Genomic DNA, 123,747 nt, shown 5'->3' with positions numbered 1-123,747 from the left:
GAAAAAAACCATGTTCTTTGGAAGATCTATCTCGTGTCTGGTACTGCATGGTTCCACCCTGCAAGAACTCTGAATCATTCTCTTGAAGCTCATCCTCTTCATCATAAATGATCAATTAATTTATATATATATATATATATATATATATATATATATATATATATATATATAAAAGATATAGATATAAAGTGTTATAGTTTCAAAATACAAGATGACCTTACATTAATGTTAATTTAATTAAATAGATGAAATTGACTTTATTTAATAAATATTAAAATTTAATTAATTTAAAATAAAATATAAATGACAAATTGAGTCATAAATTTAAATATAAAATTTAAATTATTAATTAAATCTTTTAGAAAATTATGATTTATTTATTTTATTGAACAATTTTTTTATGAATTAGATTATGTAGTTAGTTTGTAAATACAAAGAAAAAGTAAAGTATTTTGATTTTATTCACTTCTTATCAATTTATTGTTTAACTCAATTTATTTTTTCAACTCGAATCAAAATTAAACCAACTTAATCTTTTACTTGTATTCCAAACACATATTTTAAATTTGTTTCAAAAAATTGTAAAAATAAATTGATTTTTTTTTCTTTTAAGATTCCTGAGCTTATCTATTTTATTTTGACGACAAACCTTTTCCTTCATTGTTTTCATACAGAGTGTTACTAATAATAGAAATAATAAATAGAACTTCAAACTGTTTCAAGATTAAGCTAATTTTTTAATAAAAAAAAGTATATTTAAAGGTCAACTTAAAAAATTCATCCTATATATTTCAGAGAATAAAAATATACTTAAACTAAAACTCAAAATCTAAAATTAATCTCTTAAGCAAGGTACAATGGGTACCATGTCTTGTCTCTTTCTCTGATAGCAAAAGTCTTTAAGTTGAGTTTGAAGGCTCCGTCCAAGATTTTCGTTTCACAGGGTTCCAATTAACATCTCTCGCTTCAGGTACTGCTATCACCCCTTTTTATGGCAATTCGGTTCCTCTCTCAATTGTTATGTTGCTTCATTCCTCAGCATTCGTTTGCTTACGCTTTTATTTCGAAATATCATCTAATCATGTACTGAGTTGACTTCTTGTTATACTAAATTTATATCTTTCTTTCTGGGTATGATTAGATTGCAATAAATGTTGTTCTTTGTTGAAAATTTCCCAGACTTAAAATTAGGACAGAATTATGAAGGTAGCATCTAGGATGAATTTGGTAGCATTTTGTACAATGTGTGTGTGACTGGGCAAAGTTTAACTTGCCACAAACTTCTGAGATTTTGTATTGTACTCTTCTTGCTCGGGTCTTACTTTTTGCTTTTTGCTTTCTGGGTATAGCAAATTATTTTGTATTGGTCACCAACGAAGATCTACTCGCTTCAACTAAAACACAAAAAATGGGTAATTTAAATGTCCAATCAGAATAAAAAAGAAATTGGGGGAAATTTAAATAAAAATAAAATTTGGACAATTACCCGGGAGTGAAGATTGGATCCGTAAATCAGCTTGAGTAAATTTGTTAGTAGGTAGGTGCGATGATAATACTTGGTGTGGTTTTGAAATTGACCCTATTTCAGGATCTCTCTCACTGGTCGTTCTTCGTTCTTGCCCTCCTTTCCTTCTTTAAGGTAGCGCTTAAAGCTTATAATCATGAACACGATTGGAGAAAGAATGACAAAGAGAGAGAGCTTTGATGATGACCAGGAAAGTTTATTGAAGAGCGATAATAGTGGAACAGATGATAACCCTAAAATTAACTACAGAGGGTGGAAGGTCATGCCCTTTATTATAGGTGAGGAGGGTTTTGTGATTTTATCGCATTGCTTTTTCTTGTTGGATTTTCTCCTTACACCTCGACTGATTCTTTTGTGTAATTGGCAGGAAATGAGATTTTTGAGAAGCTAGGAGCCATTGGCACTTTATCCAATCTCTTGGTGTATCTTACTACAGTGTTCAACTTGGAAAACATCACGGCTACAAATATTATCAACATCTTCAATGGCAGCACCAACTTTGCTACATTAATAGGAGCTTTTCTGTCTGATGCCTTTTTTGGTCGCTACAAGATATTGGCATTCTGCACAATGGCTTCCTTTGTGGTAAATTGCTACTGCCTGGTGCCTTTTGTTTAGGGATAAACGCAACACTGTTAGGGATATCTGAATTTGTAAAAGCCAACGACAATGAGAAGTAGAAAATGTGATTTAAGATCATCCCAAATAGAAGTAATTCCATTTTAAAATGCATATAGAAAGAAAGATGCTTGGTTTATCTGATTGGCTTGTTTAATTTTTGTCTCGGATATCTTGGTTTCCCTGCTTCATACAGGGTTTGTTTGCAATCCAACTGACAGCGGCGGTAGAGAAGCTGCATCCACCTCACTGTGAAGACTCCCCCACATGCCAAGGGCCAACAGAGGGGCAAATGACATTTCTAAAGACTGGTTTAGGTTTATTGATGATAGGAGCTGCAGGCATTCGACCATGTAACTTAGCATTTGGTGCTGATCAGTTCAATCCTAACACGGATTCTGGGAAAAAGGGGATCACTAGCTTCTTCAATTGGTACTTTTTCACTTTTACTGTTGCTCAGATGATATCCTTAACAATTATTGTCTATATACAGTCCAATGTAAGTTGGGCAGTGGGTCTTGGAATTCCTGCTGCTTTGATGTTTGTATCTTCTATAATCTTCTTCATGGGATCCAAAATGTATGTGAAAGTTAAACCAAGTGGTAGCCCTATAACTAGTATAGTGCAAGTTATAGTGGTTGCAACAAAGAAAAGGAGGCTGAAGCTGCCGGAATATCTATATCCTTCCCTCTTCAATTATGTGGCTCCCAAATCAGTGAATTCTAAACTTCCCTATACATATCAATTCAGGTAAACAACATCAAGCAGTTAGCATTTGCTGTTAGTTATGATAGATTATTGAGAAGTGTTTACCAGATGGCTTATGTTAACAGGTTCCTTGACAAAGCGGCAATCGTGACTCCCCAAGATCAAATAAACCCGAATGGATCTGCTACTGATCCCTGGAATCTTTGCAGTATGCAGCAAGTGGAAGAGGTTAAATGCTTGTTGAGAGTGTTACCCATATGGGTTTCAGGCATTGTGTACTTTGTTGTAATTGTCCAACAGCACACCATTTTAGTGTTCCAAGCCCTTCTATCTGACAGGCGTATTGGGCAAAGCGAGTTCTTGATCCCAGGAGCATCCTACTACGTCTTTTTGATGATTACTGTGGCAATTTGGTTACCCATCTATGACCGAAAAGTTGTGCCCTTACTCCAAAGGCTTACTGGAAAAGAGGGCGGCATCACACTCCTTCAGAGAATGGGTATTGGAATGTTTTTCGCTATACTCAGCATGTTAGTATCTGCTAGGGTTGAGCAGCACCGTAGAACCCTGGCTTTGATTAATCCTCTGGGAGTAACAATAAGAAAAGGTGCAATCTCATCAATGTCAGGTCTGTGCCTGATTCCTCAGCTGATATTAGCTGGATTGGCTGAATCATTCATGACTGTTGCGCAAGTTGAGTTTTACTACAAACAATTTCCTGAGAACATGAGAAGTATTGCAGGTTCTCTTTACTACTGTGGACATGCAGGGTCAAGTTATTTGAGTAGTCTGCTTATTTCAATTATCCATCAAGTCACTGCCAAATCTGAAACTGGGAATTGGTTACCGGAGGATCTTAACAAGGGTAGATTGGATAAGTTCTATTTCCTCATTGCTGCTCTAGAAATTATTAATTTAGGTTACTTTGTGTTATGTGCAAGGTGGTTTAGGTACAAAGGCACGAGCAGCAGTTCTGTCGAACTCGAAAAAGTGACAAGACAATCGGAAAAAAGTGCTAATGGTCTTAATGATTCGAGTCTATAGCTACTGTGTAGAAATAGGCTACAACAACTTTTCATCGAGTGGAACCACAACTAGCAAAGGTTAAAATCAAGATTGAGTATAGTAACAAATATGCAGTCTGTGCTTTTCCCATTAGATAGATACTTTATGTGTAGATGCAATTGACAGATGAGGTGCATTCTTCTTAGAATAGGTGCCTACATCCGAAACTTTTGCCTTGACGCACCTAATGACAGTAAAAGAAAGTATACACTGACATAAACCATTATATTCCTCAATTTGATTCCTACAGATGAAGATAATGATTGTAACCACCTGAAGTTGGTCAGAGTTGGTGGTCTTTCAGCTCATTTTACAGGAAAAGAAAGAAAAATAAGAACAATATTATAGGAAATGTCATTGTTTTTGTAAAATTTTAATTGTACTTTGATTTCTGTAATTGTCACACTATTGTTAAGTGTTAAACCTAGGACGGTTTAGAAGAACATTACAACCCATCTGAAATTTTGAATTACCTGCTCTTGAACTGCTTGTGCATTTAGATAGATTGATACAAATGATGAAACTCTATGATTTGTTTTAAAGTTTTTCGTCACTTTTTTGGTGTAGATTATTCAACGACTCTTACCTGATGGCTAACAATTGTGAACATACTGCGGTTTGTGATGCTCAATGAGGCATTTTCTTTTTAGTTTTAGCAATGTGTTTTTCCGGAAAAAGAACACGAAGCTGGACTTCCAGTCCAATAGCGAAGGACGCTGATCCAGAACAAAAGTATCCACTTCCTTATTCAGCAAAATCCCAACAAATTATATTTACTCATTAAGGTAAATATAGCAAAGGAAGAGCTTCTTTGATCATGTTTCTCAAAACCATTTTTAGACAAGGCCAAAATGGGTGACGATGATAATATTATACTTGATTTTTTCCTCCTTTGAGACAAAAGGTTGAATCTACATTAGACACGGCACCTTGTGATATTTTTGGTATATCAGCTGACACTAATATTCCAATGATTGTTGCTTACTTGTAAAATATACGACTCAGAGCAATAACGTCAACAAAAGCTGAACAAGTTTGAAGTTGTAATGGGAGAAGAAATAAAAGCTAGATTTGTAATACAAAGTTGTTATACACGGTGCACATTGAAAGTTACAATGCAAGCTTACTTGTGAGACAAGAATTAACTTCCTCGAATTTATGGCCTATGATTAGCACTTAGATTAATACAGCTAACCAATTGGGTTCAAAGAAGAGAGACAATTAGAATCTCTAGTACAGAATCGATTGCGCAAAGTAATAGATAAAGAAATCAAATTACAGAATTTTTATAAAAAAAAAAAGAAAAAAAAATAATTACCATTGCAGTACTATAAATACAAAATTCACTTTCTATTGATTTTTGAAGTTATTACGTACATTTAATAGGACTCCTCAACGCAATCTCTTATTCATTTTATGATCATTAACTATTATAATAATTTCCTTGTGGATCAAAGTTTTACCTTGTGCAGTTTTGATCCTTTAATGTATCACCAACTTGTGAGAAAGCTTTTGTCCGTACTTGACTTTTTGTGCATTTGAAACTGTGTATTAAACCCGTAAGAGTACCCTCTCAACACTGCTGCCACATGGTTGGTGGCTATATTTAATTTATATGATAAGCTTTTCCTTAGAAACAATTCACGCTAGAGTTGAAAATATTTAAGCAACAGGTGAAGAGTGAAGACACTGAGAAAGTGAAGTTTGTGGTGTGGTGATTTCATGCAGTGCAGTGAAGACAGAGATATAAGAAGCTACAACCCCCATGTTAGCCTTAATGAGTGGATCTAATAATTGAATGTGTGCTGTAAACGACAGTTAAGTATAACAATCAAAGAAAGAAAGTGGACATGCCTTGTAAAGTCTAACTAAATGCATTTATGTAGGGTAACGTGTCCTAAGTGTGCAAATAAGAGTTTTTTTTATGTCTGTGTCAATTATTTAACCAATTCAAACCCAGCAATATTTAGATCTTGAGAGTGAAACAGACCCAAAACAAAACGACAAAATTGATTTAGATATTCTTCTGGATTTCGAATCAAACCTGTGAGTGGTAATCTGAAAAAACCAGAAAAAGTGCGCGTCATCGAATCATAACTTACCATATGAAGAACACCCGCGCTTTTTTAAGCTAAGGCAATCATGCTCGGAATCTAAGGGTAAGCTCTTATATATATAAAAATACTTTATAAATATAATATATTGCTAGCACATTATACTCACACTTCAGCAATTCAAAATATCTATCTCAAGAGTTATATAAGACTTATTCACCTTTCAATATAATCACCGATATAAATCAATTTAAATATAACATTTCAAAACCAATTTTCTTATCAAACTCAAAGAATTAAGTATGCTCTTTTGTAATTTCGTAAGTATCTAACTTCAACAAATTTTAGTCAACTCATTAATAATTTATGAAAATTACTTAACTTCTTTTATCTTTTAATACTTGGTTCTTCAAAGTACCCACCCTACCTTAACACACACAAAAATATTCAAAAATTCATGATTTATCTATAAAGAATTTGATTCAAACAAATATATAATTTAAAACATTCATCAACCCCAATTTATTTTTCACAATCATATTTCACATGCATATACAAGTCCAACTTTGACCATGCCAATAACTCAAAATCTTCGTAGAAAATTAAATGTTTATCAATTGAAAAATTAATTAGTTGGTAACCAACTCTTTATAGTCTACAGTAGAGTCAAATTAAAAAATATTATTTAACTCAAAATCTTAAAAAAATTAAAGAGATAATTTTTTTACATAAATAAATACATAATTTAATATATATATATATATATATATATATATATATATATATATATATATATTGAACAATAAAATCTTTATTTTTCATCTATTTTAAACTCTTTAATTAACAGTTATATTAAAAAAAAATTGTTCCTGGAAGGTTATATTTATTATAGAATTTGTTCAGAGAGCTTTACCTTAAATGACTTTAGAAAAATAATGATAATATGAATTTTTTTATAAATTAAATTATTTTATATGTATGTTAATATATAGAAACTCTTTATGCGTATTTTTTATAAGTTTTTTTAACCTGTTCGTAAGCTATTTTAATTTATAAAAAATATGTTTCATTTTTTAAATTTCTCTTTCTTGGAAATATTTTACAGACAAACTTTTCTTAAGAAACTTATATGCTTATTCTTCATGTGAAAATGAGCTTAAATAAAATAAATTACTCAAAATAATTAAGACTTCTTACTTACAATTGACTAATTAAAAAATATGAACTAGTATTGTTTAATTTAATTTATTTTATTTATATCACGGTTATTTTTATTTATGAAATATAATTTTAAGATCATTTTTATTTATTATTAGATTTAAATATGACAAATAATATAAAAGTACATTATTATAAAACTATATAAATTTAATATGTTTTCAGTTTCTTTAAGATGAGTGGTTTTCTACTTTAATCCCATTTCCTTTGCTTTGTTATTTTTTTAAAATTAAAAATTACCACCTTTTCGTGTTGTATTAAATGATATTAATTAACTATATATGACAACTCCAAATAATCCAAACTATGTCATCCATAAAAATTGTAAGAATTCTTAAAATAAATATTACCTTCTATAATACTACCACAACTTAAAAACTGCAATTTAAAATTTTGGAGATATATATATAAACTAAAACCAAAATTTACACACTTTATATAAAAAAAATTATTTCAAATTTTATAAAGACTACACACCCTAAACCGTGACACAAAACATGTATAAAAAAAGTCCTCTATGTATGATGGTACAATAATATAGTACATTGATGATAAACATATTCAAGCAAATTATATATTATTAGAAAATTTTTATGCTTAACCAAGATTCAGGTTTCTATTATATTATTGGTTTTCAGAATAGCTTATTAATAGTTCTTTTTCTCGATAACTAATAAATTAAACATTTATTATTAAAATAGGTATCATTATTATTTAAAAATTGAAATTTAAAGTGATTTAAATATTTTTTTTCTCTAATTTTTAAAATGTTTTTTAAAAATAAAATTATGATGGATCACGCACTTCAAAGGAGATAATAATTTTATAATTGAATTTGATATCAAAATACTATAATTGAAGTGTGAGTACCTTAAAAGAGAAAACTTTGACTTAAATTGAAATACGCATCTAACACTTTGAACAAAGAATGATTAGGTAAGAAAATATGATAGAAGTGGTTGTTGTACGTGTTCTTATGACCCTTCTTACAATTTAAAATTTTGTGTCATATTTATTTTACACTTGCATGAATATTTGATAGAGACAGACTTTATGAAAAAATTTTAAATCAACAAATATTTGTGGATATGTATGGATGTTTTAGGAAAAAAATTATTACAAAATGCAGTTAATTTATACCTTTTTTCTATGTATTCTAAGTTTTCAACTTAAGAAAATAATTTAAAAACTTACCCCAAAATAAAATATTCTATTGTAAAATTTATTTTTTGCAAGCTTTTTTATTTCTAATTAAATGTTTAAATCTTTTCGTGGATGAAAAGAAGTTCTAACTATTTATAGGATTGGATTGAATTCGAATTCAATCCAAAATAATTTAATTTATTAGATTTGTCATATATTATCATGTATTTTTTTAATTTTATTTATCACTATTATCTTTTTAAATTCAATCGTACGTCTAAATTTAGTTCCGATTTATTAAAATACGTTCGATTCTATATGTTGATACCTGGTCATATGATAGCTGTCCCTACTCTATTAACAAACTCAGTTTAAATACCCAAAACATCCCTCATCCATTAAAAATTTATCTAAAATTAATTTCTGAATATCCTTAAATACATGCTTCTTTTCATCATTCTGATATCTATTGAATTATGAGAGAAATTCAAAAATATTTCGACCGAAAGTTAACACATATCATGAGATTGGAACAAAATATAAATATTTTTTTCTCAACAATTTATTTAAAATTTTATAATTTATAAGTTAATCAAAACAAAAAAGTGAATAATATATTAATGCTCTGAAATTTGTATTGGGTAATTTTATTATTTTATCACTAACATTTATTGTCATGACATATATATTCGAATAAGCTATTATCAGTCTTTAAAAAAGAAATTCATCAAGTATGAATTTGACTCATTTATATAATTAAATATAACATCAAATTTAACTCTTTTATTTATTACAAAAAAAGTTACTTCATTAGACTTCTACCAAGAAAGAATAACATTTCAAAACTATCCTAATCTTCAAGTTTTTTCTTAGGTTATTAAATTATTAGATGTGACCCACTAATTCAGATTATATTAACATTAATTTTAAAGCGAAATCACACATTTATTTCAGCATCAACCACACAAAAAAAAAGTAAGGTCTTAGCATTGATATTTATATAAGAACTTCACTACTTTCCTTCTCATGTCGTGTTCAACTTTCAATACCCAACACCAAAATCACATTTTCTTTTCCCTACTGTGAAGGAACAACAGAGTTCATACACAGAATTCTGAACAAATGGGAGCTGAAGAGGCAGAGAGAACAAGTACGGAGACAATGGAGAAAGAAAGTACAGAGAACAGTGAGAAACATGTGACAGACAGTGATCCTAAGATTAACTACAGAGGATGGAAGGCTATGCCCTTTATCATAGGTAAGGAATGAGAATCTTGTACATTTTGTGTGTTTGTGTGTCGTGTTTTTACGTTTTGAATGATTTGTGTGTGTAATTTGCAGGAAATGAAACTTTTGAGAAATTGGGAGCCATTGGAACCTTAGCCAACCTCTTGGTCTATCTCACCACTGTGTTCAACCTGAAGAACATCACAGCCACAAATATAATCAACATCTTCAGTGGCAGCACCAACTTTGCTACCATGATAGGTGCCTTCATATCAGACACATACTTAGGTCGCTACAAGACAATAGGATTCTGCACTTTCACTTCATTTTTGGTACAACTTCAACCCTCATGCTCTGCCATCACCAAGTATCTGATATTATGTCCCAAAAAGCCACAGTTTACAGAAAAACTTACACATCTACATCAATTACTTGTATAGTATAGCAGTAATACATATGGTTGAGCCTTTGTAATTGTTTCACCTGCATCTGAACAGGGATTGCTTGTGATACAACTTACAGCAGTGTTTAAGAATCTGCATCCACCTCACTGTGGAAAGGAGAGTAAAACATGCAGAGGACCAACTTCAGGGCAAATGGCTTTTCTATTGGCTGGATTTGGTTTGCTGTTGGTGGGTGCTGCTGGAGTGAGACCATGTAACTTAGCATTTGGAGCTGATCAGTTCAATCCCAAAACAGATTCAGGGAAGAAAGGGATCAACAGCTTCTTCAATTGGTACTTTTTTACCTTCACTTTTGCCCAGATGGTGTCTTTAACACTAATTGTGTATGTACAGTCAAATGTGAGCTGGGCAATAGGGTTGGGAATTCCTGCAGCTTTGATGTTCATATCTTGTATAGTCTACTTCATGGGGGCCAAAATTTATGTCAAGGTTAGACCAAGTGGTAGCCCCATCACTAGTATTCTGCAAGTTTTGGTTGTTGCAATCAAGAAAAGGAGTTTACAACTACCTGCACAACATCAAACCATTTCCCTTTTCAACTATGTGCCTCCAAAAAGCATTAACTCTAAGCTCCCTTACACCTTTCAGTTCAGGTAACTACATCAAGCTTAACTTTTTACTTCACCAATTTCTGGGTCGATAATTGGATTAGTTATTTGTTTTGGGAACAATGGAGAAGCATTGCAATTATTTGTGAAAATGATATGTATATTAACCAAGTCCTAAGTTTCTAACTGAAGTGAGTATTACATGAATAGGTTATTGGATAAAGCAGCCATTGTGACCCCACAGGATAAAATAAACCCAGATGGATCTGCAGGAAATCCATGGAACCTTTGCAGCATACAGCAAGTGGAGGAGGCAAAATGTGTGGTGAGGGTATTACCCATATGGTTATCAGCCATTTTGTACCACATAGTTATTGTCCAAAATCACACCCTTCTTGTGTTTCAAGCCCTTCAATCCGACAGGCGTGTCGGACACAGTAACTTCAAAATCCCCGGTGCATCCTACATTGTGTTCTTGATGTTGAGCATGACCTTATGGCTACCAATCTATGATAGAATATTGGTCCCTTTCCTCCGTAGATTCACCGGAAAAGAGGGTGGCATCACACTCCTCCAGAGAATGGGAATTGGCATTTTTTTCTCTGCACTGTGCATGCTAGTGGCAGCATTTGTTGAAAAGCATAGAAGAAACTTGGCTCTGACCCACCCCATAGGAATGCAACCCAGAAAAGGTGCTATTTCATCTATGTCAGGTCTATTGTTAATTCCTCAGTTAGCACTTGCTGGTTTATCTGAGTCATTTACTGCGGTTGGACAAGTTGAATTATACTATAAACAATTCCCTGAGAACATGAGAAGCATTGCAGGGTCACTTTTCTACTGTGGCCTGGCAGGGTCCAGTTATTTGAGCACTCTTCTCATCACAATTGTTCACAATAGCAGCGCCAAATCTTCCTCGGGGAATTGGTTACCAGAAGATCTTAACAAGGGGAGATTGGATTTGTTTTATTACATGCTTGCTGCTCTAGAAATCATGAATTTGGGTTACTTTATATTGTGTTCAAAATGGTTCAGGTATAAGGAAAACGATAGCAGTAGCCTTGAACTCAAACAAGTACCCAAACAATCTGAAATTGGTGTTTAACCACTAAGTTAATTCAGGTCTAATTATAATGATATTAATATTAAGTGATTGGTAGTTCTTTTTAGACAAAAACCGAGCAGCGATTCTATACATGCTTCTTTTACAACTACTCATATTTTTTTGGTTTGCATGAGTATTTCTTTTCGAAAATAATTCTGACTAGGATACTGTGGAACTTTGTATGGATAAATTTTTCAACAAGAAGTTCAATTTATCACTGAAGATTAGAAGATCAATTCTCCTCTTTCTTATATTGAAAGAAACTTTCTTTTATTCTCAAGTTACAACTTCACACATTATTATTTTATTATATTATTTTTTATATATATTGTTTTTACTTTAATATAATATTATATTTTGAAAACCATAATTAAATGAATGTAGAGAGAAAAAGTTGTAACTTTTTGTAAAATAATAATAATTTAATTTGATAAGAATATTTATATGATGCTTTACAAAAATAAATCATCTTATTTAATCATCAGGACTTTAATATGTTTAAATAAGACATTTTTTATATGCAATACTTTATTTTATATTTATTGCAATTATATCAAAGACTTGTTTAATGGTGAATATCAAATAAGACACAATAACTACTTCTAATTTGTTCTTTGATAAAATATAATTAATTTATCTTATTATCCATAATTATTAGTTTAGTGTAAATTCTTTAGTGCGAAGAGATTTAAGTCAAACAAATAATTAATATATATATATATATATATATATATATATATATATATATATATATATATAATGGTTAAATATGTTTTTATTTTTTAAACTTATATGTCAATTTCCAAACATTAAAAATGAATAGCTTTTCTAACAATTTGCATGAAATTCTTTTAACATGATAAATGACTTTTCATGATAGTATTTAAGTTGTTTACATTATTTGACATGTTTTAACTTCAAATATCAGTCTAGGACACTGTTTAACACATAAAAAAAGTAAAAAAAAAAAAATGTTATCATTGTATTTGGTTAAAGAGATTATATCTATTCATTTTTAAAGTTTAGACCATAACATAAATATATCAAAGTTTGAAAAAGGACAAATTTTAATTTCACATTCAAGTTTAAAAAAAAAAACATATTTAACTCTATATTCAAACTATGTTTCATACTGTTTTTAAATATGAATTTACTTCAAGATTAACATATATGGAATTTATTCTCAAAACACATTCGTAGATTTATTTTAAAGAATTATGTAATCAAGATCATAATTTAACCATGTTACCTTGAAAATTATCATTATTTGTTTTCAACATTATCTGAGTTGAACTATGTTGAGATCATCTTATTTCATAAATATTTTTTAATTGATTCATATTAATATTGATTAGGATTGACAAGAGAACGCATTTTTTTATAGGGTTTTTTGGAAACCTAGATCTTGTGTTATATTATATATTTTCTTGTTTTCTTAAGAGATTCTTGTAAAATTTGATAGATTCTTGTAAAGTTTGATAATTAATGAATTTGTTTGATCAAATTGATTAAGCAATTAGTTCATACAATTGTTTATCTGAATTGAACTTATATTGTATTTGAAAACTTAAAGAACAGTATCATTGAAAATAACATTACTTAAATTTGAAACCAGTTTTCTTTGAAGAGTTAATTAATTCAAAGTTTGTTTTTCATTTATCTGTAAATAGTTTATAAATTTTCTCAGAGGTTCAATTCACCCCTCTTGAACTTAGTTCACAATTCTAACTTTTTTTTTTGGAACACTCGATGGTTTAGCGTTTGAGAGTTACGTCCATTGCTCAATTTTGTTTTTCCATCATTTTTATCGAGTTAAATATATTTTTTATCCTTTAATATTCAAAAAAAATTTGAAAGAGTTTTTCTTTAAAATTTTGAATCAATTTAGTCTCATATTTTTATATATGTGTAAATTTAGTTTTTTTAACCGAATTTTGTTAAGGTTATTTAAGATTTGAAATGCATTTCTCAGTTGAAGTAAAAATATGTCAAACTGTGTAAACAACTCAAAAGTTATCATATATGTCAAATTCAACAACTCAAAAATTATTATGAAACGTATTTGAAACATCAAATAAAATTAATAAAATTTGGTTAAAAAGACTAAATTCATACATTTTTAAAGTTAAATAACTAAATTGAGTCAAAATTTTAAAGAGAAACTAATTTTTATTTTTACTAAAAATTAAGTAACACATAGATATTTAATCCATTTATATTTGGTTGAAACTTGAGAATTTTCTATCAAAACATGAATTATGTAATAGACAATGCGTGTCTGTTGAAATTGCAATTAAAAGACACACCAATCATTCACTAAAGACAATAGTTTTAGATATTTTCTTGATGATCTTCACTCCAATCAATATAATAAGTAGACTTTTTATGTTAATGGTTCACTTTACGTAAGAAGTACAACTTTTCATATTGCTTTAACTGAAGTTAATTTTTTTGATTGACATAAAAGTAAAATAATTATCATAGAAAATATTATCTAATTGTGAATTACATAAATAGGTATCTCATAACTGGAAGAACAACTCTTTTAAAGAATAAGTGATTTTAAATATATAGTTTTTTTTTATTTCACTTCTTTTAAAATTATATTAAAGTAATTTTATAAATACATAATAATGAGATTATTCTTTTATTTATGATGAAGTTATGTTTATCACATCACTTTTGTGCTTTTTAATTTACACCAACATGGTACTTACGGATATAATTTTAAATTTTCTTTTAGTTACATTTAAAATTACTTTATATTAAATTTTTTTGTGTAATTGAATTATGTAATAGATAATGCGTATTTGTTGAAATTGCAATTAAAAGACACACCAATCATTCATTAAACACAATAGTTCTAGATATTTTCGCGATGATCTTCACTCCAATCAATATAATAAGTAGATTTTTTACGTTAATGGTGTAAGAAGTACAAACTTTTCTGTTGCTTGAACTTATATGTCAATTATGAGACTATTCTTTTATTTAGGATGAAGTTATGTTGATCACTTTTGTGCTTTTTAATTTACACTAAAACGATACTTAATGGATATAATTTTAATACTTTTAGTTAAATTTAAAATTATTTTTGATTAATTTATTTAATTATAATTGAAGTTATATATATATATATATATAATTAATATATAATTAATATATTAACTAATTTATATATATATTAATTTATTTGATTCAAATTGGTGTCACTTTCAAGTTTATATATATATATATATATATATATATATATATATATATATATATATATATATATATATATATATATATATATATATATATATATATATAGGGATGGCAACAGGACGGGGCGAGGATGGGTTTTACTATCTCATACCCATCCCCATAAAAAAAATTCATTGTTAAAAAGGATCTGTCTAATTATCTTAACCACAAAGGGATCCGAATTGATTAATGAGTTTTTCACTTACTTAATGTGAATCTCGAAGGAGTCTTTAAGGTTTAAAACTCAATTAATCAATTTCGCAGTTCTGGGTTAATGGACTGTTTAAATCAATCAAGAAAGATTAAGAGAGAGAAGAAAGAATCAAGACACACAATTTATACTGGTTCGATTCAATGCGAATCTACATCCAGTCTTCTCCTAAGTAACACACTTAGGAGGATTCCACTAAACAGAAAGGTTCCAAGAATTACAAGCACACCTATGTAATTCTAACCCCCAAAACCCAAGAACTTGATTCAACAATCAAGAACTCCCCCTAAGAGCAATGCATCCACACAATTGCACCTAGGTCCACACTTCAAACACTGAAGCAACTGTAATCAGAAAATACAGAAAACAAAACAAGAAAGAATACACCTAAGCTGTGCATATTTGACTTGATGCTCCTTGAATCAAGCAAGATCCATCATGGTAGAATCAACCATCAATTCTTCTTGGATCTGTACTTGAGTTATCTTGCAGAATCTTCTGAAACTTTGTGTCTCTCAGATGGCTCTATCTCAGATGAAGACTGCGTGATCTTTCTAATTTTTTTAGACCCAAAACAGATTCCAAAACAGCTTTTATACAAAGGTTTTTGCTGTCACTAATTCGATTAGCAATTTACCTAATCGATTATCGTGAGTATACTTTCACTTACTTTGTACCATACTCACAGCTAATCCATTAGTTAAAAAACTAATCATATGCAGAATTACACAGCAGGCCTGAAATACATTTGATAAAGAGAAGCTAATTGCCTAATGCATATCCTAACTTAACCAAGCTATGTTTTATCCTAGATCAGTAGACATCATCAAAACTGTTCTTCATTTATGGATGAAAGGCTCCCCCTTCCAACAATCTCCCCCTTTTTGATGAAGTCCAAAACATGGACTGTGATAAGCCTACCTGCAGCACATTAAGCAAACAACAACAGCAGTACAGGCACACAAAGCAAACAACAGCATAGGCATATAACAGATATCATTTTCATTACATACTCCCCCTACCAATAAACCATCAATATATCAAATTCTCCCCCTTTTTGGACATTAGCAAAAAAATCAGACAGATTTAGGATGCAATACAGGACAGTAGGAAAATTGTATCTAAACAGCGCAACAATGTAAGAGATGCAGCAGGAGATAATGCATAACAACCAGAATAACAACCAGAATGCATAACAATTTCGCATAATGGATTAGCGGGTTCCTTTTGAGAAATTAAGTAGCAACTATGTGATGCAGAACTTAACACAGACTAAGCTTCAGACAGAACACGATAATGGATTAAGGCCAAGGTTAGGCAAGCAGCTACACAGTTTGAACACAGTAGGCATACAAAGTATGACAATACCAACAACGCAACATGTGAAATCAGTAGCGCAGGTTAACATCAGAGTGCAGACAGCCATAAATCAAATCAACAATTAAGTATTGCAATATCAGTTTAAATCAGTTGCAATATCACAATAGAAGAGGAACTTTTCACCTTGGCAATGCCTAAAATTTGACCTTTGTTATTAACACCTCTTGTAACATGACCAATAATTGGCTTTGTAAGATATCCTACAGAAGTTCTTCACATCTCCTTTCATGTGTCTTGAGCATCCATTATATAAAAGCTACATTGTTTTCCTTGCATCAAGACACACCTGAAACAAAGATTAAAGAGAAGATGCAGGTACCCAATTGAACTTGGGTCCTTTCATGTTAGTGGTTTGAGGTGTTCCTTTAGGTACCCATTTGTACTCTCCTTTAGGGACCTCACAATTTTTAAAGTAGCAGGAATTAGAAAAATGGCCAGGTTCAGAACAATAAGTGCAGATAATAGAGGATGGTTTACTAATGTTGAGGAAATTTCTACACGATAATCGATTAGAGTTGCCACTGTAACCAATTCCCTCTTTATTCAGCACACTCCTTTGAGATCCTAGTACAGCATCTAGGTTGGATCTTCCTAGGGTAAATTTTGAGAGAGTTTTCATCAAATACTCTATCTTTTCTAGCTGTCCTGGGCAGTGCTCACATCTGGACCTAGGATGCTTTTCAGATTTTTCTAATTTCTCCAAGCAAGTTATTAGATTCTCATTTTCCTCTTCTAACTGTTTTATCCTACCCTCAAGCCATTTAATCTTTCCTTTACGCTTGTTATTTGACTTTTGCAGTTTTGTAGCTTCCTTATGCAGTTCATTAAATGCATCAAGCAGTTCATAGTAATTATTTTCCTCATGTTCAGATGTGAAACTACTCACACTGCTTTTGGATGATTCTGCTTTAGCCATCAGACACAGATTATTTTCCTCTTCAGTGTTGTCATCAGATTCACTGGATGTGCTGGAATCATTTTCTTCCCAGGCAATGTAGGCTTTCTTTTTCTTCAGGTGCTTCTCTGCCTCATTTTTCTCTTCCAGTTTCTGCTTCATCTTCAGCACAGGGCAATCTGCCTTGATGTGTCCTGTCTTGCCACACTCATAGCAGGTTTGAGTTCCAGATCTGGACTGCTTCTTGTTTCCTGCATGACTGTTATTAGTTTTATTCTTATACTTCAGAAATTTTGAGAAATTTTTCACCATTAGTCTCAAGGCTTCACTGCCAGAGTTGTAATCATCATTAGAGTCATCTACAGTTTCTGCTTTCTTCAGTTTTGCTGCAGATTTTACAGCACTCTTCAAGGCTATTGTGTGCCTCTTTTCTCCATCCTCTTCTTCCTTGAGTCTTTCAAGCTCTAATTCATGTTCCCTCAATTTTCCAAAGAGAGTGGCTATGCTCATGCTAGTGAGATCTCTAGATTCAGAAATTGCTGTCACTTTGGGCTGCCATGTCCTATTTAAGCTCTTCAAAATTTTGATATTGAGTTCCTCTTTATCAAAGGTCTTGCCAAGAGCTAGGAGGTGATTTACTATATGTGTAAATCTTTTCTGCACATCACAAATGTTTTCTCCAGCCTTCATTCTGAACATCTCATACTCTTGAATGAGAGTATTCTTCCTTACCCTTTTGACTTTATTCGTGCCCTCATGGGTTACTTCCAAGACATCCCACATTTCTTTGGCTGATTCACACACAGATACCCTGTAAAATTCATCCAAAGTTAGTGCAGAAGATATAATATTTTTGGCTCTAACATCATAGTGTGCCATCTTATTCTCATCAGGGGTCCATTGTGAGAATTCTTTAGGAAAAGTCTTTCCATCCACTATTTTAATTGGTTTAAAAGGTCCATTTACCACTGCATCCCATACCCCTTTGTCTACTGATTCAAGAAAGATTTTCATTCAAATTTTCCAGAAGGGATAGTTTTCCCCTGCAAACAGAGGGGGCCTGTTAATGGATGCCCCTTCAACAAAGGTTTGAGATGTATTAGACATAACAGGATCTTTCTAATCGATTAGCGTGCGATTAACCAGCTCTGATACCAATTGTTAAAAAGGATCTGTCTAATTATCTTAACCACAAAGGGATCCGAATTGATTAATGAGTTTTTCACTTACTTAATGTGAATCTTGAAGGAGTCTTTAAGGTTTAAAACTCAATTAATCAATTTCGCAGTTCTGGGTTAATGGACTGTTTAAATCAATCAAGAAAGATTAAGAGAGAGAAGAAAGAATCAAGACACACAATTTATACTGGTTCGATTCAATGCGAATCTACATCCAGTCTTCTCCTAAGTAACACACTTAGGAGGATTCCACTAAACAGAAAGGTTCCAAGAATTACAAGCACACCTATGTAATTCTAACCCCCAAAACCCAAGAACTTGATTCAACAATCAAGAACTCCCCCTAGGAACAATGCATCCACACAATTGCACTTAGGTCCACACTTCAAACACTGAAGCAACTGTAATCAGAAAATACAGAAAACAAAACAAGAAACGAATACACTTAAGCTGTGCAGATTTGACTTGATGCTCCTTGAATCAAGCAAGATCCATCATGGTAGAATCAACCATCAATTCTTCTTGGATCTGTACTTGAGTTATCTTGCAGAATCTTCTGAAACTTTGTGTCTCTCAGATGGCTCTATCTCAGATGAAGACTGCGTGATCTTTCTAATTTTTTTAGACCCAAAACAGCTTTTATACAAAGGTTTTGTTGTCACTAATTCGATTAGCAATTTACCTAATCGATTATCGTGAGTATACTTTCACTTACTTTGTACCATACTCACAGCTAATCCATTAGTTAAAAAACTAATCATATGCAGAATTACACAGCAGGCCTGAAATACATTTGATAAAGAGAAGCTAATTGCCTAATGCATATCCTAACTTAACCAAGCTATGTTTTATCCTAGATCAGTAGACATCATCAAAATTGTTCTTCATTTATGGATGAAAGGCTCCCCCTTCCAACATTCATCCCCATCCCCATACCCAAACCCAACGAGTATCAACATTTTGTCTCATCTCATCCCCACCGGGTAATGGGTATAATCTCGTATCCATACCCATACCCATTTTCTTACTACTTTATATTTATTTTAATTATTTTTTTCAAAATAATAAAAAATTACAGTAAAGGAAACACAAAATTATCTAATATTCAATATTATGATGATGGATGTTTCTTCGATATCAAATACTTTGAAATAAATTATAATTGTTTACATTTTAAATTAGAATACCAAATAAAATTTCATGAGAACCGAAACATTTATTAAATTTGCAAATATTAGTGAAACCTAGTTGATAAAATTGAAAAATATTTTTTAAAAAATATAAAAGAAAAAAAAATATTCAAATTAAAATATATTTTAAATGTTTGTTTACTTCAATTTTTTAAATTATAATGAATCTCTTTTTTGTACACTAATAAAAGTTATAATGCATCACTTGATCAAAATGACGCAAAGAATAAATATTAAATATAATAATAAAATTTTAACATAGATCTTGTATCTTTTGAACTCCGATATATGTTGAATGGTGATAAAAAAATTCATGACAATTACATTAAATTTTTATATTGTAGTAAATAAAAATTATTTATACAATTATAGTTAAAAAATTAAAGTGTGATTGTAATGAGTTAGAAAATAAAAAATAATTAGATAAAATTTATTGAAGTAGTATTCTACATGATGAAAATAAACAAAAAATAAAAATATTACAAAATTAATAAATGTGTGTCTTATAAACAATTTGGAGACTATTGAAAGAATCGCACAAAGGAAAACAAATATATAATTAAGGGTATAATAAGATGAAAAATATCTTAGAGATCTTAGATTTATGTTATTAAACACTTAAATTGAGAGTATTAAACATTCTCGTGTGCAAGGAAAATATATAATAAATAAAAATATTAAAAAATAATAGAAATATTCAAATGTTGTAATTTTTGTTAATTGACATACATCATTCTAACATAATTACATAATTACTCAATTGAAAGAATCGAGAATTCCCTATACCCATACCTATACCGAGTCAATACAAGAATTTCCCGTCAAAACGGGACAGATTCGGGCAATACCCATGGAGGCAGGTTTATTTGCCATCTCTATATATATAGCATACCCAATCGTCTCAAATTCATTCTAAAATAGAAAATATCTCAATAATGGTAGAAGATATAAGGGGAAAGGGGGTCATGATCACTCCAAACTTTTTAACTATTTGTTTTAATTATGCGTGTTTTAATTTTTTTAAAATTATATGTATTTTTTAAATTTTTTAAATTATAAATATCTTTTTAAATTAGGTAGTAGTATATTCAAAATTAATGGAAATTAAATTAGGTATATTTTTATTTTTTTATTAAGTACAATTTTTAATGTTAATAAATAATAAAACATAAAATCAAATATAATAAAAAAATTATTAAGATATTTTTTATTTTCTCTCGAATCGTATTTTGAGTGTTTCACGTGTTATAAACTTCTCTCACGGTTATCTGTTTTGTTTTTTTGTTATTGAAGAAAAAAAAAGTTAGACACACTCATCATTTATGCCCTCATCTTTCATATATTTCTTTCATTCTTAAAGAAAAAAAAAGGTAACTCTCTCTTGCTTGTCCCACTTGATATGAAATATTTGTTTAATATTTAATACTATTTTTTATCTAATGACTCCTTTGTATATTTTTTTTATAAATATAGAAAAAAAAGTAACGTATTACGGAGTTTATCATAAACAATTTTTAATTGTGACTTGATTATCATAAGTTTATTTTAGTAATTATCTCCCTGGATTTTTAATTAGATTATGATAAATATTTTTTTAGTCTTAACCTTCTTTTTTTAAATAGGTATATTGATGAAAAACAAAAGGAATAAATGCATAATAATGAACAAATGCTTTTGAAGACTTCTGAATCAATCTACATTAATAAAATGAAAGATGAATATTGTTGGGTTATATATATTTTATGTCATATGGGTTATGGTTATAGATATTGTTATTGAGAGATTGTGGTTATATATATATATATATATATATATATATATATATATATATATATATATATGGCATAAATCTTTACACATATAAGGCATTTGACACCAGTTTTACACTAAAACCTTAAGGCAATGATGTTATGGGTCTTTATTCTTATATAGTGTTTAACTTTATCTATTCTATCCAATGACTAACACTTGGACTATTCCCAACAAATATTTTGCAAATAATATGATTATTTACATTGAAAATAACAAATAGTTAAAAATTTTAGTTATGATTCAATTATTGATGAACTCAAGAATATTAAAAAATGATGAGCAATCCTTTATATATGTGTAATTTCTTTTATAGTTATAGTTATAGTTATATTAAATTATATATTTGTTTTTATTGAAGTAGTGTTAGTAATTAAATATATAAATTTTGAGTATATTATTTTGGCTCTCCCAAAAATTTTGGTCAAGATCCACCACTTACCTTGGATGCATGCCCTAGTCGAGGTATAAGGGGAATGATGAATCATCCCCAATGGAGAGTCGATGGTTCGTCTTAGAATCTCGTTGTTCGCTTTGGTCCGCACGATTTTGTCTTGAAAAGGTGCCTCAGAGGATGGAAGGAGAAATGAGTATTTAAATCGCCGAGTCCTAAGCGGTGTCGAACTATTGAACGTAGTAAGAACAGTATAAATTAAATTAAGGTGTAGGTGTAAAAAAAGTAATTATCGATAAAAACGAAATGAAATATCATCAATCTTGACAAAACTTCTTTTTAACACGTTTTCCTTATTTTTCAACTAATTTATTCATTTTATTATTGTTCTTACAAGGTCAAAGTATACCCTGTAAAGTCTCTTAAACAGCTCCAAGGGTTTGTGGATTTGGCTTCAAAGGGAACTTATATTTTGGTCACGAACAAAAGAGGGGGAGGTGCCAGCAAAAGACACTGTGATGTCAAGTCGGTTTGAGGTGTCAAGAAATCAATGCCAGATAAAACGTAATCATGTACTTCGTAAAATATGTCTTTTATACTAGAGTCGTTGACCTTACTTATTTGGGTTTTGGTTCAATTGACCTAATTACCTGTTAATCATAATGAGTTAATTAACCTCATATTTATCTATCTACATTGGGTAGTGATTATGTTGACTTGGTGTATAGTCAAGGTTTGAGCACATGTCGTCCTATAGGGTCAACATGCGTTCGGTTGGGTCGCGTAGTCTCATCAATTCCCTAGGTTGTATACTCTAAAGGATATCTTGCTTATTTACAATATAATAGTCTACCAGTCTTAACATGTTTATATGTTAAAGACTGTGAGGTAGTGATCATGTGCATATAGATACTGATTTCTCCATTTTGTGGTACCTCGACTTATGGTGCTTCAATGGTGCTTTCTACAAAGGAAATTTGTTTTTTTTTTTTGCCCCTATGGGTATAATTATAATAGTTGAAGTTTTACTTTTAAGCATAACTAGTTTAAAGCACTAAAGTACTCATAAAAAAATAGCTTTGCCCTATCTTTTAAGAAAAGAAAACGAAAATATTGTTTCTAGTCATAACTTCTAAATAAAATTTAAAAAATAAATTAACTCATATTATAAAGACGATTTCAACATAAAATTTAAAAAAAGAAACTTAAAAGAGAGTGCTTTTTTTATGAACTTGTTTTGAAATACAACTTACTGACTTTGAACATAGATGAAGAACGCAAGTCTCGTAGTTGATAGCTTTAAAGAGTAAAGTAGGAATGCTTCAATCTCATAATAATTCACATAAAGTAGAGCCTTCATGGTAGCTTCAAAAAGGAGAAAAGTAGGTATGGCTCTTTACCAACCGTTGAATTATTTTTCTACCCCACAATACAGTTGTACAATTTTTTTTTTTTAAATATGAAATATAATGGATATGAGATGGAAATAATATGACAAAATTTATTATAGAAATATCCTTAAATGTGTTTTGTAATTTCTTAAATTTTAGATAAATTAATATTTTATCATAAATTTAAAATATTTTTTATAATTTAAAAACATGTCTCAGTTTATATTCTAAATATGTTTTTGAAGGCTTTACTTTAGTAATTGACTATAACACATATTTTAATTTGTGTTACGTATCCGTATCAGACACGTATTTGTATTTGATACCTTAAGATACTTTACCGATACTTATCAATGAAGTATCTAATATACAAATCAATAATGTTTTTATGATGACAATAATCTATAAATTTTTATGTTGAAAATATTTAACATATTTGATTTTAATTTGGATTCACACAAGAATAATCACATATTTTTCATGTTTTTTAAAAAATTATATATTTTTTAATATACATATATCATTTATCGTATGTCCTATTATTTTCAAAATTAACGTATTAACATATCAGATAGGTGTCGTATCCAATACATATATCATATATGTGTATTATAGGTAATTGATGAATTACTATTTCTTTTAAATTATTTTATAAATTGAGAAGAATTTAATATACCCCTAAAATCTTTTTTTTTCTTTTTCATGTATGTGAGTTAAAAATATCTATGTAAGTTTTTTTCATTATCTATTTCTTTAAGATTTTAAGTTTACTTTTATAACTAGTAAAATAAGGATATTTTTTAGTAAATAAAATTCAAATCATATGTCTTTATTTTGAAAATTCTTTCCTTTATTTTGAAAAATCTTTTATTATTCTTTCTATTTAGTTTTGGAATCAATTTTTGTTTTGAATAGTCAGGGAAAGTCATTCTCAACTAGTTTGATCATTGATTGAAGTTTTGATGCTTTTGGTTGGATCTTTTTAGGTCTTTAGAATACTGATGGTTCTCCTCTTCTTCTAGGTGATTCTTGAACTCAAGTATTTTGAAGGTAAGACAAACTATCTTTGATAAAGTAATAATAGTTTAGTTAACGTTTAGAATTAGAGAACCCACAAATGAGAGTTTTAGCCTAAAGGGGAGCAATTTGTTGTTTGAACAAGAGTTTAACCAATCGAGCTATAGTACATTTTACTCAATTTGAGTTATAAACTTAAGCAAAAGAAACACAATGATTATTCTCTCCTCTCTAGAAACTCCTTGCTAAGAGATTTATTATAGGAAAAAAAATTCAAAAGCAATAAATATCTTAATTGAATTATCACTAAAATGTCAATAAGATATTCAAATTGATATGATATATTGCTTGTTAATTGAAGAGACTCCACTAATAATGAAGATATATTACTCATATAACACTATTAATTTATAGTTTATACTTTTATTTACAATATAAAAAAATTAAAATTATAATTACATACGGATTATAATCCATATATATATATATATATATATATATATATATATATATATATATATATATATAAAATATGAACTTGAAGTTGAAATAATATACGACCATTGTTTTAATATAAGTGTGTAGAACTTATGAATATACGAACATTAAATATTGTTTTTTAAAATTTAAATTAAACTAATAAATAATTACACTTTCAAAAACTTTTATTTTAATTTTGAATAATAATATCTTAACTAATTTTTTTTATCTATTTTTAATCGACCACTTCGATTATTTTTACATTATCACATTATATTATTAAAAAATTAAAATAAATAATTTAAAAATGATAAAAATATGAGTTAAAAATAGATAAAAAAAAAGAATAAAATATCATTATCCGTTTAATTTTGTCTTTCTCCCTTCCATATGTACAGCTGTGTTACATGAACTCCACACACTCGGTCTGCTTGCATGAAAAGTCTTCTGTGAGTGGAAATAAAAAACCTTTCTTATCAATTATATTTTAATAATATATCAAAAATATTTAAAATTATTTGCTTAGAAATTAAGAACATATTTAAACATAAAAGGTCCTCTACCATTAATTATAAATATTGTTTATAATAAAGTCAATAATAAATAAAATTGTTAATGACAGTTAATATCTTTTTATTTTTTCTAATCAAATAATATTATCTTTTTACCTCTACTTTTATTATTTTCCTGTTTCTATCTCTCTACCATGTGGGACCCTAAGCTTTTGGTTGTACCCACTACCAGAAAAATTGAATAAACAAAGGATGCACTAAATTTATTCCGCTTACATTTGAAAAAGGGAAATCCAATTTCTCAATGTCTTCAATGATGAAAGATGAATCAGTCAAAAAATTTCTAGAAGAAAGAGAAACATAAATTCACTCGTTGACTTGTCTCAATCATATCCAACCATATTTCCATAACATAATTATAATAAAATGCATATATGTTTATGATAATTTACAAAAGTTATCAAAGAAAGAAGTTTTAGATTTTTACATTTTAAAAAAAAAATAGTTATATAATATTAAGACGATTAATATAAAGCAACATAACTTTAACTCATATAGTACATATGTAAATTGAGTTTAATGATTCTATTAAGACAAAAACATATGTGATTGTGTTCAGACTCATTTATTGCTCACTGAGTGCCCTCCTCTTACAAACACTATCTTCTCTTCTCATAATGCAAGGATGCTGACACGACACCCCATTCACACTTTCATTTTGTGACAAAAATGGTGCTAACAAAGTCAACTGTTAGGTCTTATCATACACTGTCATATCTCATAAATATACTAAAATCTATTCTCACTATTCATTTGTGTTCTTACCCTTCATGTTTTTGTAACATGGGTGAACATATTTCTCCACTAAACCCTTCAAAACATAAATAAAAGGGAAAACTAACTAGGTGGTACAACTAGAGCCGTAAAAGTGGGTGAAAATCTGTTGATCAACTCGGCCCATGTGTTAGGTTGAGTGTAAATTTTTTTTTAAAATGTTAGTGCAGATCAATTTTTTGACTTGGTCCATCAAGAACTTGGATCATTCAGATTGAATATGTGGTAAGTTAGGTTGGTCCACCAATCCGGATAGTCACACACATTATGTTGGACTATATTTTTAACCAAACACATTAGTGAATTGACAAATGGAGACTTAATTTCAACTCCAAATAGATGAGGATAAAAAAGATGCTTCAAGAGATGAAAATATTACGAATTTATCCATTCAAGACTATAATATTATAGTTGAATAAGTGATAAAAATGTTTTGATCTTAGACAGTAATTTGTTTTTTTTTTTTGTATTGGAGTTTAACATCATTTTGGATTGTACTTAGATTGTATTGAAGTTTATTTAAATTTTAATCCAAATTATAATTTATGACTTAAGAAAAAAATTATATTTTATTTTAATTAAGTGGGCTAGTGAGCCAACCCGTTTAACCTACCAACCTGTGGTGGGCCGAGTCGGGTTCGAAGTTTTTAATTCGCTTATAAGTGAGTTAGGTTGGATTGATCCAATGACCAACCCGTGATGAATCGGGTCGAGCTGGACCGGACGGCCATTTTGACAGCTCTAGATATACTTATACACATTACAAATCAAAATGGTAATATTTTAGTTTTTTTAATCTAAAATGTTAATCACATTATTAATTATATTATTTGAAGAAGTATCGCTGTATCTTTTCAAGTGGGTGTCAAAATATTATTTTTCAAACTAAATATTGCTTGTAGAATATTCCTGCGTTTGAAGGAAGGTTTTTGATCCGCATGAATTGGATCCAAATGAAAATTTATATGCATAATATACGAAGGAGATGTACCTGATGTATCAAGAAATGCCAACACACACTATTCATACAATTCTTTTCAATGAAAATTGTATCATCACTTGAGACCCATTAGATATTCTCAATCTTAATATATCATTTGACATAAACTTTGACTATTAATAGAAAATATATACTACTTAAAAAGCAGATTCCTAATATTTCACTGTTGTTAAGTATCTTATTATATTAATAAGAGGATGTAATTTATGTCCTAAATTTTTTTAAACATGTTGGTATCGGCCTCCTTATATTTTAAATTACTTGAAAATGAAAAGCTTAGAATAATCTTATTATAGTCTTTATTATCCATATATCTTATGCAAATCACAAACAAAAACAAAAAAAACCACAAATCAACATGATAGTTTTCTTCATTAGAAATAATTAACTTTCTAATTCTTACATAGAATCATTTATAATCCATATAACCTATAAATAAACTTAGAAATAATTTATTTTTGTAGAATTAAATTTTTGTACGCTTAAATTTCGCAATTTACTCAATTGGCCCCTTGTGGTATCTGTCACTTAATTCTAAATTATTAATTGACATAAAAATATATTTAAACTGTACCAAAGGGACTAATTGCTCTTCAATCTCTTCAAACAATTTCTCGTCAAATTAACTTAATTCAACAAATCAAACAATCACAAACCAAAAATCCTCACTTCATAAAGAACAATATCTAACAAAAAATATTTGCTTAAATAACTATAAAATGTCAAATCAAATTAACTTTTCTTATTTTTATTTCAACTCTTAACGAAACTTCGACCCTTACTTCCTATGTTCCTTCAACACTCAAACAATTCTAAAGACACAAATAATTTTTTTTATTTAATGATCTGAATACACATTTGCATTTATAGATAATCACAAGTGTTAAAAGAGTTTTGTTTTAGACACATGCAACATCTGATATTGTACATGACTGCCAACACATATTATCTAAAGAAATAAAGTAAACTTAGAACTTACTCTATAACTGAAATTGATAGGTAGTAATGATGGTCTTTGCTGCTAAGATTACATAGACGTATTCACTTTTATTTTATTTTTAATAAAGTTAATTCTTACTTCTCTAATTTATTTTTAAAATATCATAATGATTAAAACAATAATAAAAATATATTAAGGATTAAAGTTTATATATATATATATATATATATATATATATATATATATATGAATGAATGAAGGAAGATGAATGTCGCTATGTTAAAATTACAAGAAATGTGAGTAACTTTATTAAAAATATGAGGGAAGTGAGCGTGTATTTAAAAACTATAGGAAATGTGAACCTTATTGTATTAATAAGGACCGTCTATTTTAAAACTAGGAGATGTGATGTCATTTGGTATAATATTAAAGCAAGTAAGGGAAATTTATTGTTGTTAAGTTTAGGCTAATTATAATTTTATCCTATATTAATTTATTTGATTCAAATTGGTGTCACTTTCAAGTTAATATATATATATATATATATATATATATATATATATATATATATATATATACTAAAAAAATTCATATTTTCTGTCAATTTTTGTTTTGAACATTTTTTTGCTAAAAAAATTCATATTTTCTGTCAATTTTTGTTTTGAACATTTTTTTGTAGGAAATACCTACAAATTTTGTTGTGAAAAAAAAAATTGTAAGAAATTGCTACCATTTTTCTTGCAAAATATTTTATATAAAACACTTTTTGTAACAAATTTTGTAGAAAATACTTACAAATTTTATAATTTTGTAAGAAATGATTACCCACGAAGGAATTATCCGCCAATTAAAATTTTTAGAGAAAATGACAGAAAAAAATCTTTTCTTGCAAATTATTCTAACAAATTTACAAGAAAAATTTCATGTAATATAAAAATTTCTAGCAATATATATATATATATATATATATATATATATATATATATATATATATATATATATATATATATAATATTTAATATTTTCATCCATTTAAAAATAATAGATAGTAACAAGTTATAAAACTAAAAGTATGCCTGAAGAGTCACATTGTTAAAGCATTTAATTGAACATTAAAATAGTTGCATTGTTGATTTTTGAATATTAAAATACTTTATGAGATATTTTATTGAGAAGGAATCAAATTGAATAAAAAAAGTTTAATAAGACAAAATCGTAATAAATAATAATAATAATTATTATTATTATTATTATTATTATTATTATTGATTTGCGAAAAATGTGACATAGTATAGTTACTAAAAAGTTTTGTTTGTTCTATGATCAATATGAAATAGTATTAATACAATAAAACTCACTTGTTATTTACATTCATTGTAATATGATTTTATTAATTACATCACCTCGCATTCTATAAATAAAGGAAGATAACGAAATAAGATAATTTTCACATAATCTAATTAAAAAAAATTAAACGACATGAACTTAATTAAAAATGTAAAAGAAAAATGAAAAACACTAATAAATAAAAATTTAATTAAAAATATCCTAATTTATAAGGCACGTAAACTTAATCTAATGTTGTGTGACATGGTGGTCAAGTTGATTAATGAGAGTGACTTCACTGAAGTTGAAGACTTTCTGTTAACTTTGTAACAATTACAGAAACGAACTAAAATTACAGAAGAAAAGGCTGAAAAAGAACAACCTCATAGCTGTGTCCATGTGCAGTTTATCATCTCCAAAGTTCTGGCTTCTGAGTTTGAGGTTGATGACCTTAGAAATTTAAGTGTGAGTCTAAGTCTCACATTAGTTAGAAATGAAAAAGTAGAACATTATATAAGAATAAAGATCCATAAACTCATTGTCTTAAGATTTTGAGTTGAGAGTGATGTCAATACTTTATATGGTTGAACTCAGATCTCATTAGTGTTTGTTCTCCTTAGTAAAACCCTCTCTATAAACGTAAGAGATGATTGCTATGAATTGGGAAAAAAAATTGACACTTGCTCCATGACAAAGAGTGACAATAACCTCCCACATAGTGAAGAATCTCAGAATAGGTTGAAAGGACAAATGCATACTTTTGATATACTATACCATCATTGCACTCCAATGTTTTCTGCCATATTCTTTTTGGCTTCTAGGATATGGATACTCATTCATCCAATCCACCTTTTTTTTTCTTCTGAATTAGGGGCTTCATAAATTATGATAGCTATTAGTATATGAACCACACATAGGTTATCTCTTATCCTAGTCTTCTGCTTCTGATTGTAGAAACAGTGACAGAGGGAAGCCAACTTTTAGCTTTTTCTGCAAATTCGAGTCCAAATTTACCCTTTCATCAAAAAGGTTTCAAAGGAGCTTAACTCGTTTAAGTTAAACCTCTAGAGTCAAACAAGTAGTGAAGATCAAAATAGACGTATGGAAACTTAGATTATCATCTATAAATATATTCAGAAAAAACTTAACTAGGTTTTAAAACTAGTTGACAAGAAAAGCACATCAATCTGTTTTAAACTATAATTCAACTAAAAAATTGATTTTAATTAAGAGAATTAAAAACAAGAAGACAAGGAATTAGGTGAACAAACTCGGCCCATAGTCACTTTGACCCAAAGTTAAGTAAACCAAACACAGAAAAAGGTGAACCTTTTTTTACCAACCCAAGAAATTAGTGACCAAATTAACTCAACTCATATGACATGACACCTCTATCTTCACAGAAAATTACAATAATGAACTTTATTGTTAAAATACTCTCCTCACCTCAAAATATCCGCATTCACTGCTTTGTGAACAAGGTGTTTATCTCCTTCACATTTATGCTTATAAATAAACCAAACTATGCATAGTTCTTCATTTCCAACTTGTATTTAATTTCCAAAAATGACCGAAACTGAGGAAGTATATTGATAGAAAATGAGTTCAGAAGCATAGAATACAAGGGTGAATTTCTCACCGTTCCTGCCATCATGAGATTGTGGAGAAAACCTGACAGATGGAGTGATAACTAACAAGAAACAAGATCACATAAATTGACCTCAAAAAGCACTCATTTAAGAGCTCAGAACAAACTGCAGAGTAAAAAGGACTTTAAAGTTGAACATGTGTAATCATTACATTATATTCTTCTCAGCAACATTAGAATGTAAATCTTTACAGTATAACTATGCAAATATATAATAAGCATATTCAAACTGTGTATGCTTGCTGAATTGTGTCTATGTCAAGTCCCTTCAATCTCACAACTGATTCTACATGACCTTTTAGTGTATGGAGTTCTCTCAACCTGCATACAATTATTGGAAATAAATAACTAATACTGAATCTTAATAAAGTTTTTTCTTTTTTCAGCAGTATACAAGAAACAAATTTATCCAAACAAGACTTTAACTTGAGTATTTCCCTCATAAAACATATGAAATTCTTATATCATCTCTTAAAAGAATTAGTAGTGGGGGTAGTTCTTCTTGTCTTAGTTACTGTTGTTTCACACTTCTTCAAAACATTTTTTTGCAGCTTATATTGCAATATTTTGATATTTATCCCCACCTTAATTCCTTACCAAATAAAAACAATTACCTTGCAATTTCAGCTCTCCTTTTAGCTTCTTCGGCCATTTGATTGAGTTCATTGACATGTGTACGCTCAGTGAACTTGCTGTCAGGTGGTTGTAATCCATGCAATGTTCTTTGAGCATGTGCCCATTGAAGTTCACGCTGTTCCTTCCCAAAGTCCTTTTGCCTTGTGAATGCAATCTACAAGACAATGAAATCCATAAGCTTAGAACAAGAACTAAAACCAGCCTTGGATTATTCAACACAAGAAAGCAAACTCTGCTCACCCTTTGCTCAATGACAAGATCCCATGCCCTACCGCTGAGAGCATAGCGAATTAAAAATTTAATGATATCAAGTGGGATGTAGAATATTATGTTATACAACCATATAACACCAGCCCAACCCCAACCTATTCCTTCAATTGCAGCAAAGCTCCACTTGGCATATACTGCAATCAAAGTGGCAATCTGCACAACACAGCAAATCCATCACCAAACTTGTTGCAGTAAAAAAAAAGTACAGCAGAATAAAATGGTTTTGTGGCTTACCAGTTGAGCAATTATAAAAGCAACCACCAGCAGTATACCAGGACGCTCAACATATGACCAACCTCGTGATCGAGTTACAAATATAAGGGCCTGACTAATAGTGCTCACTTGAAGATAGATTGCAGATGCAAGTTTCCGAAAATCATCATGAGCAGTTTTTTCAAGAGTTGAGACTCCAAAAACTCGCTGAAAATATACCAGACAAGATAAATAAATCAACGAGGCATCCAAAACAGCCAAAAGAAGAATCTATGTAGGTAATGAGTGAACATTGATTCAAATAAATAGGAAACATTGGACCATATTCATAGCAGTAATGAGTCCTAGCATTGTTGCCATAAAGGGTGGAGCAACGTGAACAGATGTCACGATAAATTCAGATACGAAACTAAAATCATAAAACTCATACTGGGAAAAAATTTGTTTTGTATGCTGCCCAAAAGAATATGACTGTCATCATCGCCAAGTAACTTCCAAGCACAACACCAGTAGTAAATATCTCAGCTAGCTTCCAGCTATCTGGCAGAGGAGATGGTTTTACACGATCTTTTGAAATTGTCATAATAGTTCCTGCAATGTTAAATAAATATTAGCCACCAATACATACATAGAAGCATGCTGCACGAGACATGCAACAGGAAACAATGACAAAGAAAAGAAACAACGAACCATCATTTAGGATGGCAATAATAAGCACCATAAAGGGTGGAAAGTCAAACTTCCATATAAGAGCCAGCAACATGAAACCAAGCTGTAAGCATGTCAAACATGTGGAACATAGCAAAAATATTAGACCCGTCTAATCGTTACTTCATCCAACATGCCAGGTAGAAAATAAACCCTGGAGTTGCAAAATCACTCACCACAATACGGATTGTAATTGAGACTGCATAAATCTGCATGATAGAAGTAAAATATTGTTCAAATGTAAGTAAAGTAAACAGGGGGAGTTGTTGAGAAGATATTAACAGTAATTAAATAGCTCACTGTATAATTTTTCATTCTCTGAAAGATAGCTCGGCTGGTCAAAACAGCACTAATAATAACACTAAGGCCAGGTTCTGTTAGAACAATATCAGATGCACTACGAGCTGCATCAGTAGCATCAGCAACAGCTATACCAATGTCTGCCTTCTTGAGAGCAGGTGCATCATTCACTCCATCACCAGTCATTCCACAAATATGTTTCCTAGCTTGCAAGCGTTTCACAATCTCATACTTGTGCTCTGACCAAATATACAAACCAACTAATATGAGTAAAGAATTACATAATAATAAACTACTACTACTGCTACCAATTAACCTTCCATCCACCACATGTCAACAATAAACAAACCAAGATATTGCTATGACAACACAAAAGCCTACCAGGAAAGACACCAGCAAACCCATCAGCCTTTTCTATTAGCTCATCAATTGGTAAGGCAGCAATGGATTCATCCTTGTCCTGCCCAAGCAAAGCTGATGAAGGATACATATTGGTACCCATTCCCAAGCGACGACCTGTTTCCTTTCCAATAGCTAGCTGATCCCCTAATAGAAAAAGGAAGATACATAATTGAATATTGGGAGGAAAAAATAAAGGGTTCATAATTTCATACGAGCATTATGTTGTTGGCCATTTTCAAAAACAAAAACTTTATTTTAAATGTACAAGTTAATTTCCAAAGATACCATAGCATGGATCACAAATTCTTTCGGTTCATAAAAAATGATAATCAGATTGTGGATTTTTCAACCCATCTAAAGCAAAATCCTTCGTCCAGTGGTACGAATATGTAAATTTAAGTCCCATAATAACTCAGACCAATAACATCCACACAAAAAAAAATGGTTCTGATCAATAAGTAACAAGTTTGGCGAAGAACATGCAAGATAAATCAGATGTCATAGGACTAAGAACACATCAGTTGCTTATATAATACAACACTTATTTCCAATCCTTATTAACCTCATTAAGCTATAAAGACTTATGATTTCATTATCATAACACAAGCAAAGCAAAGGTGTGCACTATCTTATGTTACAGACCTGTAATCATCTTGACATTTACTCCAAGGTTTAGTGCCCTCCGTATTGTTTCCGCACTATCATGCCTTGGTGGGTCAAAGAGAGACAAAAGGCCAACAAATTGCCATGGACCTCCAGCACTCTCTTTCCTTCCATCTGGAACTTCCTGTATAAAATGAAGAAGACTAAATCAACGTTTCCAACTTAAAACATAAGTATGAAGAGGCACCGATTGATTAAGCAATAAATTAATTACTTGGTATGCTACAGCAAGAGATCGTAAACCACGCTCTGCAAACTTGTCTATCACTGAATGAACTCTTCGTTCAATCTCTGCCTTATTGTGTGCAAGATTCAGGATCTAAATATCATGTACAGATCACATCAAAACGAGAATACACAACACCAACTGTTAATATAAAACTACGCAAGCAATGTTGCCAAATTACCTGTTCCGGTGCACCTTTGCTTACTCTATGCATTTTACCATCTTGATCAAGATAAGTCAATGCCGTCCGCTTGTCAGTAGGATTGAAAGGAAGAAAATGTACTTCTTGTATACCAGCGCGTGCCTTCAGTGGCCATAAGTTAAAAAAGAAAAAGTTAGATCAACTTGAATTTAGAAAGATGTGTGTGAATGTGCAAGTTATAGTTGCAGGCTTGAAGCTAAAAAGTGCCTCTAGAAGAATGCAAGGGAATAATAAATGTATGAATATGACTAACCTCCTTTGGATCAGCTAACATCCCAACTATGGCAGTATCAATTGCATCTTGATTCTCAAGCCTTGAAGCTCGGGCAGCCATCAAAATAACAGTATCTGGATCCACTCCTTTTGCAAAAACCTTGATTAAAATTAAAAATTATTAGAACAAGAGGATATCAAACACAAAAATAACCAGAAAATAACACCATTCAGCCATTAATTATCCAACCTCAACTAGATTTTTGTCAACAGTAAGCTTATTCAATGTCAGAGTTCCAGTCTTATCACTGCAAAGCACATCCATGCCTGCCATTTCTTCAATGGCTGTCATCCTCTTTGTGATAGCCCCCTGCAGACATTATCTCCATTAGTTCTTCCCTGCATATATCCACCCAAATCCAAGGTGCTCAACCAAAAGACCTCACTGACCTGCTGAGATAGCCTGTGAGAACCAATGGCCATGGTCACAGACAAAACTGTGGGCATGGCAATTGGAATTCCTCCGATCAGAAGTACAAGGAGGTTATCAATTCCAGGACGATACGGTCTATCTTGGATGGGATACATAACAACAATCTCAATAACCATCCCCACAGCAATTGAACATATGCAGAAGTTCCCAATTGCAGTTAAGACCTGAAAAAAGCAGCAAAAGACTATAACCATGAAACCTGAAATTCTGAACAATGAATATCAGTGGGACTGCGAGGGAGGAGTGAAAAGTTACATTCTCTCATGAGTTACCTTTTGAAAGTGACCCACTTGATTTGTGGTATCAACAAGATGAGCAGCTTTCCCAAAGAATGTATGAACACCGGTAGCAATAACCACAGCTTCAATCTCTCCCTGTTTGCAGGTTGAACCAGAGTATACTCCATCACCAGGACCCTTTGTCACTGGAAGTGATTCACCTGTAAGTGCGGACTGAAAGACACAAAGGAAAAAGAGGATACTTGAGCAATTACGCATGTGGAGGATTCAAAGAACAAATACTATAACATAGATATATAAAAATAATAATAAAAAAATAACCCACTTGATCAATTTTCAAAGGATCCCCTTCAAGAAGCCGAGCATCTGCTGGAATAATATCTCCAAGCTTGATGCTGATTATGTCACCAGGAACTAGGACCGCGGCATCTTGCTCATTCCACCTACCATCTCTAAGAACCTTTACAAACACATTCATGAGAAACGAAACTATAAAGGGGAAAATAAAGAAAAGATTCCTTTCAGATGCTAACTGCACCAATAAGAATATGGAATTCACACACCCGGGCAGTATTGAGATAAAACAAAAAGAAAGACAAAGAGTTTGATACCTTTGCTTTTGGAGCTAGCCGAGCCATGAGAGCTGCTGCAGCATTACCAGCATTGTTCTCCTCGATGAAACTGATGGTTGAATTGATGAGAAGCAAGGTAATAATACCCACAAAGTCTTGCCAATCAGGAGCTTTCCCCTGCACAAATTTTCAAGGAACAAGTCCGAAGAATCAACCTACAAACACACACCTTCATTGCCAATATAAAGTCCCAAAAACTAAGTCCACTTACCCCTCCATTTGCAAGCGCAATGGCCATTATAGCAGCAGCCTCCATAACCCATGATAGAGGATTCCACATAAATCCCAAAAACTTCAAAAATTTGCTCTCCTGAAAAGTACCCCAGAAGACAATTCACCATAAAAGTTCAATTTTTTTAAATGGGATTTAATGAACGAGAAAAAAAAAACAGAGAGAGAAAGTACTTTCTTCTCTTCAAGCTTGTTGTGACCAAAAATGGTAAGCCTCTCCTCAGCAGCTTCACTGCTGAGACCTTCCCTGCCACATCTCAGATTCTCCAAAACCTCCTCAATGGGTATGTTCTCCTGCATTCACAGAGTTAATAAAAAGAAAGCCCCATCAATGAAAAAAAAAAGACCAAGAAAGACACAGCAACCAACAACACAGGGATAGAGTGATTCAGATCTATGTTAATGTTACCAAATCCACAGTTTCCTTCAACACAGCCTCGAGCACTTGGGACTTGTCCCCCATCCTGTGCTTCTTCTTCTTCTGGTTCTTCTTCTCTGTGTATTTCTAGAGCTACCAACTTTGCTCTCACTGCCAAAACCGTTCAGAAATCAAGAGTTAGCGTGCGTGCCTGAAGAAGTGCACCAACCGAAAGAGTTGGCACTAAGTACAAGTAAATAAAAAAAGTGTGCAAACTACAAAGGGCGTATGGTATGGTATGGTATGGTATGGTATGGTATGGGTTATGGGTAGGAGTAGACAACCTAACTGTGAAGTTTGGGATTGAAGATTGAAACGATGTACAACAACAACAACCACACCTCACAGCTCAGAAAAGCACAGACACAAACTCTTATGGATTGCATATGCAAGTAAAAGAAACCATGTTAGAGTTACAGTAGTAGTAGTAGTATACACATACTTAGGGCCACTTGCTCAGTAACATGCTAACAGTCACATCTTTATTTTTCTCTGCTTATCCTACTACCCTTTACATTTTTTTCTTTAAATTTTGCTTTTTTAAATGAGATCATGTTTTAAGAAAATATAAACATTCTCATAATGTGACGTTTTATGGTGGACAGTGAATAATTAAGATAAAATCTAAAATACAATGACAAAAGCTTAGATCAAGAATTTTTTTATAACAAAAATCCAGCAGAAGAGATAGTGTATCAGTCTGAAAGTCCAACATGTGACTTAATAAACGCAAATTTTTGTCTTGCTTCACATTATTTGACATTCTTTTTTTTTTTTTTATATTTGTGCTGTAAGCTACTTGTTTAAACTGTGATATGTGGGTTGTTCTCTTAATATAAATAGGTTTTATTGAATATGTGTGGTGAAAGTGTTCATTTAAACATATGGGCTCTACAATTTTATAATTTTTATACCGTTTTATTGAAAATAATAAGGTATTATTGTTTTGATATTTAACAAATTTTTACACATACTTTATATTTATATTTATATATATAATGTTTTACTTTTTATCTTTTTCTTTCTTTATAAATTTAAAAGTTAACATTTTTAATGACTAAAATACCTTTACAAATAGATTGTATACTGTGCAAGTGGTGTCAAAAAATATTATAAAGTTGGTGTCATTTTTGTTGATTTATATTATATTTTAAAACATTTTCATTTTTGAAAGACATCAAAGGTCTTAATGCTTAGTTTCATGTTTAATAACTAATATTTCTTGTTCTACAACAATTTCAAACTAGTTTTTCATTACGTTATTATTATGTCTCATTCTCTTTAGAATTTAATTAAATTTAGTCATATGTGGAGAAATAACATTTATAATAATTTTTTACAAGATTATACTTAGAGATTGGTGACTAGTGTTTATAATAATTGGTAAAATCAATTTAATTTTTTTTCTAAATAATTGGAAGTGGATAAAAGCTCCAGAGTTGCATTATAAGAGATGGGAGAATCTCTTAAAAATATTATCTTTCATCATTTATATATCAGGTTTCGTTTGCGTTTTGGGGAATGAATCTTTTCACAAATAAATTTTTAATAAAATTGACAAAATTACTAAATAAAGTAAATTTTTATTTTTTTATAAAAATTATAAAGTAAAATAATAAAATTTTTAACTTTTTTATTAAAAATAATTATTTTCAAATTTTATCGAATTAAACTTTATCAAAGTATCATTTTTCTTAAAATTTTATCCTTTAATCATCATTGCATGTAAGGAATTTTTCCTATTAGTGGTTGGAAGCTTATGATTTGGTGAAGTATAAGAAGTAACATCACATTTAATACTCAGAAAATATTAAGATCGAGTATGACAAAGAACCCATCAAAGCAAAAACATGATGTAAAAAGAAAAGAAAAGACTTTCACGATCAGTCCAAAATTTTTCAAAAAATTTAATGCAAGTGCATCTCATGTGAAGAGACAGTAAAATGTAGCTTCACTATTTAGAATGTAATGCAAAGGTGGATCATTGTGCTGCAAAGCTTTCTGATAGTCAAAGTTCTGAATTATAACTAGGTATTTTTACCTTTTCTCGTAAAAAAAATAGAGAAAAAAAATATGGAATAATATAAATAATTTTATGGTACATCTTGTTAGAAGTGAGCTTTAAACCTAACTCAATCCTACAAAACCGTCTTGTAAGGTGAGATTTGCACCTCACTTATATAGTATGAATTAATTTTATCTATAATCGATGTGAGACTTTTAACATATCTAATTATAAACTTTAATCTGTGATATATTCATTTATTTTTATAACTATTATAGCTAAATTATAATTACATACGGGTATTTGTTCTTTTTACTTTTTTACACAAACCTTATTAAAGTCTGAATTTGTATAAAAGTCAAAAATCTTACGTTAAATAGAAATAAAACAAATTCATAATATTCAGTGAATACAAATGTTATTTTATAAATTAATTTTGTAAGATCAAATTAAATTTAAAATAATATCATAATCATTTAAAATTTATCTTAACATTGTTTACTAAACTATTATATTAACTGATATTAAATTATTACTAGATTATCATTAATATTTAAATTTACACTTAATATATATATATATATATATATATTGATGTAAAAGATATGTCAAGATCTCTTGTTGATTAAAAATATAAAAGATATGTTAAGATTTTTCATCGATTAAAAATAAATAAGATAAAATTATTATATATAAATTTGTGTAAATGTTACTTTACAAATTAATTTTAAGATACCTTGATCTCAATAAGTAATGTGATGAAAGAAATACATCCACCGTGTTTGAAAGCAATGTATAGTTTTAGAATGGTAAGGTTTTAAAGTAGTATAATGAAAATAAAGGTGTGTTGTGTTTTTTGGTGCGGTGCGGCGGGGAAGAGAAGGTGGAGGCTGGACCAGTGCCCATTAAATCTATGCCAGCAAAACCACATGCATGCACTTACTCTCAAAACTCATCTCTATCTTCTTTTATTTTACTTTTCTTTTCTTCTCTTTTTTTTACATCCCTATTTCAATTCAAATAATTCTTCAAAGTTGGATTGTTTTAACTAATTTTTATTAAAAAATTACGTAAGATATTAAAAAAAATTACGTATATATTTTACTAATTTTATTTTATTTTCAACTAAATAATTTTATGCTTAGTTGATATTATTTATATTAAGAAAGCTGAATTTATAATGTAAATAAACAAAGTAAGTGAATGTTAGTAAATATTTTTTAGTTAAATTATATTAATATAAAAGAAAAAAAAATTGCGACAGCTTGGGATACCTTGTCGATTCAACTTGCCGTGCCAATAGCAAATAAAAAGATGGAGAGTGAGTCTGTGACAGTGCCCTTATCCCTTTCGCTTTCCCCTTCCATATCCCTTGCCTTTTCAACTATTCTTTCTTTAAGCTTTTTTATAAAAAGCCACTTTTTTTTATTTATGTTGGAGAAGTCATTGCTTAAAAAACTGCAATTATCATTTTAATAATTAAAATTACTTTTTTTATTTATATCTATTCATTTTGAACCAGTCAGGTTTGTTGCTTTAAAATTATTTTTCAATCAAATATTTCACGTTATATATTTAATGAGCCTTTCGTGAATAAAAATTGAGAAATATAAATTATTAAATGTGATATTGACATCGCGCCCAATATCACTTTTTGTATTTAATCAATGGGATTGAGTTGATATGGAAATTTTAATAAAATTTATTATCAACTGAAAATAACTTTATCATTGTATAAGTTCTACAACATGTATTTAGCATTCTTTTAGCATGTTATAACTATAAAGTATTTGTTAATATTAACGTCCCAACAAAATCTATTGGTGGTCATATACAGTGTTAAATTGAAATTTTTTTTTTTTTTTAATTATGGAATGTGAAATATTGTGTTTTTACAAGTTAGGTTCATAAACTATAACATGGTGGGCCAGGGAGAACAGAAGAAGGGCTAAGAAGAGGGGTAGGGTTTGATTTTTCTGAAAAACAAAACTACTTTTTAAGGGAATCCAAACAAAAATCCAAAACATGATTCCGACCATTTTGTTTTTCTCTTCGGATGAGAGTTGTGAAAGCGATTTATAATATATTTCCAAAATGGCATACTTCATATGAATAATACTTCACCTTGGAAACAAATTTGTGTTAAGTTTATTATATATAACATTTTATTATCAAAATTTCCTCTTAAATATAACATCTACATGTTCTTCTTTTATCACATTCTCTCAAAATCTCACTCCATGTCCATTTCTATTTTTTACTTTGCAAAATATCTATTAGTTTCTATTTATTGACATGACAGATGCATTATTTCGACTACAGTGTCATTTAATTTATCGAAAATCAGAAATAATATTTTGTGTTTGGATAATTCAAAAATGTTTTTCAATATTAGTGTTAGAGGCTTTAAAAGTTCAAAATATCATTAGATGTGTGGAGATAAAAAACTAAAAACATAAAGAGTATAAATATGGTTGGAATTTATATTCAATTAAGATTTGTGAACTTTTGTTTTATAATAAAAATGGTAAATGTAAGAATAAAAAAATAAGAAAGAGTAGTAATGGTTTTTAAAATGTGACACTCAATTAATTTATTACTTAAAACTATAAATACAATTTATATTTATTCAGATTCATTTTATAAAAATTATCATTTTTTTAAAACTCTTTTTTTTAAATTTCTTTCTTAATTTTTTACTTTATCTTTCATTTACTTGGATGAAGATCAAAGGACAAATAGAGATCTTTTCGGAGCTCTACCATCCAACCGATCACAATTTAAAACATAATAAGTTCACTTTTTGTTCATTTTTAAGTTAGTGTTTTTTTTTTAATTGCATGCTTTATGGTTAACACATCTGATCCAAAATAGTTCAAAGTAAATAAATATTTATTTGTTTGTGATCATGAAGATGTGTTATGATATTTGATTAGTGTTTTCTTTGTGTAGTTAAAGTATTTTGTGGGAACTAGAGTTGTAAGAACAAGCTTTGAGTCAAGGTTTTTACTCCACATAAGGGAAGCTGATTTATTTATAATGATGAAGTGATTATGATGATGAATTTAAAGATGTTGTGATGATGATTTGAGTTGTTTGGTTTGAAATTTTATTTGTGGAATTGATTTTATTATGTTAGGATTATCCAATTTCTTTTATCTGAGATCTATTTTGAACTAAAACATGACATTTTAAGCTATAGAACAACTATAATTGCTTAGATAGGCAAGTTGGATAACTTATCTTAGTTGAATAAGGAGCTAAAATCATTGGGCGCCAAGCAAAGTACTCAAGTAAGTAAGTTTCAGGACCATTGGGTGCTCACTTGATAATGAGCTTCAGTGGGTCTTGTGTTGGGTGCTACAAGCTTGGTGTTGGGTAGTGCAAAGCTTGTGTCGGGTGCTACTTGAAATTAAATTCCGAAGGTTCCAGAAGGGCTCGTGATGTCGAACTCGCAAATATAAAATTCACTTTGATGCTCTTTAGGAAGGGATGTTTTCCAACCATGATATAGTTATAGCTCCTAAGAGATGAAAGGTGCAGATCTTTAAGTCTACTCAATACACATGTCTTCCAGAAGTAGAGTCAAATGTTTAAATCTTTAGAACCAGTGAGTTGTGATTTCATATATATGATTGTGAGAGGTAGGTTTTTGTATAGACATGTTATTCTTGTTATATGTGATTGGCTTGTTATGATAATGAGAAATTCACTCATTTTATGAGAAAATTTATAATTTGTATGGTCTCTTATAATATACTAACTTACTATGTTGTTTGTTGTGTAGTGGTTTGTCCACCTCCTATGATCATGTGTTATATACATGAGCAGAGGACACTGCAAATAAAAGAGTTGTGAAACAATAAAATTATGGATAGTCTTCTTAAATAGATTAGTCGTAGCTTAGGTATATAATTTTTGTATTGTATTAATTATCCTAATTGATGAAGTATTAATTATCTTTTAGAGTTTAGTTTTAGATTTTCTCATAAAGAATTTCTAAATACATCTTATATACATGTATATTTGTTTATGCTTTTTATTAATTTTATAATATTTTTAATTAGTAAGATAATCCTATTGGGGTGTTACGATAAATATTTATTCAATTATGATTATAAATCAAAAAGTGTTCAAGGGTTACCATACTATTATATATCGTCTTATTTTAACAATGTATATTTTAATATTTTATCATTTACATTCAACTATTTTATTTGATGGTTCTACTTTGTTTTTTTTTTTTGTCAATATTTTACTTTATATAGTTTATTGCTTTACTTGTTCTTTGCTGAATGCTGTTCATAACAATAATTTATTTTTTAATAATTTACTTTACCTATTTTATCTATTTCTTCTATTATATATTTTAATTTGTTTTCACAATCGCAAATAAATTATATTTCAAATAATGTTTTCATTTAAAAAAATATTTGTTGACATTTAGTTATAAAAAATTAACAATATATGTACTTTATATTTTGCTTAATGATTTATTGTATAATTATAATTAATATCGAATAAAATAAATTCACTTGGTTATGACAATTTGATTTTGACACTAACGTAGTGTTCGCTTGCTTGTATGGATCGCACTATTTGCAGTCATTTGCATCGCGAATTTATGAGATGACTTTGATATCTCATCTTTGCTAATATGCGACGATTTCAAAGTGATATGATACATTTTACTCAATTAACCATGCATGTGTGTGTGAGTGAACCGGTGTGGGGTGGAAAGAGTGGGTGGTGTGTATAGCTCTCAAACGGGTAATCCGGCCCGATCCAGCTCGACCCACCATGGATTAATGATTTAGTGAACCAACCCAACCCGACTCACTTTTTAGTGAGCCAAAAAATTCAAACCCGGCTCGGCCCACCACGGGTTGGCGGCTTAAACGGGTTGGCACATGGGTTCACTTAATTAAAAAAATACAATTTTTTAATTTCTTTTCAGTCAAAACTAAATTTTAATTCTAATTAAAATCTAAATAAACTTTAATGCAATCCAAATACAAACCAAAATTAAAAAAAATGCAAATTATTTATGTGTTGGATAAAAAAAATAACCTAACATGACCCAAATGTAAAGCCCAACTTAATAAAAAAAAATAAAAAACACTTGTGTGACCCTTTTATATGCGGGTTGGTGAGCCAACCCGGCTCACCATGGGTTCAACCCAGGTGAGTTGGGTTCTAGATGAGCCGGGTCAAAAATCAATCCTATTGAAATTTGTAAAAAAATTTCAACCGAACCCGGCCCGAACCCGTGGTGAGCCGAGTTGGCTTGCGGGTTCTAACCCATTTTGACAGCTCTAGAAGTGTGTGAGTGAGAACACAATGATGCTTATTTATGAGTGTGAACTCCACCAATTACATAACCAGTGTGGTGATGTGTGTGTGGCACCGATTACCTGTGTGTGTGTCCGTGGTGATTTTTTTTTTAATTTTATACATTTTTTTCCATTCACACAAAATTATATTTATTTATTTTAAAATTTTATTTAATTTAGAATTTTTAAAAAATTTGTATTATTTAATTTTAATTGTTTTTATAACATCAAATTACAAAATTATTCTTTTTTTCATCAAAGGTATTTTGGTAACTTTGAAATTCTATCTCTTTTTATAATTTTTTTTATCTATCACATCAATCAAATATCTCATTAACTTTCATAAAATTTATCTCTAAATTCACTCACTTTACCCTCTAAATCGACTTCAAAAAACATACATATTCATCCACTCAAATTCATCTTCACACTCTCGTCCAAATCCATTCACTCAAAATAACACTACCTACCTAAGTATGTTATGAGAAAAAAAATAATAAAAAAAATTATCGAAGTCGAAAGTTGAAACTTTATACTTGCAATGATTTGAAAATAGATCAATGATAAGCAATGATTTAGAAGAAATCATTGTGATCGTCCATGTATGACTTCCTTATTAAAAAAAAAAACATTGAGATCAAAACCAGATATCAATTGAAATTAAATTTTATGGTGCTGCTTTTGATTATGACTTGAAGTATTTAAAAATTATTAATTGTTTTCTATTGAAAGGAATAATTGTTCAAAAACAAAATCATTTTGCAGAAAAATAGTGAATATTCTGTTTTTGTGTTATGAATTTTAAAATTTTAACTAAATAAAAATAAGGTTAAATATGTTTTCGTCTTTAACTCACTTAATTGAAATTAGTTTATATTTGAAATGTCTGTCCATTTTAGTTCCTCAACCTTAAAAATGCATAAATTTAGTTATTTTAACCAAATTTTGTTTAGTTTATTTTATGTTTTAAACACGTTTTTTATCTAACATTGAAATGGAAATATGTCAAACAGTATCAACTAACTTAAATGTTATTTTGAAACATGCTTGAAACGTCAACTAAACTTATCAAAATCTGTTAAAAGAACTAAATTCACACATACTTAACATTGAGAAACTAACTTAGATCAAAATTTAAAATGGGAATTAACTCTAATATTAACTCAAAGTGGAGACAAAAACATATTTAACCTATAAAAATATAATATTGAATTTTGATTAATATAAGTAAAAATTATTTTAATGTTTATTTTGTCATTATAATCGAAAGATAAATATTAAAGAATCTTTATTGATAAATACATTATTTCAAATACAATAAATGTTATGTGATTTATAAAAATTAAAAACTAGTATTTATTAATTTGTAACAATATATTAAAGGATTCTTCTACACATTTTATATTTCTATTTTATTCTTAAATATATTTTAAATAAAAAATCATAGAAGATGTATATTTAATATTTCTAGTTTATTTTTAATTATATTTTAAAATTCAAAAAAAAAAATTTCATGTATCTCAAAGTAAGTACCTTAGCCGTAAAAGGTATTAAATAGGGTTAAATATGTTTTTTTGTCCTTTAACTTTTAGTAAATGTTGGAATTAGTCCATTTCAAAATATGTGGATTTAATCCTTTTATCGTGGCTTCCTAACATTTTTTCATTTCATTATTTTATATATTTTATAATTATATTTATATATTTATATATTTATATACTATTTATATTAAAGATTTTCAAATTTTTCTAAAAATCTCATGTATATTTCATTGTCTCTTTTTTTTCTCTTCCAGACTTCCATCTCTTCTTCATGTCTTCCTTTCTTTCTCAATTTTCATCCTCAATCTTTTTTCCTTTTCAAAATAAAATTACACTACGGTAAAATTGATGATTTAAGAAACATTTTAAACTGATAAATTTATTCTTTTGAATAGATTTATTTTTACCTTTTTTTAAGGATTTTCCTCTTGCAATAAATTTGTTTAGTGTGTACCATTAGACAGTGATAAATTTATCTTTCTCTAAGTATGTGAGAGGTGATAAATTTATATTAGAAAAATTATAATAAAAAGTAAAAGAATAATTTTTTTTTTCAGCGAAAGGCTCAAGATTAAGATGAAAAAATGCATTTACGTCAATTAAACTTAAAAAATTTGATGAGAATCCAAGAATTAAGGACAATGAAAATCAATTATATCAAGTTTTAAAGTTACATATAATGAATTTGAAAAAATCTAATTTGACACAGTTGAATTTTTTGTCCAAGTTCTGCCACTGATGGTGGTCTATTTACGTTGAGAGAAGAGTGATTTATAGAAACATTTGTCCAGTAGAAGTTAGTTTTTAAATATTGAATAGTTTACTCATAAAACACAGTTGTCCTCCTATATGCATGGGTGGTGGTAGAGGTTGATATTTAAATATTGAATGTTTTATTTTAAAACATCGAAAGGAATTGATGATGATCACTAGCGTGGCTCCCAACAAATTTTTCATCTCATTTTTTTATATATTTTATAATTATGTTTATATATTTATATATTATTTATATTAAGATTTTAATTTTTCTCTAAAAATCTCATGTATAGTTCATTTTCTTTTTTTTTTCTCTTTCAGGCATCCATCTCTTCTTCATCTCTCTTTTCTCAATTTTCATCCTCTATCTCTTTTTCTTGTCAAAATAAAATTACACTATGGTAAAATTGATGAGTTAAGTAACATTTTGAACTAATGAATTTATTCTTTTGAATAAATTTATTTTTACCTTTTTAAAGGATTTTCCTCTTGCATGTGATAAATTTGTTTAGTGTGTACCACTGGATAGTGATAAATTTATCTTTCTCTATGTATATGAGAGGTGATAAATTTATATTAGTAGAAAAATTATAATAAAAAATAAAAGAATAATTTATTTTAAGCGGAAGACTCGAGATAAAGATGAAAAAATGCATTTACGTCAATTAAACTTAAGAAATTTGATGTCAATATAAGAATTAAAGACAATGAAAAACAATTATATCAAGTTACAAAGTTACATATAATAAATTTGAAAAAATCTAATTGACACTGTTGAAATTTTTGTCTAAGTTCTGTCACTGATGGTGTTCTATTTAAGTTGAGAGAAGAGTAATTCCTAGAAACACACAATTGTTCCGTAGAAGTTAACTTTTAAATATTGAATAATTTACTGAAAAAACACAGTTGTTTTTCAAATATTTAATGTTTTATTTTAAAACATTGGGAGGAGTTGATGATGGTCACCGACTAACCTTCTTGATGACTTAGTGGAGTCGTGACTCCCCAATATTTTTTCATTTCATTTTTTTATATATTTCATAATTATGTTTATATATTTATATGTTATTTATATTAAAATGGTAAATTTTTTCTAAAAATCTCATGTATAGTTCATTCTTTTTTTTTCTCTTCCGAAGATCCACTTCTTCTGCTCTCACTCTCTTTTCCAATTTTCATCCTCAAACTCTTTGTTTTCAAAATAAAATTACACTACGATAAAATTGATGAGGTAAGGAATATTTTGAATTCATCAATTAATTTTTTTGAATGAATTTATTTTTAGTTTTTTTTAAGGATTTTCCTCTTGCACGGATAAATTATTTTAGTGTGTACCATTAGATAGTGATAAATTTATCTTTCTCTAAATATGTAAGAGGTGATAACTTTATATTAGAATAATTATATTGAAAAGTAAAAGTATAATTTTTGTCAAGAGGAAGGCTTGAGATGAAAAAAAAAATGCATTTACATCTATTAAACTTAAGAAATTTGATGTCAATCTAATAAGAATTAAAGACAATAAAAACAATTATATCAATTCTAAAGTTACATATAATGATTTAAAAAAAAATCTAATTTGACACCCTTGAATATTTTTGTCCAAGTTTTGTCACTGGTGGTGGTGGTCTATTTATGTTGAGAGAAGAGTGATTCATAGAAACACACAGTAGGTAGAAGTTAACTTTTAAATATTGAATAATTTACTGAAAACAATTGTCCTCTTACATGCATGGGTAGTGGAAGAGGTTGATTATTAAATATTGAATGTTTTATTTTAAAACATTATGAGGAGTTGATGGTCACCGGCTAACCTTCTTTATGACTTAGTGGAGTCGTGACTCCCCAAAATTTTTTCATTTCATATTTTTTATATATTTTATAATTATGTTTATATATTTATATATTATTTATATTAAAATTTTAAATTTTTTCTAAATATCTCATGTCTAGTTCTCTCTCTCTTTTTTTTTTCTCTTCCAAACATCCATTTCTTCTTCTTCTCTCTCTCTCTTTTCCAATTTTCATCCTCGAACTCTTTGTTTTCAAAATAAAATTACACTACCGTAAAATTGATGAGATAAGGAAGATTTTGAATTCATCAATTTCTTTTTTTTGAATGAATTTATTTTTGCATTTACATCTATTAAAGTTAAGAAATTTGATGTAAATCTAATAAGAATTAAAGACAATGAAAAACAAATATATCAAGTTCTAAAGTTACACATAATGATTTTGAAAAAATCTAATTTGACACCCTTGAATATTTTTGTCCAAGTTTTGTCATTGATGGTGGTGGTCTATTTAAGTTGAGAGAAGAGTGATTCATAGAAACACACAGGTAGAAGTTAACTTTTAAATATTGAATAATTTACTGAAAAAACACAGTCGTCCTCTTACATGTATAGGTAGTGGTAGAGGTTTCTTTTTGAATATTGAATGTTTTAATTTAAAACATTCAGAGGAGTTGATGATGGTCACCGGCGAACCTTCTTGATGACTTAGGGGAGTCGTGACTCCCAAAAAAAATTTCATTTCATTTTTTTATATATTTTATAATTATGTTTATATATTTATATATTATTTATATTAAAATTTTAACTTTTTTCTAAAAATCTCATGTATAGTTCATTCTTTCTTCTTTTTTTCTTTTTTTTCTCTTCTAAACATCTATTTCTTCTTCTCTCCCTTTCTTTTCCAATTTTCATCCTCAAACTCTTTTTGTTTTCAAAATAAAATTACACAATGATAAAATTGATGAGGTAAGAAATATTTGGAATTCATCAATTTATTTTTTTGTATGAATTTTTTTTTACCTTTTTTTTAAGGATTTTCCTCTTGCATGTGATAAATTTGTTTAGTGTGTATCATTGGACAATGATAAATTTACCTTTCTCTAAATATGTAAAAGGTGATAAATTTATATTAGAATAATTATATTAAAAAGTAAAAGTATAATTTTTGTTAAGAGGAAGGTTCGAGATGAAAATGTAAAAAATGCATTTAGAACTACTAAACTTAAGAAATTTAATGACAATCTAAGAATTAAAGACAATGAAAAACAAATATATCAAGTTCTAAAGTTACATATAATGAATTTGAAAATATCTAATTTGACACCCTTGAATATTTTGTCCTAGTTCTGTATGATGGTAGGATTACTTCTAGAAACACAATTGTCCTCATACATGCATTAGTGGGTAGAAGTTAGCTTTTAAATATTGAATAGTTTACTAAAAAAACACAGTTGTTCCTACATGCGTTAGTGGTGGTAGAGATTGGCTTTTTAAATATTAAATGCTTTATTTTAAAACGTTCAAAGGGATTGATGGAGGTCTATTTATGTTGAGAGGACAATGATTTGTAGAGATACAGTTGCCCCCCTCTACATGCATCGGTGGGTAGAAGTTATCTTTTAAATATTGAATAGTTTACTGAAAAAACATTGCCCTCCTACATGCAATGGTGGTGGTAGAGGTTGACTTTTAAATATTGAATGCTTTATTTTTGTAAAGTTGGAAGGGGTTAATGGTGGTCTATTTATGTTGAGAGGGGGTTGATTCCTGGAAACACAGTTTCCCTCTCACTTGCATTGGTGTTGGTTGAGGTTGGCTTTTTAAATATTGAATGCTTTATTTTAAAAGGTTGAGAGGGGTTGATGAGAGTTTATTTATGTTGAGAGAAGGATGATTCCTGGAAACACAGTCCCCCCTCCTACATGCATTGTTGGGTAGAAGTTAGCTTTTAAATATTGATCAGTTTACTAAAACCTACTACACGCATTGATGGTGGTAGAGGTTAACTTTTTAAATATTGAATGCTTCATTTTAAAACATTGAGGTCTATTTATGTTGATAGAAGGGTGATTCTAGAAAATCAGTTGTCCTCCTACATGCATTGGTGTGTAAAATTTAACTTTTAAATGTTGAATAGTTTACTGAAAAAATACAGTTGTCCTCCTACATACATTGGTCGTGGTAGAGATTGACTTTTAAATATTAAATGTTTTATTTTGAAACATTAAGAGGGATTGATGGTGGTCACCAACGAGCCTTTTTTGTGACTTAGCGGAGCCGTGGCTCCTCAAAAATTTTTCGTTTCATTTTTTTATATACTTTATAATTATATTTATATATTATTTGTATTAAAATTTTAAAATTTTTCTTAAAATCTCATGTATAGTTCATTCTCTTTTTTTTTCTCTTCCAGACAACCATCTCTTCTTGATCTCCCCCTTTCTTTTTCAATTTTCATCCTCAATCTCTCTTCCTTCTCAATAAAATTACACTACAGGAAAATTGATGAGATAAGAAACATTTTGAAATGATCAATTTATTCTTTTGAATAAATTTATTTTTACCTTTTTTAAGGACTTTCCTCTTGCATGTGATTAGTTTGTTTAGTGTGTACCATTGAATAATGATAAATATATCTTTCTCTAAATATATGAGAGGTTATAACTTTATATTAGAAAAATTATAATAAAAAGTAAAAAAAAAATTTAAGAGGAAGCCTCGAGATGAAGATGAAAAAATGTATTTACGTCGATTAAACTAAAGAGATTTGATTTGATGAGAATCCAAGAAATAAAGACAAGGAAAAACAATTATATCAAGTTCTAAAGTTATATATAATGAATTTGAAAAAATCTAATTTGACACCCTTGAATGTTTTGTCCAAGTTCTGCCACTAATGGTGATCTATTTACGTTGAGAGGAAGGTGATTTCTGGAAACACAAGTGTCTTTCTACATGCATTGGTGGGTAGAAGTTAGCTTTTAAATGTTGAATAGTTTACTGAAAAAACACAGTTGTCCTCCTATAGGTATTGGTGGTGGTAGAGGTTGGCTTTTAAATATTGAATGCTTTATTTTAAAATGTTCAGAGAGGTTGACAGTTGTCTGTTTATGTTCAGAGGAGGGTGATTCCTAAAAATACAATTGCCCTCCTACATGCATTTGTGGGTAGAAGTTAACTTTTAAATATCAAATAGTTTACTGAAAAACATAGTTGCCCTCCTACATGAATTGGGATGGTAGAGGTTGGGTTTTAAATGTGGATTGTTTTATTTTAAAAGTTAAGAGGTGTTAATGGTGATCTATTTATGTTGAGATGACAGTGATTCCGGGAAACACAATTGCACTCCTACATGCATTGGTGTCAGGTCGGCTCAAGGGTAAAGCGAGTAAAGCATTCGCTTTAGGCCTCAAGGATAAGAATGCATCAAAAACAGTATTTTACTACTAATATTTATCTATTAAATTAATTATAAAATTATGTTTAAGAAAAAAAAGACCTCAATTTTTTTTAATACTAATTAATATACCTCTATTAAATTAATTATAAAATTATGTTTAAGATAAAAAGGGTCTCACGAAAATATTTTACTACTAATATAGATCTATTAAATTAATTATAAGTTTATGTTTGGGAATAAAATTTAATTAAATTAGTATTAATGTATGTTAATTTTTATTGGTAGTAAAAATTGTAATTAGTGGATTAAAACATTCTTTTAGTAAATTATAATTTTGTTTTCAAGAAAGATAATGATTAACTATCTTTTTTCTCTTATAACCAAAATGGATTTTATTTTCTTCTTTTATCTCTCTATGACTTCTCTTACCTCTCCTTCCTTTATTTTCTTCTAATACTTTTTTTTCTAGGATTTTGGTAAATTACATCCTTTAAATCTTGAATCTCATGTTGTTCGTGTGTATCAATTTTTTTATCCTCATTTCTGGTTATTATTTTTTTCTTTCTATTTATGATGTTGTTATTTTTATTCTATTTTGGATTTGTACTAGAATTAGAAATGTGTTTATTTTGCTTAGTTTTGTTTTTAAGTACTTTTAGATTTACGGATTTTAAGAGATTGTCCTCCTACATGCATTGGTGGGTAGAAGTTAGCTTTTAAATATTGAATAGTTTACTGAAAAAATAGAGTTGTCCTCCTACATACATGGTGGTAGAGGTTGTCTTTTAAATATTGAATGTTTTATTTTGAAACATTGAGAAGGGTTGATGGTGGTCTATTTACCTTGAGAGGAGCGTGATTCCTGGTAACCATTTTCAGAGAGCTTGTTTTCAGTGGCGGATCTTGACCAAAATTTTTGGGGGAGCCAAAATAATATATTTAATATTTTTGTCACTAATTTAGTGAAAATTAATACATAATTTAATATAACTATAACTATAAAAGAAATTACACATATCTAAATGATTGTCACTCGTTTTTTCATATTCATAAACTTATCAAATAATTGAATCACAATTCAATTTTTTAGACATTTTTTTTCCAATGTAAATAACCAAAATATTCATTCTCCATTTTACTAATCTACACATATTGATTCAAAAGTCATCACAAGCTTTCATTTCATCATCGTTATGCTTATATGATGAACAACCTTATCGTCTTGTTTTCATCTTTCCTTCTTTTTTATCAATTTCAAAAAATGAATTTATTCTTTTGTTTTTTTATCAATATACCTATCTACCAAATAAGTTTAAGACTAAAAAAATAATTTATCATAATCTAATAAAAAATTGAGAGATATAATTAATAAAAAATATTATGATAATCAAGTCACAATTAAAAACCCTCTATAAAAAATCACATAATACATTATTTGCTCTTCTATATTCATAAAAACTGAATATACAAAAAGGTAATGAGATAAAAAAAACATAGTTAAATATTAAACAAGTATTTCATTACCAAATGAGACAAGAGAACATTACCTTTTTTTTTTCTTTAAGAGTATAAGAGAAGATATGAAAAAATAAGAGCAAAAATAATGAGTTTCTGTTTAATTTTATTTTTTTAGTAACAAAAAGATAAGGTAAGGATGATAGATGAGTACAATATCTGAAAAACTAAAAAAATAATAAGAAAAAAAATAAAATTATTTTAACATTTTTTTTATAAAATTTAATTTTATATTGTACTATTTATTAACATTAAATATTGTACTTTATAAAAAAAATAAAAAAATACTTAATTTAATTTTCATTAATTTTTGGTATACTACTATCTAATTTAAAACAATACAAATAATTTAAAAAATTTAAAACTAAACATAATTTAAAAATTTTTAAATACATATAATTTTAAAAAGCTAAAAATGTTGGGGGTACCGTGGCCCCTGCCCGCTACTACATAGCTCCGCCACTGCTTGTTTTGATTATTCTGTGAATCCAAGTAAGTTTTGTGCTTGTTTTGTTAGACGCGGAGAAATAGATAGTTGAGCTTATATATAAGGATAAACTAGTAATTTTATTTTCTTATAAATTAAACTTTTTTTTTTAATTTATCACATCCATTACATCACTTACTCATTGTCATCAACTTTTCTCTAATTCCTTTTCAAATCTTATCATATTTTTCTTAATTCAAACAATTCAACTTTACTTCATTTTTCCCTTAAAATTCACTTCCTCATATCCACTCTACGAAACAAACACAAACAAAGTGCTACGAACTAGGCCAAATTGACAATTATATATATATATATATATATATATATATATATATATATATATATATATATATATATTTATTGTTGAATATTATTTTAATATTTCAAATTATACATTATTTTTTATAAATTTAAATTTAAAATATATTTTTAAAATGATTTTTTAGTTTGAAAATAGAAAATCAACTACTTTATAAAAAATAAAATATCAAATATTTTTAAATAAATCTTTAAAAAATGATTATAAAAAATAAAAATATTATATATTTTAATAATTATTAGAATCCTCCATCCATACCCGAGGTAAAAGTATTTTAAATTCCATTAAAAGTTTTATAAATATATAAAGATTCCAAAATATTTGTTACCAATATTATCACTTATTCTATTACTATATAGTTTTCTGCATACACTAACTTAGCATCAAAATGTCCTTACAAAAATCACACCCGTGAAAGTGAATCAGGATCGCTTTACAAATACTATACTTCTGAAACCGATATCCATGACCGAAGAAAAATCAAAATCTTTCACACATAAGAATATATTACACTTCATGCCATATCTTCCATAAGCTTTCATTTAATAAAACAATTTATATTTCAGTAATCCAATCTAGCCTAGTGTTACTTAATGAGCATATATGCATAGAGACAATAAATGTGACAGAAAAGGGGCCCAAAGGCATGTGTAACGGGCTTAATTGGGCAACGGAAAACGATTAGATTTAAAAGCAGATCTATAATGCTGGCCAGCCCATCATCCACCTATCACATGATGTGTGTCAGTTCAGTACCTTCCGTACTCTCCTCTTCTGTCACACCTTTTTCGCATTTCATCTTCTTCTTTCTTTTCGCATAGTACTTTTTTTTTCTTTCTCTCAGATTACATTTTTATTGTTAAAAAATATATTTTAACAAATTATTAAGCGCACCTATGTACTTTTATCGTTGACCTAATAATTCATACATAATAAGAATAAAATGCAATCACTTCGATGCTTTATTTTTATTATTTAAATAGTTAAAAGAATTATTGTAAATAATAATTCCGTGCATTTTTCTTTTATCATGAAGGAAGAATATCCTAAATGTCAATCATATTTGAAAGTTAATACATTTCCAACCAAAGATGCATCAATGCATGGATTCTCAAACATATTCATAATTTTGACCATTTTTAACTTATATTACTTGATAATTCAAGCTTCTTCTCTTCTTCTTTTTTTTTTTTTTCAATAAAATTAGTGACACTACCGTACCTATTTTCTTGAACTCATTATTGTTGCCTTATCACAGTTGGGCACAATAAGAAAGATTTTGAGTTAGACAACATGGTTTGGGGACGACTTTCGTACTCTTGTTCCCGTCGAAATCCAACATGCATGTGCTACAACTCATCATTTGGTTCTCATCTTCCCACCACTCAATAATCTAAATAATAATAATATTTTTAAACTTTTTTTTTATAATATGATATAATATAACATCTTTTAAGTGATTTTAAAATATAAAGAAATAAAAAAATAAAAAACTGAAAATCACTTAAAAAATATCACTTATACTAAATTTTACCATGTTTCATTAAGTATAAGTATGTTGTAATAAAACGTATACTTAAACTTCATAAAAAACTGAAATAATTAATATTGGTTGATACATTTAACAGATACTTGCTTTTAATTAAGTGATACTGATAGTTGAAGTCCTAATTAGCATGAAATACACTAAAAAGAAACAACAAAGGAGAAGAACAAAATTTGTTCAATCAAAAACAATTTGATTACATAGGTGAGCCATTATTATAAAACTTAAAAAAATATATTAATGGGAATTATACAATTAATGTACGACAGTGTTTTAAGTACAGTGTTTTGTCCTTCCTCTTTTAAAAAAAAAAAAAGTATACATATACATGGTTTCTTATATATATAGATTGTTTGAGCAACTTTAAGATGGAGAAATGTGATGTAGTTTTGTATTAATTGGTTGATCTTGAATATTTGTTGGTAAGATATAGTATTGTATAGAATAGAAAGATAGAGGGAGTGTTATGTTAGGAGCCATTATTGAAATCACGTTACGTCCAACCATTAATGTTTCCTCATCGTATCTCTTCATCGCGACACGCTTAGGCTGGCACCTCCCTATATCACCAAGCATATCACTCAAACTGTTACATAAATCTTTTTTTCTTGTCATAAATCGATTTAAAAGAATTAAAAGAATGAATTTATGTTATTGGCAGTTTTGAAAATATCGGATTGATTAAAGATAAAATATATTTACAAAATATAAGAAATTCACGAGAGAAAAATTGTTGAAGAAAATATCGATTGTTTCTCTATGAAAGTTAAGTGAGTTAAGTGATTTTTGAACTTTTATGTTCTTAAGTAAAAAGAATTATGAATTATATTTTTACTGATTATTCTAATTTTCTGCTTTGTTAGTGCTTGATGTCAATTCAACATTTTTGTAATTTTTTTTGTCTAAAATTAATCTTTGAAATAATACAAGAGACAATTGTAGCAATGCACCGCATGTATTCTCTTTTTAATATTGTAGAAAAGATTCCTTAATTCTTATTTAATAATTACATGAAAATGACTCAAATTCAAGAGTGTTAGTTAATTAAAAATTATTATGTATGACAATTACTGTTGAATCACATACTGATGCATTAGACAACATTTTAGAACATACCCAAATATTATAAGTGTTTAACTTTCTATCACATAAGTAATAAGGCATGATTTAAATTAAATAATGATGTTGCACATTTAAATTAAAATAAGTCATGATTTAGAAATTTTATATTTTATATTCGATATTATAAACGTTTTTTTAATAAAATAAATTAGTTTTTTTTAATAAAATAAATTAGATTAGATAGAAAAATTCATTCATTCTTAAGAAGTATCAATATAGAATTTTGTTTCTGCCATGAAATGTAAATATGTACGTTTAAGTTATTATTATATGTACATACATTTGTGTGTGCATGTGTCATTATGGAGAGACGGAGGATCATTGAATATCAGGTGCACTTTTTACTGAATTTATACATTAAATAGCTTTCTATAAATGTAATTTCTGACACTTTAAATGTTAAATTATGTAATATTATTTTAATATTAAAGTTATTATTAAATATTATTAAATATATTAAAGGAAAGCTATATCATTGGAATATATGGACAAGGTTAAACTTTTTATATTTTCATCAATCACGGTATTCATGAATTGCAAAATTGTTGATGTGTTTTAATTACATGTTTGCTTTTGAAATTATGAAATCTTGATTTCTTTTAGTTTCAATGTTAGAAGAATTAAGTATGATTTTAGTTTGTGAATTTTGATGTAAAATTAGAGTTTATCTTTATTCGAAACTTTAAAAATTTTGGTCTTCAAATCTTAAAAATGAGTACATGTAGTTATTTTAATTTAATTATGTTAAATTTTATTGACGTGTCAAACACGTTTCATATTAGTATTTGAGTTATTTATACCGTTTGATACATTCTCACTTCAATATCGGTTGAAAAGTGAGTTTTACACGTAAAAAAAAATTAACTTAACTGAGTTAGAATCACTATATTCATTCATCTCTAAAGATTATGGATCAAAATATATTAAAATTTCTGATAAGATTTCAATCTCGTTTCAACATTCAAGACTAAAAATATATTTAATTCATATAAAAACTCGCATTCGTTTAGACACATGTAATTTTTAGAATTATGCTTTTTTTTCTTAACATACGTAAAGAAAATTCTGATATAATTATACTTTCGGTTGATAATGAAAAAAAAAATCACTGGATCTGTAAAAATTGAATTATATAGTTGATATGATCAATACCACGATATTTTATTTCGAGTTGTTCCTGTATTTTTTTTTTCAGCCAAAATCTCCCCCACAAAGTATAATTAACATAATAATTAACATAATGGTGCCTAATTGCATTAATCCATTTGCAAAAGAAAGAAATCAATAGTTAATAATTGAAATGGTGGAAATATTTTCTCATTTCCTATATATTAATGGCAGAGTTATGAGCATGAAAAAGAATCACGTGGCAATGACAAAGTAATTTGGTTGGAGGAAGAATATTCACAAAAAGGAATCGCTTTCTGTAAGTGGAATCGCTTCCGTAGCTCATCAAATCAAAATTCTCGTCCACTTTATCATACTTTACACCTTTTTCATTCACATTTTAAGCACTTATGAAATGATTTAAAGTACAATGCCTCTACGTTTGCTCCAACTCAAGAAAACATGAAAGTGTCATCAACTTTTCCAAAACAAAGTAGCATTGATTTCCGTGTCTTACGTATGCATATAGTGAAAACAAAAAAGAGCTTCATAAGTTATGACATATTTTGAGGTTCAATTCTTGTTGCTATGTTTAATCTGCTTTAGATTGCATCAACGCATCACAGGCCAAAGGGATAAAATAAAAGGCAAACGATGAGAGGTGAAAGTCGGTGTGTATCTGTGAGAGACTTATATTTAGTTAAATCTGGGACAAATTTTTTCTGGTTAAAATTATTATTAAATATATGAAAAAAATATTTTGTTACATTAATTTTACATATTTTTTCTTTTAATTTTTTTAATTCTTTACTTTTATTTTAAAAAGTTATTTAATCCAGACTCAAATAATTTTTAATCATTTTCACCGATTTAGAGTTTTTTTAAATTTTTAAATGGGATGAAAATACGATGACAAAACATTGTTGGAAGTCTTACATCAATTAGAGATAAGTCAATTTCATAATATATAAGTGAAGGTGTAAACTTTATCTTTCAAGCCGATTTTGTGAGGTTGAGTTAGGCTAAAATTTCATTTCTAACATGGTATCACAGTTAAGTTAGACAATTCTAATGAACTTTCTTGGACATTCTGTCCCACCCGCTATCAGTTCGCTAATGGACCACCCATTTTTATACGAGATGTATATACCTCGGCGTGAGAGGGGTGTGTTGGAAGTCTCACATCTCGGACCACCCATTTCTAGACCTTATACGAGATATATATACATCGACGTGAGGGGGTGTGTTGGAAGTCTCACATCGACTAGAGATAAGACAATTTCATACTCATACTATAGAATTGGAGTGCAACTTGGGATGGCGACGGGACGGGGACGGATTTCGCTATCCCATTCTCATCCCGTAGAAAATATTCATCCCCATACCCAAAACTAAATCTAACGGGTATAATCTTGTAGTCATATCTGTACCCATCTTCTTACTACTTCAATATTAATTTTAATTATTTTTTATAAAATAATAGAAAATTATGAAACATAATATTATCAAATATTTAATATTAGGAGGATGGTTGTTTCTTCGATATCAAATACTTTGAAATAAATTATAATTGTTTGCATTTTAGATTAGAATATCAAATAAAATTTCATGAGAACCAAAACATTTATTAAATTTGCAAACATTAATGAAACTAGTTGATAAAATTTTAAAATATTTTTAAAAAAATATAAAAGGAAAATAAATATTCAAATTAAAATATATTTTAAATGTTTGTGTACTTCAATTTTTTAAATTCTAATGAATATCTTTCTAATACAATGACAAAAGTTATAATATATCACTTGATCAAAATAACGCAAAGAACAAATAATAAAGATAATAATAAAATTTTGACATAGATCTTTTGAACTCTAATATATGTTGGATGGTAATAAAAAAAATATTAATAGCAATTACATTAAATTTTTATATTGTAGTAAATAAAAGTTATTTATACAATTATAGTGAAAGAATTACAGTATGGTTGATAAAGAGTTAGAAAATAAAAAATAATTAGATAAAATATATCGAAATAGTATTCTACACGATAAAAATAAACAACAAATAAAAATATTAAAAAATTAACAAATGTGTGTCTTAGAAACAAATTGAGAGACTATTGAAAGAAATCACACAAAGGAAAACAAATGTATCATTAAGGGTACGATAAGATGAAAAATACCTTAGGGATCTAAGAAAACTTTTCAAATATCAACATATATACTCAATGATTAAGAAATAACAAAAATTGTTTTGGCGAAACAAAAGAGTCGATGATTCCTCATACACATACTCATACCCAATCAATGCAGGGATTCCTGTCAAAACAAGAGCGGGTTCGGACAATACTCATAGAGACGAGTTTATTTGTCATCTCTAGGTGCAACTCTCACCCACATGAACTAAAGATAAGATAATTTCATACTATATAAATGAAGTATAAACCTTATCTTACAAACCAATTTTACGGAGTTAAATTAAGTTTAAACTCCACTTATGCAAATTTGTTGGTCGTAAAGAACCAGAAATCAATCAAATCAGTAACATCGTTGTATGCATGGCTTGAGATTTAAGTCAGCAATGCCAAAACATGAATTTGTACGCATCGAAGGTTTGACCTACTAAAAAACTATATGATGTTTGAAAAGTGAGGGATCTCATACTAACTTTGTCTAGTATTCATTGATTGTCATGTTGACATTTTTGCATGGGTTTTCACTGTGATACCTAATATCTAAATCTTAGGTTTTGTTTGAGTTACCACCATTGAAGAGGTTTGAAGAAAAGAGAATAGTATTTATGAAGGCTTCAACCACTTATCCATATGTAATGAATTTGTGATGCGGGAGTTTAGCTAGTTGGCGAGGCAAGTAGCTGAAGGTGAGTTATAACAGTAGGTCCACTATTTAAATCACTATAACATCTTCCTATTCTTAATTTATGCTGCTTGCCTACACTAACAATATTAGGTATCATATTTCCATTTATAAGTTTTATTTTTAAAACCAACTTCGATATATGTGCATTTTTTTTTTTTAGATATATAAAGTGAAATATATTAACACAACCTCTAAAAAAAATGAAATATATTATCTATACTAATGAAATATATTATTTAAGGAGGATTCCCTTTCCTAATGATGATATTATGAATGCTAACCGTCAACAATTACAGAAATAAAAAAGTTATTTTTCTGATCCGTCTACTTTCGGGAAAAAATAACTTTAAAAAAAACACGTAAAAAAGAAAATACAGAAGAAGGACCATCCTGTATGGACCGTTTGGGCTTTGCTTACTGGGCTTATTCTTGTTGCAACAGCCTTTTTCTTTATCTCAGCGATAAAAAAAATTAAGATAAATCTTTATCTGAAGCAAAGTTTGAAAAACCCGTCCAACAGTAATGTCTGATTAAAAAATTGAATTCGCTAAATAAATATCTCTCCATGCAATGCAACCACAGATTATTTGGAAAATAAAAGTTAAAAACTAACATTAAAACAACCTTTTTTTTTTCTCTTAGGGTTGGGCATGTCAGAAATCTAATGATATTTATGGTCACTCCAGGTTAGGGTTTTCACATTTCCATTTTTCATTTTCCTTCGCATTTCATTGAAAAGTTTTTCCATTAATATTTCTAAAAATTATAATTTATAATTAAAGAATACATAAATTAAAAATAAGAGTTTAAAAAACTATATAAAATAAATTATTTAAACTAATTTTATTTTATAGAGAATTTTTTAAATTTTATTTCTAGAACTTTCTGAAGAATTTTGTTCAAACAAATATATTATGTACTGGTGTGCATTAAAAATTTTCGTTAAGATATTTGGTTCGTAAAGACTTTCAATTTCATATTTCGTTGATTTTAAATTAAAAAATATTGTTATTTAAATGATTATCATGCTTGATTTGAATTTTTTTTTTCTATTTGTTTATATTTTTCATTTGTAGGTCGCAGGTTAGTCTGTGGGCTGGCAAGGTAAGTTTACGGGCCTTTTAAAGCTTACCCATTTGTTTATGTTACGGTACAGTTTGGGCCTAAACAAGGGAGTAGTTAGCTTGTATGCCCAATTTTGACAGAGCTTACAACATCTTTCTCAGTATATTTTAAAAAGAAAAATAATTTTTTAACAATTAAATTTTAACAAAAAAAAATTATAATCTAATATGACATTTTTTAAGTGATTTCTTATTTTCCAATACTTACTTTTCTATATTTCAGAATCACTAATAAGATGTCATTCCAGATTGAAAGAAAAAAATATCAAAATTTAATTATGAAAATATCATTGTTCATTTTGAGAATTTGAGAAATTGGTAGTTGGAACACCCTACTGTCATAATTTTTCCATAACTTAATGAAATATTAGGACATACAAGAAGTATCCTTGATGCCAAATCTATAACCTACAAAATTTATTTTTAAAACAAACAATTTTGATTGTTAAGATATCATTTTATTGTTTTGAAAAAAAAAATATGACAAGCGATATTAGTGTCAAACTGAGACTAAAGAACTTATGTGTATTGGTTAATAATTAATGCATCTAAAGAAAAGTACATGAACGAAAAAAAAATCAGAGACAGTAATAGGAGAAATGTATTTGAATTTATTAAAATGCATCACAGTTTTATATACATAAAAATTAAACAATAAAAAAAAATCGGGCACAGGATATCTATGTTTTTGTAGGACAAATTTGAATTGCTTTTACAGACACTTCACATTCTGGGATATTGACAGCGCCATGGAGACAAACACCCGACACAAAATAAGTTAGATAAATAACATTTACCAATGAAATTATGGAACACGAACAGGGGGACAAAGATATACAAAGAACATGTGATGTGACATGTTTAGGACAACAACCAACACGTGCTCCTGCAACTTGTGCAAACAATCTATCAAACAACTTAACTATGCTTCAAGCTTCATCCATCTAACACCCTATCCAACTCAAAAATCCAAACAACCCAAATCTCTATACTTCAAAACTCTCTTGCTTTCAAGGAGAATGAAATAATTGCTCGCTCAAACCACCACAGCTTGACCACTAATACCGTCATGAAGCTGAAGTGACCCATCCTTCATCAAATTTATGCTCAAGCTCTTGAATCTCTCCCTTGAATACTGTCTCGATGCTTTTCTCCAATCGGTCCCAGTTTTCATCATCGCTACAAACTCTTCGTAACTGATGCGACCATCCTGTGTAAACACAAAATTATAAATGTAGGACTACAGCTTGTAACATCATTGTTCTCAACTCAATGAACAAATATTAAGAAAAAATCAAACCTTGTCAGTGTCAACTTCACGCATAATGTCATTCAATACAGCAGTGTCGTTTTCTCCTGACTCATCCACCAATGCTGTCTCAAGCTCCCCAAACTCAATATAGCCACTCCCGTCTTTGTCAAAAAACATAAATGCTTTTCGAAAATGCTCATCATTCTCCATTCTTTGCAAGTGAATTGTCACGGCTACAAACTCTCCGTAGTCAAGTACTCCATTCCCATCAACATCGGCCTAAACAATTGACAGAATAGAAAACATCCTCGAATCACAAATTTATTATTGCAAATCAACATTCCGATTCAAAAGTCCGGAAATGACAATTCAATTAAAATTTAGTCTATCCTTTTATAGATTGCCAAGAAATCATGCAACAGAAAACGGTTTCAAAGAGCTCAATTAGATCAGTAACTAAATAATCCATCGCAATGACATTCTAAGAAGTGGAATTATACTGAGAAATAGCAATATAGATAGTATACACAAAAGCTTACCACATCCATCAGCATCTTAATCTCAGGTTCAGCCAATTGTGAACCAACCTTCCGCAACCCAGCCTTCAGTTCCTCGTATGTTACTTTCCCATCTTTGTCGGTATCCATCAATGTAAACATGTCTTTGATGATTTCTACCTCTTCAACAGATAAGTGCTCTGCAATTACCTATACCATTCATCCAAAGAAACACAAATCACCACCATTCCAACTTCCTTATACTTCCAATACATACCAAACTTGAGTTAACAATTATGAACAGACTGAAACAGATGCTAACCCGAAGTGCTCTCTTTTTGAATCTATTCATGACAGAGAACTGCTTAAGCCTCGTCCTCACAATGTCTCCTAACGGAACATTTGAAGCTTTCTTTGCATTTTGCAACCAGGGATGTTCTGCAAACATATTTAAGGACGGTAAACATTTAGCAGCATAACTTTCCAAGTAATTCTTTTAGAATCAAATAAGCACCAAATTCTTATTTTCTTTTAGGAGAGGGCAATGGAAGAAAGGGTCCAGAAGAGAATGAGAATACTCTTATGGAACAAAAACAAAAGAACAACGTACATGGAAATTTTGAGCAGCCTAAACATTCTGATCCCATCTTGCTTCACAAACCATAAAGTACTTACCAAGCACCTGTTCAGCCGTCAAGCGCTTCTTGGGGTCAGGCTCCAACATTTGGCGCACAAGGCTCTTAGCACTGTCCGAAATCTGAGGCCACGGTTCTCTCTTGAAGTCAATCACTCCCCTCAAAATCGCCAGAGCCACCCCTCGTTCGTCCTCTACACCAAACCAAAACATTTCAACAAAATTCAAACACACAAACACAAACACAACACCAAATTAACAAACAACATTTGTCGATAAGAAAAGAAAAAACAACACACACCTGCCCAAAACGGAGGAACCCCACACAACAAAATATAAAGAATAACCCCAGCACTCCACACATCCACTTCTGGCCCATAATTCCTCTTCAATACCTCTGGTGCCATGTAGTAAGGACTCCCCACAATCTCAGAAAATCTCTCCCCTGTCCATTCATTCAAAACAAAACATCAGCACACTTCACCCAACCCAACTAAAAAAATCAACTCACACGTGAACCACGCAACTTAGTTACCAACATCGACTTCAAATCTTAAACATGAAGCTGTTTTTAATACCCATTCACTCGCGTACCAGGTTTGAAAAACACGGAGAGACCGAAATCAATGGCTTTGAGTACAGAATTCTCCTTCTTATTCGCAAAGAGGAAATTCTCGGGCTTAAGGTCTCGATGCATGACGCCATTGGCGTGACACATTCTGACGACCTCGGCAATGGTTCTGGCCACGTGCGCGGCCGCACGCTCGCTGTAGTGGCCACGTGCGACGATCCGGTCAAAGAGTTCGCCACCGGCACAGAGCTCCATGACGAGGTGAACGTTCTCCTGGTCCTCGTAACTGGCTTTGAGCTTGACGACGTTGGCGTGGTCCGGCAGCGTGGACATGATGGCGACCTCGCGCCGCACGTCCTCCACGTCGACGGCGGTCCTGAGCTTGCGCTTGGAGATGGACTTGCAGGCCAGCTCCTGCTTCGTCTCCCGGTCCGTGCACAGATACGTTATCCCGAACTCCCCCCGACCTAGCTCCCGACCTATCACGTACTTGTCCCCGATGAGGCTCCGTGACGTCACGTCCTTCAGCACGCGGATCGGAACCCCCGAACGGAGCGCCTCCTCCGCGTAAGGGTTGGGCTTCGTTTTCTTCTTCCTCACGCGGTTCGACTCTGCCACATCATCTCTCACGCACGCGTTGCAGTTCCCCATGTCTCCGGCTAACTGAAACGGAAAAAAAGCAGAAGGTGGAAGATGACGAAAACAACGATGATGATGATGATGGTGAGTTGGAAGAAAAGTGGAGTTTTATTTCACTTGGAAAGTGTTTGACTCTGAGAACCTTATTTGACTCTGATATGGCATTTATTGGTTTTAACAAAATTAAATCATTCTCTTAGTTGTTTTAAGGATTGGTTCCACATTATGGATAAACAGTATACGCCGCAGGTTGTCGTAATTCATTTCTTACTTTCCAAACATGGAAATCAACCGTCTTTGATTTCTAGTTCAATTACTTCTCTCAAATTTAAATACATTCAATCATTTTTTTTTTAATTGAGCAGAAAAATTGGGAGAGCAATGTTTGCTGGATTATCATGGATCATTGCGTGGGGCAATGACACTTGGAAAATGTTTTTTTATTATTTATATTTTAATTTATAAAGTATAAAGTGTATGATGGGTTAGGCTGGGATGGGACCTATTATTGCCTTTTGGCTGGTTGGGGCCTCTGCGTCACACTTTTTAGATACAATGTTGTTCTTTTTTTTTTTCAAATTTCACATGCTAATTTATTAATCATGTTATGATAAAGTGTTATAAAAAAATACTTACCGTTTATTTTATTTGCTGTGGTAACAAAATGTTTAGTTACAAGTAACATGGGTTGATGCAATCATATAGTTTGCATTTGGTTTAACGTTTGAAGATTAAATTCAAGTTTATTTTGTATAAAAAAGTTGACAAATTTTTGTTCTGTTTTCATTCGATCCAACTTAATTCGTTGGATTGGTTAGCTTGAAGTTTACATAAAAAAATGAGTGATATAAATAAACATTGCAACACCTATCACGCTTACACACTAATTTTGTGACTTGGTCCTGGTCTTTTCTTTCTCCCAACGTCATTGCATATTCTTTAGGGCAACCATTGAAAATCTTGTATTAATTGTCACGACAACAATTGATTCTTCAGTGATATTTAAACAAAACAACCAAATGCTTCCAACTGATGTTTGTTATTGACAAGGTCAATATCTCAACGTTAATTAAAATCCAAAAGGTTTGTTCTAATTGCATTTTATAAAAGCTATGTGACCCACTTGGACAAAAATAATAGTCCTTCTATGCCAAAGTCAACAAATTATGATCACTTGTTTTCCCCTTTCCTATAGAAAAAAAAAAAGAAGGATATGATTAGCTTTTTCTACATCGAAAGGTTATAAAGTGTTGGCTACTGTGTAATAGGCAATGTTTTTCTTCCCTGAAAAGTTATTCCTTTTAAACCTTGTCGACAAATTCTTAATATTCAATTCATACACGGTAAAATGAAGTTCCTATTCTTTATATAGTTTAACCGTTTAAGTAACTTTCTCTCCTGAATTTATAACCAATCACGTCACATTCTTGGTCCACTAGAATAAGAGAAAATACATTAAAAAAAATAATGCATTTCTCTTGAAGAGTTAAATGAAAATTTTAATTGTAGTTTAACTATATGACAATTTTAAAGTACGTTTCACTTGATTTGTCAAAAAAAAGAAAAACACAAGGACAAAAACCAGGGGAACAGAAAAAATATAAAAGGAAATGCACTATTTATTTCCGATGAAATTGAATGATAAAAAATTGGATTTTTTTTATTTAAATAAGTAAAAGAAAAAATAAAATTACACATCTAAGCAAGAACAACGAGAGATATGAAAATTTATCCTCTCATCATTTCTACGTCAAGTAAGTGGAGTATACAACTTTAATGTAATCTCAAAATTTGTTGTGTGAAAAAATGTATATTAAAATAGCATTGTGGTGTGAGAATGTTTGAATGAGATTATGTGTTACCTAACAAATGCACGTTGAATAATGATGTGGAGAACCCATATTTTTAATCTATGAACTTTCATGCCTCTCTACTTTTCAAGTTACACCAAAAGTAGCCTAAAACCCCATGTTACACCATCATTGTGTTGGATCATAACATGCATTCAAAAGTTACTCTAGTTTAGATCATCTGTTTATTTCAAATAAATAGAATTTATAATTGCAAATTAGAAAATTATATCATAGGCATTTATTTTAAGTTTGTGTGTTCCATTTAAGTTTTTCCTACGAAAATTTAAATTTACGGTATCGGCTCATTGTACGCGTGCACGGTGTTCATGAATGCGTAAATTTGTGCAAATAAAGAGCTTGGATTTAAAGAAAGTAAGCCAATAGATAAGATTGATGGACCTAGAAAACTGATTAAGGGTTGACTTCCAAATTGTATAATTTGAAGAAAAAAAATGAATTGCACAATTTAAAAGTAAAAAAAACAATACATTGTATAAACTGAAAATGAAATTTTTATTCAGATTGCACAATTCAAAGGTCATTTTTAACCACAAAATAATTTTTTTTGGGTATTTAAGAGAGTGCCAAAAGAAATCTGTTGGGTCAATTTTAATGATCCGCTTGTGTTGTAAAGCCCAACTTTATATCAGGCAATTTTGTATACCTTCAAAGGAATAAGAACTTCTTTTCCAACTTATAAATATAGTTTATGATTCTTATTTTTTAAAATTTATTGCAAAAAGTTTAGTGTTATAAAATATTAATAAAATCGTGACATAAAATTATTTATTTTTTAAAATACGTATCAACCAACATGCATTCGATCGTTTTAAAATGTAAAATTTCGTCATAATTTTATTTTTCAAAAATATTTTAAAAAATAAAAGCGATCGTTTTAAAATGTAAAATTTCGTCATAATTTTATTTTTTTAAAATGTTTTAAAAATTAAAAGGATGAGTAATTTTAAATTATTTTAAACCCTAATTTTTAATTAATGTGAAACTATTAAATATAGGATAAACTCAAAATTTATGGTAAATAGAACCCTCTGTAGAAACTTTAATGTGTTAAAAAAGTTTATGTTTCATGTTTGCTAGATACAATTCACTGATTTTTATTATACTTTTAATCTCACTCATAAATTTGTTAATTAAAATTTAATAATTAAACAAATTCAACATCTTAGTCTGATAATCCATGGAAATACTATTTTGTAATATTGCTTACCAAAAGCTGAATATACAAAAAACATTTTGAAAAAAAAATCATTTAACAATAACAATAACAATATTACAAAAATTATATATGCATTGAAGATGCCTATTTAAATTTAATTTAATGTAATACATTAATGCATTTTTTAACATTATTTTATTAAAAAAAGGTATATGCACTACATATGATCAGTTATAATCTGGTTTAAGAAATTAATTTGTTTTATTAACATTTTTTATGAACAACGTGGCATGATATATATATATATATATATATATATATATATATATATATATATATATATATATATATATATATATATATATATAATATTAAAAAGAAAAAGAAGGAAAAATTGTTGTAAGTGCATTATTCTCTACTTTTTATTTCTTCAACTTTTTTTTTCTCTCCATCATTGTTCTTTACTATTGTTCCATCTTTTTTCTATATCATCTCTCTTTATTTACTATATTTATTTTCTTTGTCTTTTTTTCTTTTTCTTTTAACTTTTTTCTATCTGATATTTAATACTATAACTTATATATTCTTTTTTGAAGTTTGACCATAAAAAGTTAAAGGGATAATGACATTATTTGATTTTTTTTATATAATCTTCATGCTTATTCATTCATAATTATGTTATATAATTTATCTTCAGTTGTCTATTAATTTTTTTATTGATTTTATATTTATATTAGTTGACTTATATATAATTATGAATCGGTCCTTTTTATTAAATTTATATTTGTATAATTTAATTTATGTATTAGTGTTTTTTATTTACTTTATTTATGTCAATTAAATTATTTTTTATTTTGCATCTGGTCATTTTTATTATATTTTTAATTATGTTATTTATCATTTACCGATAATCTTATTAAATTTATAATTATGTTATTTTATTTATTTGTGATTTATTGATCCATACCTAATAATTTATTTAAAATTATTAAAAAAAAAAATCACTTGTTATTAAAATTTGTCGAGATGTCATGAGGAAGACAACATTTTGGTGAGAAGCACAACGAAGAGGATCAACAACTTCGTTTGGATTCCATACATGAATAGAAAAAAGAAAAGCTTGAATACAAGAGGAAATAGCAAAACAAATTGTAGCACAACGGTACAATATGTGATTAAAGGAATAAGTCTTTCACAAATATGACATTATGAGGCGTAAACTTGGAAAAGCAAGAAGAGACAAATTTGGAAGAAATTTATCACCTAAAAGGGATCCTTACCGCATAAATGATGTACTCTATAATGGAACACACAAGCTTGAAGATTTTGGTGGCAACCTAATATGGTGGACATGAAATGTCATGAATTTAAAGATGTACTACAAGGATGTTACATTTAAAATATTTGACTACTTGGTAAATCCAAGCATGAGCATTAAAAAATGTGACAAACTCGAAAAAATCTTATTATAAACTAAGTTTCCTAAAATGCGACTATATAAGAGTTTAAAAACGTGGCTAACTTGGAAAAAAAGAGTATAAATTAAACATAAAAAATTGTGACGATAAATGTCTGAACATTGTAAACTCAAGTACAACTCGATCATAGGCTGAAAATAAAGTGCAAACTCGTTCATTTAATAATCTTATTATATTTTATCGGGTCCAAAAAGGTCTAAAATGCTAATGATCTTATTACGAGATCCAAAAAATATATTAACTACCCTAAAATAAGGGAAATATAATATATAAGAGATATATTAATTTATACTTAATAAAAAGATATAATTCATTTACAATATAACAAAATCCAATAATAATATTTATATGTTATTTTTATGGCTAAAAAAGCTATAAATATTAGTCACCATAAGAACTATAATCATCTTAGATTATTACTCGCATATATTCACTTAAAAATTTATTATTAACTTGAGATCAAATAATTTTTTTAGATAAATTTTCTCTACTTAATTATTTAAAGTTCGATCACATGTCAACATTTCAGTCAATCCACCTCAGAGATTGTTTGACGAAATCTGATAAGAATATATTAGTAATGTTAAGAAGGCTTAGAAATGATATCATGTTATCTTGAATGAATTATATTTGTATGTATCTATTTGTAATTCCATTTTGAGTCAGGTTGCATATCTTGAGTGGTGCATGTAATCTTGCGGAAAGCATGGTGGCTCTTGGCCTTAAACTTCTTTGCAAACTTATACATTGTTCTATAGCTGTTGTACAGGTCAACACATGATATGAGTTTTTCTCTGGTCTTATGGTAGTTACATACTACATGCTCATGCATTTTTGCTACAACGATGATTAAAATGTGCATAAGCAAAATCTTGATGATAGAGATAGAAAAAGGGGATTCATGCAAGTCAAACTTCAAGCAAGAGGCAGATCAAGCGGTCACACTAAGAAATGTGTTTCTAGAGCAATGGTGAATTACTAGGAGGAAATAAAGTTAATTTCTATTAACTCTATAATATTTTATTTGGAATTAATACCCTATTTTTTTTCATTTTATTAAATGGTTAGTGTATGTAACTAAGTTCTACCTCAATTATGTTATAGCTCCTCTTATACACTCTAACTTATTTCTTTCTTTTATTTACACTAATTTTGCATGATCAACCTTCATTTATATATATATATATATATATATATATATATATATATATATATATATATATATATATAAAACAAAATCTATTTAAAATTATTCTCTCTATTATATTCCCAAATCTATTATATTCCCAAATGAATAAATAAGGATAGAAAAGAAATATCAATATTTATAAACAAAAGTGGTAGGATAATAAGTATTAAAATAATAGATTGGGAGTAAATCCTAATATGTGTTAAGGATTTTGGGTGAAAACACAACTTTAAAACCTTTCATAATTTTTTCTTATGATTTAATTCAATATTTTCCAAATTAAAATAGCTTCAAAAATAAATTACTTTTTATAGTATTCACATATTTATATATCTTTATATATCGAATACAATTTAAACTTTAAGATTCATCATTAATGTTGTCTAAGATACATCTTATTTTATGTGCATATTTTGTACATCGATGGTTATGATAATAACAAAAGTATAAAAAAAAAATGTTATAAAATTCATTTCAAAGACAAATAATGTAAAGTGTGTGATGAATTTCAAAGATAAATTTATGAAAATTGTGCAATTTTATATTAAATGTATGAAATGCATAATTTACTTTTTAAATTATGAGTATGGTTCTTGATTTTCAAGTCGCTCTCCACAATATATTTTAGTTTCAATATTTTCATCTGCCTAAAGTTGTGCTATAACCTGACTTTATTATATATTTTTTGTTTTTTACTTTTTCTTTAAAATTGTGTTAATACTTGTTAACATGTTTTCACACTGTTTGTTTGTTTGTTTTAAGTATAATAATATTTTGATCTAATTTTTTAACTCACTTTAATTTATTATTTTAATCATTCTTTAATTTTTTGTTTTAATTTTTTCAATAGTGTAATATAACAATTGAAAGATGATTAAAATGATGGGTTAAAAATGAATAAAAAAAATTGGACGAAAATATCTTTATTCTTTTTAAACCTTACTTAAATTCATTGTTATAAAAGTATTTTGAGATGATGGATATTAAGTACAAGATAGAATCTTTTGAAAGTGAGTCATGAGTTTGCGAAGTGAGAGTCTCTTACTCTCTATTCCAACTATGTTTAGGCTGAAGTCGGTTTCTTCCATCACAGTTGGTGGAGAGAGTATAGAAAAAATTCATTGCATTCAACTCTTCTTTTCAAAAGTACCAACTACAATATCCTTGAGCAGTGATGAAAAGAAAATCACTGAAAATTCACTGTTATTCCGAGGAAGGAAAAAATAAATAAAAATATTATAAATAATTAAAATGGAGCTTTTATTACTAATTGAAAATCAATATAATGCTTTAGACTTAATTATATTTTTAATTTTTTTATAAGCTTTAAAATTTTCAAGTATTTAATAAATTTTTATGATTGATACTTAATAAATTTATATTTTTTAATTGAATTTTTGTTATTAAATTTTTAGTTAGCAGAATAATGTGATTATTAATTTCATATCATTAAAATTTTGTAAGATTGAAGATTTCTAAATTTATAGTTAGTTAAATAATAATTAAATATAAGTCACGGTCAATTAAATGTGATTTCCTTTCTTCCTTTTGGTCAATCAGAAAGAACTCAATCATGTGGTGTTATTTGATTGTTAATTGTTGGGTCAAGTAGTGCATTTGTTATCAGAGGTTGATTTTCAAGTACTAAGTTAACACACTAATAAGCATATAATTGCCTTTATTTTTTACCCAACACAAGTTTTGGTCCGTGATTAAAGAAAAAATAATAAAAGCATGATTTTATATACATAAGAAAAAGAAAATCAAACATAACCCAAAACATGTTTACTAACACAATATTGAGAAAATTGAAAAAAAAAATGAAAATGTAATAAAATTGTGTTTCATAACATCATTTTAGTTGAGATGAACAAAATTAAATTTAAATCATAATTTGAAATACAACTTTATTTTTATTTTAAATTTGGGTTTCTGAACATTTACATATTCATAATTTTTTAAAAATCTGACAATAAGTTTTTTTTAACCAATAAGTTTGCCGAATTATAAACCTATAAGTTCGTTTAACTTCAACTACAATACTACCACTACGTTATTTCAGTGGATGAAAATTTTATATATTAGTAAACCAAATTATAATTCCTTTTTTCAAGAACTAACTCTCTATTGACTGATAAAATAAAAGTCTAAAAATATATTTAAGTTTTTTTTTTTACGTGGATAAATTATTTTCTCAAGTCCATTATTTTAATTTCTTTTACATCATTTAAATTTACGAATCACTCAACATTAATGCCACATAATAACGAATGACCCACTCGGTTACTACATAATATTGTCAAAAACATTTTTTACATACTCATCCAATAAGCCTTATTTCACCCAACGAGTGAGACCACCATGACTTCTATGACTTTCTAAAACATATACATATCTTCGTTCGACGACCAGATTCTTAAAAAGATAACAAATAAAGTTCAGAGAAAAAGTTTTAGAAAAATTCAATTTTGTATAAAATAAAAATCTACGTATAATTCAATATTTTAATAATAAAATATTTGAATATCATTTATAATATATATATATATATAATTAATAAAAAAAATCATTGTTTTACAACAAATTAAAACTATTCATAAAAATACTAACATTTAAATAAATGAATATATTAATCAAATATTAACAACTATTAAAACGATATAAATTATAGTTAGTTATATTATAAAACATTCGGTTCGGTGTTGTTGTTTAGTAATGTAGAAGAAATACATCTAGAAAGAGTTTTTTCTTCTTTTTTTTCTTTTTGTACATATTGATAATATTAATAAATAGAATAAATTCATTTGCAACATTTATTTTAGCATAAGATAATTGATAATTTCAGTAATGCTAATTAAGGGTGGTTAAAGGATTCAAATGGTGAAATTTAATCTATAATAATTCAAATTTATACTGCTACTTAATTTTGTGATCAGACAAGGCATTTTAAGAGGGTAATAAGTTGTTTTGAAAAAAATTAAATGGTTTATGACATAGTATGTTGTTTGGGTAAAGAATTTTGAAAGACAGTAATTGTTGAAACTCATTATAGTAATTGAATTATTATTGGTTGGATTACGATTTGAAATAAATTTTGTTGAAATCCAAATACATATATTTTATATTTTAAATTCAATGTACTTAATACAAACTCTGTCCATGCATACAGGTCCAGTTTTTCCACAGGAGGTTAGGTTAAGGTTACTAGGCATTTTTGTAACGGTAATATTCATGATTTAGGAGAAAAAGAGAAAGAAAATTTTGTATCACCTTTTTGTTACCTACTAAAACATAAATGAATTTTGTTCAGATCCAAATACATATATTTTAGTTGGAGTGCTTTGTCACGGCTTTTACCTATAAACAAAACATTAATTCTCGCTAAAACAAAAATGATCTTGTTCAAATCTTGTTCAAATCTAAATACATATATTTTAGATGGAATGATGGAAGAAGGAAGGGAGTTTTGCCTTTATGTTTCGTCACCATTTTATTCTTAAAAAGTATTTTAAAAAATAAAAAAATTAAAATTATCCCATGTCTCAACTCCTAAACAATATAAAATTATTGGACATGATAAAAATAATATTTAATCTAACTTAAATTAAAATAAAAAACAATCCAAATATAATTTATCTAATTAAAATAATTTCCATTATAATTCTAATCTATTTTATTGAATTCACATAGTAGATTTTTAAAATATAATTCATCATCACCATCCTGCTAACTTGACTGTGACTTTTATTACAAATCATATAATTTTCTTACATGATAATATAAATTAATTCCACTTTCATATAAAACATTGTTTACTGACTTAGCCGATCTTGAATTCAACACTTATTATTAGATAAAAATTATTAAGCAAATTATATAATATATATATATATAATATTTTCTTTTAATTTTATGAAATGATATTTTATAAGTGATAGTGATTTAAAAATAGCCAGATTCAGTTGTTTTTAATAATAAAAGGATCTAGTATGAATAAAATTATTATAAAAAAAATCATTATGTTCAAATACACAATCCATCTAGAAACCACTTTACTAAAGTTCTCTAACTTTTCTATATGAGTTTTTTTTCTCTGATAATTTGATTGAAGAAGAACCGAGACCGTAGGAGTTATCCTCGCGGCAAGCTCTTCAATTTGGACCGATCAGTTTCTCCGTTCGCGTAAGTTAAGTTTCAACCCTCTTTTGGTATAATTCTGTTTTATGTTGCATGTGATATGTCTTGATCGTTCTTGTATGTTTCTATGTGTGGATAGAACATCTTGTGGAGTTAGAGGTATTTGGCTTTTATATAGTTGTTTAAGCATGATAACATGTAAAAGAAGCTAATTATATTATTTTTAAGTTATAAATATGTCTGAATTATAAATTGTATGATTGTACTGTGATTTGTTGTAGTATATGAGTTGTGGAGGGATATGTGATGTGTGAAACCATGGAATTTAGGTTTAATTATGCTTGTTTAGAAATGCTTGATGTTTCTTAATGCACGTGAGATCAATTGATATTGATAGTTGTGATAAATTTGTGTTTGATATGTGCATGACATTTGTAAAGGTTCTTGGGGATGTTTAGAACTAATTTGGGAATGCAAGATTATGCATAATCATATTCTACAAAATTATGCAAAGTTGTTGGGTGAGCAATTGTTCCTTGGGCGAATTCTAAGTTAAGTGTTCACTGACTTGGGAGTCCCTAGGTGAGCATTTACTCACTGTGTGAATTCTAAGTAAATGGTTGTTATGATCGAGCGCTTACCACTAGGCCAAAAATTATAGTTAATAGTCAGTGCGCGACTCTTTTTACTTAATAGTGTAACAACCAAAGCGTCACGATTCGATTGTAACCTGGCCACTTAGCCCCTGTCACAAGACAATTGATGCCACCTGCAACAATCTTCCCCTCAACAATTGTCCTACTAGGAATCCCACTCTTGGATTGTGACTTGGTCCACCTGGGCTTCGCCACGTGATAATTGTGCAACCCACAACAATCTCCCCCTTAACAATTGTGCACTAGGAATCGAACTCATGACCTTGGCTTTGATACCAATATTGGGAAAAACCCCCGAAAATCACTTTATTAATAGATAAATAAAATAAACACAAGAAAACACATAAATAACTCTTCCATGTCCTTTGACCCGAGTATCCACACTCTCAAAAATAATAATTCTACTCAAACTTCACAACGCTCGTATTACAAGAGTATAAGAAATAAGAAAAGTCAAATACAAGCTAGAAGTGTCTTTTTGACTTGGGGTAAGGAACGTCATGGACTTAGAGCCTATTATATAGTCACTAACACCCACCCCCTTGGTTATCCTAGGCGGTGTGAAACTTTTCAAAACATGTTATTTTTATCAGTCCAACATGGGTTCACTAACTTAGGAGTTGTTGGGCAAGCACTTACTCGCTGGGAGAATTATTAATGGATGTTTCCCTTGGAATTCTAATGATATACTCGTTGGGCGAGCAATCTAGTCGTTGGTCGAAAGTGCCTTTTTGCCCAACGAGAAGATGAATGGGTGTATGTTTTCTATATCTGAATATTAATGGTATTTGAATCACACACACACACATCTGTAAGCATAGAATGTGATGTGATTTATAGAATTTCAAGGAGGAATTATGTGTTGAGGTAATTAGTGTATACATTGGCATAATGATTCAATATAGTACTATCCTTTCTATAATAATTATTCTACTTACACTTAAGTAGAGTAGAGTAGGTTATGTCATGAAGAGATTAAGTAGGTCATAGTCATTGAATTTGGTAAAGTCCTATATGCGAAGGAGATTTACCTTGTAAGTGGTTGGATGATAACCCCTTAAGACCAAACTCCATAGAGTTTGGGAACCATTGCAGGTGCAAACCACTAGTGAGTCAGACGTCAAGTGCATGTATCCAGATAATTGAGTTTAGTGTCAACTACTTGTGTTATTATAGATCATATATATGTTTTATACCATGTTTGTAAGTATTTGGCATGATTTAAACATATATGTGTGAATATATCTTTTGCACATTATCTTACCATTCTTTTGTGTTTCTGTCTTGTGTTGTTTTGTGATAATCACTTATTCGTTGGGAGCAAACGTGATTGTAGTTTGTGAGGTATCTCTGGAATAAGGATGTCAAAAAAATTTTGTACCTGTAGGTATCTACGGATAAAACCCATAACGGTTGAGAAACAGATATTAAAAATGGATACCTGCTACCTACGGGTATGAGTATTTTTGATACCCGCATGTTAACGGGACGAATACGAGTGTTATAGTATCCGTACCCGTGGATACCCGTACCTGTGGATACTCGTACCCGCTAAACTTTAATTCACAAAAATACCCTCATATATATATATATATATATTAATAAAAAATATTTTGACCTAATTTTTTCTAAGTTGCACATCTTGTCTTTTGTCTTTATTTTTCTAGCTTTAAGTATTGGTACGTTGTCTTCTTCCAAATACGTTGACATTCTTCTTTATTTTTTCTTTGAAATTGGGCATATACATCAAACCCTATATAGACAATGACGTTTATGGTATCAAATGACGGAGTTAAAAAAAATAAGAATACTTGGCACGTGGCACTTGAGGTTTATTAACTTTTAAGAATTGAATTTTATTAACGTCTAAGAATTGAAAAATATGGTTCCATATGAGTTTTCTTATTTAATTGATTTTTTGGTTTATTATTTTAATGTTTCATGAGTTTCGTATGAATTGAAAATTACTATCATATGACTTCTATCATCTTAATAGCATTTTTGTTTATTATTTTATTATTTCATGAGTTTCGTATGCATCGAAAACCACTAACGTATGAATTTTATTATTTTAATAGCAGGGACACAATTTTGGTTTGTCAAGATTAATCATTGGTATAATTTATGTATTATAATTTTTTTTACAACCTCTTTGATAGATTTTTTTATAGTATAGAAACATTAAAAAGTCATTGATTTTATGCATTTGTAATATTCTAAATTAATGATATCTACGAATTTATATAAATTATCTAAATATGTATTGGTTTGTTGTATAACATGTCTACTGAAAAAATTTATACTCCCAATGAAGGTGAATAACAAGTGAAAAATACCTGTAATGTTGGTCAATCAAATGTAGGGGAATCAAATAATGTTCCTATGAATGAAGGTGATGAAATTAATACTTTTTTAAAATTTCATGCAAACATAACCTACAATATAAATTGTTAGTAACTTTTTATTTGTTTATTTTTCAGGAATCAATCGGAGAAAGTGAGCTTGTTGATCCAAACACTAATTAAAGAATTTCTATTATGTTGAAGGTCATTTTATATTTACTTTTATAATTATTTGGACTTGTATGAACCTGAGTTTATTTGAACTTTTATTTAAAATCTATGACAGTGATGTATTTTATTTTATTTTATTTGAATTTATGATTAAATATTATTTTTTAAATAATTTTGTAAAAATATGCGAGTACCCACATAACAGATACCCGATTAATATAGGTACGTGTACACAACAAATATTGATCTTACGGGTAGGGTATGAAGGAGCTACTACCCGTATCCTACCTGCCCTGTAACATCCCTACTCTGGAACGAGGAACCATATGTTAGGGTGAAGGAATGTTAGTTTATGTACATATCTTATTAGTTTAGTTGAAGTGTACAAATAATATGTTTTATAGTCCTATCTCTTATAAAATTGTATTAATATGTTCTATACACAGGAATTATCTATTTTGAACACTAGGATTAAAAATTCTATTTTATTAGTTTTAAGCTGTTAAAATTGGAGTGTTACAATTTTTGTTAATTTTTTGACAAACATAAAATTTAAAATATTTTTACCATAAATTTAATGTCTAAATTATTTCGATTTGATAAATTATGCCTATAGTATAAAGTTATATGTTTAAATTATTCTTTAATATCAATTTAAAAAAATAATTTATTATTTTTAGGTACAAGAAAAAAGATTGTGCATGCTTTCACATATAATAATAATTATTCAACCAGATAAGATAACGCTTGGATTTTATATCATTTTCAAGAAAATGACCCGAAATTATTATACAAAATAATACAACAGGTATTATAAAACTTGTTCTATGTTTTGCTGGAACAAATAGGATTCTCTTATTTTTTATTTACTTTATTTAATTTAATATATAATTTTGTTAAAATATATGTTTTTAACCCGTATTCTTGGTCGGATTTCGTTGAAAGATCACGTGATAAATAATCTGACCCATGATGTAAACCAATTATGTCATGTCATTCCTCAAAACAACAAAATTTAATGTCAACATTTACAAATGCGTATTAAAATCAACTCAGCTTAAACAAAATTGTTCTAGAAAACTAAAATAATTTATTATATGAAAACTCAAATTTTTTTATATTTCTGGTTAGATATAATAAAAAAGAAATATGTAATTAGCACGGTATAAAAAAGAAAATGAAAAGAAAAGTGGGTGAGTGTTGATCTGATTGATTTATCAGGTATAAATAATTCAGTGATCTCTTCACTGTATTTTTAATTGATAAATTTATCACTATTTTCCTGCTCTGCGTCTCATGAAACCCCACCCCTCTTGTGTGGGTAGGTGCTTTCTCTGTTCTTCTGTTCTCTTCACTGTCTTCTTCCCTTCTCAGCTTCCCCTAACCCTTCTTATTCAAACTTCTCACCACCTTCTAGATTCTTCCGCCGATCCTTCTCCATCATAACCGTTATCTCCGGCTACCACTCACTACCTTCCTCCGCCACTTATCTAGGTCAGGTCACTCTTTCTCTCTTTCTCTATCTCTTCGTAGTTTGTATCGCTTCTGTATTTATTCGCACAGCCACGCTCGCTCTCAGATTCTGGCAGGGGTGTTTATGCACGCGAATCGGATTTGTATGAACTCAATCGATGGGGCACAAAAAGCGAAACCCTGCGCCGCGCACGAAACAATCCGCGGCGGCTTCTCCGGCGGTTCAATCCGGCGTCGGCGGAGCCGCCAACGGTGCCACCTCGCCGGACGCTGATGCTAGCAATGTTTCCGATCACAAACCACATAACCCTAGCAAGATCGAATTGGCTCCGCCCCCATCCGAGGGTTCTGAGTACTCCACAATCAAGCTCGAATGCGAGCGTGCTCTCACCACGCTCCGCCGCGGGAACCACAACAAGGCAATGAAGCTGTTGCGGGAGATTTGCGCCAGAGAGGAGGGTTCGCCTCACTCTGCGTTCGTCCACCGAGTTCACAGTCTCATGTGTTTCAAAACGGCAACGGTTATCACCGACCCGAGTTCGAAGCAGCGGCATTTGAAGAACGCGCTCGAGTCAGCGCGCCGAGCGGTGGAGCTTATGCCGAATTCTGTTGAGTACGCGCATTTCCGTGCCACGGTGATGTTGGAGGCGGCAACTGAAGGTAAAGATTACGAAGATGTGGTGCATGAGTGCGAGAGGGGGCTAGCCATCGAGAACCCCAGTGATCCTGCCAAGGAGACGTTGCAGGATGAAAGCGAGCAGAAAGCATCATCTACTGAGGAGCGTATTGCGCATGTGCAGAATGAGTTGAGACAGCTTATTCAGAAGTCAAATATAGCTTCCTTGTCGTCTTGGATGAAGAATTTGAGTAACGGGGAGGAGAGATTTCGGTTGATTCCGATAAGGAGGACTCCGGAGGACCCGATGGAGGTGAGGCTGGTTCAAACTAGAAGGCCTAATGAAATCAAGAAGGTGACCAAGACGCCCGAGGAAAGACGGAAGGAAATTGAAGTGCGAGTGGCTGCTGCCAGGCTTTTGCAGCAGAAGTCAGAGGCACCACAATCTCCGAATGAAGGAGATAGGGATGACAGACCATTGGATTCATCTGCAGGATCTGGTCAGAGGATTGGTGATAGGAGAAGGCATGGGAATGTGAAAAAGAGTGGCTTTACAGCGGAAAAGATGAAATGGGTACACTCCTATTGGAATTCGGTTACCATGGATAGGAAGAAGGACTTTCTTAGGGTTAAAATTTGTGATCTTAAGTCGCACTATGGGTCTTCGAAGGATACTTTGCCGAATGATATCTTGTCAGAGGCTCTGTCTTATGCTGAGGTCAATAAAAATTGGAAATTCTGGCCTTGCTGCAACTGTGAAGAGAAACATTCCAACCCGGATTCTCACAGGCATCATGTTGTGCAGGAGCATATGGGGAGTCTGTCGCCACAGATGCAGAGACTTCTGCCCCAAAATGTGGATAGTGAATGGATAGAGATGATTCTTAATTGTTCTTGGAAGCCTCTGGATGTCTTAGCTGCAGTTAGAATGCTTGATAATAAAGCAAGGTTCAAAAGTCCATCACTTCCTGAGGATTTGTACTTGGATCATCATACTCTGGACTATAATGTTTGTTTTAAAGAAGCAAGCAGCTCTTACATTGAGAAGGAAAGTTCAGGCGACACTCTTCGTAATTGTTTGGAAGAATGCAATAACCATTGTAAAATTATAGAAAATGATGTAAGAGAAGGTGTTGAAGACCAACTATCTGGGGTTGATCGCATTATTGATTGTTGGCCAGTATCTGATGATCCTGAGCGTGCAAAACTTCTGGGGAAAATTCATGCCATGTTTGAGACTCTTATTAGGCATAAATGTCTTGCTGCTAGTCATCTGAACAAGGTCATACAATTTACCATGGGTGAGATACAGGGTCTCGCTGCTGGTTCTCAACTTCTAAATCATGGCGTGGACCAAACACCAATGTGCATATGCTTTCTAGGACCTTCACAGCTTAAGACAATTTTCCAATTTCTGCAGGAAATATCTCACGCGTGTGGGTTGGCCAGAAATGCTGATAAAGGTAGTAGTCCCACAAATGATTCGCTGAATATCAGTCAGGGTCCCGAGATTAAAGACAAGATTGTACTCGATGGAGATGCATCACGACTCCTACTGGATGAGTGTTTACTGCAATCACAAGTCACTGCTGGTACAAATCAGGGGTCTGTCTTGGATGATGTGACCACCCCAAGGTCTCCAGATGGAATTTCATGCTATAACAATGCTTTACTATCCTGGATATTTTCAAGTTCCGCCATTGGGGATCAAGTGACATCATGGCTGCGGATCAGAGAAGATAAAATAAATAAAGGAAAGGAAATTGTCCAGATGCTTGAGAAAGAGTTTTATCACCTACAGGGCCTATGTGAGAAAAAGGGTGAGCGTTTAAGTTATGAGGAAGCACTGCAAACAGTAGAGGATCTATGTCTTGAAGAAGGTAAGAAGAGGGAAACTGTTGGGGAATTTGTTCAGCGAAGTTATGAATCTGTCTTAAGAAAACGAAGAGAAGAGCTCATTGAGAGTGAGAATGATATGATGTATGTCAGCAATAGGTTTGAGTTGGATGCTATATCAAATGTTTTGCAAGAAGCAGAAGCAAGGAATGTTAATCAATTTGGTTACGAGGAAACTTATGCTGGTGTGACTTCTCAATTATGTGACTTGGAATCTGGTGAAGAAGATGAATGGAGAATGAAGGACTACTTGCATCAAATGGATGGCTGCATAGAAAATGCTATTCAGAAACTGAAGGAGCATTTATCTATAGAGGTCAGTTTGTATGTTTCACATGTCTACAGAGATAACAGCAAGGATATCCTTCTTTGCTTTTATGTTCTAACCTTCCTTTTTCACCGTGTAGCTTAGCAAAATTGATGCCCGAATAATTAGAAGTGTCACAGAGATGCAGCAATTGGAATTCAAGCTTGGGCCTATTTCCGCTAATGATTATCGAGCAATATTAGTGCCTCTAGTGAAGTCGTACCTAAGGGTTTGTATTGAAACTGGTGAAGCGTGTGCTGTTGTTTTACCTTTCTCTTAAGTAATTGTTCCTTTGTTTTGATATTTTAGGCACTTTTGGAAGATTTGGCTGAGAAGGATGCAAGAGAGAAGTCTGATGCTGCAAGTGAAGCATTTTTGGCTGAACTTGCTCTAGATTCCAAAAAGACTGTTAAAGGCGGAAGTGAGAACACCAAACATGTCGAGAAAACAAAAGATAGGAAGAAGAATAAAGATCACAGAAAAGCAAGAGATTTGAAGGTGCTCGTCATGGATGTTTAATATGTCTATATATGGAGGTCATTGACTAATTGTCTTTGACAACTGACCAAACTTTCTTTCTCTTACAGGCCTCCGGTGATCATGTGCAGTTCTCAGTGGGATCTACAATTCCTGAGTCAGTATATATTTCCTTCTTTTTTCTTGATTTTTTATTGTGCTATCTTCTAAAATCACTGTCTGTCTTATAATTGTTTTTGATGTGTTTCTGTTACAGTTCCAATCTAGTTGCACCTGAAAGTGACTTCCTAGATCATGAGGCTGTTTCTATGAATGACGATGACTTAGAACAACTCGAAGAGGAATTTAGACGTAAAATTGAGCTAGAAGAGGAGGAAAAGAAGCTTGAAGAAACTTTGGAATTCCAGCGAAGGATAGAAAATGAAGCCAAACAGAGGCATCTTGCAGAGCAACAAAAAAGGTCATCTGGGTTTTACTTAGAAGTGGAAGAAGATCTTCAAGATTTTCAGACAAAGGCAGTTACGGATTCGCTAGATTCATACAAACATGTAAGAGAAACTATGCAAATAGGAATCTCTCTTTTTAGTTTCTCCTGTTCATGTAGGGAGACAGAATTTGCTATGGTCATTAATCTTGCTGTTACTTGGTTTTTACTTGGTTTGCACGGTTACCAAGAGTAATTATACAACTTTGCAAACAAACAAACGAAAGGAAATAATACTTTGTAAATGAGAATTTGTTATTAAAGTAATATACCTTTGAACTTATGCATATTTTTCAGGACCAGTTGGCACAGGATAATGGATCCCGAAGTAGTCTGGATGGTGTGCTTATGCCCACAACAAACGGTTCCATTTATTTGCATCAGTCAAAAGTTAAACAATGTTGGTGATTTGGATGTCCTAAAATGTGAAGTTTATTTATTTATTTTTTCACTTGAGGTTCTTCGCATTTATTTGTTTCATTTTTGCAGCAGATTTGCCTAATGGAGTTATTCGAGAGAATGGTCTACCTGTGGCTGATCGGCGCACTGGAAAAAAACATAAACGGAGGAATTCCTCCAGGCCAGTCGATGGAAAGATTGAATCTTTTTCATCAGAAAAAGAGAATACTGAGGATACACATCCTGAGTCTCACTTGAGAGAGAGATTGAAATTTAATAACAGTCAAGACAATAATAATGGTTAGTTAAGTTTGCCCAACTACTCTTTATGTTACGCTGCTGCATAAATGCCAAATTGGGGTCTTATTATCATATTTGATTCAATTCTTTTCAAAAGCAGTATTCACTCAGAATGAACTGTTACTACTTTGTGGCACTGTATGGCTTACAAAACGTACATTGTTTAGACAATTTGATTGCAGTGGTAGAACTGTGGGTTCAATATCTTGATATAGACCTCTTATTTTACTTTTTGCACCACGAAGTATCCTAGTCCTTTTACATGTCTGTAAGTCAGTTGTTGGGTGCTTGTTTAGTCATATTTTTTAACCGAGTCCATTTATCTGTCATTCTGTCATCATTCTCTTCGTTACATGGCTTTCTCTTTGAAGACATTACAACTTAATTAGCAGTAATGTTATCAGGTTCATTTTGTGGCTAATACTGTGGATGGGAAATTTAATAGCCAAACTTGTCTGCGAATTATATTCTCTTACGACTCTGCTTGTTTATTTATTTTTTTGATGGGCTTAGTTATAATGATTTATCTGTTATGGATAGAATGATTGCATGGTTTGGGATTAGTTTTCAAATAATTCTTATTTACATCCTTTTCCCCCAATGTACTTTCTTCTCATAAAGAGTTTCAGGTTAAAATATAATTTGTCACTTTTGCTTTCTTTCCTGGGAGGATTCTCTCAATATGTTAGTTGAAATGTTTGTTCATGCCGAAATCTTATTTCAGTTGGTAAGCCTAGTTGAAGGCATTTATAAGATATTTTATATAATACTAATAATAAAAGGCATCTTTGGTGTTTGAAAATTAATTTTCTGTTGCTTGGATGTGGCATCAGTGTGGCAGAATAATGGATCAAATGTGATGATAGAGTTACCTGTTAAAGATGCAGAGGAGGAAAGATTCCAGGCTGATCTTGAAATTGCTGTACGCCAAAGCCTGGGTATAACGTTTACATTCTATGCTTGCATATTCCTATTATTTTTATCTTTTACACGTCTAAGATGGATTCTTATACTTAACATATCTCTTTATTCATGCGAAATCCACTTCATTGTAAACACTATAGAAATAAAATGAAAATGGTCTTTTTTTTGGAAGACTTACCTTTCTCCTATTCTGACCCTTTGGCCTGTCGTTTTTTGTACCAGCCTCAACAGGATTAATTATGTGTGTGTGCGTGTGACTTACAAACTCAGTATATTACTAGGTGTTTACAGAAGATATACAATACCTAAATAGGAGATATTTCCTCTCAAGAAGAGAGACCGTCCACCCCATGCATAATTTCTACTTGACCTACAAGAAAAAGTTGACATAAACTATTAGCTGAGTTTTGAGAGCGAGGCCTATGTTTCATGCTCTAAAATGTAATTTTGTGTTTATCTTTAGGTTTCTAATACTCTAACCTCAAATTATGTTCTTCTTATCAGACACATTTCAAGCTCGGGGAAATTTGCCTTCGGCTTCCAGTTTAAGGATGTCTCAGAGAGCTTATTCAGTGGTAGATAGTGTTGATTGCCCGCCTATAGAAGACCCAACTGATAATTTGAATGGGGCTACTTTGCTTGGTACTGGACTGAAGAATGAAGTTGGCGAATATAATTGTTTTCTCAATGTTATTATACAGGTAGGTCTTAGTTTTCCACATAAGTATAAAATATCAATTGGTGTACTATTTTATTGATGTATAATTTTCTGTGGCCTAAAGCAATTTCGTTTCTTTGTTGAGCTCAGTCATTGTGGCATTTAAGACGCTTTCGAGTGGAATTTCTTGGCAGATCAAGAACAGAGCATGATCATGTGGGCAATCCTTGCGTTGTCTGTGCATTATACGAAATCTTTACTGCACTGGACATTGCATCAAAGGATTCAAGGAGAGAAGCAGTTGCACCTACATCCCTGCGGATAGCTCTAAGTAATCTGTATCCTCACAGTAGTTTCTTCCAGGAGGTAACTACATTAATATAAACAAATAATGAAGATATGTTTTATTTGACTGGTTTAATTAATATTCTGACTGACAATTGACAGGCTCAGATGAATGACGCTTCTGAGGTACTGGCAGTGATATTTGACTGCCTTCATCGGTCATTTACTCGTGGATCAAGTGTTTCTGATGAAGAATCAGCTGAAAGTAACTGCATAGGATCCTGGGATTGTGCAAATGATAGTTGTATAGCACATTCACTTTTTGGAATGAACATTTTTGAACAAATGAACTGCTATCACTGTGGTCTTGAATCCAGACATATGAAATATACTTCCTTCTTTCACAATATAAATGCCAGTGCTCTGCGTGATATGAAGGTATCTTTATAATATTTTCTTTTTACACTAGACAATTCTTGGTGTTCCTTATTTTCTGCTTCAGAGCACGAACAGACAATTATGCCTGTTAAGTACCTTATCTGGATCCCTTCTTCACTTGTTAGGAAAAGTCTTCTGCTAGTTTCTTCGATAATCTTTTGAATCTTGTGGAGATGAACCATCAGTTGGCTTGCGATCCAGAAGCTGATGGCTGTGGCAAGCTGAACCACATCCATCACTTTCTCTCAACTCCGCCCCATGTTTTTATGACAGGTACCTAAGGTTGTTGCTTATGGAATGTTGACACTTTTTATATGCTTTATTGATACTTTCACTTACATATTTATTATTTACAGTACTAGGTTGGCAAAATACATGTGAGAGTGCTGATGATATAACAGCAACTCTGGCTGCCCTTAGCACCACAATCAATATCAGTGCCCTTTATGGTGGTTTAAATCTTGAATGCACCCATAACTTGGTGTCAGTGGTATGTACTATAATGATAAACACGTAAGGAATTTTATATTTAGTTCGATTTCAAGCATCTAAGATGAATTTGGCTTTATTATTAACATTAGCCCATGAAAATTCTTTTTAAAATATTACCTTATTTGAAGGGACTGCTCTGGTAGTGAAAGGGTCCCATTTGCATTCTAAATGAGCTTAGGGTCCCATTTGCATTCTAAATGAGCTTATTCTAATAAAATGTGAGAAAAAAAATCTAAATGAAAACTTGAGATAAATAATATACTTCTATCATCGGCCCCTACCTCATTCTTCTATTTTTTTATTATGGTTTACGATCATCTTTTTTTTAGTGGAAGAAAAACAGTTATAACATGTAACACTTGCCACAATTGTCCGTCTTATGTCTGCTAATCTGTTATTTAACCTTTTAGGTTTGCTACTATGGTCAGCACTACCATTGCTTTGCTTATAGCCATGACCATGAACAATGGATTATGTACGATGATAAGACTGTCAAGGTGAGTTTAATCTAATAAACAGATGAGTTTCTTTTGTCATTCTTGGTGTGTAATTTTTTTTTCCTTAAATGACCAGGTAATTGGTGGATGGGCGGATGTTCTTACAATGTGTGAAAGAGGGCATCTGCAACCTCAGGTTCTTTTCTTTGAAGCTGTAAACTAAATTTTTGGTGGAAATGATAACATCATTTGCTGGACTGAAGAGTGTTGAGTTTGGCATCCTATTGGTTTCTGGTGTGGCCTTGTTTATGCAGATGCATTACATTTCTGCATAACACTAAAGTGGTTTAGGCAAATAAATTTGCGAAGTTGCAGTGATGTCAACTAGTTTTGGCATACATGCCTCTGATGGGATGTATAGCATTTTAAAATTTATGATACAATTCAGTTTAGATAGAAGCAGGTTCTGGTGGGGGAGAGTGACGACAAATGCATTTAGTGTAACAGAATGACGTAGAAGAACCCAGAGAGTGGTGTTTTGATACCGAACACATTTGGTTCGTTTTGAAAATATCAGATTCATTCCTTGTATCCTACCAATAAGCAGATTTTGGTATTTGCTAGATGAACTACAATTTGTGGAGGTTGACCAGCAATGTATGAGAAGATCTTAGGATGTTTTGTGATGGAAATAATTGCCCATTATTATCGGGAACATATAACATATGTACGAGGGGAGTTTATTCATGAGTCGTCGAAGAAATTTCCCTCCCACCCCCTCCCTAAAAACAGAAAAAGGGATATGTATAGTTCTTATACAATTAGATTTGTCAAAATGTCAGCTTCTTGTCACTTAAGCTGTAAAAGGAGTGCCGTTTCCTGGTCTACTGGACTACTATTCTCCCTTTCAAGATACCTTGTGTTGGAACGTGCTGCATGGCAGATTTTGTGCAACAGTAAATTGAGGAGCTTCCCTACTTTGGATCCACAACACTGTACTCTATTTTTGTTTACTTCCGCTTGGGTGTGGGATGGGGATCCGTAAGTTGAGTACGTTTGAAGCTAATTAACTAATCTTATCAATTTCTAGTTGCAGATGTTAACTGTAGTCTTGAGTGAGGAAAAAGCTGAGAGGTTTTGGCACAATTTTGTCCCACACTTTTTCGGAATAGCGTCAAGTGAGTTGGATTATTATTATATACCCCATTGTTCTATATACATTAGTGCAAAGTGTTGTGCGGTTTAACATCTAGAATTGTACTCGTCTTCCTTCTTTCTGTTAGATTTTTTTGAACTCAGTGCAAACATTTAAGCTAAATTACAAAATGTATAAAGACACTTTTTGGAGATCTTTGGTGTCATTGTCTCTGACTACATAACTCAGATTGTTAATCTTGATTTCCTGCCGTGATTTCGTAGTGTTATTAATATTGATGAAGTTTGTTAGAAATAATTGTAAACTCTACAAATACTGTAAGGTCCATCTGTAAATTGTATATTTTATCATTTCAGCATATAATGCGATACGTTTTTGGAACCCCTCTTATTTGTATTTGTATTTTTCATTTATGATATGTAAGCTAATTGAGAAAACAATTATTTTTTAGCAATATCAGAAGAAAAAAAAAATGGGGAAAGCTAAAGCTATAGCTGTTGAATATTCCATAGCATTTTCTCTTAACGAGATTCAGTGAATCTTTTATCGTCTGAACATAGGCTTGATTCAGTGGCCAATTTTCTTCAAAATCGTTGCCCCAAGTTTCCTTTGTGTTTTTAGGCTCTTTTTATTTTTTCTATAGCAACGATGATATTTGTGCTCTCTCCTAATTTGGACTTCTCATCCTTTAAGTCGTGTAGTATTGTGTGTGGAACTGGGTGCTATTGATAAGTTTGTTGGTATAACCACGAGTTTTCAATGGGAACTTCGACGAAAAATGTCTTTGTTTGAGTAGTTCTCGAAGGTCACACATTCACTGACAACTTCTGTTCCTTTATGTGGAATACTTTATCCTTTACATGTTTTTACTTTCCTGTTTATAATTATAAGTAAAAGGGATTGTGGTGATACCCTTTATAAACCCGCGAGGGGGCGCGAGGGGGCGCAAGAGTGGTTTAATGTCGAAAAAATATTAGTTAGTTGTTGGGAGATTTTCAACAATTTTTTTTTCTGCTTTTTCGAATTCAATATTGTTCTCTTTAAGAATGGAAATAGGTGTTCCTTAATAAGGGGTCTTTCTTCCTACACCTCCAAAATTTCTTCTACACCACACTCCCAAAATTATGTCGACTTTCAGAAGTCAAAATATATCATCTGAAGTGGATTTTCGAAATTCAAAAATTATCATCGAAAGTCAAAAAATATTTTTGAAAGTCGACTCCTGGAAGTAAAAAAATATTCTTGGAAGTCAACTTCCGAAAGTCAAAAAATATTCTCAGAAATTGACTTCCGGATGTCAAATAACATTTTTTTGACTTTCGTAAGTCAAAAAACAAATTTTATTTTGAATATTTTTAATTCTTTTTAAAATTTATATTTTTTAACTTTTAATGATTTTTTTTAGTTTATTATTTTATTTATTTTGTATGTTTTCATATTTCTTAATATATATTTTTATAAAAATATTAATATCTATATATATAATTTTATTTTTATTTAATATACTGAAAAATAAATATAAATATAAAAATAAGTAAAAAATTTATTCTGCTTCATTTAATTTTATTTAATATTTAATAATAAAACTTTAAATTAAAAAAATGATAAAAAAGAAATATATATACAAAATATATATATATATATCCGTTTTTTTTTAATTTTAAATTTCATTATTTATATATTATTTATATATTTTATTTTAAATATGATTTTTTAATTCTTTTTTATTTTTATTAAATTTTTAATAAATTATATAAAAATAAATTTAAATTTAAAAATATATAATTGAAACTTTTTTAAAAATTTGATTAAAATTTTAAATATTTAAATTTTAAACAAAACTAAAAAATTCAAATAAAATATAAAATACTATGCATATAAAATATATAAATAAAATAATTACAATAATATTAATAAAATAAATAAAATTAAAAATAAAATTGAAAAATAATTTAAATTAAAATAGTAAAACTTTAACTAAAAACAAAATAAATATATATATATATATATATATATATATTTTTTTTTTTCATTTTTTAACTGTTTTATTATTTTAATTTAAATTATATTTCAATTTTTTATTTAGTATTTTTATTATTTATTATTTTTTTTAAAGTATTTTTTTTTAATTTTATATGTTTTATAATTTTTAATACGTGTTTTAAATAATAAAATAAAACAAAAATTAGAAAATATAAATTTTAAAAAGAATTAAAAATATTTAAAATTGTTTTAATTTTTTTATTTCCGGAAGTCGATTTCCGATAATGTTTTTTGATATTCGGAAATTGACTTTTGGTATTGATTTTCGACTTCCGGAGGTCGACTTTCGATGATATATTTTGACTTTCGGAAGTCGACTTTCGGTGATATATTTTGACTTTCGAAAGTCAACTTTCGGTGATATATTTTGACTTCCGGAAATCATATATTTTGACTTCCGAAAGTTGACATCCAGAAGTTTTTTTGGGGGTGTGATGTCCGTGAGTTTTCTCAGAATGATCAAAGGGTATTTTGGAAATTTAAAGAAATTTTGGAGGTGTAGGAAGAAAGACCCTAATCAAGACATAAAAAGAGCTTTCAATCTATTTTTGATTTAGAGGATTGAATTGTTTATATCCCAAATTTCAATAGTAACACACTCACTAGTTGTCTCTCTCTGTTTCCTTTTTACCACCTTCTTGATACTTTCATCCCTCTTGGAAGTAGGAATGTCAACGGGACGGGTAGGGTACGGGTAGTAGCTCTCCTGTACCCTATCCGCTAGATAAATATCTGTCCCAGACCCGTACCCATATCTGTCGGGTATCCGTTATGCGGGTACCCGTCTATTTTTTTCATACCCGCGGATATCCACGGGTAACCATAGGTATTTACAAAATTATTTAAAAAATAAATATTTAATCATAAATTCAAATAAAATAAAATAAAATACATCACTGTCATACATTTTAAATAAATTTTAAACTAACTCAAGTCCAAATAATTATAAAAATAAATATAAAATGACGTTCAACACAATGGAAATTCTTTAATTAGTGTTTTGATCAACAAGTCCACTTTCTCCGATTGATTCCTGAAAAATAATCAAATAATAAACCTCAACTGTCACCTGCCAAATATTCTTATTTTGATTCCATCATTTGACAACAAGCATACCATAAACGTCACTATCTATATATGGTTTGATGTATATGCCCAATTTCAAAGAAGGAGAAGAGAAAAATGTTAAGGGATGTACTTGAAAGAAGACAACGTACCAATACTTGAAGTTGGGAGAATGAAGACAGAAGACAAGATGTGCAACTTATAAAAAATTAGGACAAAATGTTTTTTACTAATATATATATATATATATATATATATATATATATATATATATATATATATATATATATAAGGGTATTTTTGTGAATTAAAGTTTAGCGGATACGGGTATCCACGGATACGGATACTATGATACCCGTACCCGCCCCGTTAACATGCGGGTATCAAAAATACTCGTACCCACGAGTAGCGGGTATCCATTTTTAATATCCATTTCTTATCTATTGCGGGTTTTATTCGCGGATACTCACGGGTACGGATATTTTTGACATCCCTACTTGCAGGGTGTATCGGGATGCTTAAAAATAATTTTTGCTTGATTAATGGCAATGTATTATTGACTAATTTTTCTAATTAATTTAAACAACCAATGAGTGACAATGATCTTGGTTCATTTTCACCCGGTTTGCTCTTCTGACAATGAAAAAAAGCACTTTCTTTATAGTCTCCAGGATGACAACGGATCAATATGGTTTAAGTATTAAAAATTCATTTTCATATCGGGGACGAAAATTGTCTCATTTCTATCTCTATCAAATCAATTAAATACTGTACTTGTATTCATATTCGTTTCTTATTATTTTAAATATTAATTAATTTTTTTTATAAAAAAAAATCGCAACAAAGGTAATACAGCATTATACCGATTCGATGCATGTGAAAATAAATTAAAACATTAAAATAGAGTACAAATAATTAAATGTATGTTTTAAAACTATTTGATTTAATGAAATTAGACTTGTTTATCCTAAAATGTAAGTAATCATTTAAACAAAATTGTGCTAAAAAAGTATAATAAATGTTATGATGAGAGGAGAAATACCTTTAAAGATTGGAGTGAACTTTATGAATATTAAATAACTCAATAAACAAAAAGGGAAATAAGAGTTTACTTAATGAAACCAATTAAGGATAAAAAAAATACAATAAATAAGTTGTCTAAATACATAATAAAGTGAGTGTTTAAGTAATTTGAAATGGAGATAAATACGAGGACAAGGAAGTGAATAGGCACAAATAGATAAGTACACACTCGCTGCTGTCATATCCTATTTAAGAAAATAGACTATAATACATATTTTCTTGATTTGTATCCTCAATTTTTGGAAATTTAGAAAGTCCTTATGTTAAGTCATGATCCATAAACCTATAAAACCCTTCAAATTGAATCTTGTTCAATCTAGTGTAGGCATATCTTTATTTTCACTTGCAACCATTTTCAATATTTTTTTGAATTTTATCGAAAAATATTCCACAATTTATTGTTATGAATCATCAAATTTGTTGTCATGCATAGTCAAATCACATTAATCCATTTAGTAATACTTGAATTTATATTTTTTATACTAAATTGCATGAAATCATATTTAATGTCAAATATTTATTAGTGTATGAACTACCTACTATAGTGAGAGAAAAAAATATTAAAATTTTATACTCAAATTGAAAGGAATCTGTGACAAAACAAACTGATAAAATTGAAATTCTAATCTAAAAAAGATTGAAAATTTCTCTTGGCATTACAAGATTTTTAAGAATATAAAAAGATGCATTTCATTTCTATTATTATTATTATTATTATTATTATTATTATTATTATTATTATTATTATGATATTCCATGTTTAAATTCAATTGGATATAAAAAAATTCATTTGAGATTGTGGGAAAAGAAATGTTTTGAAGTGGAATATTTTGGAAAAAATTGAGGAATATGATTAGAGTATGTAATGTGTAATGTAATAAGACTTGTATTTTTGAAACATGCATAAATACAACTATGGGTTCAGGTTCATGCCTAATTTTATTACAATCATATTAGTTCAGGATAATAAATACATAAATTGTGTGAATTTTTTCAAATTTTCTATTAAAAATTATTAAAAGAGATAAGTACCATAATTTCTTAAAAATATAGTATAGTACCAGTATTGTATATCTATATACATATGAATAAGATACTTAGATAATATCCGTATAACGATTAAAATTGATATTCTAAGATTTAAATATATTGCTATTATAATTGGAATGAATAAATTCAAAAAAAAAATTGTTATGTATCAATTTTTATTTTCTAATCTATTTAAGAAGAAGGTCATTTTATTTTCAAATATTTAAAAGTAATGCATAAATAAATAATTAATGGCGAGGATTTCTCTCAAGATATGTTTTTACTTTTTCAATAAAAAGGAGAGAATATTTTCAAAAACTTCCTATCTAAATTTTTATTGGGGGCATGATCGAGTGAGAAGGTTGGGACTGCCAATATTTTCTCCCGAACAGCTTTCCCTTATTAGTAAAAAACAATTTTAATTATTGTTATTTTTTATTTGATAATAACAAAATATCTAAATTACATGAATAAAATTTTATATTAAGCACACAAGTAGTGTGTGCATACGTAGGTTATTGTCTTTACCAAGGCTCCTGTCTTCCTATGTTAAATGGTGCTATCGGTAATACAGAGACATAAATCACAATCACGATTTAATTTTGGATCAATATTTTCTCAGATTATCATATTTAATTTTGGATCAATATTTTGTTTCATATGAACCATCTTGGATAAATATTTTGTTTCATAATAGAGTAGAGTAGGATGATTGCATCTTATATTTTATTTCTCTTACCATTCCGTTAATATTTCAAAGAAGTTGTTCTATAATAATTATGATCCAAGTTAACTCTTAATACATGATCATTTAAGTTAGATTTTTTAGTTATTAAAATAGGTGAATTTTTATAGATCTATCTTCTAAAAGAATCATGATAATTTTTCATCATCCGTTAAACTGTTAGGTTAAAATCTGGAATAAATATATAATGTGGTTGAATCGTTTCATAAGATTTCAACTATTGTGAATATTGTGAAGCTCAAATATATGAGATTTGGCTTGAGAATGTCGTGACTAATGGCTTATACTAAGGAAACATATTCTTAAGTTTTACCTAACTCTTTTATTATTATTTTGACAGCACCTTCTAACTTTGTTAGTATATTATAATAACATTACTGTCTTTTCCATATAAATAACAAAATATTAATGTCTAGTAATTAAAAATAAAATAAATTAAAAAATATAATTATATATAAAATAAAATAAAATAGATGTTTTTTATATATGTAAATAGATTTATCAATTATCCGCTCCCAAAATCAGATAAAAAAGACTTATTACTAAAAGTCACAACAAACCACGCCTTTTAAAACATGAATTATGAACATGCCTCCGTATCATCTTTTCACTACACAATATTCTCCTCTAAAACGCACACCTTTATCGTGTATCATGGAAAAGTGATGATAGATATACTATATTAAAATTGCATGTATCAACGGGATACTATTTATTTAAACTTTAGTTTACAGTTATATTAATTTAATAAAAACATTGCACTGGTTTAACCAAAGTATTATGATCTTGAAAAATAAAATAAAACATCACGTATTTTCATCGTAACTAAGTGATAATTAATTTTTTCATATTATGATAAGATTCATAATGATTATAGGAATTTCCTAATATTGTTTAAAGATTATAAAATATGTAGGTCTTACAAATATATTAATTCATATACAAAATTAATCTAATTTAATTAATACATTACACAAATTTACGAAAGTTTAAAAATAGACCCATATTTATCATTTTTTTAATAGAAAGCCTCTTTCAATTACAATTCGTTTCAACAAACACAAGAATGAAGTTCAACAAATCTATCCTAACAAAAAAAAGAAAAACAAATGCAGAACAAATCAACTTAACTTATGAATCTGTTCAGGACTAACAATACCAAGAGCTTCTTAAAATAAACCAGAAACTAAAAATAGTGATTGACTTTAAAAAATGAAATTAACAAATAACATTTTATCGAGTTTATCTTTTTCAAAAGAATTAATCATCACAATCACACAGTCTAATTTCACAATGAAAAACATATTAAATCTTAATATATATATATATATATATATATATATATATATATATATATATATATATATATATATATATAAAAGTGATTTGAGAATCCAAGTTCACTATGTTAACAGCTGAGCTGGCAAAATAAAAAATGGTTGTGTTCTGTTACGTGAGTTGCGCTTTAGTTCACATGCAAACAATATACAGAATATAGTAAAAAGATAAGTTATTTCAAGAATAGATTGTTACGACGATAAGAACATACTGTACAAAATCTATCAAAAATAAATTACTGCTTAAAATCTGAAGCAGCAGCACAATAAGAAGAAAAAAAAAAACAAAACAACACATGGAACTTAACCCTAAAACCTAGGAGTTCTCACATTCTCCACAAAGCTATCCCTAACGGCATCACTCTGGAAAACACCATGTCCCTACACCTGGCGTTTTACTAAGTCTTTCCATGGCCACCAGAATCGCATGTTAATAAAGCATGCTACCACTCTTACCTCGTTTTCTTTTTCTCTTTCTCTAACACTAATGTTCTTCTCCTTCTTCATATCCATTCATTGAAATCAGCAGCGTGGAGGGTTTCATCGCTTCATCATTTGCTGGCTGGGGAATTCAACAATGACCCTTAAGGGTGGCACCACCCAAGCCTGTGCGGCATGCAAACATCAGAGAAGAAAATGCACTTCTGAATGCCTTCTTGCACCCTACTTCCCCGCAGACCAACCCAAGGTTTTTCTCAATGTCCACAGGCTTTTTGGAGTCAGCAACATCGTTAAGATATTGAAGATTTTGGACCCTAACCAGAAGAAAATAGCCATGGACTCTATCATCATTCAAGCAAATTACAGGGATAAGTACCCTGTGAATGGCTGTTGGGAAGAGATTTGTAGGTTACAATACCAAATATGGGTTGCAGAAGAAGAACTTCATGCAGTTTATCAACAGCTTCAGATATGTAGACAGCAACAGCATCACCAACCTCCTTCCATGCCCGATGATGTTACTTCACAATTAGAATTGGGCATGGCACCATGTACTAACAGTAATGCACTCCCATTGTTTAATCATCATACGCCACAACCAAACACTTACAACAATAATGTCACTGCATTCTCTGTGTCGCAGCAACATTCCTATTCCAACAGTAACAGTATGGATTATAGCTCCCTCTACTTAGATTCCAAGGATAATGCCATGAATAATAATCCTTTGTGGGTTCAGTACCCCTCTTCAAAGAATGATAATTCCGTAGGAATGCAAACTCCCATGCTTAATTCTTCGCAGCCATTGCCCATCCAACAAAATGTTGTTGAGGATTTTGTTGACATGCCTCCCATTTTTGATTCACTTGATGATAGACAATCGTACGTTTATTCCAAGGAAGCTTACGAGTCAAGGTAGATTCATTAATCATGTTTTGCATTTCGTTACAATGAGGAGGATGATCAAGTTTCAACTTTTACATGCTATTAAACCTAAAACATGGTTTGGCCGTTTAATATGGTTTTAATTTCATTTAAAGTCTTGATTTACTTTTTTTTTACTTTCGTTGAGTTTATCTTTGATCAGAGTAATCCTTCGGTCTCAGACAGTTTATATATACCATAACGTAGACTTTAGCTTATTTGGGGACCTCTCAAACAGTTGTCACATATTAATGTGACAGATTAAGGAATAAAACCAAATACTCGGAACTGATTCAAAACAATGTAAGGCTTTTATAATCAGAAAGAAAAAAAAAAGTAGACAAAAAAAATGCAAGTATACATCTCTAAAATATAAAAATGGAACAATTTTATTTTAGTCTACCATCAATCAGCTATAGGGTTCTTTCTTATTGAATAATGAAGCTGAGAGTCAATGCAGAAATTGCATAAGTGGAAATTAAAGTAGTTATGATGAAGTTACAGTGAGATGAGATGTTGTTATTTGATAGAGTATTTGTATATCTGTGGCTGCAGTTCAGAGAAATCACTGAAAGATATAAGAAAGTGCACAGAACATGTTTCTAAGAATGAATTGAAGAATGCTGCTGCTTGCTTTAGCCTTACCAGTGTCAATTAATGAGAAATTTATTCCCTCTCCCACAACAAATGGAAAGATATACTAGGTTTCCTTTTTGGATTCTTTTATTCTTGGTAAGCTTTTGATAGTTTTTTTTTTTTCTTTTTTAGAGTTTACAACATTCTCTTAGATGTAGATACTTTCCATTGCATTGGTTATATGCAAAGTCAAATAATACAATCCAAATTAGATATTTCATCAATCTTTGTGCTAAAGTATTCTACAGTTTTTAGTTGCTAAACCTTTATAGAGTTAAGTTTTTAAGTATGATAGTATTACATTAAGTAAAGCTCTAAAAGTATTGGGAATTTCTTTACTTTTGCCTCTCATCTACTATCTTATGAAGTGTCTATTTTCAATTATATTACTAGAAAATAATACTAACATATGTATAGAAGTCTTCATTTGATAAACACATTTTGAATTAGAGGCCTTTATTCCATATGAAGCATTTTAATCAAATTCGACGGAAGATATCAAACAACTCTATATATAAAGTTGAGCAAATCATCTTTGTTTGAGGAATTTCGAAAAATAAAACAAAGAAGTTATGAATTTACAAATTCTAGTATTCTTCTTCTCAAACAATTTTTTTTATAATTTTATATTTTATTTCATTTTTTTATCATTTTATTATTGTTTTGTTTACTTTTAGCTGGTAGATTGTAAATACAAACAAATTGCCTAGGTGTGTGATATGAAGTGTTCAGGTACATTTATAAGAGCATAACGAGAGTTCATTCTACTTTCTATTGTTTCATATTCAAGATTAGTAAAAGAAAAATTGGCATGCTTCTACATACTAAAATATTCCCTAAATAAAAAGATTGTTGCTGTTTCCACTCTATTTATTAGTCTTTTTATGTCAATATCTTGAGGGACAAATTTATATTGGTAAGTAATAAATAAATATATATTTAAGTCAGGTAAACCAATTTCATGCATAGACTCACAAAATTACTATAATTATATACACACTGAAAAAATAAAAAACAATCTATTAATAATTTATGTAAGTAATTGTTGAAAAATGAAATCAATAAAATAATAAATTAATTTAAAGGTTTCATAATTATTTAATTAAAATACTTTTGTAAATTATTATTATTATTTTATATTTTATTATTTATTAGTGTACAAAAATTGGATAGTTGTTAATATTTATGTTAGATAATCAAAGTAGAAAATTATGTAATTTAATTGATTGATTAACACAAAATGTATTAAAGTTATATGTATGTATGCTAAGCTTTTATACTTGGTTTAACACTTTTAGAATATATGTGTGGGGATGTGAGGTAGCCCTCTCTCTTTGCTTGTTCAATAATAAAAACAATCATTTTCTTATGTGCGTGTTTATTCTTATTAAGAATGTAGTTACTATTTTGCTTACAGAAACAGAGTGAAGAACAAATGTGTACTCGTAGAAAGTTGTGGCTAATGACATTTCATGTTTTTCAAACTAAAGATGCAATGATGATTCTAGTGTTTTGCAAAGAGAGACAATTTAAATGCTACGGGATGATTATTCAGGCACAAGCAATGCAGATAAACATTAAATGTTTTACAATCTATTGTTTAAAAACAGAGAAGGGAGGAAAAGCAGGTGTTGATGGAGAGGAATCATAGAACTCTGGTGTTGTAGGAACCACAGCTAGGGCATTTGTGGTAGAGCCAGTGGAAGGGACTTGATCCTTTCTTTTCACAGTCATTACATAATATAACCTGCAGCTTCATAGGATCCATCAGAGTATGCATTTGACAAAACCACACAATAAATAAGAAAAGTTGCTCACAAACCTGAGTTTGACCTGACATCTCATCGGAAATACTCTCTTCAGCCAATAACGCATCTAACATCCTAAAATATACCTGAATTTCCAACAATATGAAAAATGTATCTTCATATGGATTATATGAATTTACTCTCTCCAGAGCGTGTTAGTATGAGAAATTTAATGGCAAACGTGTTTTGAACAATATGGCCAATATATATCTTATTATATGATACGTGATAACATTGTATAATAACTGACCTGCATGTCTCCAAGTGACTTGCTACATATGGGGCAGATATAATTAAAGCTTGTGTATTCCTGAAAGTACCATCACAAATGCTACTAAAGTTGTGTCTGTACTTGGTGGATGTTTTGTGAGGGAAAAAAAAATACAAGCAAGTACCTGAAAACATGTTGAGTGCATCACATGACCACATGGGAGGGCTTTTACAGGAGAGCAGGATGTGAAGATATATTCATGACAAATTGGACAGTTGTCCTCTAAATGTTTCTCCCTGCATGTATGCGCCATAAGAGAACGGGCCATACAAGCATTGCAATTCATACAGTGAAAGTAGTCTACACCCAAACCCTTTCCAACTCGACACAGGTTACAGTAAGGACAATGGTAGATTTCCCTGTTGAGCATTTCAAAACAGGTTTTCATTAGCAATAGCTAAAATAAATGATTAAAGAAGCAGAAACAAAAATTGGGAAGTTTAGCATAGAAATGTAAACACACTCAGGGGTCGGACCTTTGTTGTTTCTTGTAATTAATTATAATGGGAATAATTTTTCCACTTCCGTTTAGGATCCAATTTTATCGAGGAAATAATCACTTTCCAACATTCAAAATATCACATTTGAAAAATGATATCATGTCAACAGATAGTAAACTTGCAACTACAATAACACCTACTGGGCAAACGAATAACTATGTATCCAAAATCAACAACTACTGCAAATATAAGAGCATTCTTGTCTTTTTGATAAAAAAGATGAAGAGAGTATATTCTAAAATTGTAATAGAGTTTTATTCTAAACCTATAGTTGAGTCTATTTTTAAGATTGATAGTTCTCACCTTACAAACCTATTTACTGAGGTTTAATTAAGGAAAAATTATATTTTAACAAAGTTTTGATGACAAATTTTTAAGAATGCACACATGACAGGTACTTCAATGGATAAAAAAAAGGTTTGATGTGATTTGAAAAAAGAAGAAAAATATTTGGTGTGTGTTGAAAAGCAAACTTTGTTAAAAAAAGTTTGTCAAAATATCATAATCTTTAATTAAGTTCAACCCAACTTTTAAAATTACGCATTCACATATTTGCTAGCGGATAACATAAAATTTAAATACTATCAATACTAATGAAAATCAAAATTGTTAATATAGTTATAAAAAGTCGCCAATCAATAACTTAGTTATATTTTGGCCTTTGATCAACAGTTTTTACGTTAATTATTCATTAGCTCCTTCCTGGACTCCGATAATCTCTTTAACTAATGGGATTTATAGCATAAAATAAGATAATAGTGTGCAATCCTGGACACACTAATCTCAAACTATTGAATGTTCTATAGTATGGGTAATTTCATAGAACCCGCCAATGAATTAAAGTGACAAAAATATGAAATTTTCTCTTGAGGTAAAGTATAGAAAAAGACCAATAAAGCTACTTTACCTTTCATCATCAAATAATTTGCAGATTCTGCAGTAATATTTTGCCATCGATAAATTGCAAGAAATTGTTGAGCATGTGGCACTGATTGGTTGAATCGTCAAACACTTCATACACATCATCTTTGTAATAGATTTTCTATATATATTTAGCCAATTGGTCAAAGATCAGAATAGAAGTTATGAGTTCAAAAAAATTAAACATTTATTTATTTTTTCAACATAATTAAAACATTAATTGAACGCAATAATTTTACCTATCAATTGAATGATCTGATTCGTCGTTATGACAATGTATGCAGGTATGAAGTTGGTTGCAACATGGAGAAAAAAGCTTACAATTCCTCTTGTAGTGTTTACATCCGTAGATTAGCTTGAGAGGATCCCTGTACGATGGATGCTTCCCAGGAAATTCCGGTTCATCATTTTTTATACTGACTTCTGTAGAAGAGATCTGCTGGCTAATAATCCAACGGCTGAAATTATGTGGAAAGTAAAGTTAAACTCCACACGAGCGGATCTGTTGAGTGAAATAAATTACTGAAAGCTGCAATTCAACTCCCCATATTATCACATTTCAATATATTCACTTACGCAGTAGAATACCGCCTGCTAAGAAATGTGTTGGAAAACTTCTGTGGAATCTAAATATCAATATTCTATACTGGTTGTTACAGTATCTCACTTCTAATTCACAGGCAGTCAGAATCAACTATCCACGGCATCATTTGATTCACAAGGACTGGGGTAGGTTTACTCTATTCCAAATATTAATGATGGTAAGGAAAATCAGGCTAAATTGCATAACTTTGTCATTACTGAATGTTAGAATTAGCTTATTTTAAAAGTTGAAAAATGTTGCACAGTAAAAGTCATCCACATTTTGCTAATCCTTTAAAAACAAAAAAATGAGTTAATCAAAACATGCACCAAAATTGTCTAAAGGATCATTAAGCAGTAAAACTGACAAATAAAACCAACTAGGAGTACTGATAAATTGTTACGCCAAAATTGAAGATGAAACTGTAGTTTACCAACTATCTGAAAAGCTTAAGTTGATTATAAAGGATCTAATACCATGTCATTTACCAACTCTCCCATACGCTTCAGATGTTAGGTGAAGTCATGTGAATGGATTTTTAACTAACATCTATAAAAAAATAAATAAAAAAAAAACACCAGAAAATCACCAATAAAACCAACCTCATCAGTAGATTCTGTATTATGTACGACTTTTTCTGAGGATCTAAGCAAGAGTCACGAGACACCCTTCTTATCACAGTCTCCAAATCATCTTGGCTCAATTTCAAAAGTCGGTCATAACGCCCAGACTCGTCACAGAGCTTAGACGACTTACCTTCATTGACTACCGGATTTATGAAATCTGCTACCTCATTGCAAGCATGTTTGTGGTGATCATAAACTTGATTTGTTCTTTTTAAACATTGATTATCTTTTTCTTCTGCATTATGAACCTTAACTTTATCATTGTGGTTGCAGTTAGATAGCCTAACATTATCACCAATACGATCCTTCTCCAAAAAATTTATGCTTTTGTTGGCAGATGATTCTTCTTGCAATTTATTTAGAATTTCTTCAGATAAATATTTGGATATGATCTCCATTGGCTCAACAGGCTGAGGACGGGCATCGTTTGAGCCCTCCGTTACCTTAGCTAAACTGTACCCATCCCACCATTCACCCAACCATTCACCAAACATTGTATTTTTAGTAGCCATGGACCATAAGAACATTGAAACGTGTTGTTCTTCCTGTGTCAAAGATGCCATTAGCCAAGGTATCATATCTTGTAATATTTCTGCTTTTATTCTTCCAAGCATGCATCCCAAGATCTTCCCTTGCTCCTGATTTGTGAAGAATTTTCTAATTATAGGCCAAATTTCTATTTCCTCGCGGTTTATATGATTGGAAAGGGATGTATGCATTGATTTGCACATTTCTTGCAGCTTCCTGCATAAATGCTGATACCTCATCAGTCCCATCTCCTTTATATTTGAATCGGTTGTAGAAACTGAAAGATGTAATCTAGACATCTTATCAAGGATGTGAGATATTTTATTGAAGTGTTCAACTTCATGTTTGTGATCAAAAGTGTAGGCATGGCTAATGTTTTTTAGTTTTCCTCTTGCCTCCAAGGCTGGAAAAACTATCTCATCTTCAGCATCACTGTGGATTTGATGAAGAAAATATATGAGATGGAATCGTTTTTGGAAATCCATAAGCAACTTATCATTCTTTTCTAGCTGGGCTGAGCCAAGAACTAGGAACTCCAAATCTTTCTTGATAGCTTTGTGAAAGAAAAATATTAGGTCAATTGGTTTCGGATCTTCAAGAAAGGAAATAGAAGATCGTTCTGCTGCATGTAATGCAGGATACTGATATAACTTCCCAACTGTGGCAGGAAAAAATATGTGCAGATTAATTCCTATAGAGTATGGTATCTCATACTTGTTTACATTACTGGATCCAGACGAGGAAGAACAGGGCAAAGAATTCTGGTCAGAGACTTCATAAAGCTGCTTCTCAGAATTTAAGAAAGAAAATCCATGAGCTTCCTTAATTTGTTCAGGTGAAATAAAGCATCTTCTTTTGAACATGTGTTGCAAGTCTAGTCTGAATTTTTCAATAGAGGTTTTACCTGAATAGCCAATGCGGAACCACTCATGTAACAGTGATGAAAAAGCTTTACAGACTGAATTGTTTCCTTTCTTTATGCAATAGAGAATGGACCTGGACTCCTTTTCAGACAATCGAACCGAAAACCAAGTTATAACACATTTGAGCAACCCCAGAGGCATCATATGTAGGCTCAAGCTTAGAAGTCTCTCTTGCATTCCATTTCTGCAGTTCTTTCTAAATATGGGAAACACCTGATAAAAAAAAAATAAGGGTTCCAAATTGGTAACTCTTTTATATGTTATCATGTAGCATCCCTCTCTTGTAGGAAACTCAATTTGTTGAAAAAATACGAAAGTCTATAAATTGATTTTCTAAAACAAATAGAGATTTGTTCTATTCTCTGAGAGTAAGAAATTTTCATCGATGGGAACATTACACCAATGTTTTTTATTAAGTGGATAGGTTAGGTACAGCTACTTGCTATCTTAATAAGAGAAATGATAACACTATTCCAGTTTGAAATAGTTCCAAATGCACAACACTTGGATATTTTTAAAAAATGCTGTGTGTGAGGCTAAACTGAAGGACCAAGTAGAATTTCTGTATTACTAATTTCATTCACTGCCTTCCTAGGTAAAGAAACTAGTGATTTAATTATTATACCTCATTTTCTTGAAAAGCAAATTGTTTGTTGACTCCTGACACAAATGATTCAAGTTTTCGGCAAAGCTTCTCTAAGAACTTGGTCAAAGGTATTCCACTTTCTGAGTTATAGAATAGCAGCTGTTGTATATCTTCAATGTTACTTTCACTGAGAAATTGTTCAATTGACTTGGACAACCAGCCATAAGCATGTTTACTCAGTACAGGATGAAAGAATTTCTTCTGAGCATTGCTGTAATGAAAAAATTAAATTAAGTAATTAGACGATTGAGAACTACAAAAAGAAGCATTTTAGATACCGCAGAAGAATAGACCTTAAGGAACTTTAGCAAATAACATCAAATTAGTCAGATTCCACTCACGCCAAAAAAACAAATTGTCAGAAGCACTACCTGTAGAAGATGAGGACATCGGCAAAGAATTTTAGTTGGATAAGTACTGAGTCTAAATTCTGAAAACAGCTGGATTTTCTTAGTAGGTAAAGTTCTTTCAGAATTTCTTTCAAATCTTTCTTGATGGCATTATGCCAAAAATGAAGGACATTAACCTGGTTGGCCCCATCTCCATCTTCTATTTCTCGGCCATTATCTTCCATAAGATTTGAAGTTTCTTCGGTTTTCCTATTAGAACTCAGCTCTAGTGATCTTTCTATATGTAGGAAACCCTCAACACCTTGAAATTCTCCACTCTGAAAACAGGTCTCAGTAATGGTTTGTTTGTTGCTTCTAAGCCAAGAAACCAAAACCTTCATAATGGTATCTGAATTAGTATAAAATGAAAGTTTATTAAAATATATTAGTTATTGAACTTTGTGGCTTACCTCTTGCAGTGCTTTTTCCATTGGTGCAATTTCATTTAAACACTGAGTAACTTCTGACTGCTTACTTGCAGAAAGGAAGGATACCATCCATGGCAAAATTTCCTCCAGCAACATTATAGGAACACTACATATGAATTGCCACACAAGTGAGGCCTGTTCTTCAGTTGATAATTTCTCCATCAACAGGGGAAAAACCTGCAATAGTAGTAGTGCACAAAATTGATAATACGAGTTTCAGAATTCCAGACTGTACATATACTTGCTCACGTAAATATATATATACACACACACACACACTAGATAATACAGTCATAATTTAAAATATGCCACAAAATGTAATTTATTAGTAATTTATGTACCAAGCCAAATAGCTAGTCATAATTGACACCAACTTGAACACTTTCATTGGTCGGATTAACGTCTGTTAACATAGGTTTTGTCTTGCACATTCAATAAAGAAAGAATGAGTTTTCATCCTTTTCAAATGTCGGCGAAAATCGATCTTAACTCGATCACTCAACTAAGAGGTCTTCAGTGATTTACCCATTAGTCTCAGATTAAAGTTGTCTGGGCGAGGTGTTTTATTGAACTCTTAACACTAGGTAAAGATGGACAGCGTTTGACCACTTCGTAAACTGTACATGCCTAAAGTTGAAAGCAGGGTTTTTTGAATTTTACCTTATATTGTTAGTTGTTTTCTTCAAGTGAATCTATTCATAACAGGCTGTGGCCTGAGTAAGCTCCAAGTTAAGAGAATGTCATAATACTCATCATCATCAAGATTAGTTAGCATATTAATATAGATTTGTTATCTTATACAGCACATGCTATAAAATTAGCAGTTATAATTACGAAAAATAATTAGCTGCATAGTTAGTCCTTTATTCGCTTCTGTACTTAAAACATTTGCTACACAAGTTAATTAGAGGGTAGGAGCAATGTATAATGTTTCTCCTAAAAGCTCCTTATTTCTAATAAAATACACTATATCACTATAAAAATCACCGATAACAACTTAAAAAGAGTAGTCATGATAACAAATAGAAGGTAGCTTTCTCATTAATACAGTAAAGGTCTTTGGGGGCAGTTTGATCTTTTTAAACAAGATTAAAGTGCTGACCTACACATTCAAGATATCGCTATTTTCGTGGTATAGTTGCTTTCAACATCGTGATCTGTATCCCATAAGAAAAATGGAAGCAAAAAATACAATATTTCCTCCAATTCTTATTATAAGACACATTTTAGAAGAAACTATTGATCCCTTTTAGAATATTCTATAATTTCTACACAATTTTATATTATTTTTCTCATATACTCCTATCAAATATTATAAGTATTTGTGTTCTGTATAAATCAACAGTAAGAACAAAATTATTAGATTAATAACAAAAGCTAATTTGATATATTGCAAACAGCCACCTGTTTTTCTTCTTTCAGCATATGTTTGTGGATGTAGGTTTGCAAGATACCAATACAGTACACAAGTTCTTGGAACAACTTCGAAATATTCTCTTTAGGAACCATCAGCTCTTCCAAGAAGTGGAAAACAGATCCAAAAAGGTCTGAGGTGCTGTTATGTTCAAGCGAATATGTACAAACGACATTTTTCACATGAGCATCCAGTGCAAGAAAGATAACCTGCCAAAAAAAGTTTCAAAAGTGATATTCAGAAGTGCCAACCTTGACTAGATAACAATCACAATATACTTGCTCCTCGTCAGTTGTCACAGACAGGCATTTCAGCTCCAAACATGCGCTTGCAGACATGAAGACAAATATTCGAAAAACGTATCGAGCGAGAAAAGAAGGCAATATAATCCTCTTTCGATGCACCAATGGCATTTCTAGTTCTTTCCATACTTTTGTTAGTATTGATAATTGAATAGGAATGGAACGAGAAAGGGTCAATTTAGTTCTTCAAATTACATCTCACTATCATATTAATCCCTTGAACTAAGAAAAACTCAAATTAGTCCCTGAAATTATTTAGAGTTTCATTTAAATCTTTGAAATTAACTTATTTTTTACTTTAGTTCCTGATCGGGAAACATAAGTTATAATAGCATATGTTTAGAGATAACATGGAAAAAATTGATTAATTTTGAAGACTTAAATGAAACCTTAAAAATTTCAAAGAATTTTATTTAATTTTAGGAATTAGAGAATTTTGTATTAAAATAGTGTTTTTATTAATAAAAAATGGTATTGATTATTTACTCAACTGGTGGCAAGCTAAGTCTACCATCAACATTAGTCAATAGGTAGCAGTCAGCAATGTAAAAAGTCAAAAAAGTTCCTTTTATCATAATTAATTTTAGTAATTGACATTTCTTATTTAATTTTCCTTGTAAAAACAAAAAAATACTGAAAACTACATAAGTGAAACATAATAAAAATATTATTTTTGCATCACAATTCAATAATTGTATATCTATACAAGACAAATAAAGTACTCATGAATATTATTAAATTTAGTTTTTGACTTGTAATATTTAGATTAGTCGAACATGTGTCTAGTATGTCTATAGTAACATAAATAATTTTCAATTTTTAAAATTAAAAATGAAGAAAATAATAAATATATTTATATCTATTCTATTTGTAGTTTTATATAAGTTCTTATTCTAAAATATAAAAATATTTTATACTATTTTTAATTTATTTTGGATTTAATGAAATTATAGTTTTCTTAATTGTTATTTGGTATTGATGAGAAAAATTATGTTCTTTTTACATTAAATTCTTAATAGTATATTTTTTTATAAAATATTATTTAATAAATATTTGAATAAACGTGATACTAGAACAATATATATTACCTAATATGAATAATTTAAGACACAAATTTTATATTCATTTCATATAAAAAATAAAACATTATAAATTTTTATTTCAAAAATGAAAAGATAAGCATGATCAAATACGAATCACCTTAAATAATTCAGTATATGTGTGTAAATAAATTAATTTAAAAGAAGTATAAACTCTATTAAAACACAACCAAAAAGTAGGTTAATTCTCTAGACATATACTATATATCAAATATCCCATGAACTCTCTGTTTCTTATGTCTCTGCCTATCACCACATATCACCTATTATACCTACATTTTTTCTATTTATCGCTTGGTTGGGTAGGTAATGCAATTTTTTATTTTTTATTTGGTCTCATGTCTCTATCCTACAGTTCACCGTGAAAACATAAAATTAACAATAAATAAATAAATTAAAACTTACCCAGAGTCAGAGATTTAGCACATTAGAACCAAGCAGTTTAAGAAAGAGATGATGAAGTTTGAAATCAAGGGTTCATTTATCAAATTACTCAAACTAACAGGAGAATCTTGGCACACAAACAGATTATAATTATCTCCACTCTTTTTTTCTGCGTCATTCGCAAAGTTGGAAATCATAGCTGATCAATACTTGATCATTTTACCTGTTACTTACAAACTAAATTACTTTCACAAGAAACATGTATTTCGTCAACAACATATATTCTTTATCTATTCCTTAGCAACGAAACATAGCTTAGAGTGAAACTAACCTCGTCTTCCGCAGCACAGTGATACTTATGTGCTAATTTCAGAAACTGGAACCTACGTTGAAGCTGAAGGATCAGTTGCCGGCAACGGCGTGGCTCGTTCTCCAACGACGCCGTTTCCGCCAAGAGACGAAGGTGATCGAGTTCAGAGCGAAAAGCCTTGTGGAAGCAAACAAAGACGAGTATGGGAGCATCGACGATCGGAATTCGCAACAGAATGTCCGCCACGTCTTCCTCATCGTTCTCCTCCTCTTTATCGGACAGGGAAGGATCGCCGTCGTCCATCCACGGCGGAAGTTCCGGCAGCAAGCACCATCAACGGCGAAAGAGGGAAAAGGGAGGTTCTGGTGGGAAAGTGGCATGGAATTTATCTCTCCGTCTAGTAAATTTTTTATGCGAAAAAATAAAAAACAGAAAATAGAAAAAGAGATTGACGCTGACAATTGGAAAAAGACCTCGTAACTAACGGCCAAGAGCGTTTGCGTCTTGCGAAATAAGGAGAGAGGTGGCATGAAGAGTGCCTGTTTTAGGGTTTAATAATTGCCGCGTCACTGCCACGCGCGTTTTAACTAATGCCTTTGGCGCGCTGAGAATTGCTTTGAATAATAATGAGTTGAATTCTCTCTTCTAGTTACTTTTTTTATGTTCTGGTTTTGTTCTGAAGCTTCTCTATTTTTTAATTTAGAATAAAATTACTTCCAAAAATTATAACGGCGATTTTTTCACTCAATTAACATACTTTGGTTTCTTTTTTAATAATTTATTCTGTCAATTATAAACGAAATTATTGAATTCTAGTAAAAAAGATAAGTCGAATTTTGATTCCCCACGTTTTGAATTTTGAATTGGATTTTAATATTTTGTGTTTTTCTATTTAAAATGGAAGAAAGGAATTATTTTAAGAAAACATTAAAAAACCAATTTGTATAAAAAATAATTTGTAAAAAAATATTTATTTAGAAAAATAAGCGCATAGAATATAATAATTTAGAAAAATAAAAATTTGAAGAAATATTTATAAATACATATATTTTAAGCAATTTTAAATTTTAAAAAAATTATTATTTTGGGTAAAAATGAGAAAGTGAATCATCATATAAGGATGAAAACCCATAAACTTTTTGCCTTAAGGTTTTAGTTTGAGGGTGGTGTCAATCTCTTATGTAGTTGGGTTCAAATCTCATTGGTGTTGTATGTCCCTAGTGAACCTCCCCTTCTAAGGATCTAAGAGTGGTATCAGAGCCCACGACACGAAAGAGGTGTACTCGTAGTTGAAAATGTTTTCGCTGGAGGGTGAGTGTAAAGTGTGAGGGTGTGTTCTTTTGAGATAAATTACTGTTGAAAGGTGATGAGAGATGATGATTGGAGAAGTTTTTCGTATTCGTTTTCAATGAATGGAACATGCTGATTTGAGAGATACATCACCATATTGCATCCTGCTATCAAAACAAGATTTGAGAGTGATCTTTAACATTTGACCAATATGTCCTCGTTGTTATATTACAAAATATAACACCACCACTGCACTCTCATGGCTCGAGGTGAGTTCTATGTCTGTGGTGATAACATATGGATGTTTTTATTTTTTTTACGTGTCTTACCACTCTACTTTCCTTTGATGTTTGATGTTCCATAACACTTCCCTACCTTTCCATCATTGTTAGTCCTTGATGGAGAAGCACGAAGATAAATGGAACCGAATACATTTTAGTTGGATTCGATTCCAACTTCAAAAGCTTTTGGTGCATTTATCCAGTTCCATTTGTTTTGTATCAATTTCAAAATCATGACTTTTCTTCTTTTTAACTTTAATGAAACACAAATAAATTAAAATATTAATTACAAAATCATGACTTGCAATTGCAACACAAATCAATTATATTATAATATTTATTTTATTCAAATAATACAAATTATTATTACAAATGTTTAATTTTTTCGTTAATAAAGAAAAAAAACAATAATTAATTTTTCAAATCAATTATATTATAATATTTATTTTATTTTAATTATAAATATTATTAATAATTTTGGTCATAATAAAAAAAATTTAAAATTAATTACAACTTATCTAAATATCATCTTATATTACTTTTAACACCCAGGACAATTTAGTAATTTAATTTTATTATCAACTAAATTTTATTTTTATTAGTCACAATAGTTAAATCCTTCATAAATTATCACAGATTTTACTCTTAAATCAATTCCACTATCACCTACAAATCATTTCAAAAGAACAGCATAAATTTTACCTTTAAATTCACTTAAATCAATCTTCTACTTCTTCCTCAAATTATTCATCCCAAAAGAACACACCCTGAGTCTAAGACGGTATGAAAAATATGGGTAAACCGTTGTATCTTCCGAGTGAACCTCCTCCTCTAAAGACATAAAAACACTTTTAACCAATGTGCAACTCTTTTTACTTAAGAACATAATTGCCTAAGCGCTACGATTCAATTATGACTAACTCACTTAATCTTACGAAACAATTGATGTTATATGCAACCCTCTGATTCTTTACACCCAATGCTTAGATGTAAAAGTTTAATCATTTCTCATCGATTGATCATTTTAGCAAGGCTGATTTCATATTTGATTTGTAGCTATTTATCAACAACTTTTTTATTAACTACTTAAGTATATTTCAGTGACTTATTTATGATTTCTATGTTGTAGTAATTAGATTATGTAAGTTGATTAAAAGTTTAATGGTGTTGGATTGTCATTGTTATTGGGATGCAACACGTGTAGTAGGTTAATGACTCATTAGATAAATCATGTAAAGTAATATATATATATATATATATATATATATATATATATATATATATATATATATATATATGGAAACCGATCTAGCCATTTAGCCATATAATTAGAACTGTCAAAATAGGTAATCCGACCCGACCCGGCTCGATCCACCACGAATTGATGATTTAGTGAGCCAACACAATCCTGCTCACTTGTTAGCGAGCCAAAAAAACTCGAACTCGGTCCGACCCACCACGGGTTACCGGGTTAAACGGGTTAGCTCACGGATTCACTTAAATAAAAAAAATATTATTTTTTTTCAGTCAAAACTAAATTGTAATTCTAATTAAAATCTAAATAAATTTCAATACAATCCAAATACAAACTAAAATAAAAGAAATACAAATTATTTATGTGTTGGATACAAAAACAACTTAACATGATCCAAATATAAAGGTCAACTTAATAAAAATAAATAAAAATACTTGTGTGACCTTTTTATCTGCGGGTTGGTGAGCCAACCCGGCTCACCACGGGTTCAATCCGGATGAGCCGGGTTCTAAATAAGTCGGGTCAAAAATCAACTCGTATTGAAATTTGTAAAAAAAGTCAATCCAACCCGGCCGAACCCGTGGTGAGCCAGGTTGACTCGTGAGTTCCAATCCTTTTTTACGGCTCTAGGTATAATAACAATAGTTCATAATATTTACTTGACAAAGTAAAATATTAACTCAAAAGTTTTTATGGCAACACGACGACATTTATGGCTCAAATTATAAGGAAAAACATGTGATTTTAAAATGTGAAGAACGATATACAAGTTTAAGTAATAGATAAAAGAACAAATGATTATGTAAATAAAAATATATCTATTCATATTATTATTTAATTACCAAACTATCGTATTGGTAAATTTACTAATTTTTATAAGTAGCAATTTAAAATTCATAAAAAGTACTACTTGTTTCTTAAAAAATATTTTTAATTAAATAAGTAGTTGAAATTTTTAAAATTATTCCATCTTTGCTACAAAACAATGTCTCATTAACAACTAATTTTAGGTGACCAAAAGTTGGAAGCCACTATACTAACCAATCTAGATATCAATTTACAATAAAAAATTATTACTTACTAAAAGAATTACTATTATGAATAAAAAATTATAATTGGTCACTAAATTAGTCACTAATTAATTAAAGACCAATTTAAAAACTAACCGGTAGCTAATATTTAGTAATCAATTTAAAGATCAATTATAATTTTTTATTCATAATAGTGACTATTTTAATAATCAATAATTTTTTATTTTATAAATTGGTATCTAAATTGATCATATTATTAATTATTAATTTTTTATATCTAAAATTAGTTATTAATGAGACATTTTCTTAAACATGTCATAAATAATGACGTAATTTGTGTGTTGTAGAATTTGAATATACGTGCAAGCATTATCTGTTTCATGATTTCATATTCTAGAAATGTAATTCACATAAATATTTTGATCTAAAAATTGTCACTACAAATTTCTCAAACTATGCTTGGTTAAATTTTTAGGATATTTTTAAAATTTTAAAATAACTAAAATAAGAAAAGTTGAAGTTAATTATGAGAAAATTTATGAAATAACTTCCTTTAAAAATTTAATTTATCCACCACGGGAATAGAAAGAAATCATTCAAATTAAAAATATGTATAAGTTTGTTCAAAATAAAATATCCCAAAATATTTTTTTTTATAACCGTTAAAATAGAAAAAAAAATGTCGAAACTTCATTTAAGAAAAATCATAAATTTTCTATAACACATTCTCCTTAACTTCTTTTTTTTAATATTTTTGAAGGATTTACTCAATCTCCTACAAATCATAGTACACCTTAAAAATTCTGTGAAAAGAAAAAAGGAGAAAAAGTCTACCTCATCAAAATTTCTTTTAGTATAAATTCTTCTTTATTCTTTTTCTTAAATTGATTTTAGGAGATTTTGCATGTTGGAAGTTATGAAATTTTCAGGTGGGATCATTTTAAAATAAAGATGAATCTCTATTAAATAAAAATCATAAGGGTATGTCCCGTGGCGGGCGGATCTTTACGAGAATTGTTGGGGGAGTCAAAATAATACATCAAAAATTTATATATTTAATTATTGTCACTAATAAAATAAAATTAAATACATAATTTAGTATAACAATAACTAAAAAAATCACACATATCTAAAAAATTGTCAAAAGAAAATTCAATAATAATCAAACCACACTTAAATTCCAGTTATAAAAAACACAAAGTACAATTTTTTTTCTATTTTCATAAAATAAAAAATTAATATACAAGAGGCTGATTAAACTCATATTTTACTATCAAGTGAGACAAGAGAGAATTAACTTCTTCTTTATTTCTTCAAGAATGGAAGAAAACCTCTGAAAGATGAGAGCAAAAATAATAGATCTTTTTCTCTTCAGAAACATAAGAAGATAGGTGAGAACAATCTGTGAGAAACTCAAGACATATAATGGAACCACAATTAAGATTCGGTTATAAAAAAAAACACAGTACAATATTTTTTCTTCTATATTCATGAAATAAACAATTAATATAAAAGAGGATCATTAAATAAATTATTAAACTAATATTTCACTATCAATTGAGACCAAAGAATTATCTTCTTCTTTACTTCCATGAGAATGGAAGGAAGAGGACAGAGGATAAATAAGAGCAAAAGTAATATATCTTTTTCTCTTCACAAACAAGAAAAAACAGGTGAGAATGAAATATGAGAACAATTTGTGAGAAACTCAAACCATAATAGATAAAAAAATATAAAAATATCTTGATAAATCTTTTTATTTTTTATTTTTTATTATGTTTAATTTTATATTTTATTATTAATTAATATTAATTATTATGTTTATAAAAGAAATAAAATATTTGATTTAATTATAATATATTTTTTAATATCTATAATATAAAAAAATTAAAATATATATAATATAAAAAAATATTAAAAAAAAATTCAAAACTTTGGGGGGGCCATTGCCCCTCCCTGCACCAACGGTGCTCCGCCACTGCGTATGTCATATCATTGGTTTGAGTTTTATGTACATATGTTTAGCTATTTATGTGAGTATCGGAAAAGCTTGAACAAAGAAGCATTGATAGACAAGTGAAGCTCATTAAAATATGATAGTATATTAAGATAAATAATTTGTACATGAAGGTGAATTACCATGTTTGATTCTACGCAAGAATTATGTTGTTTTAATATATTAAAATTATTTAATTATCGAGATGAATGTGGATGATATATTATGTATTTTAGTAGTGAAAAGTTATATTCTTTTTATTAAGTAATATTGGTTCAAGTTGATATTAAGTTGGAACAAAATGGTCCATGGTATGCAAAAATACCAAGTTAATTGTTTATCAACTTTGATGTTATGTGTTACATTGTGATGAATCATTCAGAGATGGATTTACTAGAAAGATATGACAATAATGGAACGTGAGTCAATTTTACACAAGGGATTGAGATCTCCTTAAATCCACAATAGGTTTATGGATTTTATTCTTTATATGTTGTTCAACTTTCTCATACTTGAATTTTTAGCATTTCTTTCCTTAAGTATGAATCCCTTCATATTTATACATCCCCTCAAGTTAACCATGAGTATCATTTTACTTGTATTGTCGTTCATCTTTATGGGACACCCTTGCTTGAACTTTTGTTAGGAAGACATTTGATACACAATTTGTACTTTATTCGGGTTGGTCATTAGGATGAACTTAATTATGATTAGGGCTGGGCAAAATAAACCAAACTGCACTGCACTACCAAAAACTACACTGAACTAAGAAACTGTTCGCATGAACTGCACTGAACTGAAAAACAATTCAGATGAACTGAACTGAACTGTTATTCTTAAAAATAAACTGAATTGAACTGCACTGAATTGCACTGCACTATAATATAAACTAAACTGAACTGTTTTATAAACTGCATTATTTTTGGACTGAACTGCACTAATTTTTAACTTAACTACACTTCGTTTTTGAATCGAATTGCACTGATTTTGAATAAACTTCACTCTTTTTGAACTGAATTGTACTATTTTTGAATCGGTTTGCATTAATTTTGAATTGAATTGCACTATTTTTGAACGGAATTACACTATTTTGAATCGAATTGCACTAATTACATATGATTGTACTACGCAATAATAATCTAAAGTTTATAATTTGAAAGTGCTTAAAAAATAATACTTGAAATATGCATCATACTTCAATACACCAATTAACATTTTTATAATTTTTGTATTTATATTAAAGTTTTCCGTAACTTAAAATGTAATTAAAATATTAAAATTAATATAATAAATATAAATATCGGTATTAACTTATTTTTTATATTTTAAAATCTTATATAATATTACTTTTTAGTTTTACAATGTTTATTATGTTGTGTAAAAAATTTTAAAAGGATTTATTTTAGAAAATTCTCAAAATTAATATTTTTTTTAACATTTGTATTTATTAATATTTGTGTGAAAAATGTTATAAAAATTTTATGAAGTTCTAAAATTAATATTTAAAAAAAAATTAAATAAATTCTCTTTAAAAAAGTTGATGCCACATAATAAATATTTCAAAACTAAAAAATAATATTACATAAGATTTTCAAATAAAAAATACGTTAGTACCAATATTTATATTTATTATACTAACTTTAATATTTAAGTTACAAAAAACTTTAATATAAATAAAAAATTATAAAATTGTTAGCTGTCACAAAATTTAATTTTTAAAAATAACTTCTTTAAAATCATAACATAAAAATAACATTACATAGTAAAATTCATTCAAAATAAAATAAGATATTGAATTAATTTATAATTTTTTTTAATAAATTAATTATAAATATTTAATATTTTTCTCAAATAAAGAGTAAAGAAAAAAATTAAGACAAAATAAAATAAATATTTCAATATGAAAGAGAAAGAATAGAACGTAAGACATAAAATACATAAGTCCAATTCTTATCCTAATACCAATATTTTATTTGAGGTATTTTGTTCTTTCAATCTACTATAGTTCAATAGTTAACTTAGTTAACTTCGTTAACTTAACATAAGTTTAGTTTCTTAAAACTGAACTATTTTATAGTACAATTCAATTATTATTATGAATAGTTTAGTATATTTTAGTTTAATATAGTACAATTAACTATAGTTTAGTATAGTTTAATAAATTATATGGGTCTCTTAAGAAAATATTCATTGAGAAAATACAACAATTATGAAATATGAGTTTAAGATTGACAACATCCAACCATAAATCTCAAGACAATAAATTAATAATCATATTCATTATAAGTTCCTTAGCTTTTTTATTTATATGCAAAACTTAAACTTATATCTGAATTCCCAATGCGCAACACACAGGATACATGTATTTATGCATTGCTTATGGTTTTATTTTTGAAGATATGTAAATATAATATGATTCCGAATAGAGAAGTTTCTTTAAAAAATTTACATATTATGTAACTATTACTTTGAGATGTTATATAGATTACATGAAAAACTCTATCAATTTTATGTTTTAAAATATATTTTGTTTTCATTAAAAAAAAAATCCAATTGATAAAGCGTGCCTTTAACTCTCTTGAACTTTTAAAATTCAAACTCTCTTGAGCTAATGAAAATAACATGTCTTGAAAAGTCTTATATTACCAAGGATAACTTAGGGGGTGAGTTATATAATGAGCTCTAAGTCTATGATGTTTTTTGTCCTAGTCAAACACACTTTAAGCTTGTATTTGACTTTTCTTATACTCTTCTAGTAGAGTGTTGTGAGATTTGGGTTTAATTCTTGATTTGGAGAGTGTGGGTGTACTTGGGGTCAAAAGGGCATGGGAGGGTAATTTATATGTTGTACAAATTTTCACATGTTATTTTCTGATGGTCGTGGTTTTTCTCCGATTTTGAGGTTTCCACATTATATTCTTGTGTTTTTTGTTTTTATCTTATTTATATGTTAATATGGTGATTCTAGGGGTAAAAACAATAATATTCTTAATTGATGATGCGTTTTTTCAACAGTGGTATCAGAGTCGATGATAAAACCTGCTCAGACGAGTGCAGGTCCTTGTATTGAAAGTCTTCCTAGCAAAGGGTTCTAGGTAAGCGTGTTCCATTAAGATGAACGGTGGTACGAGAAGGGATACTTGTGGTTGAAAATGTTTTCGCTAGAGGGAGAATGTACCGATATGGTGGAAGGGACTCATCCTTGTCGGGGAGATTGTTAGGAATTCAAGTGTGAGTCTAAGTCTCACATTTGCTATAAATGAGAAAGTAGAACACTATATAAGAATAAAGACTCATAAACCCATCACCTTAAGGTTTTGAATTGAGTGTAGTATTAATGTCTTATGTCGTTAAACTCAGGTCTTATTGGTATTGTATTTCCAGTGAACCTCCTCCTTTGTAACCCAACAAATCGTATCAGAGTCGATGGTTAGTCTGGATGACCAGTTCAGATGAGTACAGTGTCCTCTAGTATATATATATATATATATATATATATATATATATATATATATATATATATATAAAAGAAAAGTTAACATAATTATGTTTTGGAAGTGTTTATGATTTTTGTTAATTATTTCTGTAAATGTTATCGTTTTTGTAATTGCATTCAAAAGATTTTAAAATAATGATTGATTTTCCACAAATATTTTAGGAGTAAAAAATGGAAATATAAAATAGCAGGAATTTACAATAACTACTTAAACACTCTAATTAACCGTAGTTAAGTTAGTGGTTAGATCTTGATTTTTTTTTATTAAGTTAAACAATGAAAACGTACTACTAATTTACACATTATTTGTACACAGAGTTTAATAATTGGTAACAATCTTTTGTTACATTATTATTATTATTGTATTTTTTTTATTCAAGGATTTTGTAGGTGTCTGCATTAGGATTATACACGTCTTTGTCTTTTCGGTTAATGGATGGACGGTTGTTGTATGCCTCGCCTCAATGGGTGAAATCATTCATGGGTTAAGGCATGTTTCATGTACTAATTTTCTCTTACGTAATAATAGCGTAAGTAAAATACAATGGATAATCATAAAGTCGCAAATATTATATTGTTTTTTTTTTCTTTTTTATAAATATACGAATACTACCATATAAGATTTTTCATATACTTTTAATGTATTCATATTTTTATTATTAAAACTTACCAACTATATACACAATTTTTTATTTCATTAAGACACACATGTAATGTTTTATATTAATTTGTATTTTATGAATACCAGCCATTTATATGATTAAATTAGCAACTTAAAAATTTATTTCTTCTCTATGTTTTTGCTTATATATATATTAAATTTTATGTATGCATAGTTTGAGTAAAGTCACTTTTTAGTCTTTAGATTTGGTTGGTGTTTTTTTATAAAAGTAAAATAAATTTTGAGATTTTATTAAAATAATCGTTATATTTAAAAGAAAAAATAAAATTGGTGTTTAGATTGTTGAGTACGTACGATTCAATTTGGTTCGTATAAAATTATTTTCAAGATAAACAATAAATAAAATGTAAAAATAAGTTCATATCTAACGTAGTTACTGTTGTCTAACACCAAAACAAAGTTTATAAAAATAGATTTCAAATGATAAAAATTAGATGAACATTTTAAGAAACCTAAATGAAATTGTTTAAAATTTTTCAAATATATAATGTGTGGGATAATATGAAATATTCAAATGGTCAATTATTGTTATAGATGTAGTCCATTTATCAATTAATTTATCAATTTTATAATTGTTGCGTAAATTTTGATATAATAATCCCATCTAATTGACAACAATCTATTATGACAACTATTTTGTAATTTTATGATAGACATATCTCTATAAATTTGACTTGTACTCTATGTGTTGGGTCATCAAATTTGCTCTATACAAGAATATATCATATCAAAGTTTAGAGAGTAAGGGGTTTGACACGAAAAGGTGCATTTAAGGATTATCATGACCGGTGGTGGATGTTTGTGATAATAGGAGACCATGGCCCCCAAAAATTTTGAATTTTTTTTTATATTCTAGGTATTTTTTTATATTTTAGGTATTTTGATTTTTTATATTATAAATATTAGGTAAATTAATGATGATTAAATCAAATATTATTTTATTTCTTTTATAAACATAATAATTAATGTTAATAAATAATAAAATATAAAATAAGACATAATAAAGAATAAAGAATAAAAATATTTATCAATATATTTTTTATTTTATTTTTCATTATGGCTTGAATTTCTCATAAATTGTTCGCATCTTTCATTCTCACCTTTTTTTTGTTTTTGAAAAAAAAAAGATATATTTTTTTCTCTTATTTCTCCCCGTTCTCTTCCATTCTTGAGGAAGAAAAGAAGAAGATATTTTTTTCGTCTCACCTTGATAGTGAAATATTAGTTTAATAATTGATTTAATGAGTCTCTTTTATATTAATTTGTTATTTTATGAACATAGAAGAAAACACATTGCACTGTGTTTTTTTATAATTGGATTTTAATTGTGGTTCCATTATATGACTTGAGTTTCTCACAAATTGTTCTCATTCTCATTCTTACCTATTTTCTTTTTGTTTCTGAAGAGAAAAATATTTATTATTTCTGCTATCTCATATCTCAGTTGTTGTCTTCTATTCTCGAAAAAATAAAGAAGAAAGTAATTCTTTCTTGTCTCATTTGATAGTCAAATATTAGTTTAATATTTTATTTAATGAGCTTATTGTATATTAATTTTTTATTTTATGAACATAGAAGAAAAAATATTGTATTGTGTGTTTTTTATAACTGAATTTTAAGTGTGGTTTGATTATCATTGAATTTTCTTTTGGTATTTACATCTCTCAATTTGTTATTAGATTATGATAAATTATTTTCTAGTCTTTTTTTTTAAATAGGTATATTGATGAAGAATAAAAGAATAAATTCATTTTTTAAAAGTGATAAAAGGGTCTCTGAAGATGAAAACATGACAAATTTAACTCTTCCATATATTCATTTTTAGTCTTATTTCATTTTTAGTTATCGTTATACTAAATTATGTATTCATTTTTATTGTATTAGCGATAATAATTAAATGTATAAATTTTGGACATATTATTTTGGCTTCCCCAACAATGTTAGTCAAAATCTACCAGTGATCATGACAGTGACAATGACGGAAGGCTAGTCCTTATCCTTTTTTCGCATCAGTTTCATATTTGGTATGAGAGCATGTTAAATACCTTTGCCTTGTTTTGAATATGTCGTGGCTATTATTTTGGAATTTTTATTGTGTTTTTTCTTTGTTTGATATTAAACCTAATATTTTCAGCGTTGGAAGTGTTGCAATTGATGAATGGGGCGTTGTTGTTATGGGTACAAAAGATTTCGGAGCATTGACATTGTGACCCTTCGAGACACTTGCTTATGGCATTTGAAACCATTTTTTTGATCATGGGTGTGCTTATTATTTTTTTTAGGTTGAAGATAAATTAAAAACATCTTTTATTTTGTCAAAATAAAATAATGACAGTAAATAACTTTGTTTTAAACTTTTTCCTTCCAAAACTTATAATTATTCTTTTTTAGTTGCGAAATATCATGATGTATACCATATTCACATATTTAAAAAATGCAAAATTTTTAAAATGCATTCTCATTATCATAATTTGAGAGATTATAACAAAATAATGTTTTGTTAATACAAAATGAATCTAGTGACATAAAGTTCGAAGAAAATATTTTCTATAAGTTTTTGTACGTGCTATAAAGTTGTGTTCGTGATATATATATATATATATATATATATATATCTTTTGTACGTACTATGAGTACTATTAGACTTTGTACGTAATATATGTTTTGTACTTTTATAAGTACGTTTTTTATGTTGTATGATTAATTTATATACGTGAATATTATTATTTATTTTGGTTCCATTATAAATATTGTTGATGCAAATATTTATTTGAAATGTTTTATCATCGGTAAAACATAAAAGTATAATAGTTTTATCACTTGGTGATGTGAGTGAGTTTAATTGAGTAAGACTTTAATCCATAAACAAATTTTATGTCACTAGATTCACTTATTAAGGCACGTATTTACATCAGTCAAACATAATAATATATTAAGTTTTATCATTTGGTGATATGAGTCTAATTGAGTAAGACTTTAGTCCATATGCATGTTTTATGTCACTAGATCCATGCATTAAGACGTGTTTGCATAGGTAAAAGATGAATAATTTTTAATTTTATCATTTGATTATGTGAATCTAATTAAGTAAGACTTTAACCCACAAACAATATTTATGCCATTATATTCATTAATTAAGACATGTTTGCATTGACAAAACATTATTTTGTTATAATCTCAAATTATGATATTGAGCATGTATTTTACAAAATATAAAATTTGCAGTTTCTCGATCTATGAATATTTATGGTATCCATTATGGTATTCCCAGACTAAAAATGGATAATTATAAGTTTTGGAAGGAAAAGTTCTTCTCCATTTGGATTGGATGAACATTGATTATGCTATTAGAAAAACTAAATCATCGTTATTACTATGACCAACACTTCATATCATATGTTGTTGATCTATGTGAGAAGTCAAAGAGGTTAAATTGTCACTTTGTTATGTGAGTGAAGATCAACGTTTTTTCAATATTTAGGATTCTTTTTATCTGCATGACAATGTGAGAGGTTGAGATTTACTAAAGGTCATTGATGAACAATTCATAGATTTGTTAAGTCTCTTACCAACAGTATTGTCATGTACTTTTCATCTTTAACGCTCATTAGAATCAAGAGAGTGCGTGATCACCTCATGCGCATAAGGGACATCATGACTCAATTGAATACCTTAGAGGTTACCATGTCTGATTCCCTTATACTACATTGTATTTTGTATACTTTGCCCCATTAATATGCTCCTTTTAAAATTGCTTATAACACTATAAGCACAAGTGGTCTATTAATATATTAATTAGGGACCATGTGTGTTCAAGAAGAGGAAAAATTATCGGAGGAAGGTCAAATGATGAACTTGACTACTTCTCTTAAGAATAAGGAGAATCAAGTTAATCAAAAGGGAAATATATATGCTAAGTAAGCTAATTATAAAGAAGGTGTCTAAGTGTTTCTTTTGTAAAAGAAGGGACACATGAAGAAGGATTGCGCAAAGTTTAAGAATTAGCTAGTGAAGATAGGTAATTATTTTGTTTTTGTTTGTTATGAATTTAATATGACTAGTATTAATCAGAACACATGGTGGATTGATTATGGAACTACAATTCATGTTTGTACCATATAGAGTATGCAAAACCTAAGGAGACCACTAGAAAGTGAACATTGTATCTATTCAGGAAGCAACATGAGTTCACATGTAGAGGTCATTGAGACATGCAATTTGGTTTTAAGCAGTGATTTTATTTTGTGTTTAGAAAAGGTCTTTTGTGTTCCTAGTTTTGATAAAAACTTAATTTTTATTTTGCGATTTGTACATTTGGGTGTTTCTTTTAATTTTATGGAATATATTTTTACTTTGTTGAATAAATCAAAAGTTGTTGGTTTTTATGAATTATATGGTGGTGTTTACTCCATCAAATTACAAATTACATTGATTATA

At 29.5% G+C, this 123,747-nt stretch overlaps 7 protein-coding genes and 1 pseudogene across 11 annotated transcripts; 5 read left to right on the top strand and 3 right to left on the bottom strand.

Annotated features, from left to right (window-relative positions):
• Positions 1 to 815: 815 nt before the first annotated feature.
• On the top strand, positions 816 to 4,458 carry LOC114178731 (protein NRT1/ PTR FAMILY 2.9-like). Of its 3 annotated transcripts, none has more exons than XM_028064788.2 (5): positions 816 to 970; positions 1,640 to 1,803; positions 1,893 to 2,110; positions 2,340 to 2,893; positions 2,977 to 4,458. In XM_028064788.2, exons 2-5 carry the CDS (start codon positions 1,662 to 1,664, stop codon positions 3,893 to 3,895), a joined length of 1,833 nt encoding a protein of 610 aa, XP_027920589.1. In that variant the 5' UTR covers positions 816 to 970; positions 1,640 to 1,661; the 3' UTR covers positions 3,896 to 4,458. The 3 variants fall into 3 exon arrangements, with proteins under 3 accessions (XP_027920589.1, XP_027920591.1, XP_085527721.1); XM_028064790.2 differs by having other exon boundaries at positions 817 to 970; positions 1,589 to 1,803; XM_085671595.1 differs by having other exon boundaries at positions 841 to 970; positions 1,644 to 1,803.
• Positions 4,459 to 9,296: 4,838 nt separating this feature from the next.
• Positions 9,297 to 11,747, top strand: LOC114179037 (protein NRT1/ PTR FAMILY 2.11-like). Its single transcript, XM_028065230.2, has 4 exons — positions 9,297 to 9,589; positions 9,673 to 9,890; positions 10,056 to 10,615; positions 10,781 to 11,747. The coding sequence occupies exons 1-4, from the start codon at positions 9,454 to 9,456 to the stop codon at positions 11,673 to 11,675; spliced, it is 1,809 nt and encodes a 602-aa protein (XP_027921031.1). The 5' UTR covers positions 9,297 to 9,453; the 3' UTR covers positions 11,676 to 11,747.
• Positions 11,748 to 31,045: 19,298 nt separating this feature from the next.
• HA11 (H[+]-ATPase 11) lies at positions 31,046 to 37,428 on the bottom strand. Its single transcript, XM_028062860.2, has 22 exons — positions 37,257 to 37,428; positions 36,964 to 37,083; positions 36,729 to 36,848; positions 36,535 to 36,633; positions 36,303 to 36,440; positions 36,017 to 36,151; positions 35,725 to 35,904; positions 35,410 to 35,616; positions 35,210 to 35,329; positions 35,000 to 35,119; positions 34,726 to 34,848; positions 34,533 to 34,637; positions 34,298 to 34,442; positions 33,635 to 33,799; positions 33,254 to 33,492; positions 33,130 to 33,162; positions 32,936 to 33,017; positions 32,676 to 32,836; positions 32,267 to 32,452; positions 32,003 to 32,185; positions 31,741 to 31,916; positions 31,046 to 31,447 (listed from the first exon to the last, which is right to left on the bottom strand). The coding sequence occupies exons 2-22, from the start codon at positions 37,015 to 37,017 to the stop codon at positions 31,351 to 31,353; spliced, it is 2,868 nt and encodes a 955-aa protein (XP_027918661.1). The 5' UTR covers positions 37,018 to 37,083; positions 37,257 to 37,428; the 3' UTR covers positions 31,046 to 31,350.
• A 25,068-nt stretch (positions 37,429 to 62,496) lies between these two features.
• Positions 62,497 to 65,697, bottom strand: LOC114179601 (calcium-dependent protein kinase 10-like). The gene is made up of 7 exons (XM_028066007.2): positions 64,883 to 65,697; positions 64,590 to 64,733; positions 64,330 to 64,482; positions 63,977 to 64,092; positions 63,697 to 63,864; positions 63,206 to 63,436; positions 62,497 to 63,115 (listed from the first exon to the last, which is right to left on the bottom strand). Exons 1-7 carry the CDS (start codon positions 65,508 to 65,510, stop codon positions 62,942 to 62,944), a joined length of 1,614 nt encoding a protein of 537 aa, XP_027921808.1. The 5' UTR covers positions 65,511 to 65,697; the 3' UTR covers positions 62,497 to 62,941.
• A 14,071-nt stretch (positions 65,698 to 79,768) lies between these two features.
• Positions 79,769 to 89,036, top strand: LOC114177975 (uncharacterized). 3 transcript variants are annotated; one of them, XM_028063606.2, is made up of 16 exons: positions 79,770 to 79,995; positions 80,081 to 82,802; positions 82,894 to 83,022; positions 83,103 to 83,291; positions 83,381 to 83,427; positions 83,527 to 83,818; positions 84,052 to 84,154; positions 84,244 to 84,453; positions 85,287 to 85,391; positions 85,882 to 86,078; positions 86,186 to 86,401; positions 86,483 to 86,758; positions 86,884 to 87,031; positions 87,115 to 87,248; positions 87,661 to 87,747; positions 87,824 to 89,036. In XM_028063606.2, exons 2-16 carry the CDS (start codon positions 80,133 to 80,135, stop codon positions 87,908 to 87,910), a joined length of 4,890 nt encoding a protein of 1,629 aa, XP_027919407.2. In that variant the 5' UTR covers positions 79,770 to 79,995; positions 80,081 to 80,132; the 3' UTR covers positions 87,911 to 89,036. The 3 variants fall into 3 exon arrangements, with proteins under 3 accessions (XP_085526741.1, XP_027919407.2, XP_027919408.2); XM_085670615.1 differs by having other exon boundaries at positions 79,769 to 82,802; positions 87,115 to 87,271; XM_028063607.2 differs by having other exon boundaries at positions 79,770 to 82,802; positions 84,247 to 84,453.
• A 7,603-nt stretch (positions 89,037 to 96,639) lies between these two features.
• LOC114177027 (LOB domain-containing protein 22-like) lies at positions 96,640 to 98,204 on the top strand. The gene is made up of 2 exons (XM_028062253.2): positions 96,640 to 97,501; positions 98,066 to 98,204. The coding sequence occupies exons 1-2, from the start codon at positions 96,723 to 96,725 to the stop codon at positions 98,166 to 98,168; spliced, it is 882 nt and encodes a 293-aa protein (XP_027918054.2). The 5' UTR covers positions 96,640 to 96,722; the 3' UTR covers positions 98,169 to 98,204.
• Positions 98,205 to 99,571: 1,367 nt separating this feature from the next.
• Positions 99,572 to 109,669, bottom strand: LOC114176654 (zinc finger protein BRUTUS-like At1g18910). The gene is made up of 12 exons (XM_028061763.2): positions 109,301 to 109,669; positions 107,174 to 107,392; positions 105,752 to 105,946; positions 105,324 to 105,676; positions 104,932 to 105,163; positions 102,832 to 104,519; positions 101,886 to 102,104; positions 101,633 to 101,767; positions 100,350 to 100,584; positions 100,205 to 100,264; positions 99,969 to 100,040; positions 99,572 to 99,893 (listed from the first exon to the last, which is right to left on the bottom strand). Exons 1-12 carry the CDS (start codon positions 109,580 to 109,582, stop codon positions 99,792 to 99,794), a joined length of 3,792 nt encoding a protein of 1,263 aa, XP_027917564.1. The 5' UTR covers positions 109,583 to 109,669; the 3' UTR covers positions 99,572 to 99,791.
• An 11,616-nt stretch (positions 109,670 to 121,285) lies between these two features.
• Positions 121,286 to 123,315, top strand: LOC146887973 (uncharacterized; annotated as a pseudogene).
• The last annotated feature ends 432 nt before the right edge of the window (positions 123,316 to 123,747 follow it).

Source organism: Vigna unguiculata, chromosome 3 (assembly GCF_037176805.1).
Source record: "Vigna unguiculata cultivar grain cowpea cultivar isolate G323 ecotype 2 chromosome 3, ASM3717680v1, whole genome shotgun sequence".
Taxonomy (NCBI): domain Eukaryota; kingdom Viridiplantae; phylum Streptophyta; class Magnoliopsida; order Fabales; family Fabaceae; genus Vigna; species Vigna unguiculata.
The sequence above is the reverse complement of the archived record's forward strand: the minus strand, read 5'-3'. Positions and strand labels throughout refer to the sequence as shown.

Excerpts from the sequence above, each read along its gene's own strand:
- LOC114178731 (XM_028064788.2), top strand. The coding sequence starts at position 1,662 with ATGAACACGATTGGAGAAAGAATGACAAAGAGAGAGAGCTTTGATGAT. Across the intron at positions 2,111-2,339 it reads GCACAATGGCTTCCTTTGTG|GGTTTGTTTGCAATCCAACT; the intron begins GTAAATTGCTAC and ends TGCTTCATACAG. Across the intron at positions 2,894-2,976 it reads CCCTATACATATCAATTCAG|GTTCCTTGACAAAGCGGCAA; the intron begins GTAAACAACATC and ends TTATGTTAACAG.
- LOC114179037 (XM_028065230.2), top strand. The coding sequence starts at position 9,454 with ATGGGAGCTGAAGAGGCAGAGAGAACAAGTACGGAGACAATGGAGAAA. Across the intron at positions 9,590-9,672 it reads GGCTATGCCCTTTATCATAG|GAAATGAAACTTTTGAGAAA; the intron begins GTAAGGAATGAG and ends TGTAATTTGCAG. Across the intron at positions 9,891-10,055 it reads GCACTTTCACTTCATTTTTG|GGATTGCTTGTGATACAACT; the intron begins GTACAACTTCAA and ends GCATCTGAACAG.
- HA11 (XM_028062860.2), bottom strand. The coding sequence starts at position 37,017 with ATGGGGGACAAGTCCCAAGTGCTCGAGGCTGTGTTGAAGGAAACTGTG. Across the intron at positions 36,441-36,534 it reads TTGCGCTTGCAAATGGAGGG|GGGAAAGCTCCTGATTGGCA; the intron begins GTAAGTGGACTT and ends AAATTTGTGCAG. Across the intron at positions 35,905-36,016 it reads ATCCTTTGAAAATTGATCAA|TCCGCACTTACAGGTGAATC; the intron begins GTGGGTTATTTT and ends TGTGTCTTTCAG.
- LOC114179601 (XM_028066007.2), bottom strand. The coding sequence starts at position 65,510 with ATGGGGAACTGCAACGCGTGCGTGAGAGATGATGTGGCAGAGTCGAAC. Across the intron at positions 64,483-64,589 it reads GGTTCCTCCGTTTTGGGCAG|AGGACGAACGAGGGGTGGCT; the intron begins GTGTGTGTTGTT and ends GGTTTGGTGTAG. Across the intron at positions 63,865-63,976 it reads TCAAAAAGAGAGCACTTCGG|GTAATTGCAGAGCACTTATC; the intron begins GTTAGCATCTGT and ends TGAATGGTATAG.
- LOC114177975 (XM_028063606.2), top strand. The coding sequence starts at position 80,133 with ATGGGGCACAAAAAGCGAAACCCTGCGCCGCGCACGAAACAATCCGCG. Across the intron at positions 83,292-83,380 it reads GAAAAGCAAGAGATTTGAAG|GCCTCCGGTGATCATGTGCA; the intron begins GTGCTCGTCATG and ends TTTCTCTTACAG. Across the intron at positions 84,155-84,243 it reads TCAGTCAAAAGTTAAACAAT|CAGATTTGCCTAATGGAGTT; the intron begins GTTGGTGATTTG and ends TCATTTTTGCAG.
- LOC114177027 (XM_028062253.2), top strand. The coding sequence starts at position 96,723 with ATGACCCTTAAGGGTGGCACCACCCAAGCCTGTGCGGCATGCAAACAT. Across the intron at positions 97,502-98,065 it reads AAGGAAGCTTACGAGTCAAG|TTCAGAGAAATCACTGAAAG; the intron begins GTAGATTCATTA and ends CTGTGGCTGCAG.
- LOC114176654 (XM_028061763.2), bottom strand. The coding sequence starts at position 109,582 with ATGGACGACGGCGATCCTTCCCTGTCCGATAAAGAGGAGGAGAACGAT. Across the intron at positions 107,393-109,300 it reads ACTGTGCTGCGGAAGACGAG|GTTATCTTTCTTGCACTGGA; the intron begins GTTAGTTTCACT and ends TTTTTTTGGCAG. Across the intron at positions 105,947-107,173 it reads TGCTGAAAGAAGAAAAACAG|GTTTTTCCCCTGTTGATGGA; the intron begins GTGGCTGTTTGC and ends CTACTATTGCAG.